Source organism: Coccinella septempunctata, chromosome 3 (genome assembly GCF_907165205.1).
Source record: "Coccinella septempunctata chromosome 3, icCocSept1.1, whole genome shotgun sequence".
Lineage (NCBI taxonomy): Eukaryota > Metazoa > Arthropoda > Insecta > Coleoptera > Coccinellidae > Coccinella > Coccinella septempunctata.
The window spans coordinates 11,565,559-11,709,737 of record NC_058191.1 but is presented as its reverse complement, the minus strand read 5'-3'; the positions used below and the strand labels follow the sequence as shown (position 1 = coordinate 11,709,737).

The following is a 144,179-nucleotide window of genomic DNA, read 5'->3' as shown; positions in this document are numbered from 1 at the left end:
GGGTCATGCATGGTAATTTTAGATAGGAGCCTTTACATCAGTAAGGTGGAAGAATTCTTGAATGAGAAGGGATTTGTGAAATTGGATAGCAACCCCACTTCACGACTTATCAACAAAGTGAAGAACTTCAAAGTTTCAAAAGAGTTTGAAGATGAGTTTGGTAAATATAGGAATCTAATCCTTCCACACCCAAAAATTCCTAAGTTATACGGTCTTCCTAAACTCCATAAAGACAATATACCTATAAGACCCGTCGTGAGCTACATAAACACTCCGGTTTACAAAATAAGTAAGTTCCTAAGTGACAAGTTAAAGGATTTAACAGAGTTCAAACCCACCTATAGTATAAAGAATAGTGTTCAATTAGCAGAATCATTGAAAGACTTACAAATTCCGGAGGGTGCTAAACTAATTTCCCTCGATGCTAAAAACATATATACTTCTATTCCTCCAGATGAATGTATCACAATAATAGACAAAAAGTTAACGGAGAAAAACATAACACCTGAATTGAAAAAGGATATTACAAGCCTTTTCAAAATATCCTTAGAGCAAAACTTTTGCCAATTTAACAATGCTGTTTATAAATTTGATAAGGGTTTACCAATGGGTGCACCTCCATCATCCCTGATGGCAGAAAGCTTTATGGATCACTTGGAGGAAATATTGTTTAATTTGAAGACTCCCATTATACGTCACATTTTCAAATATTACAGATATGTAGACGATATTTTGATCATATTTACAGGTGGCACAGATCTCATTTGGGTGTTGTTGGAATTATTCAACTCATTACATAAAAACATTCACTTTACACTGGAGATTGGTTTCAACCAGATCAACTTTCTAGATTTGACACTAACCTTGGAAGAAGACAGAATACCTGTGGATGTATATAGAAAAGAATCCCAAACAGTAGCAATAATAAATGAAAGCTCGAACCACCCTGCTTACCACAAATTTGCTGCCCTCAACACTTACTTGCACAGACTATTGAGTTTACCATTGAGTAGAAGAAATTTTGATAAAGAGTTGGAAATAATAGAGCATATTGCTTACAAAAATGGTTACAGGTCAAATGTGGTTGACCGGTTGTTGATGAGGAAGTTCATAATATTACACAAAGATGATTCTAGGGATAATAAACAACCAGCGAAGAGATTATCGCTACCATTCTACGGAAAAATGTGTTATCCCATTGCGAAAATATTTAGAAGACACAACATAGACATAGTATTCAAGGCCAACAACTGCCTTTACAACTATCTGCTGAACTGTAAGGATGTGACCCCGACATTTTAAAAGAACGGTGTATACAAACTCAACTGTAAGACATGTGATAAATTCTACATCGGTAAAACGTTTAGGGCCTTAGGTACAAGGATATCTGAACACATAAGGAACTATAACGACAAAAGTTCCTTTGGAAAACATCTCAAAGGTGACAACCATGAATTTGATAAGGATGAAAATGTAGAACTTCTACACAGCTTAGATAGGGGTAATCTGCTAGACTTGATGGAGATATATGAAATTGCAAAAAATTTAAAAATATACCCCGATAAGTGCCTTAATACACAAGTGGAATCCCACCTCAGCTATCACCCCATTTTCGAGAATGTAATATAGTATTGTTTACTTCATATGTTGTCATTCGGAACGTGGCTTTTACATCTGTCAGTTGTCATGTCAACACTCGATATTCCGTAAGTTGTCAATTATATATAGGACGCTGTCGATACGAATATTATAGTGAAGAGAAGAATCTATTGAAATTGAAAATAAAACCGAAAAAAATTTTTATTCAACCCTCTTGATGTTGTAAAGTGGAAGAGACGATGACCATATGTATATAATACTTGAAATCTGTATGTTTGACAAGTAAGTCCCCATTCTATTGTTGTAAGGGGATCACATATCTATTTCCTTTTTCCTTTTGTAGAACTCCTGAAGATGCCCTAATAAGGCGAAACATGTAGAGTAGATATTAAATAAAAAGAATCCATTAAGTACAAGTAGTTTATTATATTATATGTAAAAAAAAGTTGTGTTCGATTTCTGAAAAAATTTTTTCACAGATATCCTTTCAAAATTGTGCTAATTCAGGAAATGAAAATCAATTTGGCAACCGAAAAAAAATCACGAACATTGCAGGTTTTCCGCCATTTTGTAATTTTTTTTTCGGTGCTCTACACCATTTCTGAATGAAGCATCCAAAAATACTACGATATGACAAGAAACCATTACTTCCAGTCTTATATCTTTATACATAACCGACCACACTCAATATAATAACGCTCGAAAATGACATTCAACACCGTGTATCTCCCTTATGCTTCGAAAACGGGAAATATTTCATATGAAAAAAATGATTCTCCCGATGTTCTCTACACGTCATATGAGTTTGTCCAGTTTATGATGAAACACCCTGTATATTATTATATAATATTATATATAATTTATTAGTCAAAATTAAGTAAAAAAAAGTCTTATGTTCTGGAAGGAATACCTGTAATGATAACAAAAATTAGTGGAAATAATGAATAATAGACGGCGAATGTGCTGTAATCAGTACTGATGACGGCAAATACCTTAGCCAGAAAACTCCCTGCTTCTCTTTCGATCGATGACACCACCTTTCCTGCAGTTCACTTCTCAATTCCGCTAGTCCATTATCGTTGTTATATATTTCAGTTTTTTCAATTCTATTATGTTTTTTCATAAAGTATAACGGTCTCAGCATTCAATTTTCTTGAAACAATTCAAAAGAAGTATATCAAGAAAACGCGAATCTTATTCAAAGGTTCGTTATTCCCAAATTATTCGAGATATATATTTCCAAGTCAAAATAGACAAATGAGCAAAACTTACCTTATAAGGCCGATACTCCATCAATTCAAATTCACATAATTCAACAATCAATCTTTCCTGCAGTAAAAAGTGTTCAATTTATTATTGTTTTGTCATTTTTTTATTGGCCTCGACAATTAGGCCGTTGGCACATGGTACAGGGTTCAATCTACTATAGATTACATGTGAAAAATAAGTGTTACATTGATTATACTAGTATTGAATATTTTGAAGCAAATGAACTATCGATGCTGTGACTAGGTATATGAAATTGTATAATTGGCATTTATGTCATTCAAATAAAATACAATTGAATGGTTCAGTTTTTAAATCATTTCAGGATTTATCATAAACAAGAAAAATTCAAAAAACGGCGTCAAACAACCGGCTTACGTTAGTCATCCACTCTGAAATCCTTTGAAATTTAGTTCCTTATCAACCAAGGTGTGTAATAGGATATTCTCTAATCTCTAATAATTTGTGATTTTTTTTGTATGTTTGTTCGCAAGTAGTTGTAAAGTTTTGTATCTACATTTTAGTGTTGCTGTTAATAATGTTAATCTACATTTTGAATAATTGTGTTTGAGAATTCTTGTTTGGTATCTGTTTCAAATGCGTTTGAACTATCGAACAAACTCAATTGAGGTAATTCGAAGGGAGCATATGGTTAACTTTTATCTTCTTCTCAGGTTTGCAATATAATACTTCCAGTTGAGTTCTTCATTGATGTATATCTATTAAGAATATGTAATTTTATTTTTGATTAAGATAGAATCGTGTTATTTTTTGTTGATCATTTTTCTGCATACTATAATATTTTGTTGACAAACTGTTCGAGATCAGACCATATAGACTGCTCTACCAAGAAACCAACAGGTAACTGAAGTTTCATGATGATATTACCTAGTAACAAGCCCAAGGCAATTGTTACTAGGCTACCCTTTTTTTCCGAGAACTTTCATCAACTTACTTTCCGTGAAAATGTATTGACGTATTATGCACTTAGTTTTTTCATTTAGGAAAGTGTGACAATTTGAAAAAAAGGTTTAATTTCTGATCATTAACCACTAATAAGCTGATCAGGCCTTCTCTTCTGAAAATGTTGTTAGCTCTCGTACTATAAGGACAATTTTACCTATTCTGTTTCATTTACCGTTTCCAATCTGCAATTCACCTGATTTGCACAGAACACCATAACAAAATTGATCGGCAATTGCAGCTTTCCCGTTGACTCATGTCATGAAGAACGTTTTCCCACGAGTGCACAAACGCGATCCTTTGTTCCGATCCAACTCGTGGTAACAAAACATCGAGCTAGGTTAGTGTGACAAGCGGGTACAATACAGAGCGAGGCGCTAAATAATCCTCATTTGTACAGGTGTGTGTACGTACAAACATGAATGCATCAATTGGAGAGATTCTCTCTAGTCGAGACCAAGATCTAAGCATTAATTACGTTCTCTCGCACAATGGATGACTACGGGACGTTATTCTGTGATCCTATACAGCTTCATATCGTGGAATGCGAGGGATTCTGTGTTCTTGTCCAAATTACTGAAACTCAATTACCTACTCGGATGTAGGTTAGATCGTCGTTTTATGACGGGGAAGTAGGGTGGGATATTCACGATGGGACATTCTTTATGTGGGAATTATTTGATCAGCAATATGATGATTGTTTGCGCCATTTCTAAGCTAACACAGAAAAAATATATCTCAGTATATCTTCTTATAAACAGGGTATGGCGTAATGAATGGATAATATGGGGCCTGCAGGAAGAGGACGTTCAGGAAAATATGTTTAGTTCCTTGATTTTCGAGATATTGGAGATTCCCGAAAATTCAAGAAAATTAATTACACTCCCTGCCACTTATTTTGGAGGCTAGACTCCGAATGAAGGGATTTTTTTAATGTTCTTTGGATAGTATTCCTGGATAGATACGCTACCGAATGTAATTTTTGATCCCTAAGTTTAACCTAGCGTGATGTAAAAATTAATATGGTTACCTGAGCAAGAAAAAACATTTCTATTTCATTAAGATTCCGAAATGGTATAACTCTCTGTATTTCCAGCATTTAATACAAAATGGATTCCTATTACAATCAGGTGGGCCTAGTTGTGTTTTTAAAATTTTTAGCAACAACTCAAATGAGAAACGCGAGCAGAATAAAGCAATTATTCATCAGAAAGTGTAGAGCAAATGTATTAGATGTCATGGTGGCCATTTACAGCACCTGAGTGAAAATTAATTCAGCAAAACGATACTTATTTTAAAATTGTTGATATGCGAACAGAACGAAGCAATCTATCATAAGAAGGCTTAGAGCTTGTATTAGATCGCATGGTGACTACATTAAACATCATTTGTGAAACTTAATTCAACAAAACGATATTTTAAAATTCTTATTTTGTCTCGTTTTCTTTCATTATTTAACACCCCAGTTGTTCAATAAATGTTTTTGAGTTAATTTCAAGCAATGAAGTAAATTTCAGCCTTTTTTTAACTCAAAGAAAAGGTCTAGACTCGACCTCTGTTGGAACCCTTCCTCGGTTTTCGAGCTCATGGTGGTACTCGGGTCCGGGCTGCTCCTCGGCTTCCTGACGTCGATCAGGTCCTGTCCCCTTCTCGTCTCCTTGGTGTCTTGATCCCTCTGCACTTCCTCTCGAAGTAGATTTTGATTTTTTCTATATTCTTCTGAATTTCCTAGGAACTTGCTTACCGTTCTCGCCGTTCCTATCAGTACCTCTCTCTACATGACTCTAGATATTTTCTAAAAATTTCTGTGAGGGATGTGAAAAATAAAGGTTTTGAAGCTCTGAAAATATTGATATTTCATGAGCCGTTTGAAAGAGCTTTCTGAAGTGAAGAAACCCATAAACTGTTCATGAATCACCTTGTATCTCCGAAACTAATAACTGTAGGATGAGAGTCTAGAAGTCTAGATGACCTGTATTCACCATTAGGTTATGGCCAACGTGAATGAAACACCCTGTATATGGCATATATCTCACGAAATTTCAAAATATTTTCCATAATTAGGTCTCCCGGACAACTCTAATTTTACAGAATCGGAACTTGTTTATTGGATTGCGAAATTGTTATAGTAATGGAAGAAAATTTCTCCTGCTACATTGTTTCATTTTGTGTAATTGAATGTTTAAAACATTATAAACTCTTCTTGAATTTCAAGGAAAAAAAAAGATAATATATGTTTTTAATTTAGAAACAACTTAGTTAGACATATCTGGTTGTCCAATGGAAATATTACCACCAACAATCTAAGAAGAAGGTACTTAATGAGAAAAATTCAATAAAGTTTCAGTAGCAGCAGTTTCAATTATACGGTACACCGGACAATAAAAACGTTATGAACGTTCTTAATAATAAACAACCCTACAAAATAATTTCAAAGCAAAAGGTCTTCAGTCTTAAGACAGGATGTCAACTGTCAACTTGAATTAGGGTGTCAAGCATTAAAATGTTCATATTTCCCAAGTAAAAATTTTATCACATCGTATTTATTGAAGGAACAACAAAAATTTCCTACGGGTAACCACTTCGATTCTCCAAGGGACTGGTTGTCCGAGGGACTTTGTGACGAGGTAGATTTTCGCTCCGCCACAAAAGGAAATTTCTTCACCGATACTTTCATAATAGGATCTGAAATATTTTGGAAGAAAACCGTTATATTATTATAGGGGGATTTACCGATTGATATTATCTCATTGTTTTCCACCGACCAGTCCCATATTTGTAGCGGAAACCGTATATGTCTTTTGATTTCAGAATTCATATATTTTAAAATTCTTTCCGTTCAACCGTACATTTTCTGACTCGAGAGACGTCTTTCAACTTGTTCCGTTTTTCCTTCTCTTCAAATGTTTCAGTCTCTTTCCGAGCCGGCTGATTGACCGAACAATTTGAGTGCATCCAATGGAGAGATGAGTTACCCATAGTGGGGCAAGTTTTCCGAGGAGAGGGGTACTTCTTCGACGTTGAAGGTCAAGAGCGAATTAGTTGAGATCGAGGTGCCGAGGAGGGTGTGTAAGGTGTTTTACCGTGCAGTACAGTTAGAATTACGACAGGTTTGAAAGTTTAGGGCAAGTCACTTCTAGCATTACTATTCCTTACGTAGTGCATACCTGAGGGGATATCTTCGCTATTTTCCGTTCTCTTTAGTCCGTTGGACTGGCTGAAAATACCTACCTATCGTTTAAACTTGATCTAGTTATTGTAGGCTGTGTATTGCTGGCTTCCGCGTCCGTTCGACCGCCGTTGGGCGTTTTATTTTTCTTGCCAACGGAGGAGGGGGATGTGACGAGGCAGATTCTCGCTCCGCCACAAAAGGAAATTTCTTCACCGATACTTTCATAATAGGAACTGACAATCGAAATATTTTGGAAGAAAACCGTTATATTAGCATAGGGGGATTTACTGATTGATATTATGTCATTGTTTTCCACCGTCCAGTCCCATATTTGTAGCGGAAACCGTATATCTGTTTTGTTTTCAGAATTTATATATTTTAGAATTTAGCCGGCTGTTTCACCGTACAGTTAGAATTACGACAGGTTTTAAAGTTTAGGGCAAGTCACTTGTAGCATTATTATTCCTTACTTAGTGCATACCTGAGGGGATTTCTTCGCTGTTTCCGCTTTCTTTAGTCTGTTGGACTGGCTAAGAATACATAGTTTAAACTTGATCTAGTTATTGTAGGCTGTGTAGTGCTGGCTTCCGCGTCCGTTCGACCGCCGTTGGGTTCAGGGAGGACTTGGGGTTCCTTTTGTGTTTTTGGTGCTCGTTTTGTTAATATATTGTCGACTTCCGACTGATCAAGTTACAGGTTGACAGCTCCTTCCGACCAGCTGTCTGACTGGCGGCCATCTTGAGGGTCACAGAGAGAGAGAGAAAGAGAGAGAGACAGGGTGCACTGCAGTTGAACTGAGACCAGCCACCGTACCGATTTCCGCCGACAGAGGGAGTGACTTGCCAGGATTTCGAAAGTTAACCGTAATTACCGTCTATTTCCACACTACTCATCTGGAGTGACCGTACAAAACTTAACCGTATTTACCGTCTATTTCCACCGTACCCCTCTGGAGTGACCGTGCAGAATTTAACCGTATTTACCGTCTATTTCAACCGTATTTTCCTGGAGAGACCGTATTTCATCAGCCGCCCCCCACCGACCACGCCGCCGGTTGACATCAATATTTATTATTACTTGTACATTTCTGTATATAATTTAATCCAGTAGGAATGAAGGACTGAGCGTTTATTTTTTTGCCAATTATTTCGCCAGTGATAGTCAATTTATTAAATCAGTTTCATCTAGGTGTGTAGTTAGAAGAGGTAGGTACTCTTTTTAACACCTAAAGACCGTTAAAAAGCAGACACTTAGAAGACGCTACCACCCTAGTCTTCATCGATACCCTTCTTCATTGATACTCAAGTCTTACTACTCTAATTCTTTGGAGATTCTGTGAGTGTAGTGGGGTTTCACTGATTGCCCCACTGGAGCCCGAGCAAAGGTAAGAGTCGGCCAGGGTGAGAGAAAAAGCCCATCACAACTCATCTAAAACTTTAAGCCGTATAATAAATATGAAAGACTTTTTGGGTTTTATTTAACCCTTATGTTGAAATTTATATGAAATAGTATATGGTACAAAATAATTCATTGTAATATGTAAAGTACTTACGTATTTGTGTCAGTTGTTCGATGGACAGACAATAAAACCACCCAAAATCTCCAACAGTACTCTACCCGTTGACGCCGCGAGTTTTGTATAATCAAAATGGCAACTAGTTCTATCTGATTGTCGAACATTTCAGCTTGTTTTACTATGCTATCGATATTTGGATTTCATGTCTAATTTAGGGTTGCCCGGTGGACCCACACGGCGTAGATAATTGAAAGGATAAAATTAAAACGGAAGAAATTCATAAACTGTTTAATGCAAATATAAAAACCTGGTACATTTCATCGATTACACTTATCCATACAAATTATTCAGGCTATACATATCCATTCCGCACCATTGAACAGGGACAATCTGTCCTACTATTGAAAACCAACTTTTGGTCTTTCGGACAACCATTAAAGAACGGGTAGATAGTAAATTAAATAAAATATTTATTGATGAATTGTAAGATAATATCAATGGGAACATAACGGAATACAAATAAAACTCATTACTTTCATATAAATTCATATTATCGATCAGGTACTCTGAGCGCCTGATGTTGATCACATAAAAGTTGATTCTCACATTTGCACTTTTTTCCCTTGTGCCGAAATGACAGCTTATTTTTGGGAAAGGTTACTGTGTGCACTCATTAGTAAACTTTGGTTTTGAAGATTGTTTCAAAATGATATAACACTACTAATTATCTTGATCGAGCTGTCACCGCCAAGTCGCTGCAATCCGAATTTAAATCCCAACAATCTTCTTGAGTCACATAAATCATGTAAACTAAGCGTATGATTCATTGCCTCCAAACGCTTGCGGTTTTGTGAAGGAAAACGAAAGCGTGAGAACAATCGAGTCTACTCACCCATAAAATCGCTAGAAATTAAGACATTTCCCTGTCGCAAATGCGAGAAACGGAGGTGATGAGCAGAATTAATTTGATTCGCGTCAATGCCAACGTTTTGAATACCTCCTCGTGCCGCCAGCCAGACACACTAAATAATATTGTTTATCGTTTGGTGGCCGATATGGTAATTCTGACGAGACAAAGGGACGCCGTCGTATGTGAATGATGACCACTCCAACGGGTCTTTTATGGCTTCGACCGCGTATTAAGATGCATAATTTCAATCGTATTGAGCTTTCGGATGGAAAAGCAGAACGGCCACCTATCTCTAGTACTCTTGATGAGGATGGAAATCTTCAATGTGAATACATATACTCATTCGGATTTACAAAATGAGTCTTCGTCGTGTTGGCAATACTTTACGTCAATCCGCTGTCTGTTCACTATATTTTGGAGGTGTCTAGGCGAATTGCACAAACTGGGAAATGGAAGGAGATGAATTGAACTGAAATTTACACAAAATTCCGAAATTATGCAACGATATTGCAACAATATTCCAGCAGTTGCAGTTGAACTATTGAAAAATCGTAAATGAGTGCACAAATAGAATGAATCAGAATTTTCGAATGATTGAAACACAGATCAAATTGTATGGTACCACGTTACAATAACCTTTGAATACTTAGCCGGTTCCAAAAATACCCTACATGCCAGGTCTTTAGCCACTCGTTTGGATTGTATAGGGCGATCTCCTGTTTTGGGTAATATTTTGAAAATGCTCTAGTGCACGAACGAATGATCACAAACCCATCAAATTTGATGAATGAGAGGACTACACTAATCCCCATAGAGCAGATGTAACAGTTTATCAGTATCCAAAACGGGACTCTATTTTTTTCATATTATCGGAAATCATTAGAAAATCACCTTATAGATGGAAAAGTTTATAAACCTATTATAGCAATTTGAACTTCACTAAATACATTCTAAATAAGATTCATAAAATCTCGTGGCACATCTACAGATATAGAGAAAAAAAATATTGAAAATACGTAATCGGAGATAAATTTTTTGGATGTCTTGATTTTCATGGAAAAACCATACCGAGATATATCAAAAAAAGGACACAGAAGAATATTAGCAGTTCAAATCCACTCGATGTGCAAGTATTGCAATATTCAGGGACGGACTCCCATTTCAGATTGGATTTTTCAATAGCGGATAGGTCAAAAAATCTCCATGTGTAATGGAACTAAAACAAATTAATACACAATTCTGAAATTCGTTCACATAATTTTCATTCATAGGTGCTCACTTCCATTTATTTGGTTTGTACATGGTTGTGTACATGTTTCGACAGACCACAAGTCTTCCACTTTCACTGCGTGTGTTACCAATAGTGAACTGCACTTTCTTAGCAATCTTCAATTCAAAGTCACTACTATACCCACTCTGATATCTCTTGAACACATTCGATATTAATACTCAATCAAATTTGGATATCTGCGATCGTGCAAACCGCATAATAATAGTTTTGACAACTACCTATTAGAGGCAAAAAAATCAACCTATCGATGAAAATTCTATTGCGAAATCACCATGACGTATGTTAAGGTATAAGTATAACACATACACATAACTACATCTGATGTTGTGTAGTATGAATTGTGGCGAGCTTAACATGAGTTTAGATTCTAAACTCAGTTCGTGTGACACAACGTGTCTTTCGTTGAGCATAAAAAATTGAATGGATATATGTATTTAAATTATTTTCCAGTAATGAAAGAAGTTATAATTTTATTCGATTGAAATAACTTTTCCTCGCAGTTCATCATAACTATAGGTCTATTCCTGCATTTACAACCAATTAAAGATGTTTCACTTCTATCACTAGTAGGTACCGAATTTTTTTTGTCACAAACGTATATTTCACTATACGATTTCGATTTCGACATTCTCTCTATTGAGAATAATTCGACGATACTGAAAAATAAAAAAAAATTCGAAGGGAACGGCTTGATAATTCGCCACGTTTTTCAGAAGAATATGACACCTTGAAAATGCCTTCAATTAATAATGTAAGCACTTTTCTTAGTCGCCTGTCCCTACCTACCGAAACCAAGAAATCATAACAGCAAGATTCCACTACATACCCTCGTACAGTGATACACCTTCCGCCTTTGCCATGCTGTCTATCTTGTTCAAGTACAGACAGCCGCAATATTATTTCGTTTCATTCGGCCGTAACGCCGATTTGAACAAAAAATTTCGATTTACACACAACGCACGAGCGCGCCCAAAGAAGTATTCGCTTAAAATGTGCTAATCAGTGAAAGGAACATCTAAATATAAAGTGATTTTATTTTCGGTCAACCCTCGTAGAGAGGTCCGCAATGTCGCTTTCGCGATCCCTCAGCGCCTGCGACATGTATAATGCAAAAGAACAAAACATTTATTTAAATAATTAAAAAGTACACAGCAGGTAAACGAGCGGGCCTGATTTGCAGATGGTGCCTGCTGCCTGTAAGATAACTCCTAACTTTCCGAGTTTGTATGTAAATGAAATTATCCCTTTCTGGCCCGGTGGCTCTCCATGGCCAACTGCCTGCCTGCCATCCTCCTCGCTACGAAATTTCCCTCAACTCCAAAAACAATCACAACTTCCTTGAAAATTGTTCCTGCTCTAAACTTTTAATTATTTCGTTGCTTCGGATATTTTCAGTTGACTGATTAAGCTGAGCGTCGTAAAACCCGCTACGGACGCAGTTCTAAACGAACGGAAACGCCGACTCAAGAATGCACGATCCTGATTTGCATGGAAAAAGGAAATTAGTATGACAGCGCCGCTATCCAGTCGGGAAATAACGAACTTGTTTCGTTCGCTGACCACTGCAGGCAACGAGAAATTGGGCTTTTATTTCATTTTTCGATGAGCTTTCCGCTTGGTGAAGTTATTGGTGCCAAAACTAGCGAACTTTACTTCGAGTGGGTTCTTTCTTGATAAGTTTGATGCCTATCCTTGATGAAAACCCGTAGCTATAATAAAGGCCCATGAATTAAAAGAGGCTTTAGCGGCTAAACACTTTGTGAATATCGTACCCTAGTTTAACCAGTTTCTATAGTTCTAAAATAGCAATAGCAAACGCCAGCTGTAGGTCGGTGAGCACAATGAGGAGGATTTTTGTTGAATATTCGTTTTTAAGGTGTGGTCAATTAGTTTTTTTCGCCCTTGTTTCAAGAAATCTGTCATAAACCAATAACTGACAATTATTCACGTTTCAGAAATCGAATATTGTGAACGACAACATTCAGTAATTAGAAAGAAGCCGTACAAAGTTCTTCTTCTCCTTCTCCTCAGCCATTCTTCATCCACTCCTGGACGTAGGACTCCTTCAAATGACTCCACTCCGATCTGTCCTGTGCCACCAGATGCCATCCATTTCCCGCCCGTGCCTTAATGTCATCTAACCATCTCCGTTGCGGTCTACCGTCACTGCGTTTTGTCTGTCTTGGTGGCCAGTGTGTTAGCTTATTTGTCCACCTGTTAGAATCTTGATGAGCCACGTGTCCCACCCATTGCCATTTCAGATCTGCCACGCGCTGTATTATATCTACGACTTTTGTTCTTTATCGTATTTCTTCGTTTCTCACCTTATCTCTCAAACTCAACCCGAGCATCGCGCGTTCCATAGCTTTCTGCATTACCCTCAATTTACTCGTAGACTTTTTCGTGATTGCCATTGTTTCAAGGCCATATGTCGACACTGGCAGTATACAGGCATCAAAAACTCTTTTTTTCAGGTTTATTGGAATGTTGTTGTTCTTGAATATATATTTCAGTTTTCCAAAAGCTACCCATGTCAGTCTTATTCCCCTGCTCAGCTCCGCTGTCTTATTCTCTCTACCCAATCTTATTGCATGTCCAAGATAGATATATCCTGTTACATTCCCCAGCTTCGTAGAATGTAAATAGATGTCTTCCTCGATGTTATTCATTATCTTGGTCTTCGAGATGTTCATCTTCAAGCCAACCTTTTCGGCAGCGTCCGCCAATTCTTCTAGCATTTTTACCAGTTCTTGGGCATCACTGCTAATCAGAACAATATCATCCGCAAACCGGAGATGGTTCAGGTATGATCCATCGATGTTAATACCTTTCGTTTCCCAGTGCAACTATTTGAAGATGTTCTCCAGAGCGATGTTGAATAATTTTGGGGATATGGTATCGCCCTGACGCACACCCCTATTCAATCGGATTTCAAGTGTTTTTCATTCTTCATTTACCTTGAGGTGAAAGGCGGCATTTTCATATATATTTCAACAGATTGGTGTATCGAGAATCTATCCTAGCGTCGTCGCGTCGTCCGTTGCCTCCACAAATGTTTCGATAGAGTCGAATGCCTTGTGGAATTCTATGAATGAAGTGTAAGGGTACTTGTACAAAGTTATTTATTTGATAATAAAGTTTGAAGTGGTGATCCAAAAAATTTGCTTCAGGATACCTATTGAATATTTTCAATAGGTTACATTTTGAAATTTCATTCATATCTATTGTTATCTTCTTATATCTTATCTTCTGTCCCCAAATTTGTGAACCATTTCGAATACAAACAGTCCTTATTCCTCTTCTGATTGAGAGAGTTAATTTCAGCTAGGTATAACATTCCCGAGCCACTGGCCTATCAGCTATAATAATAAATACAGGATCCATCAACGCCAATCTAGTTACTTACGCTACAACAAGGAAAGCTACGTGCTTCTTTGATTGATGCAGCCGTGGCGTACACAGCCACATACGAAATGCGAATATTTACCGACTACGCCAGTGGTGTAGTTCCAGAGAGAAGGTTAACTCATCGGCTTATCTCTGAAATTCGTTTTATCCATTCTTGAATAGATCGAAATTTGGAATATTTGATATTACCGAAAAATTTCTGTAATCACGACTGCAAACACTACTGTTGCCTCTGTCCCAGTCGCTCCACTACTATTCTGCAGCGGAGGCTCGTGGTCTTTTAAACCGAGGAGTAGAAGGTTTTTATGAACATTGGATTTAAATGTTCTCAGTCAATGAACTATATTTTTTCAATCATTGAAGTGATTTTTTTGAATTAATTTTTTCTTCTGGAAAAAGCTTTCCAAATGCAATATTTTATCGTCCAGCAAGAACCAGAGTAGAGGTGGGAGTTTTATTTTGCTAGGAAATTCTAACAGACTGAAATTTTTTCTTTCGATTAACTAGGAACTATAATGAAATTCATATCAAGAAAAATTGCAACCAACTCCTTAGCCCTTAATTGTGCTGTACACTCAAGCTGCTCAGCTCCTTGCAGCTCCTTTATGCTCCAGTGTAATCCCTGAGTCGTCAGGCCATAAAAGATGTTCGTAGGCAGCCATGAGAAAAAAAAATCACTCATAAAGATTATGAATGAAGGGGTCCTAATATAGAACCCTGTGGCACCCCAAGACTCGAATGACCCTCTGTGGACCATATATTATTGCAGAAGACCTCTGTGTCCTCTGTGTAAGGGCATAATATTATACTTAAATATTAAAAACACAATTCACAGGTATATCGTTTTGTAGACTTGCAATTAATGGAGGCGCAGTCGATATCCTCATGTTCTGTCTCGCATAATAAATCTTAACCTCCTAAGCTATCATCTATCTGAGGAGTTGTACGCTGCCTCGATGATCTCAATTTCTTATCTGATGATGTAGAGTTTTTGGTAGCAAAAATATTTCTTTCATTATCATCAGAATTTCTTCACTTATAACTTGTGTCTTCAACTGCCTGGATCCTTTGGTCTGTGTTTAGCAATAATTTCTTGCCTGGTTTCGATTTTTTTTTCTTTGGCCTCGAATGAGAACCATTGGATATGTCAGTGATTTTGCTTCGAGGTACCAGGTCTCAGACCGTCATTGTACGCTGCTTTAGCTACCACAACTGCATAAGGCTCCTCTACACTTGTTTCTGAATTAAGGTTCATCACATCATGAAGCACAATTCCAATATCAGCAATGGTGGTGTTTTTCTGATTATCGTCATTTGTTGACGTGTGATGTAAAATAGATGCAACAGAGTAACTAATAGATCTTTTTGGATTGAAGAAGTGTTAAAACATTCCGTTAATGGCAAATGTTAGCTGAAAATAAGTTCAGGTGCACTGTCTGTCATACCCTTCTGATTCAACGGAATATTTGTGGTTTCTGTAGACAGGTTCAAATATGTAGCCTGAAAAAATATCAGGATTGTTGGGCCATATGCATGTCATTGTGGGGCAATTACTTGCATTCTGAACAGTTGTAGCCTTTCCCACGGTTCATAAAACGAACACACAATTTGTAAATGGGTAGCTTTTCTTTCATAGTTTCGCCTCATATCACCAAAACAAAATGATAAATATATAAGTGCTTTCCAATTTATCAAGCACTTTGTGCACGAAACCCATGGCCTCGACGCTCATGAGCTTGGCACACAAGAATCAATTGGAACAAACTTTCGAAGTTTGTTAAAAAATTTTTAAATTTCAAAACACATCTAAATCTACATAACCTCAATTTTATAGTTTGTGTTAAAAGCGCAAACCTTTATCTGGTGTTTGAGGGGCAAGGGGAAAACGCAACCGTGTTTGACACACAGATCTTAAAAACGACAATTTGGAACATGCGTTTGAAGCACTGCGCACGCATGTGCTCGACTGGGTGCTCAAATTGTGCAATTGGAAAGCCACTAATATTAACAGAAACGTTACAGACTAATGACGTGGTATGTCATTTTGTCCATTGTACGAGTATATGTATGTCAATTGTCCAAATGTCAACAAAAAACAATAAAAACCATAACTTCATGAAACAACCAATTATTGCAATGAGGTTAACTGAAATCACTGGATGATTCCATAGTTCATCGATTTTAATATCAATCAGAACAAAATAACAACAAATAACTCACCAGAAAACAACGGTAAAATAAATTTTGCTAGGTACGAATCACGTTCGAACTGATAATTGCAGTGCCACTGGGGAAATGGCGCTCAAAATTTCACAGTTTTGTAGATATGGCTGCCTTCACATATGGTTTTCAAGACAGAATTAATTTTAATTCGGTGATTGCTATGGTAACTGCTATAGAAATCAGAGAAATAATCAAGTATTAACGTCAATCTCGCCTTAAATAAGTCGATGCACACGGCTATTAACCAATTATTTTTAGGCCCAGTACTTTCAACTTCGAATAAATTTTATTCAATGTGAATAAGTATCTGTCAAATAATTTACTATCTGAAGGATATCTTATTTCGGGGCTTTCAGATGAAATCATTTGACGAATAACAATTCTACGAAATCGCGGTATACTACTTTTCACTGATTAATGTAAAATAAGACACGACATTGTAGAAATTGTCATAATTCCAACTAGAAAGCATATATTTTGTGAAAATCACACAAAGAATAACCATACATCCGGAATCTAAAAAATTCTACCAATAATGACGTACCGACATTCGATCTATGACAAATAAAATCTTATTAACGAGTTTCAATGACAGATTTATTCGAAGAAAAACACCATCTAACAGTGAAAAGACTGCATTTTTACTTATCCTAAGAATAAGACTTATCTATCGTATAAATTTAGTTATTCGCACGTGCACGGGCGCACGGGCCTTGGTTTAAGGATTTGTATCACATTGCCATCATTTTCGCAATTTGGGTGACCTGCTCAGAAAATGTACCGAAAAAACTTATTTTTTCATATCTCTCAAACGGTGCCTGGACAAATGAAAAAAAAAAAGGTGGACGAACATGGACCTACGATGGACAAACGATCCTGAAATTTTGGATTAAAAATTTTCATTTAGGGGTGCCAACTTCACACATTTCAAAATTTCCAAAGATTGATTTCTATGGTTGTGTGGGTGGACAAATGAAAAAATTTGGTGGACAAACGTGGACTCACGTTGGACAAACGATCTGTACCATCCAAAATAAGTTTTTGCGATTTTGGGGTGCTGCTCAGAAAATGAACCGAAAATAGTTCTTTTGCGATATCTCTAAAACGGTGCCTGGACAAATGAAAAAAAAAGTGGACAAACATGGACCTTCGATGGATAAACGGCCCTGAAATTTTTGTTTCAAAATTCTCATTTGGGGGTGCCAGCTTCACATAGCTTATCTGAGGATGGCCTCGATAATCTATAAATCACTAGATAGATAATTAGAAGATCAACAATAACCTCAACTGCACTAGTTGGGAACGTTCTCATACGTCCTGTGATGCACACAGAATAGCCCGGTGTGGTTGGATGCTCCCCGAAGCGAAGTTTGTAGTCAATTTCATAAGAACAGACATTTCTCGTGATTTTAGAAAGGAGCACACCAAATATAAATTTAAATACTCATCATTTATTTAGAATGAGAAATTTCCCAGATATGGCCAAACACCAGAAATGTGTATTTGGAATGTGATTAGGCTACAAACTTTGGCACTCTCTTGAAGAACTTGAAGTATTCTTCCCTGTAGAGACGAAGAAGAGTATTATATGTGGCTGTCTGTAAACTACGCCAAATGTTTCTCCGCCACTGTCTTCTGTCGTTGATTGCTGCGACACAAAGCAATCCACAGCCACCCCGACATATTTACACTTCCTTGATAAGGTGGCGAGTCCGAGTTGACTTTTGCGATGGTCCGTGTGCGTGCCACGACAAAAGGCAAGTCCGGGGCACCCTCGGCATGTTTGACGAGTACATCGGTCGGACCGGGGGCGCGGGACCAAATTGGCTGATTGTCGGACGCGTCGTAAACGGAATTTCTGGTTTGGTTGCGTTGTTTCGTACAATAGGAACATTGCTGTCCCCGAAGCAAAATGAAGCGGAAGGAGACGGGGCGAAACTCGCGATGTGTGAATTGGGGGGTCGTAGATTATTATTCTTGTTACATATTTCTGATGGGGACAAGGGGGAAGATGTGGCGCCTAAACGGGGATGTCTGTTCGGTTGTTGAGAATGTTGAGGGGTTGTGTCATGAGCCACTGGAGTGGGCGTTGTTGGAGAAATTAACTTCGTTATCAAACCTGCCTGTTTATCTGGTGGATATACAGGTTGACTGTGTCCAACCTCATTTTACTTCAGGAAGTAATTCCCAAGGACAAAACAAAGAAAAAATTTCATAAGAATCTGTAACGAACAAAATTCACAATTGCATTTATCATTCATGAAAGCATTTTATCCAGTAACTTTGTCGCCTGAAAGTATGGGTGAGTATATGTCAAACAAGTACTTCTGAATTTTTGCAGACTTGTTTCTGATATTGGCCTTATGAATAAGTTTTTGACCTCGAGCGCCGAACGCAACTTTGTCCAAAATTGAAAAAATCCTTATCTTATTTTGAAATTTCAAAATTCACAATTCAATTCGCTGTCTAGTGACAATGACAGGTGACTTAACTTCTATTTTTGCGCCAACAAAATTAATGACGTCACGCTTTAAGACATCGATTGAGACGCTTATGCCCGTTTTCACCAACGATCCCTAAATTTTAAGGAATGCCTAAGCCCATTTAAGTGACTCTTAGCTTCAATTTCGTTTTCACCAACGTTTAGGGAACTCTTAAGTGCTAGGGGATACTCTAAATTATTAAAGCCCGAAAGTCGACCCCGTATCGAATCCCTAATAAAGTGACAGCGGATTTTGACATTTCTACGATACGCAAAAAGAATTTTTTTTGAGAGAGGGATAAATGTTAGTCGTGAATTTGTGGCTCTTCGATATCCCTATCATCAAATTTTGAGGGGTTGGTTTGAGATTTGTGTATTCATTTGGAGACACGGTAATTCAGGCAGTGATTGAACTAAAAACCCCTTCACAGTGATAACGTCTAAACACCAATTTCTAGCAAATGAACAATAATATTTGAGAGCTTTCAAGAGTAGAAATCGCTCGAATACCAATAGAGCAGAGCTTATTCTTAGGAATGAATAGAAGCAGTTGTGTTGAAGTGTGTGAAAAATTTTGAACATATACAATGGAAGTTTATGAGAAAATGCAGTCATGTTGGAATTTGGTGATTCTTCATATCTCGAGGAGGATGTTCGGTGAAACCATATAGAATGATTTGTATGACTATCAACGCAAAGGAAATATTGGATTTATGTTTCTGTCTTCATCAATAAAAAAAACTAGTACGGAACTATTTTATTTATAGTCAAGAATGCTTGACATCTCGGGTGGCTATGTAAAATCGAATTTAAGTTGGTAAAAGCCCATAATTTCAGATTTTGTGTTGCGGAATTCAGGTTGGTATTGTGAATAAACAGCGATCCACAGACCAATTATTGTGAATCTATGCACTGACCCAAGTTAATTTAAGTTCTGTAGAGCTGTTTACATTCTTAATTCAATCCAACAAATTGAAAAGATAATTATATCAATTTTGATTGCTGATTAATATGCTCTGAATTTGAATATTTCTTCTTTTCAAATACCTACTACGAATAGGTTATATTTAAATATTCCACTCTGTGATTGAAAGTACAGAAATTATTGAGGATCTTTTATGACCAGATTTAAGCTGCGTCTGGACTTTCAAGTCCTACTGGGATGTCAATCATTCTTGAATGGACTATAGATGAATATTTCTTCCTATAGAAAGTAAGTTGAGTGAATTATTATCAATAGGAAATTGAATATTTGGAAAAAAAATATTGAGCAATATATAGATATCAAAATGTTTTATTGATATGCTTGACGAGAGTACTGAAAGTTGGGTAATCGACATTAACACTTCACATAAAAACACTTCAACTGTTGTTGAAATATGCTTCAAGAGTGTTTCTCAATATAGCATTCAATCCGAGAAAAAATATACCACTTTGTTCTATTCTCATCTTCCAATCTTCAGATTATTTAAAAACATGAGCACATTCTGGAATACATCATACATCTTTTCTTCTCATGAATCTTTGAATTTGGAATATTTCATATAGGTAACTCCCGAGGTAACTCCTTTTTTGATCTAACTTCTTTGTCAATATTCTGCCAAGAATTTGGTGTGTACTGAACTTTATTATGAAATTTGAAACATTATCGAAGATATCCACTTCCACTTTCTGTTTTTAGATAGATCACATAATCCAGTGTTATATGTAGGAGTGTAGAGCGGAGTACTATGTATTCTATAAAAGCTCGCTTCTATTTTCTCTTTTCATGATTACTAGGATTCAAAAGCCAGATACTTGCGTAGTTTCTCTCAAAAAAATCGAACCACAACGACAGGTCAATGTCACGAGCACAGATCCTTATGTTTTCGAAATACTGTTGAAATCTGATACAAAATACATTTCTTTTTAATTTATTACAAGGAAACAATGAATATAGGGCACAGGACATTGGAATATTTCAGGAGAATATAAACGGATATCTGTTTGCAAGATATAAAAAAAATCGTCCGATTCGGTGAACCAATACGTCTGTACGCTCGTAGCCAAATTTCGTAGCTACTTATCCTAGATAAGTATTCCTTAACAAAGTGTTCCTTTGTACGGTGAAAACGAATTTATATTAAAGGTAGAGTTAGGTACTCCCTAAAGCTAAGGAATACTTAGATAGGGGCTCGTTTAGGGATCGTTGGTGAAAACGGGCATTAATCTCGGAAACTATTGGGTCTCCAGAAACAGTATCGTATTGTAGCAAGTCTAGTCTACTTTAAATACGTCCCGAAAACGTTTTTTCGAAAACTTGTCCTTTAGTCGCCAAAATTTTAAAAAATAACGATTTATTCATGGTTTTTTCCATTCTTGAAACAGTTGCTTTCGGCGCTTTAGGACACAAACTTGTATTATTTATACAGCAACATCAGAAACAAATCTGCAAAAATTAGAACTACCAATCCCAAAATCATCCATTTCTCTCCTTTAACGCATCTCATAATAATATACAAAAACAGCCGTTAGATACAACTGAGCTTCCTGCACCGGCAAGCGACCAGAAATTTCCGCATAGAACACTAAATGTTCCATTTCGCACACCTGTCTACCTACCATCCCTCCAGGAATCACGGGCGAAATCATGACCAATAACGTGATCGAGTTTTATTGTCACTCTGGAAATTTTGTTGCCCTGTATCAGCGCGGAGTGGAGAGATTACGGCGTCATTAAAATTTATAGGGTGTCGGTACACGGGCTCCGACACAGGTTTAATGTCTTGTTCGTAGGGAAAACAATAACATTTGTGAATTGGTAATGCGGATCTGGAGGATGGGGGTGGGAACACCCAAGAAGAGGAGACAGGCGTCGGTCTACACGAAGACTCATTATGGCTTTTGTATTACCATTTCATTATACGAGATGTGTATGTAGATATGCATGCATGAGATCAAAAGGGTGATTATTAGGAATTAGGTGCATATCTTGAAAAATACAGATTTTTACCTTCTTGTTCTATATTCACAGGACGCAGAAGTTTAACTCATAAAGGAAAATTTGGGTGTGTATTTTATTCAAATGTAACATTTTTGATACTACTAGCTCTGGTGTGAAAAAGTGATATTTCAGAAATTGAATTGTGTTAAGGAAAATTGAAAGAAAATGAGCTAATTCTTTCATGCTGCATGTGGATGAGAAAATATTAAGCTGAAAGTGCTCAGATTTATCTAATTCAGAATGAAAATAATTGTTGATTCAATTCATTGAACTCTAACGCAAAATTCTGTAATTTGGTCTTTCCCTTTCTTTGAAGTGTTTCTCAGAAGTTATTTGAGTTCGCATGCATGTAGTTTCCATTTTCATCTTCTGTTCTATACAACGTGTCCCAAAATTCAACGATAAGCCGGCGCCGTAGGGTGTACATGGTCGTGACTACTTCAGAAAAAATAAGAAAAAAAATCCAGCTCACTTTGTTATTTAATTACAAAATAACTTAGAAATTCTTCGAAAATTAACAACCTTCATGACATTTTAAGTTACTACGGCCACAATTTTTCAAAAATTTCTGTAAATTTTTTTGTGTCGGCAACTTGAGTAGTACTGCTGCCCACCACGATTCCTGAGTCTCCTAGAATACTCATAGTTTTCACACAAAAAATAATCAAGATATGTTTTTCCCACAAAATTTTGAAAGATTTTTCCGTTCAGCCACTTTCCCTCATTGTTTTGTTAAAAAAAGTATGGAAACTATGGCGGCAAGTTTTTCTAAAAATTTACACAACTAACCAAGATTCCAAAATAGTATAATAATCCAAGAAAAATAGTCGCAAAAAAAATATGCGTACCATTTCTTAGAAGGACTAAATTACTTAATTGTTCTCGTTCATAGTGACAATTTTTATTATGTGCCGAAATGAGATTGTGTAAAGTCATTTCTTGGAATTTCAATGGGGTACGTGTGTTGTTGATGAAATTTAGAAATTAAAGAGAAAAATATAGCGAGAGATACACCTTAGAGAAGGATAGTAGATGTTCTTTGTTTAATAACAATAGCACTGATAAAGAAGTTCCTATTCTCGGCAAAGTCAGTACCAATCTCAGAACATAGATACATGGAATGGAAAAAAAACATTCCAAAGACTGGAGTGAGATAGTTGCTTAGTGTTGCCAATCAAAATTGAGACAGTTGACTCGGACATCATTTACATCAATTTTCAGTACGAATAGATAGGAAGTATGTAAATTTTTCAATTTAACGCCACTGCCTTAGTGTCGTGCTAGACAGAGGAACATCGAATGTGTGAACTACAAAAAATTCATCCGTAGCATAGAATGTCCATTCCATGTATCTATGTTCTGAGATTGGTACTGACTTTGCCGAGAATAGGAACTTCTTTATCAGTGCTATTGTTATTAAACAAAGAACATCCACTATCCTTCTCTAAGGTGTATCTCTCGCTATATTTTTCTCTTTAATTTCTAAATTTCATCAACAACACACGTACCCCATTGAAAATCCAAGAAATGACTTTACACAATCTCATTTCGGCACATAATAAAAATTGTCACTATGAACGAGAACAATTAAGTAATTTAGTCCTTCTAAGAAATGGTACGCATATTTTTTTTGCGACTATTTTTCTTGGATTATTATACTATTTTGGAATCTTGGTTAGTTGTGTAAATTTTTAGGAAAACTTGCCGCCATAGTTTCCATACTTTTTTTAACAAAACAATGAGGGAAAGTGGGCTGAACGGAAAAATCTTTCGAAATTTTATGGGAAAAACATATCTTGATCATTTTTTGTGTAAAAACTATAAGTATTCTAGGAGATTTAGGAATCGTGGTGGGCAGCAGTACTACTCAAGTTGCCGACACAAAAAAATTTACAAAAATTTTTGAAAAATTGTGGCCGTAGTAACTTAAAATGTCATGAAGGTTGTTAATTTTCGAAGAATTTCTAAGTTATTTTGTAATTAAATAACAAAGTGAGCTGGATTTTTTTTCTTATTTTTTCTGAAGTAGTCACGACCATGTACACCCTACGGCGCCGGCTTATCATTGAATTTTGGGACACGTTGTATACCCAGTCAACCAGTTTCAGTCACAGGGAAGTTGTTAGGAATTACCACTGTGGAAATGCTACTTCACAATGTTGATTTAAAAAAAGGCCACCAGTACTTACTGGAGAGTGCTTAATGTCCGCAACATCGCATATCGCGGGTAATTACCCAGTACATCACATAGTAGGTGTAAAAAAAGCACCATTGACAGCAACATTGCGACTTCTCATTTTCAAGGTTTTTGTAACGATTATTTTGACAGAATAAACTATCAAAGTGTATACTCTATTGTAACGTTTTCTTCGCTGAATTAAAAAGTCCAACTTATTAAAATTATTTATTTACACTTAAAATACTCATAACTCACAAACTAACTATTACACTACTATTTATTTCCACTCTTGTTTATTTCCACTAGTCGCTTGCACTGTAACTGTACTTGTACTTGCCTACTTTTTTTTTTTTTTTGGTGTAGCATCTGCAAACAGACGAACACACCCTCTCCTGAGGGGGAACAGTGTGGGGATTCCCACTCTCCGAGCTCGAGACCCACTAAAAACCCTTAACTGCTTCTTCATAGGTTCCGGGCATTTTGCCTATTAACCAGTTGACTCTTATGGTTTCTGGACTCTCACACGATCATAGTCGTGTTGATATTTGTATGATGCCTATAGCTTTTATAGGTTAAGCTCTTCTTTGGTTACATTTAAATCCTTACCTGATCTCTGGGTCTTCGGTAGTAGGTTCTTGACCTTCTAGCTTCTTCCGTTGGATCGTAGTCGACTAATCTTCGTAGTTCCTCATTTGGATGTTGTTTGGCTTTGTCGAATATCCTTTCCGCCTTTCTCTTCATAAATTCTGTAACTGGTTCCCATTCCAAGTCCTTGTAGATTTGTTTGTTCCTAACAGACCAGGGTACGTCCATCGCCATTCTAAGGAGTTTATTCTCAGTGGCCTGTATTTTCTTGATGTGGGTCTTGGCTGCGAAGCCCCATGCCGCCGATCCATATGTGAGTTGTGGTCGCGCAATTGTTTTAATCATCGTCAACTTGATGTTCTTATTCATATGACTTCTTCTGGCTATGAGTGGATAAAGTTTACTCATTGCGGCTTTTGTTTTATCAACTGCACAATTGATGTGGTTTTTCCATGTAAGTCCTCTGTCAAGCGTCACTCCTAGGTATGTTGCTTCATTTTTCCATTCAACCTCTTCTCCATCAACTTCAAGGTTTTCTTCCATCCTCAATCTTCTCTTTTGCAGTAATATTGCTTGAGTCTTTCTTCCATTGATTTGGATTTTCCATTTGATGCACCATTTGAGTAATTCATCTATGGCTTCCTGCAGTCTCCGGTGTATGATCTCTGGGCGTCGATGTCTGAACGCTATTCCTGTGTCATCTGCGTACAATGTGAGCATATTTCTAGCATTCTTCGGGATATCATAGACGTATATTACATAAAGCAGAGGTCCAAGTACCGATCCTTGAGGAGGCACTCCCGCTTCTAATTGTTTGATTTGAGAGGTTGCTCCATCTATTTTCACATAAAAGTTTCTATTCCTCAGATAGTTCCTTATAATCTTGCATAGCTTGGTCGAATCCTGCTTTTTTCATCTTGTAGATTAGGCCTTCGTGCCATACTCTATCAAAAGCTCTCTCGATATCCATCAGAACTAATCCTGTGGCCTGTTTGGTCTGCATTCCTTCGGTGACGTATTCTATGAGCCGTAGTAATTGGAGTTCAGTCGAGTGTTCTCGTCGAAATCCAAATTGTTCGGGTGGAATTATCTTCAACATTTCTGTTTCCTCATTCAGCCTTTTGGCGATAACCCTCTCGACGACTTTTCCTAGTGCTGATAATAGGCTGATTGGTCTATAATTTTGAGGAAATTTCCGTTCCTTTCCAGGCTTGTTGAAAACTATCATTTCTGCAGTTTTCCATCTCTTTGGGTAGTATTCGGTCCTCATCACTCCGTTTGTTATATTCGTCAAGGCTGCTATTCCTTTTCTAGGCAATTTCTTCAACATATAATTCGTTATCCTATCTTCTCCTGGTGCTTTCCGGTTTTTCAGTTTCATTATTATCTCTTTGATTTCTGTTGGTGAAGCCGGTTTTGGAATGATTTCGGTTTCCGGTGGTTCCATCATCAGTTCTTCGTTTGCCTCCACTTCTTCTTCTAGATCTTCATTGTCATCATCATTTCTGTAATTTATTCTGGCTTCTCTCTCAATTGAGTCGGCAAGTGCTTCGGCTTTTTCAAGTCTCGTATATACCATTCCGTTTGCTCCATGCAGTGGAGGTATAACTGTCTGTTCTCGTCGTAAGCGTTTTTGCATTTTCCAAGCCGAGTGATCTATTGTATTCAGTTCCCTTGCCTACCTGCTCCTCCGCTGGGCTTATATAGGCGCCGGAAACATTCAGGTACCTTCGCGAACCTTTCCAGAACCTACCGACCGCTCTAGTTCTCGAAAGGACCGACCGCAAGGGCCGGACTGGTTACACTATTGAAGTTATATTCATGTTCAATTTGATAACCACCATCGTGGCAATGAATTTGCACTCTATATTCGAGGCGTTCCGAGCAAAAGTGACCAAGCTACAATTTTTCTGAAATTGAATTAACAGTAAGAACTGCCTAAAAATGAATCAAAATTTTATATACTCGTAAACTCAATTTCAGAAAAATTGTAGCTTGGGCCTCTTCAACTCTGAACGCCTCATTTGTACCCTGTGTTTACTCTTACCTACATATATTTCGCATTCTGCTCTCATCCTCAAAAGGGAAATTGAACTATATGAACTACTCATATCTTTTTATTCAAGATTAATATGTTTCATACAAATCCAAATATATAAAATAAAGAATATAGATCTTGTTATAAATCTTCATTCCACTTCAGGATCGGCATGGTCCAGCTGAAGAAGAAAAAATCAGAGCTGTATTGATAGTAATAAATTGAGTGTCATGATAAATCTAACAACAGTAAAAGGGGATTTTTTCCAGCACAGTATCTAAAAAAATAATTTGAAGTTCTCTCGATGATTCAAATCAATTCCAAGTTTGATTATGAAGGTTGTGAATGTTACTTATGACTTAATAATCACCTAAATTCATATAAGGTATGTTGAAAGTTGAACGTTACAAAGGTGCAAAAACGGGGAGGATAAGAGGGCAAAGAAGTGATTTATATATATTTATTATTTTATAGTCATTTTTTCAATAGGTTATATAACCACTCACCTTTTACTGCACGTTAATTAATCAATCAACGTCAAGTTACACTTAACTGAAACAAAATTTAATAATGAAACAGCTCGGTTGAAGAAATTATTCTCAAAATTCATTCATAAAGATTTTGTTTGTTCATTCTCTCAACACAACGCAGTCACAGCACGAAACACGAATAGTCACACCACGTTTTGCATAGCGGGATTTAGGTTTTGAGTTAACCTCGAGACCACGTGTTGATAAATAGAACATTTCAGATAGTTACTGAAATTTTTTCTTCGAGAAATCGCTGGGTAGAGTTCATCGAAATTTATTCACAACACATCATTTCATGTTCTAAAAATATCACAGACTCAATATTTCAAAAATATCAACAGAGAGAAGTCGCATAGTAGTAGCTATGTTCACTTCATCGGAACATCTCGATATGATGTTACATGCAACCACTAGGGATCTAAAGTTGAGGAATTCGCAAACTTAACAATATGCGGACGTTAATGTCCACAATGTGAAATCTTAAATACATCCATGAAAATTCTCAAAGAAGCGCTTCAATACGATATTTTTGGGTACTCCTTGCGACATTCTGTTACATTTCTGGTTGACTGGGAAAGGCATGATATATTTTCGCAGTGAAAATTGTTTAGTTTTCATTTCCTGCATATCTATTTTTTCCCTTACTTGGATGTTGGTAAGGAATGTTCTCAGCTTAAGTATATATAATAATAAGGTTTATCATCTGAGTCAAAATTTTAATGTAAACCAAGTGAACTGGCATAACAAAAGACGTTCAAAATCAAGTGCAGCCTCCTAATTGTAAACACCTAAATGTTGTCTGAGATTTGTATAATTAAGTAAGCTACGGAACTCACTTAGGAAAGAATGTTGTTGAAAACAATCAAGAAAAATAAAATTTTTATAATCATTCATATGAAAAGTTTGTTAAATTGGAATCTGAATGAATCATAATAATTATTTTTGCATTTCTCACGAAAATTGGTTATAAGCCAACTCAGCAGTAAAGCTACGATTATTTTCACAGTCTGGCAACGAAGTTGCACTTCTGACATCTGACGTCATTTTATTCTTGAGATGGAGCAAGCGTAATTTTGAGCAAACCATTTAACTATTCAGGTTCCATGGTGTAATGGTTAGCACTCTGGACTTTGAATCCAGCGATCCGAGTTCAAATCTCGGTGGAACCTTGTATGGAACATTTTTTGGCAATCAATTCGGAAGATTGTAAAGACCGGTGTTCAACTTGATATGTAATTCCAATATTGTTTATTGATTACTTCAAATAATGTTTCGCCATCTTAAGGGAGCATCTAACCGAATCTATTCAGCTCTACTTCTCTCGGAAAAAAGAATTTAACTAGCACGATCGTTTCTTTGTAATGGTTCACTTTGTAGGTATCACTGAGAGGATAGCTGAGTCCAAAGCGCTCTGCTATAATATTTCAATTTGAAATTTCCACGACATAAAAGGTTTAATTCCTTCTATAAGATTCTTGTAAGAATCTAATCTAATCAAAAGAATCATCACTATAAAATTTGTGGTATAAAGTGACCTAATTCAAAAAAACACACATATGAATTATGCAAGTAGGATAATTCGGAATCAGAATATTGTAACAAAAATTGAACCAAGCAAGTCAAAAATAATTGTAGCCCAAGCACTTAGAAGATCGACTCTTCTACGTAAAAGTTTGAATCATTCTCCTAGCCCAAATTCTCTAAAAGCTATTGTCCCATCGAGCTCTGTTCACTCACCCTTCAATTGAAAGAATGATAATTGAATATCAGTGAAAATTTCAATTAACAAATAAACTGCAATCGAAAAAGTAGCATGCAGACATTACCGAAATGTGCGGATCTGATGAAGACTAGAAAGTCGAAAATTTTCACCATTTTTTCATTTATTCTCGATAGGAATTGTTGAAAATTGAGCTGTCGGTGGGGGGGCTTCGCTCAATTTTCAATAATTCCTATCGAGTATAAATGAAAAAATGGTGAAAATCTTGATGGGAAAGTGAACTGCATTAACACGTGTTGTCATCGATTGAAATAAAGGCAGGCATAAATTTGCGACTTTCTAGTCTTCATCAGAGCCGCACACATTTCGGTAATGTCTGCATGCTACTTTTTCGATTGCAGTTTATTTGTTAATTGAAATTTTCACTGATATTCAATTATCATTCTTTCAATCGAAGGGTGAGTGAACAGAGCTCGAATGGACAATAGCTTTTAGAGAATTTGGGCTAGGAGAATGATTCAAACTTTGACGTAGAAGAGTCGATCTTCTAAGTGCTTGGGCTACAATTATTTTTGACTTGCTTGTTTCAATTTTTGTTACAATATTCTGATTCCGAATTATCCTACTTGCATAATTCATATGTGTGTTTTTTTGAATTAGGTCACTTTATACCACAAATTTTATAGTTATGATTCTTTTGATTAGATTAGATTCTTACAAGAATCTTATAGAAGGAATTAAACCTTTTATGTCGTGGAAATTTCAAATTGAAATATTATAGCAGAGCGCTTTGGACTCAGCTATCCTCTCAGTGATACCTACAAAGTGAACCATTACAAAGAAACGATCGAGCTAGTTAAATTCTTTTTTCCGAGAGAAGTAGAGCTGAATAGATTCGGTTAGATGCTCCCTTAAGATGGCGAAACATTATTTGAAGTAATCAATAAACAATATTGGAATTACATATCAAGTTGAACACCGGTCTTTACAATCTTCCGAATTGATTGCCAAAAAATGTTCCATACAAGGTTCCACCGAGATTTGAACTCGGATCGCTGGATTCAAAGTCCAGAGTGCTAACCATTACACCATGGAACCTGAATAGTTAAATGGTTTGCTCAAAACTACGCTTGCTCCATCTCAAGAATAAAATGACGTCAGATGTCAGAAGTGCAACTTCGTTGCCAGACTGTGAAAATAATCGTAGCTTTACTGCTGAGTTGGCTTATAACCAATTTTCGTGAGAAATGCAAAAATAATTATTATGATTCATTCAGATTCCAATTTAACAAACTTTTCATATGAATGATTATAAAAATTTTATTTTTCTTGATTGTTTTCAACAACATTCTTTCCTAAGTGAGTTCCGTAGCTTACTTAATTATACAAATCTTAGACAACATTTAGGTTTTTACAATTAGGAGGCTGCACTTGATTTTGAACGACTTTTGTTATGCCAGTTCACTTGGTTTACATTAAAATTTTGACTCAGATGATAAACCTTATTATTATATATACTTAAGCTGAGAACATTCCTTACCAACATCCAAGTAAGGGAAAGAATAGATATGCAGGAAATGAAAACTAAACAATTTTCACTGCGAAAATATATCATGCCTATCCCAGTCAACCAGAAATGTAACAGAATGTCGCAAGGAGTACCCAAAAATATCGTATTGAAGCGCTTCATTGAGAATTTTCATGGATGTATTTAAGATTTCACATTGTGGACATTAACGTCCGCATATTGTTAAGTTTGCGAATTCCTCAACTTCAGATCCCTAGTGGTTGCATGTAACATCATATCGAGATGTTCCGATGAAGTGAACATAGCTACTACTATGCGACTTCTCTCTGTTGATATTTTTGAAATATTGAATCTGTGATATTTTTAGAACATGAAATAATGTGTTGTGAATAAATTTCGATGAACTCTACCCAGCGACTTCTCTAAGAAAAACTTTCAGTAACTATCTGAAATGTTCTATTTGTCAACACGTGGTCTCAAGGTTAACTCAAAACCTAAATCCCGCTATGCAAAACGTGGTGTGACTATTCGTGTTTCGTGCTGTGAGAAGTCCATTAAGAGGGGTCTTTACCGTTTTAGTGGTCAGTTCAAAAAGAGAAAATAAATATGTTGCGCCAGAAACCACTAATTGCAATGGGGTTATCATTATAATTCAATTCAATCATTCGTCACCTCGGAAAGTCAGAAATTTTTTATTCGTCAAACGAAAAAAAAATTGAAAAATTTTTTCATTGAAGAACAAATATTCATTCATGATATTACCTTTCCGAGGTGCCATTATGTCCTCTATGAATTTTTACACGAAAAAATTGCTCGAAAATTCTCGCCATGGCTACAATGGTGAAATTGAAAAAAGGCGTTCGTTAGGTGCTGTCATCTTTTCGACGAAAGTGGAAACTATTGTAATTTTCGTAACTTCGTAGCATCAATAATAACGGAGTTGGCAATGGTTCTGACTCAATTTGGAATACCCCTGTATACGGTGATTTTAATAATTGGTGAAAAAGCAAAAATTACATTCACCTTACTACTCCAATTGTTTGAAATTTAATAGGAAATGACGGATGAGAATACTGTCCTTTCACAGAGCCTGAGATTCAACAAGAAAATTCCAGCTATTTTCTAGTTCACTCGGATGTAGAAATGCATTCGATCGATTGGATTGGTCAGAAATATAATCATTCCGTGATATAGAACAATCGAACATATTTTATGCGACAGAACAATCAATCATGAGTACGCAACGAGACCAAGCTCGCAACGACTGCCAATCGCATAGTCCAAAAGCCTCGTCGCGCGAAACACAACAATGCTCCCTAATAACGCGAAATAATCGGCCTTTTTGCCGAAATCGCACGTCGGATTAGCGGAAACAAATGGCGAAAAAAAAAATGCGGGCCTCAATCCGACAGCGCAACGTCGTTTTTCCGTCATTGTGACCGATAATCGTACCCTAATTAACATCGCGGCATATCCGTCCGCTTTCAGCTGACGTCGCGCGGCGAGCCCGCTTTTTCGAGCGACCGAAGCGATGTATGCACGGGGCGTCGCGGCCCCCGGGACAAACGACATCGTAATGAATTTTCGGTATCAATATGAGCAGCGAGCACGCGGTCGAGAAGCGCCGGGGTGTGAAATTGGAAAACTGCATCGCGCTGCAGTGGACCATATCTCAATTCCAGTGGCGTGCGCTTGGACGAATCGTTATCAAGTATTAGAGGAAATAACTGCAGCATATTTCGAATAATGAGCTGAATCAAAATGAAAAACCTTAGAAGCCTAGTTTGACATAGGGCGCAGGTAATTTGAAATAAAATATTCCTAATCGAGTTAATCCTTTTTCTATGAAAACAGCAGCTACCGTATCTAGGTACTATTGCAATAACAATAACAATAACAAAAGTTTTATTTCCGGAATCTCGTATAAAATATACACAGAAATGGAACACCGTCAATAATAGAGAAAAAAAAATTATTTGCTAAACAACATCCTAGAGTTTACATTACTATAATTCAAAAATTCAGCAATAGAGTAAGGTTCAATATTGGTAATCAACTCTATGAGAGTTTTCTTGAATTTTTTATGAGAAACTATATCTAGTATACTCTTAGGTAGACTATTATACAATTTTACACACATGTAATTGGTATTTTTTTCAGTCAGTGTCTTCCTATGCATCGGAAAGTGAAACGGAACAGTACGTCTCGTGTTATTGACTTTTCTTAAATTTTCAAAATAATGGTGACTGGTTTTCACAAAAAGGATGCACTCCAAGACAAACAATTCGTAAAAAGTTAGAATTCCATTCTGTCTAAAATGCCCTCTACATGACTCTCCATATTTAAGACCAATCATAGATCGTAATGCTGACTTGTGCAGCACAAACAGCTTACTGCAATCAGAACCTCCACCCCAAATAACGATTCCGTACCGAAGGATAGATTGAAAAATAGATGGTTCTCAAAAGTGCCACATCTACTCGTCGAGATAACACCCTTATCATATAAAGGACACTATTCAGTTTTTTACTTAGGTGATAAATATGTTCTCTTCAATTTAATTGATTATCTACATAAACTCCTAAGAATTTAGTGGTCTGTGATATACGAACTGTGGTGTTGTTGAAATCTATCGTGTCCGGGAAACTTTCTCTGGATCTATTAATCCTGAAAATGACCCACTCGGTTTTATTAACATTCAGATGGAGCCCATTCTGACTACACCAAGCACTTATCAGATCAAATGCTGTTCGTGTCTGCTCAATACAATATTTGAGGTCTTTATTTTTGATGAGTGCATTTGCATCGTCTACAAATAACAGTACATTGACCATCTCCTGCGCCTGTGGCAATATAATAGATGGCGCATGGCGCCCCCCATTTGCGTAGATTTTTTTCATTCATTATGTTTTCTTATAGTATTTTTTTGTTCATAATTTTAGTCATGCATTTTCGTTAATGTTTTAAAATAATACACAATATTATACATTTTTATTGAAACCAGTGAAATACACATTTCATATATATCATAAAAATGAAACAAATTCCAAAAAAACAAAACGAAATATTTATATTCATATATTAATACTTATAAATGTTAAAAAAAATATATATTTTTCAACTTGAAATCTGAAAACATTGCATACGTAAAGAAAATTTTTCTTGATGTTTGTGAACCAATGTTTTTCAAATCGCCTGTTGTTTGTCAACGGATAACGTACATCGTAATAGTTGTATAAAAATATTCAGTGGTCTGATTTCGAACTCAAAAATAAAATGCGAATTTTGAAGGACCACTCGATTGCTCGAGAAGAGTTAGCGGACTGTAATGTTTTTGAATAAATTGTAAAGCAACTGGAAATTGCTTGGGTGGAAAAAATGTAAAACAAAGCGTCAATAAAGATGCGACTTACCTCTATGGAGTGCTGTGAAGGGTTGAGCTGGCCAGCGTTAAGTAGCGAAATCCAATTGATCCACACTTGAATTTGTTTTCATTAGCGAGAAATTTAGATCAGCGTAATTCTTAGAGAACAGAGAAATAAATCGAACACACTTTCTTGGCTAAGTCAGCGGCGATACTGCCACATATGTCCATAATTCCATCTCCAGACACTGTCGCACCTTTATCTCATAAGATGCGCGAAAATAACAATAAAAAAACCCATTTAGTAATTTATAATTTCCAATTACCCTAAGAAAAAATAAACATTGGTAATACTGCCAAAAGAAAAAATGCACATAGATGCACAAACTTAAATATTAATTTTATATTATATTTACAAAAAATTAAAGGAGCATAAAACTTGTCCAATAGTATTATTATTTACTTTCCACGTTGTTGTATTGTTGAAGTCAATTTCAATCTCTATGTTTGGTTGGAGTTCATGATTTGGTTGATGTTTTTCGATTACTTCGTTTTGACCCAAGTCTGATTCAATTTCTATATTTTTTCTTTGTTCACCTTCGCTATCTGTAGAACTTGAATCAGAAATATGAGAATGAATAGGACTGACAGTTGTGGTCATTTTTTTGGTAATAAAAACTTTGATAAATCACATGTATTGGCTTTTAGGGCAGCAATTTTTTGAGCACGCAATGCTTTATTCTATGCCCCTGATAATTTTTCTGGTGGCATGTCTGCAAACTTAGCATACCAAACAAATATCTACTATTTTTTAAGGCTAGAGTTTTTCGATACGTATTTATCTGAGATTAATAACATATAGAAAGTGGAAAAAATAATTTATAGGATCAATGGAATTCTTCTATTATTATCGATTGAAATTCAGTCTGGGAGGACTCTGCACCTTCTGAAATTCTTTAGGATTTTCACTCCTAGTCTCGAAGTTTTACAAAAGAATTCCATTTTTCGTTCATTGTCAGGCAACAATTTTTTCCATTTGATTTGCTCCTGACATATTCAGGATGTCTCGTATTTATGTATTTTTCTCTCTTCTTGGGGTTCAAAATTCTGATTGGTGAATTGAAAATAAAAACGATTTCTGAAATATCAGATACAACGTCTGAAGATCTAAAAAACCCATCGTTATAAAATTGTATCAGAGAAGCCGTACTTCACGCAAAAATAGATGGTACGTTTGTCGAAGAGATACCGACGAACTTTATGAAGCGCAAAAAACTACTGAAAATAGGTGTAAGCACACATGCCTACGCGCGACAATAATATTTATGACTTTATTGCACTTTTGAACAATTTATATGTATTATTTCTTACCCCGGCATTACTCGTTTGGAGAAGTATACATGAAAATGGAGTTGTGATCTTTCGAATTATTTTGTATGGCGCACCTATTTTTTTAACCTTTGATATTTTTGTGGCGCCCCAGCGAACCTTGCGCCCGTGGCAAGTACCACCTTTGCCACGCCCTAGATACGGCCCTGAAAAACAGTTTCGATTATTTTTTTCAATTAATGAATACCTTGCCTCTGAAACAATTTCAAACTTCTAGTTTCGAGGTAATTAATAATTCTCATCGACATAGACTAGTATAATAATTACCGAATAAAGATTTATAATAAACCCAGATTTATTTTCAGTAGCTCGAATTCATTGTTATTGTTTTATCAGGAATATCAATTTATAGAGTAGACATAAAAATTTATTATAGTTACAGTCATTTCACTTTCAACATATTATTATGAAATTCAGGCTATTTGAACAAACAACTGGTCTCTTCTCAAATTTGTTCTATTTTAAAATATGTATTCAAATTGTTTTAATTTCATATACCCAGGGATATTTCACACTCGACAAGTAAATTTGAAGTTCTGCATATGATCCAGCAATTTTTTTAATTTTCTTTTGTGAACGCGTATTGTAACCATCCCGTGAAATATCAGCGAAAAAACCGCGATATTATGGAAGAAATTCATGGGACAAAAACTCGTACGTGGTGTTAAATGCTAAAAATTTTCATAAAGAAAGCTTTTTATTTTCTTCTTGAAGGCATTGTAATGTAGTGACGTCAAGCCATCTGGTAGTTTGTTATAGAGTTTCAAACTATTATACAGTGTGATTCATGAGTCGTTGGCCATAGCCCAATGGTGAATGAAGGTCATCCAGGCCTTTCAGAAAACTTGCTTGTTTTGTATCCTAAGGCTATTAGTTTCGGAGATACGGGGTGATTCATGAATATTGACCTAAATTTGCTCTGGAATGTAAGGTCCGATTTCGATCAAATTTTGTGTGTTTGTTCACTTCAGAAAGCTCTTCCAAACGGCTCTCCTACAGAAATTTCGTTATTGCCATGAAAAACTACATAATTTATTCTAAGGAATTTAATTTTCACTTTGCATGGTTATTTTTTCGAAATGCGGTCCTGTTTTTATTCATTTGGTGATTATTTGTTGTCTTCGGTCGAGATTTTGAATTTTTTTTTAATTCTGTTCAAATCTTTTTGATTTCGAAGCCTCAGGTCCCACTGAGTGTGCGTGAAAAAGTGACAGACACTTCTGATTTCACGAGAGCATTTGCGGCAGAGGATAGAAGAAGCCTGTGCAGAAGTTGAACAAAATCACAAGAAAAAAAGGGCAGTATTTATTGCTCTTAAAATCAGATTATTTAATCTGATTTTAAGCGTTAGCAAATGTGTCGAGAAGGAAGAACTCCATTTCGAACATCTCTTATGATAGTACATATTCATCGTTGAAGAATAAATTTTAATACTTAATGTGTGTTTTGAAGCAAATACACTTACGATTTAAATTTTCCAAGATGGTTTACAATATTGGTATCTAAATTCAATATGTTGGCTATTGAAAAGGGTGAAATTCCTGTAGGGTTGTTTCTTGATTTGTCAAAGGCTTTCGATTGTGTGAATCATGACACATTATTAAAGAAGCTGGAAAAGTATGGTATACGAGACCAACAGCTAAAACTTATTCGTAGTTATTTAAATGGAAGAAAACAAAAGTACGTATTAAAATCAGAGCCGGAGCGAGGGCGTGGCGAGAGAGGCAGTCGCCACGGGCGCTAGCGATCTGGGGGCGCAAAATAAAAATAATAAAAAACAGTATTCTCTCCAATTGAATATTTTTCATTTAATATTTAACACAAAACATAATATTATAAAAATATGCCAAACACATTATGTGTGTGAATTAAATTAATGTGAACGTAAACGAACACTATACAGGTGGGATTGTAAACAACGTCCGTAGTCCACAGAATGGACTGGAGAATAATAATCAAATACTTAATAATAATAAATTATTAAGATATAGTCCACACCATCAGTCTGAAAACAGAATGCGTCGCCACAGCCTTCTAAAGAACTCTATTGACGGCTGTGGCGTCGCATAACAACCAACGCGATAACAAAGGCCATGTCGAGATCTACTTACAAAAAAACTATCGGAGACCGATTGAGGCGCAAAACCTTAGCCGATTGGGGGTATTTCCTTCAGAACATAGACCACAATAGCTCCTGGAGAACTGGAGAGCTGGTAAATTATCACAGATAGAGGTTACAGAAGAGGAAAAGAGAAGAAAAATAAAATAGCCTGGAGGAGGAGCTGATGATGAAACATTTTAATTTTGACTAGAAGAATAAGCTGAAAAAGGACCTCATTCAAGTATTGAACTATATTTAAGTGCAACTCGAATAAGGATTCAGTGTTTTGCCTAATTTCTGAAGACAGCTTTCTCGAGGGAATATGTTTGCACGGCTTTCTACTTGGCGAATTAAACAAGAAACCATTGAAGTATAGTCCCGATTCAGATCCATACAAATTTGTGGCCACTCAAAATATTCTTGACTTTATCAGTAACTACAGCTGCCACAGCTACATATTAACGTTCTTTCAACAAATTGAAATTAGTGAAAACCTATTTAAGGTCTTTAACTGGACAGGAAAAGCTGACTTATTTAGCATAGCTGTCCCATCTATAGAAAAGAAAAAGAGTCACGACATCATTGATATTCTTGCAGAAACCAAAGCAAGAAAAGTCAAATTATAGTTCATTTTGAATGCATGTTATTGTTATTTCGTATCCCTTTTATTTTGATTTTATTTGTATTGATTTCTTTAAAATAGGAAAAATTTTTCCGAGCAAAAAAAGCTAGGTATTCGATTATGAAAGATAAATACAAATCAACATAGGAAAGAGAATTTCTTAGGGGCGCATTATGAGAATTCGCCACAGGCGCCAGAATCCTAGTTCCGGCTCTGATTAAAATAAACACGGAAACTTTCATTTCCGATGATCAAACTGTGAATCGAGGAGTACCACAAGGTAGGTAGTATACTCGGGCCACTTTTGTTTATTGTGTACATAAATGATTTGCCCAATAATATTGATCAAAATTTAGATCTCATAATGTATGTTGACGATACAAACATAATAAAAAGGCTGCAGAATGTATTGAATTTAATACAGCATGTGAATGCAGCTTCCTCAGAAGTGAAATGCTGGTGCTGTACTAATGAATTAAAATTTAATGAAAAAAAAACAGAATGTGTAATTTTTCATACATCTAGGTCAAATATTGAGATACCAGAGATAACAATAATAGATGAGTCTCAAGTTAAGATAGCGGACTCTACTAAGTTTTTAGGTTTGCATGTTGATGCTAATCTGACGTGGAAAAATCATATTGAATACCTAAATAGAAAACTGAACTCCAATTTATATGCAATGAATATTTTAAAAAAATCAGTAGATACATCCACACTGAAAGTGGTTTACTTTGCCAACTTCCAGTCAATATTGTCATACGGAATTGTATGCTGGGGAAATAGTTCCAGTACTGATAGCTTATTTGTGAAACAAAAAATGGCCATAAGATCTTTATTTAAAATGAAATATAGGCAGACTTGTAGAGGTGTTTTTAGAGCAAACAATATTCTGACATTAACTGGCATATATGTATATAATTGCGTTAAGTTTTTGGTAGAACATACGGAATTATTCGAAAAATATAAAAATAAAAATGAAAAAACTAGGCAAATGGATCAATACTAGTATCCAATTCACTCACTTAGCATAACTCACAAAAATTCTAGATATATGTGTATTAAACTGTACAATATTTTGCCAAGGCAATTTCATGTTATGGACGATGTAAAAAAATTTAATAAAAGACTTTTTCTATTCATCATTGATTGTGAACCATATAATGTAGGAGAATATTTAGATTACTGTAGAATACACAGAAATATGTGATTAGGCTAAAATATATTTCGATATATGAAGTATGATAACATACTAGGACATTTTTTCTTGTACTTACAATTAGTATGTACTATGAATTGAATAAAAATTGTTATTGTTATTGTTATTGTAATTTCAAAAGAATACACAGCTCGACTTTGCATACTCTTAAACACTTTTATACGAACACTCAGAATATGCTGAGGGTTTAAAATGAAGAAGAATTGAACAAAATAAAAAAAAATTCAGAATCTCGGCAAAGGACCATAAATATTATCACCGAAGGAATAAAAGCAGGACCGCATTTCGAAAAAATGACATAAAATATGAATTCTTCCGGTTCCTAATCCCTTGTGACAAGTGTGCCATGCAAAGTGAAAATTGAATTCCTTGGGTCAAATTATGTAGTTTTTCGTGGCAATAACGAAATTTCTCTAGAGGATGTAAAAAATTTAGATTTTGGGGCTTGAATGAAAAATCACGATATTCTGAGTACTGCCCTGAAAATATTTATATTTCATAAACCGATTGGAAAAGCTGTCTGATGTGAACAAACCCACAAAATTTGATCGAAATCAGACCTTGCATTACAGAGTTATGGCTTTCGCAAATTTAGGTCAATATTCATTAATCACCCCGTATCTCCGAAACTAATAGCCTTAGGATACAAAACAAGCAAGTTTTCTGAAAGGCCTGGACCGGCATTCAGCATTAGGCTATGGTCAACGACTCATGAAACACCCTGTATATGTGCATGTGTCGCGTTTTGTCCAGTCGATGTAATGGATATTATATTTGTCCTTGAATCGCGTGTTGTGACCGTGAACGTTCAATTGTTTTTGGAACTTGTTTCCCCTCCTATGTACATATAGAAGGCACTCCATGTTGTAACAGCATGGGATGGTAATATTCCTTATTTTTTAAAAAGTGGTCTACACCTTGTCATTCGTCCTTCCTCTGTTACTATTATCATAGCATGTTTCCGGAAAATTCTTACAGCTTCCTAGGACGCCCCCCAAGGATGATGCAATAGGTCATCTGTCCGTGGAATTGAGCATGGTACACAATCAAGGCTTCTTTTTCTGTTAAAAAGGTTTTTATAGTTTTAATTGCGAACAGCGTTGTCGAATGTTTTTAAGACAATTCACATGTTGTTCCCAACCTAAGTTTCCGCTGATCGATAACCAAAGCAGGGATTTACTTTCTTTGTTATATCGTTTGGTGGTGACTACGAGCTACTTCGTTTTATCAACGTTTACACTCATTCTGTTGTTTCCGAACCACTCAGCAGCATCATCTGTGGATTTCTTCGATTTTGTCTGAAGTCAGCTTTCCATTTAATCTCTATTTTTAAAAGAGACACCATCCGCAAAGGGAACTACGTCATCCGCCACAACTTTATACTGAAGTCATCGATTTAGAGAGCAAATAAAATGGCTCCAAGCACCGACTCCTGTGATACTCCTCGGGTAACTCTTCTTTTGGATGATAACTTTCCATCAAGGTCCACTATTTGACAACGATCTTGCAAGTAGGCAAGTTATCGGATGAGAAATACAGACTCTGTGGATCGGAAAAGAAACAGGTGAACACATACGAGTAGCTTGCAGGACCTAATGAGGCAAATTCTAGGTAGACGCCAAGGTTTCTAGGGTTGTCGTTAGATTTGTCGATACCACTGATAGCCATATTAGAACTGAATGAGTGGGGTACAAGAAAAAAAGATCCAAGTGGTCGCAGCTCTGAAAGACTCAGCTAAGTTGTAAGACCTTGATTTAATAACAATAAGAAATAATTTGATAAAAAATTCTTTCCAATTATATCATATTTTTAAGTATAATTATAATAGTCATGATATTTATTGAATTTGTTGAAATGAATTGAGTGTTTTCCGACAAAGATGGCAAATAAAGCACAATGTTACAAATATGTTACTTGGATATGATGGAGCGGGAACATGAAATTCACAAAATGTGGATATAATTTGGATGCAGCACAGGTACATCCCAAATATCGTATCCGACACGTAACGGTTACAGAAAAATAACACATAACAGAGTTCCCCATTCAATCTCCCAAGAAAACATAACAGATATGTTACTGGTCACCTTGGAATTAAGGAAATTTAAGGAAACTATTCAAAGAGGAGACACCTGACATACTACTCCAATGTATAATGGAAAAAAATCTTTTAAAATATCAAAATTACAATTTGGAGATATTCTTGAAATAAGTGCGTGTTTTCACTTCCAAGAACACATCCCAGCTATACAATATAACTTGCGTTGAAAACACGTTTGTTCAAATATAAACTAATTAAGTGTGTTATTCGAATGCATCGTCGGTTGCCTTGCACAGGTCACAAACTCTTCTTTTCTACCTATTCTCAGGACGGATAATAACATTTTTTCAAACCCGCCACTGGCAGTGATCCCCGTGTGACTCGAACCCATAGTTTTCGCTCCAACCTATAAAAATAAATAGCGGCTTAACTGCGATTTAGGGGCGGCGGAACCGAGGCCGATCGAAATACGACATAATAAAAAATAATGAAATCATAGCCGTCACTCGTTGTCCGATCCCCGGACAAGTTAATTTCTCGGTGTCAGTCCGGATTATTCCTTCAGCGGTCTAGACCCACCGGAGACGGCCGATCGATCAGAATGAGGGGGTGCAGATAGCCCGAGGGGACAGGAAAATAAGGAAATCATCATGGAAGATACTTTGATATGGTCGATATTGCCTTCATACGGGAGGAGGCAGATAAATTTGTTCATAAGCGTTTACATCATTTTTTGAATTTAGACGAACAAAACTACCGTATATCATGTCTTCTTAGTCATCTACGACTCCATAGTATTATAGCGAGAGTTAGTAGTGGGATTTAGTACAAATATTTTTGTTTTCATATTGAATTCTTTCAAATTAATTTTGGTTTTCGTTATTCCTTGTTAATTATTCTAGAAAAAAATTAAAACTTCCGGTTCGAAAACATATCCATGATCTACAAAAAAAGTTGAACAAGCAACAGTAGCCAACAGAGAGGAAAATCGAAAAAGGTAAGAGAATAGGAGACTTCTATCGCACAAATCGCCTGGCTGCCGGTCATCGATAAGAAGAATTTAAAACCAATACCGCTTTGTTACCATGCTATTCCAGGGTAGAAATATGAATGAACTTTTAATCGGAAATGTTGCAGTCACAAAAGCGAGATTCCTCTAAAGATACTTGTATTGGGAGCAACACGTCAGACGGGAGACTAAGGCTGAAAAATGCAGAAATTAAAAAATTCATATGTCAAGATGAATTTGGATCTGTCAACGGAATGAATGCAAGCTGAATAGGTTCTTTGCACATACAGTTTAATGAAGCGAGAATAAATTGAAGGAAGGAGATCTTCAAACTCTAGTTAAAAAGAAAGAGAGTTTGTTAACTTTCAGTCCATGAGCTACTGCTACAAGCTTTGCAGTCGACGTCTTGACCACCCCTGTTCTATACAGGCCGAATCTCTGACTCGTAGATATATTTTAACACTACATTTCTGAGGTCAAAAGGAACACTTTTTTCCTTCACTGTTTTTTCCGACTCGGCCCTGATTAAAAGGTCTAGCCATTTTTAGTTTCTATTATTAACAGTGCTACCCCTAGAAAATCGAAGTTACCTTCAGAATAACTAGCTAAATCTGTGACACTACACATCTGTGGATCTTTTAAACGAAGTTGTATTCAGCCAAAGTACCCAATTTTTCATATTTCACAGATACTTTTCAATTTTTGAAAATCAAATTACTCGAAAACGGAGCATTACACGAGAAAATATGAAGAATACTTTTACTTCACAAAACGTTCATACATATATTCATTAGAGAGCGTCCAACTTAGTTTAAAGAGTTAGGTTCTTCGAATTTTTGGTATTTTTATGGTACGTTATGGTCATTATGAGAAAACTGGAAGACGTGAGTGATATCTTTAGTGCGGAAAAGATTCGACAAATAAATGAAAAACTATATTCCGAAATTCATTTCATTCGATAAAACCCTTTGAATTCGGCTAGGATGCCGGAGGTAGCGGGTTCGAATCCCGCCGACGTCATGTTTGTGGGTGTCTTGTACCTAGGATTTAAATATTGTTGGCTGATGTGCACGAACACAAAGCCACGGGGAGATAGGAAGAGAAAAAAATATAACAATCAATGTTGCTTCACATTATGTTTTTTTTTGTTTCATTTCTATCTATGAAATAATTCTAAAATTTTCAGAAAAATACTATTATCCTCAGTACGTAAGAAAGACGTACGCAAGACGTAAAAAGTACTGAATAATCGTTTTCCGAGTTCTTCTTCAAGACGTCAGCGTAAGACGTCTTCAGGCTGTGACGTCACCATAAGGTCTCACAGACGTCACCAAGTTGGTCATCATACGTCCGAACATGACCAACCAAAGACGTCCTGAAGATCAAAATTTCTACCTGGGAGAAATGAATATAAATGAAATCCAAATAATACTGAAATAGTAGTAATTTTTGTTGCAGTTCTAGCAGATACTCACCATTTGACCCAGTTCTTTGTGCAAATTAATGAAATACCAAAAAAAAACTACATTAGCAGACTCTTTAATACCCTATTGAACAACTTCGGACCGAATTGTACAAATGATTTAAAGAGGAGTAAATAAAACATCTAAATAAAAATAAATTCAAGAAAAATACTAAGAAATGATAAAAATATTTCAAAGAACCAAATAAAAAAAAACAATTGCCACTTTTGAGCTGAAATTTCGAACAAACATATATACAGGATGTCTTTATATGTGAGGTTTTTTTGTCAGAAGGTAGAACTCATCAAAATAAGTCGGTCAACCAAAATTTGTCTATACAAAATATCCAAGATGGCTGAGATACAACCCATAGAAGTTCGACAAAATTTACTTGAATGTCAAGTACAGGACTTTGGAAGGTGACTCCGGCATCGTAAAAACGAAACAAAACATAAACATATGGCTGGACCATATGGTTCAGTACCAAGTTCATCGGATTAGATGTATCAGGTCACTTTCGAGGGAATCATAATTGTTGCATCGTGCAACTTAAGGTGAAAAAGAAATTTTGAAAATCGAGGCATTTTCCTGAAAGTGCTTATGTTAGTTATATTGAAAAAGTGTTGTGATGTTTCCCCATTTCATCACATTTACGACAATTGTTGGAATGTTCGAACAAGAAGATTATGATGTCCATCGTGAAAAAATTCGTGAATAATTTAGACGAACTTTATGGATGACATTTTGAAGTATTATTCTATTTATTACACTTGTGTCCTAAGTCTCTTTTGTCAGTTGGTATCGAAACGAGCCATTTCATGAAATCGTGTAAGTTACTTAAAAAAATGAGAAAAATTCAGCAATCCTAAGTTTCCATTTTTATGACCACGCAATCCGAGCCAATATCTTACACGAAACTACTAAGCTGAATCAGGTGATAAGCTTTTTCCAGCTGCTTTGCGGTCTAGGGTCGTATTAGTATCTATTTATGTAATCATTCTCAATTTTTTTCAACTTTGTCATCAAAAGTTTTGTATAGGTGATTTATAGTGAAACTCTTCATTTTGACCAGTTCTACTTTCTGTTGAAAAAAAGCCTCACCTTCAAATAGACCCTGTATACTAAAATCGATAAAGAACACGTCCATCAAAGAAAAAGGGGAAAAACGGACTCACTCATCCACTCTCTTTTATTTTGCCTTCCTGTGAGCCTTTTCGAAACTCCACGTCCCGGATGCGAAAGTGCTATCTTCTCGAACAAACATCATCATCCATAATTATTCTTTTTCTCCGATTCTAGGGGGTATAACACCTGCTCCGACAAATCCCCAGGTCATTAGCCTTCACGAGATTACAGTAAATATTGCTGGAATTATTACTGCTACCCCCCATTCCCTTTCCCCACGTCGCTGCTGATTGAATTAACGTGTTTGCAGAAACCCCGTTTCAGGATAAAAAGTTTATCTTCCGAATTAAAATAAAAAAGCGATGGCGAAGGGTTAAATACGCATAAAAACGATAAAGAGGATACCATCTCCCTTCGGCCGTAGTTTTATGAAAGTTTATTGTAGCAAGAAGGCCGGTTTTCGGATGGTGGAAAGGGATTTTTTCGCAGTTAGGTAAATATGGGGTGAGGTGCATTATCGTTTGTGAGTTGGATTAGGGATGTACATTTTTTGTCTAGAATTAATACTGAACAAATAGATCGGTAGTTAGCAAATTTTATTGCAAGTGAAAATTTATCGTGATCTTGATAAATGAATACACATGTTTCCCCCATTCATTCTTTATGAATATATTATAGGGAGTGTTCATTTCATTTCAAAAGAAACTGAATAAAAAGATATTCGCTAAAATACGTTTCTCCATTTGAATAAAATAAATAAATAAGGCCTTTATTTCTTTAACAGAAATCTCAAGGGGAAGTTCACCCAAGGGTGTTCTGCCACTTAACCCTTGTTCTTACATGAAAAAAAATATTCAGTGTCCAATCCATCTCAGATAATAATGAACATAAGAACAACAATAGAGCGAAAAATAAAACAGAAAAAAAAACATTATTCTTTTTCTTGCCTTCACGGAGACTGAATAGAGTTATATCGAATCACTGAGCAAGTATTCTCTGATTTTATTTTTGAATTTACTATGTTTAAATTGTTTAAACTCAAAAGGAATCCCGTTGTACAATTTATAGATGTTGTATCCAAAACTTCTCTGAAAGGTAGAGGTTCGATGGTGAGGACAAGTAAGCAAACCTCTATGTCTAATGTTAACATTGTGAACATCAGTTCTGTATTGCAACCTATTGAAGAGATAAGATGGTTTTCTATTCACAATTATTTTATGGAATGTACAAAGAGTATGAAAGTTAAAGCAAAGTCTCATAGGAAGCCAACTCAACTCAACTAACTCATGGTATACATGATCAAATTTTCTAATCCTGAAAATAAACCTTATACAGTTCTTCTGGACATGTTGAATTCGACCGAGAGAGTCTGATCCAAACAGAAACTGTACACAGGAGAGAAGTGATTGAAATTAGACCAGACTCTCACACAGAAGTTTTTTGGTATAGATAGGTAAATAAGATCTGTGCGGATATAACGCTCTTAAAGCTCCATAAGCTCTCCGCACAGTACCCTCCACATGCTCGCGAAATCTCAGCGAATCATCCAGAATCAACCCTAAATTTCGTGCACTATCAACAAACCCGATAGCACTGTTCGCTACAGTTGGTCTGAGGTTTTCCTTAACGAGCTGTTTCAGTATGGTGATGAGTCCAATACGATACCAAAAACAGTGCTGTAATAATCTCGTTACAGCACTGTTTTTAGTTTAGTTTAATTTTGAATCATCCATATTAGGAAACTGTTTTAGATCTGATCTATAATTTAGCTGGTTAAATTTATATATACACAACATGTTTTCAGGACTAAAGGGAATTTTCCTAATCCCAAGATGAATACACATAGTACCAATGTATCTACAGAAAAGCTATTGAGCAGCAATTTATATCCTGAATCAAGTATCATTGGTATTACAAGAAAATTATGATTATGTATATAGTGTAGGAGAGAGTTCCTTTGAATTGGACAGCCCATGAACCGGACGCTACAGTTTTCTACTACACTCGATACTAATTTAGCATCCTCTTCTTAAATCCCATATTCGCAACAAGGCGCGAGCCACAGGGTCAGCCATTTTCCAAGAGATTTCGATCGATGTTGCGAAAATGGGATTTACGTAAAGGATGCTAAATTACTATCGAGTGTAGTAGAAAACTGTAGCGTACGGTTCATGGACTGTCCAATTCAAAGGAACTCTCCCCTACATTTCTCCGATTAAAGCCTTTATTACTTAATGAATGATGCAAAATCAAAAGAATTTTTAATTACATAACAAGTATCCTTAGATCATTCAATTTTTGAAATTGTGCAGTTGTTGAATATTTTAACTGTTATATTGCAGTTCGAGCCAGTATTTAAAGTTGATATTCCTGGTATGTTGTGATGTGTTTCATTTATGGATAGCACTTGATTGAAACATGCTGAAGAAGTGGAAGGCTGGTTATCATGCATTGGGAAGTTATATTGATTTCCTGTATAATTTTAAATTATTATAATAATTTAGAATTCACAATTGGAAGACAGGAAATCAATATAACTCCCCAATGCATGATAACCAGCATTCCACTTCTTCAGCATGTTTCAATCAAGTGCTATCCATAAATGATTATTTATTGCCGAAGTAGAAGGCATATTGAGGTCGTGGGCATTCTGGTTGAGTTGGGTTGAAAGAGTTATAGAAATATCAAGTTTTTTTGAAAGAGACGCATCAACATATCATTCAGCAACTGCTGAACTCTTCCATCCTCCATGCCTCTTCAATGCTATCAAATCTTCTCCGCTGTTGGCTAGATTGGAAGCTGAGCTTCTACGGAAGCAATGGCCTGAATATAGTTCTGGATCAGACAAGTTTAAGAAATTGTCAATTTTTTTGGCATTCCACCTATCTCATTTATGCCAATAGGTTGCACTGTGCATTTTCCAGCCTTAAAATTAATAAGAAACGATTCTGATCTGTATGTGATGGTCTCAGTTTATAGTATTCTCTAAGAAGACTCAACCAGAATGTGTCCGAAATGATAAATTGCCTGGGACTATAAGTTTTTGTATTTGGTATTGTGACTAAAATACAATCGTCCTTGAATTCTATGTCTTGAACCTGCATTTTGCAGAGCTCTACCCTTCTGCATGCCCCAGCATATCCCATGATTTTTACTACCTGAAAGTGGTTTTGTGATATTAAGTGTACATAGAACAAGATTATATATTATTGTTACTTGTTACCTTCATATCCAAATAAATATTATTTGACGCATTCCTCAAAATTTGTCGATTTGTTCGAAATCAAGAACTTTTGATTTTTTCGGTTTATATTCTTTAGAAAAACTTTTTAATAAGCATTGAGCATACTGCGTAGCATTGAATAAGTTCTCCATAGTGTAGAACTTTCATATGTTCTACTCAAATGTTCAAAATATGCTAATAAAATATTTTCTGAAAATCTGAGGACTGAATTCTCTTCAGACCACTTCATGAGTTTTTTATATTCTTTTTCATACAGGGCTTTGGATATTTGTGGTATTTATTTATTTGAGACATTATTCGCAATTTCTCTCAATTTTGGTGGTGTTTAATCAATTTTTTCACACATTTTTCACGAATTTAATAGGTAATTATAAATTTTTTTAAAATTCTAATTCCGTAATCTTTCAATTTTCGTAAAAGACACACCAACTGCCAAGATCCAATACAAAAGTCACTAGGAAGTATAATCTGAATTTTTTTATTGAATTTCGACAGAGAAAATATCGTCTAATATTCGTAGCAGAAGGCAATTCCAACACTCATGCGTTCGAATTTCGCATTCGTGTTGGAATAGAAGCCCATTCTGCAAATTGTTTCAGAATATACTATTATATTTTACCATTAAGTGTATAAATGTTTCAGCTGAACGAAGGTAATATCCGAAAATGCTTAGCTCCTGTGATGATTTAACTTCAATTCAGTAAAACATATCCTAGTGAAAAAAAATATAATTCATTCTTCACTTTGATTACGGATTTTCGTGAAGTATCAGCCACATAAATTCAATATTCAAACATTATTTTTGAGAATTGTTTATTTATTGAATTTCAACTTGATCTGATCTGTTTATCGAAGTATTGGATTTTTTTTGTATCTGAGCAGCTTCCCGGTAGTTCAGTGCCTGGATCAGTGACCACCTTTGTGAAGATTTGAACAACTCCTGACTCCACGTCCGTGCTTTCAGTATTATTATTATTATTATCTGATCTTGAAAGTGTTTTCTGTCCAAAACACATGAAGGCAAGCGATTCCACACACCAAAGACGCGATTCGTCAGGAAGTTCTTTCTCTGCGTTGTTTTAATTCTCCTTTGCCAGCTTGAAAGCATCGGAAGTCGACTGTCGGAATTCAGCCGGAAAAGATCTGAGATCAACCACAAACAGATTGTGGAAAGCAGGATAGGTGATTATGAGATTGTCACAAAACCGCCGGTCAGTAAATGGACGAATAATGCCATATGGTAGTCGTGTTGCCCGACGTTGAACACCCTCTAGCATTGCAAAATTTCTGTTCAGTACGGGACAGCATACAGGACCAGCAAATTCCAAGATGGGCCGGATATAGAGCTTATAAAAGGCTGCGCATGTAGATGGATAGCATCTTGCGAAAGATTTTCGAATTAGAAAAAGAAAACGCTTGGCTTTGTTCACTGTAGTGAGAATATAGTCGGACCAGCTCAAATTCTTAGTAACAACCACATCGAGCAGGTCACAAAGGCTACTGCAGGTAGCGATGGGAATGTTGTTCAAAGTGTACTGACGACGGGGATTGTTGGTACCCAAGTGCAGCACAACATACTCCTTCTGATTCAGTGGCAACTGCCAATCTCGACACCAAAGACTCAATATTTCCAGGTCGAATTTTGTGAGTATACTATTTGAATATGGGTCCAAATGTTAATTGGAGTGCTATCATATATAAAGTAAATCGTCGCTAAGTGTTTGCGACCAATTTCAGATGAATGGTTCGATGTGTGCGGCTATATTACAGAGGATTACTTTAGTTTTTCGAAACCTTTTGGAACTCACTGCTACAATACTATCATTGTTGTTGTGATGATTGACAGACAACAGTTTGTTTTCTGCTCGCGAGACGTCACCACTAACTGGGACATAATCCGCCTGACACAACCGAGTCAGGCAACCTTTAATGTTCACGATGTAACAAATAGGGTAACCCTAATATATATATACAGCAATCTAAATTAAACAGTAATACCTTCGAACTATTATTGTGAAAAAGTTTAAAGGCTCCTAATGTAACACAGTTTAAAAAATAAGGAATCATCAACCACACTCCCATCACTTCCATAAACATCAAAAAAAATTGAAAGAGGAAATCCCATTTAGTCTGAATTCCACCGATATTATTCTTCCCAACTGTGTCCACTTCTAAGGTGACGGGATAAATTTACTAATTTACTGTCAACGAAGAAAATAAAATTCATGTCAGCAGCATTGCATGTTTTTCTAATGTATATAGTACAATTGTTTCTTGTTGGATAACCATGCACTTCCTATCCGTAGGTAATGAATTTTCTCAGGTGAGGTGATGAAGTGCTATGCAAAATCTTAAAAACAAACAACTTTGTCATGTAATATAATCTATGTTCGACATTTATCCATTGCAACGACTTCAAAATGCATGTGACGTGACAGGTCAGCCTGCCACATTTTAGTATGATTCGTTTTTCCCCGTTCTGCAAGTTCATTCTTCTGGGTTTTATTAAATAGGAACAACACTGATGGACAATATTCAAAATAGGGCTGAGTTATACACGGTAACTTTCGATTTTATTGACAAGCACTCACTGATCCTTGCGAAAAAGTATAGTATTTCAGATAATTTTTTCTTAGTGTCGATTGGTTGTCCAATTGAAAGCCCAGATAGATCACTGAAGATACAAACTGTATCTTCTGTATGGTTAATGAAGTCACTCACTACATACAGTCCAATATCGTTCAAACATAACAATAACAAAACTGGGCCCAGTACGCTACCCTGTGGTATACCAAACCCATTATAAAATTCCACTGACACTCCATGTTAACATCTAACTTTTTGCTTTCTATTTGTGAGGTAATCCACTATCCAGTCCAACACCAAACCATCAAACCCATATACTCGCAGTTTAGAAATCAAAATAATTTTATCAACTGTTTCGAATGCTCTTTAGAGGTCCAGGAAAACCGCAACAACATAATTACCTTTATCAATTTCTTGCTTGAAATTGCTCAACGCAAATTGAAGAGCCTCCTTACAGGAATAGCCCTTTCTGAATCCTGCTCCATGATCTGGTTATAGACAGCAATCTCAAGTATTTTTTCTAATAAAGAAAGTGTATTAACAGGACATAGAGGATATGTGTTGCTAACATTTCAGAAGTGATTCGCCTCAAAAAAATACTGTGGATCTTTCAGAGCAGCCCTCTTCATCTAGATATACAGTTCGTACCTATGAATGATTTTATTGATTGAAACAAATATCATATTATCATCATAAATTTATATGAAGTCCGTACGTTTTCAAGTGCCAGTTTGAAATTGATGTTGCCAATTTGATTTTGGCTAATATCATTGGGTGCTTTCGTTTGCATTAAAAGTGTAGCACTTTTCCATACTCGATTTTAGTATTCGTTTGCTGATTGAATTTACACCAGTGTACAGGAGGTGTTGTAACGCGGTCACCTCGGAGAAACTTATCTCGAGCAACGGCTATTCTTTTCACCAGGAAGAATAGCAAACCCTCCAGAGCAGCTGCCAGTCGGAGACAGAGTTCGCTGTTATCTAGGGTGGTAGCGATAACGAAGTAGCCAAAATCAAATTATGTAAAAGTTTATTCACACCTTCGGAAACTGATCACACATACAACGGAAATATGTGTAGGTATGAAATATGAGCGAATCGATCAGCAAACATACATTCGGGAAACTTGCAACGACTTGCACGCCCATGCTTGACACCTTATTGTTGCAACGCCGCTGATTTTCGCGAACTACATCTTTACGTTGACACACATTAGCTCTGTGTCTCGCGCCTCGGTAATCTTTCATTTGTCTGCGCATTGAAAATTTCTCGAAGGTTCTTCCTTTTCCGCTTTTTCCCTCAAGGAAGAAGGTTATCTGTCGAAATATCGTATCGGAATTCATCGATTGATTATTCTGAAATTAATGAATTTTAAGTTGGCGAGGTTAACAATATTGTCTCGGTAAGTTCATAATTCCTTTAATTTAAACAGGGATCTCACTAGGAATGTTTGATTGGGTAAATTTGCTGGTTCTAGATTTATTGCTTGCCTTCATTTTGTTTTACAGCACATGTTCTTGTACTGCTTTTCATTTCCCCAGAGCAGGATTCCTTCTCAGGTTTATTTAATAATTATGTTATTTTGTTCATGAAAATCTTGTTTTCTCATGAAGAGTTGGGAAGGAGTTCTGTTAAATTTTTCTGCACATTTTCATTCTTGTTTATTTCGCATAGCTTTTTGGTCCGGAGCTCAAATTTTTGGTACGGAGCTCAAATTTTTGGACTGGAACTCCAATTTCTGTACCGGAGCTGGCTGCTTATGTGTTTGACAAGAATTTGGAATGCAACTTTGGCTTGAGGCACAGCATTTGAACGGAGCTTGAGGCTTAATAGAATTTGGACAGAAATGCAGGTGTCTGACTCTGAAAGTACGATTTTGGTTTAAAGCAGAATCATCAACCTTGGGCTGAAATTCAACTCTACGCTGCACATTATCGAATACTACAGGAAACCCACGTCCAAAGGGACAGATCTGTTGCTTGAACTCACTTAAGCTAAGTAGATCTAAGTTGTGAAATTTTGAGAGACTGTAAACTTTAAATTTCTGTCATTACGAGTGATTTTCAGATTGTACATTGTAATTATTTTAAATAATATATTGTGAAAGACCTGACTGGGAATTTTGTTGCTGGGGTAATCAAGCCCCCCTTGAGAAATTAGAAGTAGAGTTTCATGCTCGAACGCCCTTCAGGGCAATTGTCACGTTACACATTTGGCGCACACAACGTGGGGCCCGAGAAACCCAGCGACATTTTTCATCAGTTTAAAGAAACCTATCAGTCTCTCAAGCTTGCACACCTCACATTGCTTTCACTTTTTCTTTTTGCTTTGAATAATTCTGGAACCTTTGCTATTGTTGTATTTTTTTTTATATCTTGCATTTGAATTCTTGGAATTATGAACCCCGACTCTTTGAAAGCTCATGAACTCGCATATGAGGTTGCTATACGTTTAGGAAGGGATGACAAAAATACTGTTGAGCGAAATCGCAAAATTTTGAAAGGTCTCTTGGCGCAGGAAAGAGGAGATCGAAGTTTTTCTGAAATTCAGGACATTTTTACGATAAAGGAAAACTTTGAGGAACTTTCACAATCAATTTCAGACTTGTCCTTAAAAATATCTAAATTAACCTCTAAGTCTAATGTTTCTGAATTTAAAAGACTTGAAGATAGATTGTGTCATTGTTCTGGGAGATTAAAGCGGATTTCTGTTGAAGAGATTACTGAGGAAGATCAGAAACGTGATATGATGTTTCAGATCATTGAATTAGAAGCAGAACTTGATGAGCGCAAGTCGTCAGTTAAACCTATTGCCTCCTCCTCATTCTCTACCGGTATTGTCTCAACACAGCCTCACTGTAGTAAAGTGCCTGTCTATAAATGGAACTTAAAGAAATTCTCTGGAAGAGAGCCTTTAATGCCTTTTCTTGAAATGTTAGATACGTTGAAAGTTTCTCGTGGCTGCTCTGATGCAGATTTATTTGATTCCGCCGCTGACTTATTTGAGTCAGATGCTTGGACTTGGTGGCATAACCACTTCGTCAGAAAATCTTTTAGTAAATGGTCAGAATTGGTGGATGCGCTTAAGGAATCTTTTTTGCATTCGAATCATGATCAGGTTATGCTTGACGAAATAAAATCGAGGAAACAACGTCCAGGAGAAAGCGCTAGCATTTTCATATCTTCACTAGAGGCACAATTCCATCGCTTGAATACAAAACCCCAAGACAAGGAAATAGTTAACATTATTCGGTCAAATTTGCAACCAGATTATCTGAAGGCTTTAGTTTTGAGAGACATTGACACAATATCTGATTTAATTTCCTTGTGTAAGAGAATAGAGGATACTTTGGGCTTAAACAAAATAAAGTCGCAAGCCGTTTCTGAACTCAATTTGATTTCCTGTTGGAATTGTAAAAAATCTGGTCACAAGTATTCCGCCTGTAGGCAAGCCAGGAGGAATAGATTTTGTTTCGGTTGTGGAGCAAGCGGAATTGTAAAATCGAAGTGCTCCAAATGTTCAAAAAACGTAGCTGCTGGTCACGTTATGGCAGACAGCGTGAATCGGCGTTCAAGTACTGCCACATCGACTCGAAACACCGAACAGTAAATAGATTTGATCGCGAGGTCTTTAACAACTGGTTAGAGACGATAAAAATCTCCTTTTCTGATAAAAGGCCTCATCATTCAGATAACGATCTCAAAGATCCTCCTCATTCTGTATGCCACTTACTGGAAAGACTTAACGATGACAATAGACCTTATCTTAGAGTCAAGATATCTACGGAAAGCGTTTTGGCATTGCTAGACAGCGGCAGTAATGTGTCAATTCTTGGTTCTCCTTCCTTGTTTATGTTGAAGAAACTCAATATCCCTTTAAATTATGATGTTTCCTTGCATCTTACCACGGCTGACGGAACATTACAGAGCACTCTGGGTTACGTGACTCTGAATATCGAATTAAATGGTCTCTCGAAAGCTCTCAGGTTTTTGGTAGTTCCTTCTATCTCGCAAGAAATGATTCTCGGAATGGATTTCGTTGAAGCTTTTAATATCAAGTTGGATTTCACTAACTCTTCCTATAATTCATCAGTTCTCAACACTGCTGCAGTTCATGCAATCAAGCCTGCTGATGATTTGTCACCCATGCAGAAGGATATTTTGGACGAAGTAATCAAATTATATGGGACCATAGGACCCAAAGATAGAATTGGTAGAACCCACCTTCTCACATATTCTATCAAGACTGAAGGCTCTCCAATACGTCAACGGCAGTATCCCCTTTCACCGGCTATGCAATCTGTTCTCAATGAACAGATAGATGAAATGTTGGAACTTGGTATCATTGAACCTGTGACAACAGTTTCACCTTGGCTATCTCCTCTTTGGCTGGTTGCCAAGAAAGATGGTTCATATAGGGTTTGCTTTGATGGTAGGAGGTTAAACTCGGTTACTGTTCCTGATTCATATCCTATGCCTTTAATCGATTCAATAATTGGTAAGGTTCGCAATGCCTCATTTTTGTCGTCCATAGATTTGAAGTCTGCATTTTTTCAAATTCCGCTTGATGAGGAATCCAAGTTGAAAACGACATTCGCCGTTGAGGGTCGTGGGTTATTTTGCTTCAATGTCCTTCCCTTTGGCTTAAATAACGCGTCTCAAGCCATGTGCCGTCTTATGGATATTGTAATAGGGTCATCTCTTGAGCCATATGTCTTTTATTATTTAGATGACGTCATTATAGCAACTCCCGATTTTGAGACTCATATTTGGGTTCTGAGAGAACTTTTTAAGCGCCTTCAAGAGGCAAACTTGACGGTTAACTTCGAAAAGTGTCATTTCTGTCGTCCCTCACTTAAATTTCTAGGATTTTTGGTGGATGAACAAGGTCTCAGAACAGATCCCGATAAAATTAAGTCAATCGTGGAGTATCCAATTCCTACCAATGCTACACAAATTAGAAGATTGATTGGTCTTGTTGGATATTATCGACGTTTCTTGAAAAACTTCTCGACAGTGTGTGCTCCTATTTCAGATTTGTTAAAAGGTCGCAAAAAGGGACAACCAGTACAGTGGACGGACGAGGCTGATGCTGCATTCAGAACGGTCAAGCAGATGCTGACCTCAACTCCAATTCTAGCTAGCCCAGATTTTACAAAGCCTTTCTTTTTAGCCTGTGATGCCTCTGATGTGGGTGTGGGCAGTGTTCTATTTCAGGAAAACGACGGTGTTGAACATCCCATAGCATATTTCAGCAGGACTTTAACCAAGTGTCAGCGAAATTACACAACGACTGAGAAGGAGCTTCTTTCTATTCTTCTCTCTATCGATCGATTTCGTCCCTACATTGAAGGAACTGAATTCACTGTAATAACGGATCATTCATCACTACAGTGGCTGCACTCTATGAAGAACCCTTCTCCTAGGATTGCAAGATGGATTGTTCGTTTGTCCTGTCACCGTTTCAAAATAGTTCATCGCAGTGGCTCCCTCAATACCGTGGCTGATTCCTTGTCTAGAATTCCTGAAACAGCTGTTCTGGATCTGAATAGGTTGAAACCGGATCTTTGGTACCGAACTATGTGTGATAGGGTTTCTAGGAATCCTGAGTCCTTCCCTGATTTCAAGGTTTCAGGAAATGTCTTATATAAACACATCATGAGTAGATCTAGGCTCTCGGATGCGTCTGCAGATTGGAAAATTGTGGTTCCGACAGAAAATAGGCTGGAACTTCTGAATAAGTATCATGACGACCCTTTAGCTGGACACTTTGGTGTATTTAAAACCCTCTCTAGACTCTCCCAATTATACTACTGGCCGAAAATGAGGAATTCTGTAAAATTATATATTCGTAAATGTAAGGTATGTGCTTCGTGCAAGTCGGACAATTTGCCACAAGCTGGTTTAACTGGTAATTATCGCAATATAAATTTTCCCTTCCAGTTAATATCTGCCGACTTGTTGGGTCCATATCCCAGATCGAAGAATGGTAATCAGTACGTCCTTGTAGTTACAGATTGGTTCACCAAGTTTGTCTTAGTGCATCCTATGGCTAGGGCCACCTCAAAGGGTGTTGTCAAGTTCATTGAGAATCAGGTTTTCCTTATGTTTGGTGTTCCGCAGGTCATAGTTGTAGATAATGGAGTTCAATTCACTTCCAATGAATTTAAGAATTTGGCTAAGAAATATAATGTACAAAAAATCTGGTACAATGCAAGGTATTTTCCACAAATTAATCCCACTGAACGAGTCAATAAAACGATAACAACCGCAATTAGATCTTTCATCGATGAAAAGCATAATACTTGGGATCAGAATCTCTATCAAATTGCACAAGCTATCAGATTGGCAAGGCATGAAGTCACGGGTTATTCTCCATCTTATTTGTGTTTTGGCAGAAACGTTCCCACTGACGGTGCTTTCTTTGGTTTGATTTCAGATAACGCTAGTAATTTGATTGAAGTGGAAAATAAGTTTTTGGACCCATCTCTACAACTCAAAAACCTTCCGGACCTTTATAAGACTGTTCAGCGTAGACTCTTTGATGCATATAAGAAGAATGCAAATCGCTATAATCTGAGGAAGCGTGACGTTCGTTATGGTGTAGGTGATAGGGTTTGGAGGAAGAATTTTGTCCTCTCGGATGCATCGAATAAGTTTTCTGCTAAGTTCGCTCCAAAGTATATTCCTTGTATTGTCGATGAAGTTATCTCCCCATTGGTCTATGCCTTGAAAGATCTAGACGGACACAAACTGGGTAACTTCCATGTTAAACATCTTAAACCTGATCTAACTCATGATGTACCTACCGACTCTGACGAACACGAACATGACCATTAAATTCACTCTTTCCGGTGCACAGGATTATTTACTTGATTGGCAATTTCTTTATCGTACCTATTTTCGACCTTCCTCGTAGCTTTGCATGAAATTGCCGTTAATTTGTCTGGAATATATTGCGGATATGCACTTAAAAAAATCTTGTTGTATCCAACTGTATATTTTGGAGTTTGATTTTAAATTTTGCGTCACTGATGCAGATACATTTTCTGAGCACCGGATTGAAATGTTTTCCCCTATTTTTGACTTTGCAGGTTTTACACCTGCTGGCGCCCAACAAACTTTTGCCGCGAGCTTTTCGTTCACTTCAATGGAGAGGATGGGTTGGGAAGTGATTTCGAAATATTTTGTTAGATCACCTTCACATTTCACGTTTAACATCTTAAGTGAGACAGACTGCAAACTTGCTGTCTTCATTTACACCGGATTTGACTGTTCATCGTTGAGGATGACTCTTTACCGAATTTGTGTAACAATTACATACCAATTATGTCTTTTCTTTAAAATCTTACCGACTATGTCTCTTCTTTAAAATCTTACCGACTATGTCTCTTCTAAAATCTTACCGACTATGTCTCTTCTTTAAAATCTTACCGATTATGTCTTCTCTTTGAAATCTTACCGACTATGTCTTTTCTTTGAAATCTTCTTACCGACTCTGACATCTTTATCGGGCTAGTGTGCGAGGGCACGCTGAGCTACCTTTTCTTCTTTTTCTTACGGATTTTGACTCTTTCTTCCTTGTAAAACTCCCGACGAGTTATCAGTTGGTCGTGCACTAAGCCGTAGCTTTTTGCCCACGCGGACCACTGAATGTTCCGATTATGATTTGTGACCATACCGACCTTTGACACGAAAAATTTTCTATTATACCGATTGTGACTCTCGATGCGGACATCACCACTCTAAGATGTGATGGGGGTCGCAGGGGAAGCGACCTTAGTTAAAAAATATCCCCCTTGTCCAGCGCCTTCATCGAAATCTTCGATTCGGATTTCGATGAAGTTTCTCTTTTTAGTTTGCAAAAAAAATTATTAAAAAAATTTCGGCCCATTATTTAATATCTTTAGTTGAATCGGTTTGTATTTTCATCTCATATCTAGCTGGACATGCCGGTATCTAGCCACCTTCAGTGACTAGATATCTTTCACCTTTTCCTAGTTTGTAAGTTTTAGCTTTAAGTCGCCTTCAGCGTTTTCATTGTCCTCGAAATTTCAAATAGCCTTCAGCATTTTACCTCTCGAATCGCCTTCAGCCTTCTTCATTTTCACATTATTTTCAAGTAGCCTTCACTGTGTTCAGCCTTCAGCATGTTTTATAAAAAAAAAATTTTGCAAATTTTTTTTCTTTCCTGGTGAGAGGTGTGTGCAACGACTTGCACGCCCATGCTTGACACCTTATTGTTGCAACGCCGCTGATTTTCGCGAACTACATCTTTACGTTGACACACATTAGCTCTGTGTCTCGCGCCTCGGTAATCTTTCATTTGTCTGCGCATTGAAAATTTCTCGAAGGTTCTTCCTTTTCCGCTTTTTCCCTCAAGGAAGAAGGTTATCTGTCGAAATATCGTATCGGAATTCATCGATTGATTATTCTGAAATTAATGAATTTTAAGTTGGCGAGGTTAACAATATTGTCTCGGTAAGTTCATAATTCCTTTAATTTAAACAGGGATCTCACTAGGAATGTTTGATTGGGTAAATTTGCTGGTTCTAGATTTATTGCTTGCCTTCATTTTGTTTTACAGCACATGTTCTTGTACTGCTTTTCATTTCCCCAGAGCAGGATTCCTTCTCAGGTTTATTTAATAATTATGTTATTTTGTTCATGAAAATCTTGTTTTCTCATGAAGAGTTGGGAAGGAGTTCTGTTAAATTTTTCTGCACATTTTCATTCTTGTTTATTTCGCATAGCTTTTTGGTCCGGAGCTCAAATTTTTGGTACGGAGCTCAAATTTTTGGACTGGAACTCCAATTTCTGTACCGGAGCTGGCTGCTTATGTGTTTGACAAGAATTTGGAATGCAACTTTGGCTTGAGGCACAGCATTTGAACGGAGCTTGAGGCTTAATAGAATTTGGACAGAAATGCAGGTGTCTGACTCTGAAAGTACGATTTTGGTTTAAAGCAGAATCATCAACCTTGGGCTGAAATTCAACTCTACGCTGCACATTATCGAATACTACAGGAAACCCACGTCCAAAGGGACAGATCTGTTGCTTGAACTCACTTAAGCTAAGTAGATCTAAGTTGTGAAATTTTGAGAGACTGTAAACTTTAAATTTCTGTCATTACGAGTGATTTTCAGATTGTACATTGTAATTATTTTAAATAATATATTGTGAAAGACCTGACTGGGAATTTTGTTGCTGGGGTAATCAAGCCCCCCTTGAGAAATTAGAAGTAGAGTTTCATGCTCGAACGCCCTTCAGGGCAATTGTCACGTTACAAACTCAATCCGATCACGAGCACTTTACAAAGCTTACACCGGGTATAGTGAAAAATCAAAGGTTGCTCAATAAAATGCGCCAACCAGAACTGACGAAATGGACACTAAGGATGACCTCGTGGAGTGAAATGACTTGCTATACGGTATCGGGATGTAATTAATTGTATTTCTCCAATGAAAAGAAACACAACCAGGGCGGATCTATTCGAGACTCTTATTCGCTACCCCAAGGGCTAACGCTCCATGACTGATAGCGAAGAAAAGGTCTATTTTGAGCGCAACTACGGGATTTCACTGACGACGAGCGGGTATCTCTGATTCTCTACCCCAAAAGCTTACGCACCATGACTGATAGAAAAGAAGAGATTTCGATTTCAACACTAATGACACGGAACGCGAACATGGGGTTGACAGGACTTTCTCTTCACTACCCCAAGGGCTTACGCACCATGACTGATAGCGAAGGGAAAGTCAGACTCGCGAAACAGGGTGAAGTACGGCAAAAGATACCAGAAAGCGATACGGTACAGCAGTGTCAAAGAAGTAACCGGTGTAGGTCTAATGAAGAAACTGAACGGTAAAGACGGGGACCTACCTCCTTTATTTCAAGCACTCGCGGAAAACAAACGAAAACTAAAAATTAATTCCTAAGAGCACTAACTTCGTAATACAAAATTTGTTCTAAATTCGCTGAACGGCTTGTCGTGCACACAATTAAAATCGAATCGCAGATAAAAGAGAGTACAGAGCGTTAAAGAGACTAAAAAGTATAAGAGTCAAAGTGTTAAAGTGACCATCGCGGGGGAAAAATCTGCTTTTATAGGCAAATCCCCCCACACGTTGAAAATCTGAAAATTTCAGAATGCGACAAGAATGAAAAACGTCGTCATCACCTTTTATCGCATATTAACATCAGAAAAACGTCAAAATCTTCAACGGCATGCAAGAAGAACAACGTTGAACACAGATAAACGGTTTTTCACATTTAATCTGCCTATCGGATTGAATGTACTGAATATTTGAGAATTAAATATTTTCAAAGGCGGAAATGTGAAATGAAAGGAATGCACTAAAATGAACTCCAATTTTTCTCAGAAAACTGAAGATCCTTACATTGCAGTTTATCTATATCTCCTTTTGACTATGTGTAGATAAACTACACTTCCTCTACACTGGTGTAAATCAAATCGAGTGTAGAAACACTTTTTATGAAAACGAAAAGACCTATTTTGATTCTGATTAGCGTCAATTTGAACTTGAAAAGGTATAGTTCATCAAAATGCGATAATTTCTGTTATTGCAGCTGATAATTCTTAAATCGGTGAAGAGCTATGCCATCTTAATGCCCCTGTTCTAACACCTCTTTCCCATTGTCCTCCAACAAGCACACGAATGTCATTCCACAGGACCCTCTTCGATCGACTGCATATCTCGAATAAATAAACACGAACCGAACATGATTCGAGTACGGCAATTCAACATCCTGATTTATGTTTGCAGCAGTGTATGTTGTTAGATTTATCACCGACAGTCCAGGAACCTCGAGTAAGTTCGACTGGCCCGCTAATCCTAATCAATTCGATTTGGCCCCCAGTCAGAAAGGCAAATATGTTGCTGGCTCTATGCCTGCCCACTGACTGTCCGATGCAGTCGATCGAGTCCCCGGTATCGATACGAGGGTTCTCAGAGACGGTGAAAAGAAGTCTTATCTGTGCTGGACGAAGCGAGGGAGAAAATGGGGAGGATGCGGAGGAATATAAACGTCGGATTATGGAATATGGTATATGTGTAAGTCCATCTATAAATAAAACACTTAGTAGACCGTGATGTCCCTCTGGGGTTTCTTTATCCTAAACATAGGACGTTATATATTTTTCGAGAGATAGATGTACTCACAGCAAAGGGACCCATTGTAATTGTTTCTTTCTAACATTCAACCGCTTCTCTGTATTTCAGTGATCGAAATAAAAAAATTTGAAAATAACTTCTTCACGAGATCGAGGTGACGAAAGAAAACCTGGAAAGTCATAGGAGGAATCCAGCTGTATGTGTACGAAATGTGGATGTCCAGATTCTGGTCAAAACCGTTTTGGGTGAAGTTCAACTAATCGAACATAAGTTTTTTGAATCTACATTGTACGCCCAAGATGTTTCCATTCCTACAGGACCTACCATAATGAAAGCTTGGTGCAGTTCTCCAGCTGAGTCATTCTTCATGAAGATTAAGATCGAATGGCTGATTTTAAAATTATCAATTTCAATAACAGAAGTGATCCAAATAGTCTTCTACATTTTGGTTCACTAGACTTCATAAAAATATAAGAGCATAATTTGAAAATTGGTTCAATCAATAAAACCATTCAAATAGTTGGGAGCCCAAGAGGGAAAACAACCTTGGACGGCTGTAGATTACCTCAACCAAAAATTACATCTGTATATAGAGGGAATTGTCAAGGACAGCCTGTCAGAATAGTAGAAAAAAGGAACATCGCACACACTCGAGCGTGTCAGATTTAGATGACTAAAATATGTGGGGGAGCGCCAAACTTGCAAAAGAAGTCACGTTTACATTCGCAAGCGCGGTGGATTTTTTTTATTTGGAAGCTAATGATTCGAAAAGATCGGAAAAAATATAATCTGTTAGTTTCAGCAAACTAAAAAAATAAAACTTGACCGTTAGGTCACAAAAATCGTTTTTTTTTTAATTATACATATATAATATATAATATAAAATTTTCTACAAATTTCGTCCACAGCAAGTTTTTCTACTTCCGAAGGTTTTTCAGATATATGGTGAAGAATGTACATAAGACTGGGATTCTAACTTTGACCTTGCCCTTTCGCATGTGTGGCTAAGCTCCTCTCCCTCATCACCCCCTTGCTTGAAAATGGTTAAGAGTACGTAAAATTGCTTCAGATAAAAGTTGCAGAGAATTTTATTATCTACAACATTCGTAATGAATACAGAAAAAATTGAAAGTACAGAAATGGAGATATTTAAAAAAAAATGCCTTATTATCATCTTCAAACTGTCAGATTAAGAAACCCCCCCTTATTAGTGTCAGATTAGTGGGTCAACACCGAGATCAACAATCTGTATGAAAATCTGACACCCTCGAGTATGTGCAAGTAACGATTTTTGTTTGCATTTTCAAAGGAACGCTGTGACATTGTGTCCGGTCCGAATTGTCAGTGTCTTGAAGAGTAGCTTCCTTTAGGTTCAATTAAAATATCCTCTGAAAATCACAATCTCGAAATTTTTTTTTTATTTTCAACTCTTCCGTACGGTCAGCCCCACCACGCAATCTGTCAGATTATTATGAATTTATTATCAGAGATATATAAGGCATAACAGAATTTCTTAATCTGACACGCTCGAGTATGTAAACCTGACGATTTTTTTTACATATTCGAAAAGCTACAGGCGCTTTCCTCACCGCTGAAAGTGCATACATCATAGAACCTTTTTTCTTTCTGCCATCTAATCTCAAGTAAATCCCGATTTAGCATCGTAGGCTCCCCAACTGAAATGAATAAGCTCTGCTCATAAAATGAGGAGGAAATAGGAATGGAATTGATAGTTTATAATAATAATAATAATAATAATAATAATACTTTATTAATCCTGTCAGACAAATACATGTATAGGACAAGTCAGAGAAAAAAACAAAATCAAAATAGAAAACTACTCACAAGAATCAGAAAAATATTCAGCAACAGAATAATAACATCTACTAACTAAAATAACTTTAACTGCTTTTTTGAATTCATTCAACTTAAGACTTCGCAATGATCTAGGTAAGTGCTTAAAAAGTTTGATACAGTGATACATTGGTGAACATTCGAATCTAGAGGAATTATGTTTTGGTACACATAACAATCCTTCGTTTCTTGTACTGTAGCTATGAAAGCTAGAAAGTTTGGTGAACTTATTTTCGTTTTCTTTGGTATAGATCAAACATTTGAGAATGAAAATCGAGGCCAAGGTGAGGAGGCCATTTTCAATGAAAACCGGTCTACAGGAGGACCTAGGCTCAACATTAAATATCATACGCAAGATCCTCTTCTGTATAACAAAGACTCTGTCAACGTCCGATGAATTACCCCACAGTAGGATGTTGTATGATAGGTGACTGTACACCAAACTGTAGTATATGTTGAGAACGGACCGCAAAGGAAGTGAATTCCGTACTCTACTTAAAGCAAAGTAAGAGCCATTGAGTTTTCTACAGACAGAATCGATATGAGTGCTCCACTTCGAGTTGGAATCGATGTGGACACCCAGGAACTTGGTATGGTCCGCAGATGAAATAACCTCGTCCAAATAGCGTACAACCAATCTGCGTTCGCTGGATCTTAGAGCAAAATGAACGCATTCAGTTTTAGCAACATTAATCATTATTGAATTAGAGCGACACCAATCAACAAAGCACTGGACTAAAAGGTGACATAACCTCTGTAGCTCGTCAAAGCTTCGCGCAGTAACCAATGCTGAGGTGTCATCGGCGAACAGTAGTATTCTGATCATGTTCAATAGACGAAGAAGATCGTGGCGGGATGTTGCAGCGATCATCATCTTTTTTAAGTTGCATGGTAGATCGTTTATGAAAAGTAAGAATAGGAGCGGCCCCAGGACTGAACCCTGAGGGACACCCAAATTCACTTCATGTTCATCCGAAAATGCGTTGTCAACTCTGACGATCATAGTTCTGCCCTCAAGATAGCTGGAAATCCATCTCAAAAACACTCCTCTAAAACCCATACTGTAGCATTTTTCGATTATAAATTGGAAGGAGAGACTGTCGAATGCCCGTGACAGGTCAAAAAACAATCCCGCGACAAACAATCCACTATCAAGGCATTCATAAACGCACTCAACAAAGCAGAGAGCTGCGGATTCAGTTGAGCGGCCCTTCCGGAAACCATGTTGTGCGGTGTCAAGTACATGATGCTTATCGAGGAAATTCATCATCCTGTCCAGCAAAATATAATCATAACTAAAAGAAATAAACCAGAATGAATAATCAAACACACCCATCTGACAATGATATTCAAATGAGGAGGATGGAATTTTTGTAAAATTTTGTGTTCTGTTCACAGCAACAACTCTAAAACTAGATCTTTGTTTTAACGAAATGGTCAAGACAACTGTCAGATGTTCACATGACATACAAATATATTATAGTCCATTCAAGAATTATTAACATCACAGTAGTCCTCGAAAGATCAGGCACAGCTTAAAAGCTGGCCATAAGAGAACCAAATAATTACTGTACTTTCAATCATAAACCAAAAATATATAAACAAAACCAAGAAAATCATTTCAGCTGAGAAAATACTCGACTTCAAAGCAACTAATCAGCATTCAAAATTGAAACAATTATTCATCCAATTTTATTGATTGAATTAATAACATCAACAACTATCAGTAGAAATATGAAGAGTAGAGAGAAGGAGAACGATCGCTGCTTTTAGACCATAGATTTTTTGTCCCCTAAAATATGTACCAATAGAATAGTTCATGCTTTTGCGAATAGGCGCGCTGGCCATCACGGGATGGCGAAATTTTGATTTAAACTAATTGTAGTTGGCTGAGTGAATTGTCTTCCTGGTGACATATGACTAGAATATTATTGTTTTCAATTTTTGATAAGAGAACAACCATGGTGAAATATTGAAGAGTGCGCTAGTGTAAGAGTGTTTTGGCATCGAAAAGAAAAGGAGAATAAAATTTCCGAGTGCATTTTTGAGAGAAAATTGGAAAAAGCCTTACCTCGAGAATCGACTCGGAATCAATTTGTGTGTCAAGAGCACTTTTGCGATGAAGATATCAAAAAAATGATGGATTCATTATAAAAGAAATCGAAATTGTCATCCCTCGTGAGGAATGGACTCTTCTGAATAAGAATTTCTAACCAATAAAACTACATGGTTCAGAAGTAGATATTCTTGAAGAATTTTGTTGGCATAACATAATATATCGTTTATAACGGTTCTCAGCTGAGTATTGAAAACAGAATACACAATAATAAGTGATAAATCTGAGATTGCTACTGCGATACTTCGAATGTATATAATTTTGAAGATTACAGTAAACCAACTATTATAACATACCTGTTTTCAATAAACAATGATAAACAAACGTAGGTTCAATTTCTTTGATCAGTGATTTCTTTTAAATTTCATTGATTTCGTCATTTAATATGAGTTAATAAAGCTAGTCCTCTTTATAATAGAACTGGTATTTGATAGCATATAATTCGGAAAACTCATATCAGATTTGAAGAAACGTATTTGAGAAATCATCAGAAAAACTACAATGACACTTAACCTAAAATAAAATGAAGGCTGTTCATTTTGAACTGACGCTTAAATCCCCACCCCTTATCGATCAACCATGCGATCGCAGCGACTCCTATTTTTTCCGTTTTTGTGTAGACACATTTTTATCTGGCTAATACCGTCAAGCTTTCGTGTGACTATCTATAATAGTTGTGATCTTTGCCCGAAATCAGAAGATCCCTAGACCTCTCTCATTCAGAGAAATATCTTTCTCTTTTTTATACGTGATCTCAGTTTTTTCTTGACACTAGGTATGTTTGAGACAGCAAAACATAAGGCATTATTTCGGATGAAGTAACAATTTTTCTTCATAGAAATCTCTACCTTTTCTTCGAAAAAATATATCAGTGTAATGAACGTCCTGTCGCTCAGTAATCAAGTAACCCTCCATCTCCTTCAACCCCCTCGAGTCTGTCCCCCTGTCGAAAGATGCGAAACCGGCCATTCTTCTTCGCCGTGGGCCATCAAAGTTTCCAAACTCAGATTGGGAAAGATTGTTCTCCTAGTTTCGAACAAGGCCCACCCCGATACGCCGCCGTCGACAACCGACTTTTATTTTAGTTTTATCAGTTTCTTTTATCGTCCGCTCCCTTCTTCCCTGTGTCTTTCGAGCCTTTGCTCACGTCCTAAACGCAGTTCCGGGCATAATCTATATTTCCCAACGTGAATTATTGCCCTAATATCGCCGCGTCCGCGAGTGTATTTGGAAAGTTTCGGAACAAACATATTCATGGAAATTTCAAAGAAAAGCAAACGAATGCGATTTGCATATTGTGGTCTCAGACGGAATGTTTTGAGGGTGGAGGGAAAGTTATTGGAGAATGCAGAAGTCGCATTAGAGAATTAAAAGTTTCCGTTAAGACTGGAGGATCAGTTATGCTAACGATTATTTTCGAAAAATATCTGAAGTAAAGTCTGCCCTTGCTTTCGAAAAAAGTTGTATATTTAGGAAAGTCTTCACTGAATTTTTGGATTTGATAGGGGCCTTTGATAATGTGGAACTGTCACTTTCTTGACAGATTACAAAATGCTGGTGTCAGGGGTGTTGCATTGGGGTTGATAAGGAGTTATTTGGACGATCGGTTTGCTACCCTCAAGCCTTGACAATACTGTTTTTTTTCTATCAGTTTCTACATTTTTAGCCGATGTGCTAAAGATAAAAGAAACTAACATTAGCAAATACCCGAAGCTAAATCTAAGTTTAGACGGCTAATCTTAAGTTTATGTTCACACCTATCTATCTTCGGATTTTCTGATATCGTTCAGAATTTCAACATTCCTGATAACCATATAATGGTCAGTTTGGATGTTGAGTCTCTTTTTTTCTAATATCACCATTGATGCCACATTGGAGAGTATAGGTTCACACTGTATTCACATTGTATCATGAATAAAGAAGAATTTTTGGAGTGTGTCAGACTTATTTTCGGGACTACTTACTGCCAGTTCCAAGGACGCTTTTTTCTACAGATTAAAGGAGCTCCCATGGAAGGAGAAGCTTCTCCCATCATTGCAGAAATGGTTGTTGATGATCTGCTTGTTAGAGCCTTCAACACTTTAAATTACACTCCCATTCTTGTTAAGAAATTTGTGGATGATTTGTTTTGCATCTTACACACTGATATGCTCCTTAGTATTTTTGATACCCTTAGTGTTCAAGACCCGAACATAAATTTCACCTATGAAAGAGAGGTTAATTCTACCATTAGTTACCTGGACATACAGTTGACACGTGGTGACGACAATAAGGTGGTTATTGATTGGTATCAGAAACCAATGTCTTCTGGTCGTTACCTCAACTTTAAGTCATCATATGTTTTCAAACATAAAATAAACCTCATAATTGGTTAGAAAAATAGAATTGAAAAGTTGGTGAGCCCTCATCTCTTGCAATCTGGCCTCCTTAGATTACGTCAACTCCTCATTAAAAAGTCTTATCTCAGAAGACTCCTTAACAAATGCTTGTTCAACACCCCCGGTCGGATTACAGTATCAGACTCAAATGTGGGACACAATATCCTTCCAACCATTGATGGAGAGAGCCCAGTAAATCAGAGGAAATTTTTCTCCATGCCTTACCATCCTGCCATTACACCCTCTATCACAAGAAGTCTCAGAAGACATGTACCTAATAATAAAGATCTAATAATTGCGGCTCGCATGCCATGCACTTTGGGGAAATATGTATTCTCTAAAATGAAGGATAAAACACCAACAGCCAACAAATCTGGAATAATTTACTCTATAGAGTGCAATGAATGTAATAAGCCATACATAGGCCAAACTGGCAGAAATTTGAAAACGAGAATAAGAGAACATGTTAGAGATTGTACAATGGCAAAGCAAAACACATAAATGAAACGGGACATACTATGAAATTCTCAGATGCTAGGTGTTTACGATCTGAAAGAAAATAAACACAAAAGGGAGTCTTTGGAGGCTGGATATCATGAGTCATAAGAATAACCTAAATATAAACTCAGATTTCAATGGTATCAACTCCATCTACTGTAATATCGTCGAACTGATCAATGTGAGTGAGAGTGGATGATTCTGTCATGATAAAACGCCTTTGTACTTCCTTAGTTTATGACGTTACTTGGCCTCAATTGTCATTCCTGTCTGTGTCTTTTGTTCTTCTGTGTTTTTTAACCTTTGACATTATTTCATGTGTTTCTTTTAAAATTGGAATGTTGGCTTAAGATTCATCTGAGATTTCAACTGATGAGTTATGTGGATATTGTAATTTTATCGTTAATAATAGTTAGGTCTCACATTGTTGTAAGTTATTTTAATCTTACCTTTTTTGTATTTTTTACAACATCATTGCAATTTTTCTAGTAGCCCCGAAGAAGAACAAGACATTGTCCGAAAGCTTGGTTAATACAATAAAGAGCTAAAAACTATAGAGTTGACTACATACCCGATCAACCTTTAGATTAGTAAGAAATGGATCACGCCTTCACAGTAAGGCAGGTAAATAATAAACGAATTAATTCAGATGCATAACATCCGCAGATAATTAAATCAACGAATGTTACGATCTAAATCGAACTAACAAACTACCATCGCTAGAAGCATCACCAGAATTTTCATTTCGTCGACAAAGAGTAGATGCTGACCATGGTTTCGGTCTTATTTGACCTCGTCAGAGCAACAAAACTCAATTGTCAACGAAATGCTATGAATTGCCGGCTCCTTTTATTCCATATCAGTAGCGGGTATGATGTATAAATACATCGTACCGGCATCTGACAGAGAAACGGGAACCAACCCAATTCAATTTCCTAACTCTCAGAGCGAAGATAGCAGTATGCATCCATATGCTTTAATCCCAAATCAACGAATCTTACGATTTAGATCGTAACATTCGTTGATTTAATTATCTGCGGATGTTATGCATCTGAATTAATTCGATTATTATTTACCTGCCTTACTGTGAAGGCGTGATCCATTTCTTATTTTACATGTCCGCGGCAGATCGGTTACTGCCATGATCCGAACCTTTCCGCGCTTTTTCCCTTGCTTAATTATCGTAATATACGATATCTGCAATATGGGATTAAAGCATATGGATGCATACTGCTATCTTCGCTCTGAGAGTTAGGAAATTGAATTGGGTTGGTTCCCGTTTCTCTGTCAGATGCCGGTACGATGTATTTATACATCATACCCGCTACTGATATGGAATAAAAGGAGCCGGCAATTCATAGCATTTCGTTGACAATTGAGTTTTGTTGCTCTGACGAGGTCAAATAAGACCGAAACCATGGTCAGCATCTACTCTTTGTCGACGAAATGAAAATTCTGGTGATGCTTCGAGCGATGGTAGTTTGTTAGTTCGATTTAGATCGTAACATTCGTTGATTTAATTATCTGCGGATGTTATGCATCTGAATTAATTCGATTATTCTTTAGATTAGTATTTGTATAGTCGAGATAACCAACCATTCACAAAAAAATTCACCAAATTTCATTCATTAAATATAATGACACTCTGTATATTTCTTGCACATTAAAGTGTACCCAGAGTTCATCTTGCTCCTCCGTTCAATATTGAAATTCCCCAACTTCGAAACAAAATAACACCGCCGATGTTCGACATATTGAGCCGTGAAAATTGTTTTTCGGATTGCATTTATAATGAACTAAAAGAGTCTATCTCCGTCCCTGGAGGGGGTCGGCGAGCGCCTGGCTCTCCGATCTCCCCGAGGGTGAAGTAGGCTCTTGGGTGCCGTCGACCTGGACCAGATACCCCCTTAACCCCTTGACGATGCCGATTTTCCGTCTTGTGAATATTCATTGGTTCTTATTCAGAACGTTTGACTTTGGATTTATTTGAGGCGAGGAAGCTCATTTCGGTGCCGGTGCCACCTATTCATTATCTTTTATCCTGAGTGACGGGAGGAAGAGGCAGCCTTGAATTTTAACCGGGAAATCGGTCCCCGGATTGATTTATGTGGACGAATTTCGCGGGAGACTTATCGCCCCTTTATTCGTTTCCTTCCGAAGAAATTACGTTCAAGATAATGAAGTCAACAGAAAGAATATCAACCTAAATTATAGAAACTTGATTTGGAGAGAAATTAATTTGTTAGTTTGAAAAATTCTAGAAATCCTGGCTAAGTGAAATGGGTAAATTCACGCGGAAGAGGAACCTTCCAGCCATGAAGACGTTAACATTAAACGGTAATATCTTAGAGTGGGAGTCTGAAGTCAAATACCTAGGAATAACCCTGAATAGCAAACTTCTGTGGAATAAGCATGTTGATAATGCTACTGGCAGAGCTACAAGGTCTCTGATGGCGTACAGACGTCTATGCGGTAGGAGTTGGGGATGTAACCAAAAATACCGCGGATGTATGTCATGATTGTAAGACCTATAATCACATATGGGGCAGAACCCTGGTTTGTTTAGGCAGGTCAGGTAAGTACGAGGAGAATGCTCGACAGAGTACAAAGGCTTGCCTGTGTGTGCATCACGGGAGCTATGAGGACGTGCCCAATCAGGGCGCTTGAGATCATCACAGACCTCACACCTCTACATCTAGTGATTGATAGGGTAGCCCATGAGGCCATCTTCAGATTATCTAAGGAAGGAACAGGTAACGAGAGAATCAAGAGTCAGAGAGTTTGGTCCTCTCTGAACAACTACATCTTATCTGCAAACCTTTCCAGTGACTTAATGATCAAGAAAGTAAGCATTGAGAAAAATTTCAGTACAATGCTAAGTAAAAGAAAAGATTGGGAACGGGAGTACACCGACTACAATATTAAAGAAAATACATTAAAATGGTATACAGATGGCTCTAAAACCGCTACAGGAACTGGCTCTGGGATTTACGAGCAAGTACCAAGTGTGCACTATCTAGGCGTCCTTCAAACATAAATACTAGCAATCGGGATATGTCTAGACGTAAATCGAGAAAGAAACTATCAGAAGTGGGACATAGCTATTCATACAGATAGTCAAGCTGCCGTTAAAGCAGTGAGCTCCTATGTCATTGATTCAAAACTGATTTGGGAGTGCCGGAACAAACTCAATGAGGTAGGCAAGAAAAATAAGGTCTCTTTAATCTGCGTTCCCGGTCATTCGGGAATATCAGGAAACGAGAAGGCCAATACACTGCTAGAAAGAGCGCACAAACTCCACTCACTGGCCCAGAACCCTTCTGTGGTATAGGAAAATGCACCTACAAGAAGGAGTTTATGGAGAAGGATAAAAACCGAAAGGGAAAAACTCTGCCGGAATCTCCCAGCAATGGATCACTCCAAAAAGTTCCTTCGGAACTTTGAAACTGCTAGATCCAAAAAATAGCTGGCTCTAAGTAAGAACCAACAAACCTTCTCACTGGCTTTCTCACAGGACTAAAGAAGCCTAAAGAAGCATCTGTTGAGAATGGGTTTGTCGAACACTGACGAGTGTAGATTCTGTGGGGAGGAGGAAGAAACTCCTATTCACCTGGTTACGGAATGCTATGCCATTGCAAGCCAAAGAAAAAAGTGCTTCGGACAAGAAACTTGTAGGAGTGTGGAATTATCCTCGTTGAAGCCGTCCCAGATATTGGATTTCATCTGATCTCTGGAACTGGAAGGCGAGCTGTAAAGGGCGCGATGAAAACAGCTCTGTTAGAGAGAACACTAGACCACTAGACTAAGGTCGCAGTGAACTGTAACCCTTCTCACTATAACTATAACTACTCGAACGTGTCAGATACTGTATATCCCATACGTGTATTTGGTAATTAATTCATGCTTATCTGACAATTTGAGCGGTGGGACTGGCCGCACGGAAGAATTGAAAATGGCTAAAAAAAAATTACACCGTGTCAGATTTTTGGAGGATATGTTAATTGGACCCAAAGGAAGCTACTTTTCAAGGGACTGAAAATTTGGACGTGACGCAAGGTCACAGCGGCCCTTTGAAAACGTAAAAACGCATCGTTACTTGTACATGCTCGAGAGTGTCAGATTTTCATACAGATGGTTAATCTCGGTGTTGTAGACGTGTAGACTCATTATTCTGACACTAATCAGGGGGGGTTTTTTCAATTTGACACTTTGAAGATAATAAAAATGCTTTTTTTTCGAATATTCTCCTGCCTGTACCGCTAAGCGTATTAGTATTCGTTATGAAAATTGTAGATAATGAAATTCTACACAACTTTTGTCTGAAGCAATTTTACATACTCTTAACCGTTCTCGAGTTAGAGGGCGATAAGGGCGAGGAGCTTAGCCACACATGCGAAAGGGCAAGGTCAATGTAGAATCCCAGTCTAAACTACATTTATCCAATTGTCAAAATGACAAGGTAGGTATCTAAATGATGACAATTCCGAAATTAGTCACGAAAATTTTAGTGTTGTCTCTGACTGCACCTTAGAAAGTACTTTTTCTCAACGAGTGAATTTTCGCTTCAGCATGTATCGCTAAACACCTCACATTAATCGCCATATATCTCAAAACGTTTGAACGTAGAAAAAATTGCTTAGAACAAAATTTGTAGAAAATGCTATGCTCTACAACTTTTATTATTAATGCGAAAATAATTTGAAGGCCAGGAAAGGAGATAATTCAAAAAAACTAATTTTTGTGACCATCATGGCCAATTTTTATTGTTTCGGCTTGATAAAACTGTCAGATTATATTTCTCAAGAATGTACACGTGACTTTTTTTTTTGCAACTTTATCATGTACGGTTACTCTGAGTAACCTAGCAACATAGCTATTCAATGTCGCCAACTTATGCTGAATAGGGTGGTTAGAAGAGTTAACAATGATCAAACCTTTATGGGTGGGTTTCCTGTAAGTATCAAACAAATTCTCATTGTCAACTTTCTATGTAAGGTAGTGAGAGACTTATCGGGTTTGTTGGCCAATGTATAAGAATGATCTTAAAAACCTCTTTATTGCCTATAAACCTAGCTTTCGGCTGATAATTCTGCCTTCTTCAGGGTCTAAAAAGTTCATCAGTTTTTGTCTTGAACCTCAAATGTGAATTCATAGAGTTCATGTCGACAAAGCTATAAGTTTGTCAGATCACTCCATAATGTAAAAGTATCATCCACGTATCTGGCATAGAATGTATTCATTGAGAAATATACAGGGTGTTTTAAAAATTAGGCTATTTTTCGACAGAAGGTAAAACTCATCAAAATAAGCCGTTTAAACAAAAATTGTCTATATAAAATATCAAAGATGGCTGAGTACAACCTCTAGAGTTCGACAAAATTCAATTGAATTTCGAGTACGGGACTGTGGAAGGTGACTCCGGCACGACGAAACAAAACATGAACATATGGCTGGACAATGAATGATTCAGTACCAAGTTCATCGGATTAGATGCATCAGGTCATTTTTGAGAGAGTCATAATTGTTGTATCGTGTAATTAAGGGTGAAAAAAGAATGTAGAAAATCGAAGCAGTTTCTTGAAGGTTCATATGTTAGTTGAAAAAGTGCTATGATGTTTCCCCATTTAATTCCATTTTTACAGCGATTGTTGAAATGTTCGAACAAAAAGGTTGTGATGCCCATTCTGAAAAAATTCGGGAATAATTCAGACGAATTTTGTTGGTGACATTTCGAAGTATTATTCCATTTTTTACACTTATAATCCAAGTCTCTTCTGTGATTTGGTATTGAAATGAGCCATTTCATAAAATTGTGTAAGGTACTAAATAGTAATGAGAACAATTCGGCAATCCTAAGTTTTCATTTTCATTACCACGTAAATATCGTACGAGCTAATAACCTACACGAAAACACATGGTCGAATCAGGAGTTGAGTTTTTTCCACTGCTTTGCGAAAATTCAGCTAAGAAACGGTCTAGGGTCTTATTAGGATCTATTTCAGTAATAATTTTCATGTTTTTTTCAACTTTGTCTTCTTGAAAATTTTGAAAATAGGTGATTTTTGGTGAAACGCTCCATTTTGACAGTTCTACCTTCTTTTGAAAAAAAAGCGTCACCTTCAATTACACCCTGTATATTAATTACTTTGATAATATGATCCGACTCCAAATGAGACATATAAGGAGTCAAAGGACACCCCATCGAAAGTCCAAAAGGAGATCTTAAAATCCTTTTAAAATGGCGAAAGTATAATATTTTAAATAAACAGATAGTATACAATTTTACGCCGATTTATTTCTCATTTTTCTGATGGATACCTTTATTATCTTGGTGTTTCACGATGACATCTTGACATGGTTTCTTCTTGTTTGTTTGTTGGTCTGATGTCGGGAGTTTTATAATATCTATGTAATGTTTTTGTACTCGTCATTTTCAGGTCCATTCATGGAGAATTGAATGACCAGAACGACGGATGAATCGCGATACAAAATTCCCGCCCAACTTCACCAATATCGTCTACCTTCATTAATATCACAATCTGGGTTTCCGCGGAAATTTATATTTATAATAGCCTTTACGTGATTTCATCCGCAGTGTTTTATTGCGCTCACGTATACAATTACACATATTTACATATATGAAATTGTAGAAAAATATTGGATTGATGTAGTCGATACTTGATGAAAATCCATAACTGAACTCAAAACAGATTATACGATTTTCACACAAATGATATTTTAAACCATGACACGTGTTTCGTTATCATAGTAGTAGCATTTTGAGTTTATATTCACCAACCTGAAGATGCTATTGTATTTTTGTGCAAATTTGTTTTGAGTTAAGTTGAAAGAAAACTGTAATTGTTTCCGCATTTCCTCTATCTATATCCATACAAGGTGTGAAAGTTACCTCTGGCAAATTTCACAATTTGATTCTACAGTCAAATTACAACAAAAAAGTATGGCCCAATTATATTCCGTTGTAAAGTTGATATTTTTTAATAACATTTCAGAATTTTTTGACTAACAACAAAGATTTTTTAATGAACTTTTTAGGGTTTTCATTCCCAATCTCTGAAACAAAATCAATTAAAAATGAAATCGACGATTTGCTCCTGCGTAAATTGTTGCACTAATTTGTCAGGAGCAAATTAACTAGAAAAAATTGTTCTTACAATGAACTGAAAATAAATAACGTTGTAATTATAAATTTAAGTGGTTTATATCAGACTCCTTCATCAGACGAAAAATCTATTTTCGAAAATCTTCTGAATTGTGGCTTTTGTTTGACATTAATTGTCAATACATAGAAACAGCGACTGTAATACGTGTCAAAATTTCTTCTATGGTATACAATAAATTTTGATTGAGATGAGTTATCAAGTAATGCTATGTTTTGTGACGAGGCAGATTTTTGCTCCGCCACAAAAGGAACTTTCTTCACCGATACTGGCCTAACCACCGAAATATTTTTGAAGAAAACCGTTATATCATCGTAGGGGGTCTTTACCGATTGATATTATGTCATTGTTTTCCACCCACCTGTCCCATATTTGTAGCGGAAACCGTATATGTCTTTTGTTTTCAGAATTCATATATTTTACAATTCTTTCCGTTCCATCGTACGTTTTCTGATTCGAAAAAGGTCATTCAACTTGTTACGTTCTTCCTTCTCTTCAGTTGTTTCCGTCTCTTTCCGAGCCGGCTAATTGACCGAACAATTTGAGTGCATCCAATGGAGAGATGAGTTACCCATAGTGGGACAAATTTTCCGAGGCGAGGGGTACTTCTTCGACGCCCCGCGCTGAAGGTCAAGAGCGAGTGAGTTGAGATCTAGGTGGCAAGAAAAATGTGTAAGGTGTTTCACCGTGCAGTACAGTTTGAAAGTTTAAGGGAAGTCACTTGTAGCATTATTATTCCTTACGTAGTGCATACCTGAGGGGATATCTTCGCTATTTTCCACGTTCTTTAGTCCATTGGACTGGCTGAAAATACCTACCTACCGATTAAACTTGATCTAGTTATTGTAGGCTGTGTAGAGTGCCAGCTTCCGCGTCTGTTCGACCGCCGTTGGGTCCCAGGAGGACTTGGGGTTCCTACCGCATTTTTGGTGCTTATTTTGTCAATATATTGCCGACTTCCGACCGATCAAGTTACAGGTTGACCGACCTGCTGAGAAAGAGAGAGAGAGAGGGTGCACTGCAGTTGAACCGGTACCAGGCCAGCCACCGTACCGGTGAATTTCACCAGACCAGCCACCGACTGTATTTCATCAGCTGCCCCACACCGACCAGGCCAGCAGTTGACATCAACATTACTACTTGTACATTTCTGTATATAATTTAACCCAGTAGGAATCAAGAACTGAACGTTTATTTTGTTGCCAATTATTTTGCCAGTGATAGTCAATTTATTAAATCAGTTTCATCTAGGTGTGTAGTAAAGGTAAGTACCCTTTTTGACGCCTAAAGACAGTTGGATACTTAGAAGACGCTAACACCCTAGTCTTCATCGATACCCTTCTCGACTGATACTCAAGTCTACCCGGGCTCTCTAATTCTTTGGAGATTCTGTGAGGTGGGGTTTCACTGATTGCCCCACTGGCACCCGAGCAAAGGTAAGGGGCGTCCAGGGTGAGAGAAAAAGCCCATCACAGTTTTCGATAGAAAAACTGTGAAACGTTACAAAATAAAGCTTTGCATACAACGGAAGATAATTGGACCAGACTCTATAAAAGCTCTCTCTTTGAAAATTCCCAAAGAATAAATCTTGTGAAATTTGTGCATAAATAGCTAGCGCAGCCTTCATACCTACGCTGATATATAAAATTGAGTGTCGGTATGTTATTTTTTAATACTTGACTTTTTGGTTTTTTTATTAGTTGGAGGTTATCAAAACCTAATACACTGTTTTAAAATTTTTTGACGGTCTGTTGACCCAAGGTAACTTCCGGCTATTGCACCAACCGATTTTCACAAGACTTCAGCTGTTCGACTAAAAAAAGTACCTACTCACACTAGAGTAGAGTAGATTCTAGTGGCGCAGAGAATGATAGATTGGGATGAGGTAAAGTAGAAAGCAGTCAAGCAGACTAATAGAGAAGCGAATTGAAATAAATGGAAGTTTAGTAAAGAAACTCTCCAAGGACGGCTTCAGATTACATAAAGTATAGTACAGTACAACAGTTGAGTAGACTAAAGTATACTTGAGTGCACTAGGTATGGTAGAGTGGAATGGAGTGCAGTAGATAAGAGAAGATTCGAGTTACACAATAAGTGATGAAATGATTGTTTTTTTATGAGAAGAAAGCTTCACCCACGAGTCCGAAGTGCGAGTAGGTTTATTTCTTCGCTGAATAAACATCTATAACTCACGTAATGCACACAATAATAATTTACAAGTCCGAAAAATACAGTTTTTTTTTTTGGACGAATAGACAAAATTCTAGTCTGTGGGTCAAAAAAAACTAGTTTTGGGAGTAAGTAAGAAGTTCCCCGACTAGGCCGGAAAATTCTACTTTCTCAAAAAATTGCGTCCGGAAAGGATACATCCCGGACGGTTGCCGAAAAAAGTTTATCCAATTTTGATTGGGATTCAAGTGATAACACTTTCCAGGGAATTACCGATTTCATTTATGAAATGAATGAAAGGTATCGTTTCGATTGATTGTTGCCTGGGCATTTTCCAATCCATATCAACATGAGCAAGATGGCGTTATCCACTCATTAAAAACTTCAGTACAATGCTAAGTAAAAGAAAAGATTGAGAATGGAAATAGACCAACTACAGTCTTAAAGAAAATACAATAAAATGGTATACAGATGGTTCTAAAACCGCTACAGGATCTGGCGCTGGGATTTACGGAGCTAGTACCAAGTGTGCACTATCTTTAGGCTTCTGTACAAGCGTCTTTCAATCGAAAGATGTCTAGACGTATATCTAGAAAGAAACAGAATTGTGATATAGCTATTCATACAGATAGTCGAGCAGCCGTAAAAGTACTGAGCTTCTATGTCATTGATTCAAAGCTGATTTGGGAGTGCAGGAATAAACTTAATGAGGTAGACAAGAAAAATAGGGTCTCTTTAATCTGGGTTCCCGGTTATTCGGGAATCGCAAGAAACGAGAAGGCCAATACACTTACACATTTCAATTGATTATTGCCTGGGCATTTTTCAATCCATATCTCCATGAGCAAGATGGCGTTATCAACTCATGTTAAAGATGATGAACATGGTTTATGCAGTGATCAGATTTTCTTTTCAATTTTGAGAATATTGGAGGAGTTTCGTTTTTCCTACTGTAGGTAGCGCTGTTTCGAAATTGACAGCTTATTGCTAATTAATATTTGAAATTAATTTGAATATATTCCTACGACTTACGAATGTGCTATATTTATAAGTGGTAATTGGTGTCTGAAAATTTATTAGCTTCGAGAGAGAGGAACTTTCTTTCCTTCAACATGTTGAAGAATGTCGTTTAGTTTTCTGCATGGACGATCAAGAATTACAGCACAGAATTCGGCGTTCTTGAACTGTCACATTTTTTTGTTAGAATTTGAGGTAAAAGCAGATCTCCAATGAACAGTCGGAACAGATACAGTGTTATGGCAACTTCAGCAATATTTAATTTGAAGACTGTCTTGGAAATACGTAATGTGAATTGTGACCATATTTTAAGAAATAGAAATACATATATTCGAGTCTGTCCAAATATTTTTCACGAATATAGTGAAATTTCCGTTTTAGTCAACTAAATATATTGGATATTTCGCCAATCAACTGTGTTTTATTAAAATCATATTGAATTTTCCTCCACGTGAAAACAACTTGTCAACAGAAATTATCTTGCAGATTTACTTTTTGAGCGACAATTTGAGTGTACCTATATCACAAATATTCATCTGAGAAAAACTTTTTAATCTATATACAGGATGATTCATAACTATTGGGGCATAGGCTAAGGACGATTGTTTGGATCAAAATACCTCAATAAAATATTGCTGTGGAAAAAGATAGAGGGCGTTAAAGTTGAATTTTTCATAAGGGGACAGAATAATATTTTCTTCGAAGTTCGAAAGTCCTTTATTAAAAGAATTAGAAAAGGCATAGAAGTCGGAGGAGGCCACGAAGACCATTTAATTTAAGTTTATTCTTTTTATGTTACATTGTTTTCAATTATGCTTTATCGTCGAAATAAGTAAATAAAATAAATGAATCGTTACTCCATATCCGCTTCCGATGCTCTGAACTGTTCAATTGTGTTTTTCTTAAAAGCGGATGAAAAAATATACAGTAAAATCATTAACAAAAACGAAAAGAAAAATTCAACTTTAACGTCCTGCATCTTTTTCCACAGCAATATTTTATTGAGGTATATTTGGTCCTATCGCCATATTTTGGTCCAAACAATCTGCCCTTAGCCTATGACCCATTAGTTATTAATCACTCTGTAGTTGATTGTGATCACAGAATACTGTAAAATGTGATGGATATCAAAGTAGAACTCGACTTGGAACAAAATAAACGAGCGAGTATCATTGGACATCCTTTGATAGAACGAAGCAAATGGCTTGGTGGCACGAAAGAAATCTCTTATACTCAATATGATCGAAAGTCATTGCATTCAAAAATTGCAAGTGCTGTTACCATATTTCCAGACATCTTACTCTTATTATTTTATTTCACTTGTGAATTAAGAACTTCACTGAATGGCTAAACGTCAACTTAACCTTGTTGCTATGAGTTGAATAATGTCGTCTGTAAACGTCAAAATGGATTAAAATTAATTTTTTCCATTATAAATAATCAATGAAATTTCTACCCAATCTCAACCAGACAGTTCCAATCATTCGCGCAGATTATAATAGGTGTGATTTCTGATGGTGATATAGTTTAATGAATTTCGTTACAACTAGAATAACTCTGCCATATCCATATTGCGGTGAATAATTCTGATCGCCTTGATTAAAATACAGGATTTTACTATATGATAGGGATTTCATTGCTTTATCGAATACTGTAATGTAGTCAATTACTGTTTAATTGAATTAATTTACAGCGGCATGGTTTCATCTAGAGTCGATTTTTCATCTTCGCAATCCGAACTATTGATGGATAGATTAAAGTGGAACGAACTGATGGTAATGTTATTATATCATATAAGCCTGAACCTCATAAACCTGCAACGATAAATCCTTATGAAAGATTAACTATGAAGTGCTGTTTGAATTCCTGTTTTGTTCTCCAAAAAAAAAATCAGCTGATAAATAAAAGTCAGCTAATCATATGAGCCTGAACCTCATAAACCTGCAACGATAAATCCTTATAAAAGATTAACTATGCGGGGTGCTGTATGAATTCGTGGTTTGTTCTCCAAAAATCAGCTGATGAATAAAAGTCAGCTTATCAGGTCTGGCATATCAATAGGAAAAGAAAAACTCTTTTTGAGTTTGGGTTGAGTTAGTCGTAATTAGAACGGTTATAATCGCCTGGTTATGAAGATGACTCTGCTCCTGACCACACATTAGTGCTTTTCTCATTTTTTTTATAGCTCTCAATATGAGTTATGTATGTTCCGATTCAGACACAATGTCAATTCTCCAGTCCGTTAAATCTTTGAAACTTATAGTACGAGAGCTAGCAACTTCGAAAGAAGAAGAATTTTAGGAAGGCCAATTCTTCAATTTATGATTCCTAAAGCTGCATTCACAATTCACTTCGCGGGCCGAAGTGCACTTCGGCACAGAAGTTAAGCAGATGGCTTTTTCTGTCACCATTCGTAACTGGACTGGACGCCATCTGCTTAAATTCCGTGCCGAAGTGCACTTCGGCCCGCGAAGTGAATGCAGCTTTATGGCTCCTCTACACTACTCGCGAAGTTGAACGAATACGATAGTGTATAGAGGCACTTCGGTTTACGTCATCAAACTTTATTTCTACTTAGTCCCGGACTTCGCCAAACTTTCCGAAGTACTTCGCCGAGGAACTTCGCGAGTAGTGTAGAGGAGGCGTTAGACTCGAACACCAAACGACACCTGTGCCAGCTGAGAGACGTTGCGCTCTCTAGTGCGCAGCGCTCTTTTATAGGAAGATTTCTTTCGGAAGATTTATTGCTGTTGCATTTACTTCAACACAATTGAGAATATGAATTTGGCCGACGTTTTGTTCGTTTGTTTGTTAAATGCCTGGCAGACGCCTATTTGATGAAGAAAATAGTGAAATTTCAAGCTATCTCAGGAAGGCTTGAATTTTTCATATGATATCATTCAGATATTCAGCATGAAACTGGCAGAAATTAATTCGATGGATAAAAGAAGGCAGACACCTTCAAAATACTACTTTATTGGCCAGGGACACCTGTGAAGAGAATAATTGCAAAAGAAGGAACCATTTCAGGAAAGCTGAAATAATGAAATTATACTATTCAGATATTCAAGAGTGGAGCAGGAAATTGGCAGACTTTATTTCGGTTGCTAGAAGAAGGCAGACGACCTCAAACTTTAAAAATAGTAGGTACGTTATTGGACAGGGTACTTGTAGAGTGAATGATCGCGAAGGAGCCAAGAGTGGAACATGAAATCGACTTCAATTCGGTAGCTAAAGGAAGGCAGACGACCTCAAACTATCAAAATACTATAGGATATGGGCTAGGATCACTTGTGAAGTGGATGATCTCAAAAGAGTCAAGAAACCATTTCAGGAAGATTTACCGGCTTGAATATTGCAATTTCATTTCAGCATTCCTGAAATAGTTTCTCGACTCTTTTGTTATCATTCACTTCGCGAGTGCCCTGTCTGATAACGTAAGCCATATTTTCGCGATTAAGACGGGTGAAACGTCTTTAAGCGGTGCTATTCGAGCGAATAAGTCATGACGTCAGTCTTTAAGACGCATTAAGCGGAACCTGGCGGTCTCTGGAGAGCGCCTGTGTCGTCTTAAGCGGAAAGAGGTAAAGAAGAAGGGAGAATATGTTGTTTATATCGAATTTGATTTGAATTCCTACTAGGGAAGAGTGCTTTTACTGCCAATAATGCAGTTTCTGCATTATCATTTAGAATCAATAAATATTTTTTGAATAATAACCAAAGAATAGAAATTAAAAATTTCACAATTCGATTCGCTGTCTAATGACAATGACAGATGACTCAACCATCAGCGATATTCTATTTTTGCGACAACAAAATTAATGACGCCACGCTTAAAGACGCTTTAAGACATCGATTAAGACGCTTAATCACCAAAATATGGCTCTTGTTTTTTGAATCTTTGAGGGCGTCTGCCTTCTTTAAACAACCGAATGGATGTCTGCCAATTTGTTCCACTCTTGAATATCTGAATATTATAATATCAAGATTTCAGTCTTCCTGAAATGATTTCTTGACTCTTTTGCAGTCATTCACTTCGCATATGCCCTGATCCATAAAATAGTAGGTCTGAAACTTTGAAGGCTTCGCCTACTTTTAGCAACCGAATGAATGTCCGCCAATTTCATGTTTCACTCTTGAATATATGAATGAAATAATATACAAATTTCAGCTTTCCTGAAATGGTTTGAAATTTCACTATTTTCTTCATCAAAATAGACGTCTGCCAGTCATTTGGCAACGGCCAATACGTCTGCCAAAAAAAAATTATATTCTCAAATGTGTTTCGAAGTGAATAAGAGAAGAATAAATCTAAAATGAGTACAATTTCATCTTTTTCACCTATAACGTCTCCCAGATGGCAGCGGTGTCGTTTTCTGTTCAAGTGCGTCTAAGGAATCATATATTAAAAAATTAGCCTTCCTAAAATTTTTGCACGCAAATGTTGCTAGCTCTTGGACTTTAGACTATTAGGTATACGATGATTTCCTGAGTTAAATCGCAATCCACGCGATTCGGAAGAATATCCTCCCCTAATCCGTGACGAATTTTCGACCCTTTTCCAAACAGTTTTCATTAACGTCGCAACTGGAAAATCCATCTCTTCCTTTACCAACCCTCGCGAAATGAGCGACAGATCTTCATCGGGACAAATCTCTAGGCAAAAGCCTTTATCGACGGCAAGACGTGCCTGTCAGAGGCAGATGATGAAGACATAATAATCCTTCGTGCCTCATCTGGGGTTCCAATCAGTTTTCCGCTAAACAAAATCCTTCAAAATTCGACGACGACGTCGAATCGTCGAGGCGGCTATGGCCGCAAGGCACATGTGCCACGTCGGCACCTATTTACTGATACGCTTTGTTCCTTTCGTTTCCGTAGACGAGATTTGTGTCGCGAACATGACGAATGGTAATCTGTTGTCGCGTCGGATCTTCTTGACTGCAGTCCAACCCTGGAATGCGGATTTATTTCTTGGAGTGTTGGCTAGGGATGATATTGAGAAAAATTTTGTTTGCAGTGAAAACATGTAAAGGGTGTTTTACTAAAAACTGGAAAAACAAATTTAATTTGTTTTCTATCAATTTTGATTGCTAAGAGGAGGGAAGGAATAGAAATAGTTATTTTCCTATCAAGTGCGGAAAGTGATACTTGCCCGCACGAAACTGCCGTTGCCCGAACGATGCGAAGCAGAGTTCGGGTAAGCAGTTGAGTGCGGGCAAGACACTTTACGCAAGAGTTAGGAACAATATTTTTTCTACAAGCGCTCGAAATATATAAATGTATCCATTTTACGAAACAGATCATATCTCATTTGATTAATTCATATTTAATGACAGACGTTATTCGGCATGTCGTTACTAAGGGTTTCTCATCGTTGACGTTCTGTCCATAGAAAGATGATAGAATTTAATTTACTCTATAATATTTGCGTGCGGGAAAAACCCCTGCTAATCCATTCCCGCACGCATTTGCGTGCGGGAAAGAAATAGCAGGCGTTTTTCCCGCACTCCTTGGGAAAGTGACTCTTTGCAACTTGGAATGCGTGCGGGAAAAAGATTGAACACGCACGCTTGTAGAAAAATTAATTTATCTAAATTTCAATATACGATGATATATTGAAAAATACTTAGTCTACTATAGGACCAAACAAAAGTTCAATGTCAAAATATTTTATAACTCAACATATTCTCCTCTTAATTGGATACATTTATTACAGCGAACCTGCAACGTCTTTAGACCTTTAAAAAAATGTTTCTTCTTGCTTTGCAAATCAGACCTCCACAGCTTTTATAATCTCCTCGTTGGAAGAAAATTTACTACATTTTAAACTTTTTTTCATTTGAGAAAAGATATGATAGTCGGATGGAACCAAATCTGGTAAATAAGGGGGGTGTTCTAGTCATTCAAACCCTAAATCACGAATTTTTTACACGGCAACATGAGATTTGTATGCAGGAACGTTGTCCTGCAGAAAAAGCACCTTTGGATAGCTTTCCGCATCTTTTCTCTCTCCCGTAGAGTGGTCAGTATTGTCGAATAGTAATCTCCGGTTATTGTTCTACACTTATCCTAAAAATCAATAATGATTACTTCATGGCAATCCTAAAAAACTGAAGCAAGAACTTTTTCAGCAGATTTTTGGACACGAAACTTCTTAGGTCTTGGAGAACCAGAGTGTCGCCATTACATCAATTGTTGCTTTATTTCTGGATTGTAGAAATGTACCCAAGTCTCATCCATAGTAATAATTCGGTTTAAGAAGTCTACATCGTTTTCATATCGAGCACAGATCGAACGCGATGCTTCTACCCTTGCACGCTTTTGGTCAACATTCAAACATTTGGGGATCCATTTTGCAGCAATTTTTCTCAGGTGCAAATTGACGTGAGCTATATATGATGAACGCGTTCGTATGAAATATTCAGTGCTTCAGATATCCGTTTCAGCCCAATTCGACGGTCTGATAAAATCATATCATAAACTGCATCGATATTTTCGAGGACTGACACAGAAACTGGCCTTTTCTTCAATGGAAAATTTATCTCTTTTGAAGCTTGAAGTCGAATTTTTCATGGTCGCATACGAAGGACGTTGGTCACCAAGGCTATTAACCATATCTTCGTAAATCTGCTTACCTCTAAACCCTTTTAAATACAGGAACTTGATGATGGCACGATACTGCAGTTTTTTAATTTTCACAATTCCGGTGAACATCTTCTTTCTTTTAATTCATTACGTAACCCTGGTTTACTTTTTTTAACTCAGACTCCATAGTAACACTTCTAATGAGTTATTGTTCGTTGCTATGGTAACATAATATTTTTTTATTTATTGAACTGGTCTAGGCTAACTAGATATCGATACATCCTCGTATCAATGTTTAATTCGCTCTAAAATATCATCCAGATGAAATACCCCATACTTATACACTGTGGTCCAACGAAAACTCTCAACACCTCGATTTTCCTATTCAAAATGAAATTGCACCTCCCGCTTTGACCCTCCTACGGGGGGAAAACAACCTCTTGAATAGCGGTAAAATAAATATTTTACCGCTAGTTATTTTACCGCTGGCATCATTACTGCCGTGAACTGAACGGGTTCCCAACTTCTCGAGTCGTACACGCCAGCGTACCGGATCAAACTGAATACAGAACGGGAAGTTAGGTGGACGCCCATTCGAGCAATTTCTGAACTTAATGTTATTCTATTATATTTTTTATATCTCCTAGTTCAACTATTCATTTCTTCTTCAATTCTTCTATTCATTCTATAATTTATATTGGTGAAATTGGATTTTTGCCAAATGAATTATTCTCATCAAATTTCAACTCATTCTAAATTCTCAACTCAAATGTACTCCAATATTGAGGTGAATATTTGAGAAAACTCACTCAACACAAATAATTCAAAATCAAAGTGATATTATGGTTTTTTGCTTCTCTTGAAAACTGGAATGTTCTAATCAATGGATTCGATAATTCTCATTCTCTTCGTCTTCATACGTGTCAGGTATGTAATGAAGTTTTTCGTTGTGTAATATTTCAACTGAATAATTGAAGAATATAGTATTAAAATATATTTGAGGGGTTTAGAGCTGAAGTGAACCAAGTTACTTTTTAATTAATTGGTGATAATCAACTTCTAAGCCATTCATCTCAAAACTAGGCTGCATGGACTTGGTTCATTTCAACTCTGAACCCCTCATTTTACACCATATATAGTGAAATATGGATCAAGCCAATCAAAATATATATTAAAAGTATTTTTATTCAAAAGAATAGGTATTCATTACTCACATGTATACCTAATTGTGGCAAGACTGCCAAGCCAAGTTTTAAGGTTTCATAGTTGAGTTAGTTTTCTATGGTAATAAAAATTAAAACAAATTATAGTGGTAATGTACAAATTGATCTGATTTTAACATATATAGATAAAGTTTCCTACTTTCGTACTGATTTTTTCGATTTCGAAAATTCCAATCGAAGGTGATTGGAAAGGGTGACTCCAATGGTAGATTTGTAAGCACCATGTTGATTATTTGAAGATGTATTGAACATTGAAATTTCACTCAATATCTGATTTTCACACTGTTTTTACTAAACGGAGGTTTTCATGCAATTGAAACCTCTTAGTTCACCTCGATGATTTCCGTTTATCGCATTCTTATTGAAATACTCTGTAGATTTAGCAACAGTCAACATAAAAAATATGTATTTCGATTTCTAAGGTGCTTTGTGCTAAGTACGAAAAAACTTCAATCTGCAGGTCAACTGATAATATAATGACCTATATCCACAATAATTTGCACTTTTGGAATATTCACAATTGATTCCGACTTCTGAACTTTTGGTAGATACAGTTGGTATACTTCAGTAATCATATTCGACTGAAAAATTCAATTCAATCCATTACTCTCTTCGTTTATCAGACCCTTTATAATAAACCTATTTGATTATTAGCAAAAAATTTCATCTTTAATACTCTAAGTAGGTTGATACGTATATGATATTAATTTCAATATGATGAAACCATTCCCCATACAAGCTAGCTTCTATCCTTTAATCACACTAATGCGAAACTCAGCACTGCAAGAACCCGGCCACACACGATCCAGTCGGTTTTTTCTTCCTCGCAACCCCTATACGCCTTCCCCATCATAATTCTGATCCAGTTTGCTCGTTTCGAATCAGTTGCCGCCGTCCCCAAGGTCGGATTAGATGAAATAGTAATAAAAATCCGTAAAAAGATCATTGATCAAGCGGGCTTAGGAAGCAAAAAGATGGACGGTTCAGCAGTCAAAGGGCTGACCGGAAGTGAGTCTAGTAAAGGTAATTGGAGATAGAGACCTTACGTCCCTATGATGCCAGGGACGTACTGACTGAGGATAATTCTGAAATTGTATATGCTGCTTCTCAACTCATACCTCAGCTACTCCGACCATACTTTGGGTTCACATAGGTAAATAATAAAGATACAGAGATGATCATTTCAACCTTCAACATCCCTATCACTAACGGAAAAAGGCCTAATTGATTAATGATTACAATGTATGAAATTTGGGTGTCTTCTCAATGCTACTATAGTTTACTTCTTTGACGATGAAAGGCAAGTTGAATATTTTGCCTGAAAATTTTCCATTCATTTTGGATACTCAGCTTCAATTGATTAGATAAACTGTAGTTTGTCATAGTTTCAATTTCCTAGCCATTACGGATTGCTTCTTTGGCGGACATGGACAAGTCATTGATCTCGCCACTTCAATGCACAGTGTGATTGTGTATTGTGTAGTCCCGTAGGTATATGAAGTTACGCAAGCAGGGCACCTCGAATGATTTCTAAGATTTTTTGCCCTCGTTTTGCTCACCACTTAGTTTTTTTCCCCACCTATGTAGATTGGGCTATAGAACCTGCCCGTGTAATATTACCGCAACGAATCTTTCCAATATTGGTGTCATTCTACAGCTCTCATTCTGCTCAACAGTACGTTATCTGCTCACTTATAAGTATTTAACAAGTTCTCTAAAAACATTTTTTTTCTCACCCCAGTGTGATCTAGCTCTTGTTGCGTTCTTTTCGAATCTGCAATTAGTTCGTTTCTACGGATACCGTACCGTTACCGATTTATATAAAATTAAAATAAAACTGATTTTATCGATATTATTGTCACCTCAAAACTGTCGTTTTTCTCAAAAGTCTTAACCAGAGACAACCAGACAACCGAGACGGTCAACTATTTCATCTCTTTCTAACATTGGCTTTGGCAATTTATAGGTGGCACTGGAATAGGCGGCGGAGGAAATGGCGGGAAATTTGAATCTGCATTAGTCTATATCGCAGTTAAATATTTCGACTTTTGCGAACATGATGAAAAAACTTTCATTTCTGACATTCCAGACAGATATTATGGACTCATTCGAAAGATATCTTGAATATCAAAAATGAAAGTTTTTCTTCATGTGCAAAGTCAATCATTTTTCAAATTTTAGGAATAATAGTATCTGTATCCACAAGAATATGTTTATTGATATTCATACATATTATATACAATGATAAATCAAATAATTTATTACAATTGGTGCATAGAAATTAAACATTAGAACATGTACCATGTATACTTCATTCAAATTTATTTTAGCAGTCGGTTGGCCATGAAATAATTTTCTCAAGTTTTTGTAACTAGAACGAAGATAGGTTGGCACTCATGAAATGTCGTTAATGTCATAACGCCGTTGCCACAACTAATATCAATTTTTATTACGAAAATGCCGAAAGTGATTGAAAAAAGAGACAGTGTTACAGGAAGTGCTATTTAGAATTCAGGTCCGCTAATTCAAATAGTTATACCCTGATATTCTTAAATCCACAATACGTCAGACGGTAGCGAACATATTCAATGTAAGAGAATTTATATAATGTTTCATCTGAATCTAAACGACTTATATTTCAGCTGGATATTTCCACAATCAGAAAGATTGTGAATGAAGAGGATGACAGAGAATTTCCTTCTATTGGGAGACCTAAAAAAGTGGTGGCATTTCAGAATTTTATGTATTTTCGATAAATGTCATCGGAGAATAAGTTCCCTAAAATGGATTTTTCTATTTTTCATTTGACTTGTCCTATACAATGTAAATGTCTTAAGGTACTAATAAATACCTTATTATTATTATTACATCAATGTATTAAGATGAATAGCCACAAATACGAGCAAGTTGCCCTGTTACTTGTTTATTCATGTGAAATTTTTGTTCAAAGGTGAAGTTCATCTTAACTTGAAACTTCCTTCAATTCGTTTTACTTATATTGAGGCAAGATGATTTTTGTTGAAGAATTTAACATTCTTGTAATTATCTGTTTATTCCTTCGGGAGATAACCATTCCCAACCACTCCATCATATGCATTTCATCTTCGGGTTAATATTTTTGAAATCTACAAATGTTGTAAGCCAAAGAAGATAACGAACATTAACTCTCCTCAAGCTAGTGCATATTGTGATATTATACTGATCTCTTGTATTTTCCATGCAAATAACTGGATTTGATATGCCTTCAATCAGTTTGTATAAACTTCAATTATGTTCGTCACATATTTTCCGAAGAGATTCGACATTGTGATAAAATACGTAATAACAGAAACTTTTACGTAGAACGGGCAACATAGCGTTGATTTAAAATCCAAAAATGTTTTGACAAGCTTCATAACCCCACATTTTCGTACCATACAGAGTGAAATGTGTCAAATTTCCATGGCCGACCGACTGCTGAAATAAAAGTGAATGAAGTATAGTAACTTTTTCTTTTGGGAATGAAAATAAACATTGATTGATGGATTAATTGATATAAAATTGATACATCATGGAGAGTTTTGGAAACCATAGAAAAATAGATCGATCAAGGTCATAAAGATATAAAAGAATGGCGATCGAAATGCGAGATGATGTAAAAGCTGTATCAAAGTGAAGCAAAAAAAAATTCATTTCATTAAGAATGAAGGAATTTTTAATTTTTTTCTTCAACGGCCATATTTTTGGCATCTGACTTGACTTCTTTGCACTTCCTTTTGCACCACCAAGGAATGCCAATCCTACGTATAGCACAAATCGTAATGTCCCTTATGCGATCTTCATGATAACGACATCCTAGATCCTCAAAATTTATGTCAGAACTAAGTATCCTAAGTGCAGTAACTGTTACTTTAGGATGGGATGGGGAGTCATTTAAAAATTCCTCCAACCTTATATTCCACCTCCTACAGCAACAGTGTACCTGTCACTTAGGAACATCAGAACAGATCTTTCATCTGATCATGAATAAATTTTGAGGTTCTGAACTCAATGAAATTATCATATTATCGCATAAGGCACAGCAAATATATTTTTTTTTCGAAGAACTTCAGAATAGGTGCTGCCACATATGCTAGAGAAAATAGAACAGAAGAAACTTCTCTTGAAATATCAACCGATAGTTCCTCAGGTGACGTCTGGAACTAAGGTATACTTGATCGGTCAAAGAAGCATCTTCTAGAACTTCCCTCTCCTCGCTCTCAAGGGAAATATTGAGGAATAATTTTAATTTGCAAAGAAGTGGATTTTTATTATCGTCACAATTTCTCCCCTGAAAGCTTCGATTAACCAATCATTGAGAAGTTGTGTTTTCGGGGTTCCAATGAATTGCTGCACTATAGGATTGTCATTGGATCCGCAACCATACCTTATTTGCCCAAACAGGTTCTCCACTGGATCTTGATTCAAAGATCTGGTTTTAAGGGAAATGTAACTATAATGCCTCGAGTATTTCCAGATATTTTGAATTGTATTGATTAATTGGAGCCAACCTTTTTGAGAAGGTGGCATAGATTTTCGGATGCTGCCATTTTTGTTATGCCTCATGAACTGCCAATTTTTTACCTTCTCATGTTCCTCCTTGCTTGCCATTGAAGCTGTCGAATAGCATATCCACTTCTGAAATGAAAGTTGTAGTTATAAAGGAATTATACATTTGATTGAATTGAAGAAAACATGGAACCATATGAACTTAATTGATATTATAGAATAGAATAGAAATGAATATAATACCCGATGATGGGAATGTAGAAATTCCTGATGTACCAGCAGGTTCCTCATCAATTAGGGAAGACATGCTTCCCAATGTATTTGTTGAAACATCGAAACAAGAGTTAGCATTGTAATATCTGAATATGACAATATGCAACGTTGGACGCAAATAGTAATTATTGAAATAAGATTAATAATTCTGTGATGCCTTCTAACCACAAATTCTTTCAAACCCAGAGTTTGCATCCACAACTGATTCCTGCGAAAGAAAATATACATTTTCTCAAATGATCTTGGGTTTGAATAAACAATTTTTCTTACCTTTCAGGGTTGTATTTGTTTGTAAAAACAAAATAATTTCTTCTAACTCAGATGTCCCACATAAACATTCCATCAGCCATAAGAAAAATTCAAATCTACATTAAATAACTCACTCTCTGCACGAGGCGTTTTCTAAGGAAATTCAAAAATAATTCTTGAAGATCAGATGACAGAGTAATGCGCCATTACTCTCATTTCAGCAATTTTTCTTCTTCTTAATCATTCTGCAGATAGACATTTCAAATTATCCAGAAAGCGTAGGTTGCGCCCTCTGACAATTGGTGAAGGACATTTTTAAAAAGGATAGACTCATACAAGTCACACAGAACAGACAGAGATGCAACATCAAAATTTGGCCTGGAGTTGGCCGTCTCGGTTGTCTCTGGTCTTAACACTTTACACATCACGTGTTTCAGACTGTGATTTCTTTCCTTATTCCTGATGCAATCAAAATCCAATGGCCACGAAAAAAAACATTCCCAAAACAAATGTTTTTTCAATTACCCCTAGTAATTTTGTTTATTTACTACCTACTTCTTGTTCTACTCATAAACTGAAGCCCCTGATTTACGTATATGATATCCACTAGGCCTATATCCTCGATAGATTAATCTTTTCTGCAGAAGAGGAGGCTATACACAAAACCATCATTATACATAATGATGTACAAGGGGAACAAAGGAGTACTTATACTGTATGTAAAAGTAGTTGGAATCTCACTACTTTGACACTCCCAACTAGAGACCCACTAAAAACCCTTAACTGCTTCTTCATAGGTTCCGGGCATTTTGCTTATCAACCAGTTGACTATTATGGTTTCTGGACTTTCACACGATCATAGTCGTGTTGATAGTTGTATGCTGCCTATAGCTTTTATAGGTTAGGCTCTTCTTTGGTTACTTAAAATCCTCAACTGATCTCTCGGTCTTCGGTGGTAGGTTCTTGACCTTCTAGCTTTTTCCGTTGGATTGTAGTCGACTAATCTTCGTAGTTCCTCATTTGGATGTTGTTTGGCTTTGTCGAATATCCTCTCCGCCTTTCTCTTCACAAATTCTGTAACTGGTTCCCATTCCAAGTCCTTGTAGATTTGTTTATTCCTAACAAACCAGGGTACATCCATCGCCATTCTAAGGAGTTTATTTTCAGTGGTCTGTATTCTCTTGATGTGGGTCTTGGCTGCGAAGTCCCATGCCGCCGATCTATAAGTGAGTTGTGGTCGCGCGATAGTTTTAATCATCGTCAACTTGATGTTCTTATTCATATGACTTCTTCTGCCTATGAGTGGATAAAGTCTACTCATTACGGCTTTTGTTTTATCATCTGCACATTTGATGTGGTTTTTCCATGTAAGTCCTCTGTCAAGCTTCACTCCTAGGTATGTTGCTTCATTTTTCCATTCAACCTCTTCACCATGAACTTCAAGGTTTTCTTCCATCCTCAATCTTCTCTTTTGCAGTAATATTGCTTGTGTCTTTCTTCCATTGATTTGGATTTTCAATTTGATGCACCATTTGAGTAATTCATCTATGGCTTCCTGCAGTCTCTGGTGTATGATCTCTGGGCGTCGATGTCTGAATGCTATTCCTGTGTCATCTGAGTACAAGGTGAGCATATTTCTAGCATTCTTCGGGATATCATAGACGTATATTACGTAAAGCAGAGGTCCAAGTACCGATCCTTGAGGCACTCCCGCTTCCAATTGTCTGGTTTGAGAGGTTGCTCCATCTATCTTCACATAAAAGTTTCTAGTCCTCAGATAGTTCCTTATAATCTTGCACTGAGATTAGACAAAAGCTGCAATGTTTATACTAGGAAAATCTTGTATTGTTGATATCTTTGCGGGGACGGGGCTGCAGGTTTAAAGCCGCCCTCCCCCTGAGCTGCGCCAGTGGGCGGTATAAACCCAAGCGGTCGTTCTGTAATTAATTTGAAATTATAAAACAATCGATCATACACAATAGTTGAAAATTGATCACATCATCACAAATTAGAATAGTTATATTGTAAGAAATTGAAAATGAATAATTAAATAATCACAAAAATTTTAGACTAACCGACAAGAATCTTCTTACCAAAAATTAGACCAAAGCAGCCGCAAACGAAGAAAGGCACTTCACAGTCGTATGACACGTGTTTCGCTATATCAGGGGCATCTTCAGGTTATTTTTTCATGTAGAATCATCCCTTAAGCTTTGTCGTATTTATTCAGTAACAACCTGTATCATATTTATATTAGTTTGTTTCTGTCTGGACATATGTTCACTTTAAGGCATTAATACGAATAAACTATCTGTCTTAGTTTTTCAAACAAAATTTCACATGAAAATCTGAAATATCAGAATCAGTATTCGCCACGTAATTTTCAATCTATTCAATTTGGTAAATTATTTCGAATTTTTCAGTTCAATGAAGGCGTTAAGCGCAATCCTTGAGTTTTTCACTTTGTCCTGTGAACATTTCCATAAATTTTTTAGGATAACCACTATCAAAATTCTGATAGAAAATCGAACTGGTTAAAGAGATGTTTCGGATGGACGAGATGAAAAAAATGCTTAAGAGCATGAAAAATGCATAAAAAAGCATAATAAATGCAAAAATTACCCAAATTCGGATTTCCTATTGTAGGACAGCTACTGTGAAAATAAAATGAAAGCGTGAGCTTGTTTGAAATGTAAAATTTGCAATTTCTCTCTGTATATCAAAGATCACATTTCACGATTCTTCATAAACATACTTTTTGAAAGGTGTAAACTTCGGATTTAACAGGGCCATACAAAAAGTATCCTACTTGCATACAGAGGCTAATAATCACTGAAATGGCTTGCAGAACAGGAATTTTGAATAGTAATAATCATAAGACATCAGTCAGCCTGAGTAATTTCTGATTAAAGTTGTTTTCGAATCCTGTCATGAGAAATTCAAGATTTATTCCTTCACCCATTAGCTCTTTCCCACCTTTAGTCTGACCCTGCATGTTTTTTGCAGGGAATTGAGCTTAATCCCGCAACTTCCACTTGTAGTTTCCCTCACGTAAGTGCTGTGATGAAAGGCATTATGGTCCTGGACATTTCCGATAATGTCTTATCTTCTCGACCTCATCCAGGTCTAAACTCCTTGTTTTCCCGCCTCGAACCGTCCCAGAAAAATCAGTAATTGCTGGAAGATGGGATTTCGGTAGCTGCCCGTAATTGATGAGAAAAAATTTAAACTTTTCGATTTCCGAATTGAAGATGATCAGTTTCGTGGAATGAAAGTGAAAAAATAACTGGATATTATAACTTCTCAGTTTCTCCACCAACAGGAACAGGGCATCCGGGTATTCCTCTTTCAAGTCTTCTAGTTCAATTCTGGTGGTTAATAGATCAACACAAAAGGTAATGTAGTCTCAATATTATCAAAATTACTAATTCACTCATTTCCAGTCCTTTTCATGATTTAATTATTAATTAAATGTGTCCGCGTGTGAGATTATAAAAATGTTCAATAGACGTATGCTCATATTCATTCATCTTGCTCGACATACAGATTAGTTCTCAAGCTCTTCTCGAAACCAAAGATTGGTGGTTTCCCTCGTTAGTACTCTCATTTTGTACCTCTCATAATTTATCTATTGTATCTCCTATTTTTCTGATGGACGTTCTAATCGTGCGTGCTTGTGAACACTCCGTCTACGTAAATGTTGTATTCACTGATGACTGTTGCTCTTTTCAAAACTAACGTTATGTATATTAATTTTAATATTCTTGCGTTTCTATTATTTAAATTTTATTATTCTTGTCCTGCTCATATTTGAATTAAGATATTGTTGCTCGACTCACATTTGATGTATTGATCTCAGTGATGACCAGACTTAAAAAATTTAGTTTTCTCCTCTCAACCAGCATCAGTATCACAATTTATTATTCTAAACTTCTGTTTTTCCGATGAAGAGACTCTCGCAATCAATTATCATTGATTGCTCTGTCACTGTAAACGTTGTGTTGATTTTGAATTTATTGAACTTTTTCAAAGTCTGACTTTGACCTCAAGCCACTTTCCATTTGAACTACTCTCAATTATCTCTATTTTTATTTCAATCATGTCTCTCTGAGTCTATAAATGTTGTTATTATTTGTATTCATTACTGTATAAGCTTCATGCAGGTGACTTATTCATTTCATGATGTTGAACGATATACAATAAATATTTTTACACTACCATCTCCAACACAATTATCTGGCAACAGTCCACTACCTCGAATTTTACAAAATCTGAACTCCACCTTTTGTGAACACTTCAATAATATTGAAGAATCGCGAATGAACGTAACGTATGGAAATTTCCAAGTTCTATCTTCTTTGTAATAAATCCAGCCAAATATTGTTAATCTGGAAGAAAAGTTTGGCCAATTGTTTCTTAAGTGTTATGTTTTCTCAGATGAATTGAATACAATAACGATGGGCCCTTATCTCGAACACTTTCACCCATCTTGTATTTGATAAAGTTATTTCATTAAACGTATTTTGTATGAAAGCTTACTTTTCGTTTTTTTGTTCAACCCGGTATGTAACAAGTAACAAGAAACGAAGACGGCATCTGATGAGTTATCTTTCCAGAGAATCAAGCTACAATTTCAAAAAATTGCTGAAATAGGACAAAGGCCAAAAAAAAAGTACCCACTTTTTTGAGATTTTGTCCGTTTCGCTAATTTTGCCGAAGTGTATATAAAAATGGCGTTTTAGGAAAGCCGAGGTGGACTGCATGTTGTTCAGATGTGCTAGTAGAAAGGGGTAAGAAATTAGAAAAGACTGTGAAAATAAATTATAAATTGAAACATTCAAGCCCTCCTCGGCCTTCAAAGATTGAGGCTTAGTTCACCCAGTATATAATCCCGGATTTTCAACGGTAGAATTTCCACTTTTCGCATAATTGGAGGGATGCAGGTGAAATCTCAAGTCGGCATTTAAATTCCATCGCCGCCCGAGAATATTTCACTTGGTTGATTTCGCAAAGCAGGCTGGGAGAGATGGCCTTAATGAATGTAGGAAAATCTATAAACGCCTTCAAAGCCGCCCGTTAGAGATGACGCCATCCGGAAAAAAGGAGGAACCCTGCTGCGAGGGAGGGGTAGAGGAACGCGGTAATCGAGACGAATACCAATTTTTTTTCGGGTGAATTGGAGTGTGGAGGATTAAGGACGAAGCAGATAGAAGTCTGTATGTTACAGAGATCTGAGGTCTGTGATTTGGGATGATTTCATTTTGCCTGACCAAAATGGAAATAATTGTTACGGAGGTTAGTCTTTTTTTGGACGGAAGCTACAACTCGACGAAAACTTGAGTGTCGAAATCTTCATCCCTTGAAATTGATGTCATGCAAAACCACCCGAAAATAAAATAATGAAATTGACTTCATTAAAAAAGTTCTTAGGGATAATCAATACCCGGCAGATTTTATAGAGAAAACAATATTGAATTAAAAAATAAGAATGTCTAACCAAAATTATAATAATGATCAGGAACAACCAACAAACCGTCAAGAACAACCAAATTTATTGATTCCTTATGTTAATGGCCCTTCAGAAAAAAATGAGAAGAATCGGTTCCGAATTCAAAATGAGAACTGTTTTCAAAACACAAAATGTTTTAAGATCTGTACTATAATTGCATCACTGAATTAAAAACAAAAAATTGTATTTACAACATTCTCTGTATTTGTGGTGAAACTTATACAGGTGAAACGTCTAGACCTCTAGAAATAAGAAAACGCGAACATAAATAACATAAAAAAATAACAAAAATTAAATAAAAAATAAAAAAATAGAGAAATAAATAGATCACAAATTTCAGATCATGTATATTCCAATATAGGAGACCACATGATGGATTGGAATAAAATTTCAATGACAGAATCGAATCATTATAAACGAAATATTGAAGTGTCCACTTGTATTTTGTTGGATCAAAATGATAATTCAGCCAATGAGGGCTACCGCGTGTAAATTCGCCGCTAGATGGTCTAGTGCAGCGTGAGGTCCACATCCTAGACTCAACTATATGATTAATCAAAAGTTTATGGTCTCCATACATGTATAATACTTTTATTGATATTAATGTTGAGGAGAATTCGTCATGATTCCGATAGAAATATAAATCTAGCCCTGGATGACAGCGACAGTAGTTGAAAATAATAATTGTTTCCGTTAATGTCATTTTTCTCTCTTAAAAAGTAAATATATATTCTGACGACCAGAGGACCTCATTTTTATTTGACCGGTTCTGACGACGAACATTGAAGCACTTGCAGAGTAAAAAAGCCTTGAAAAAATCAAGCAAACTGTTTCCATTGTCACCTTTCCTTGATGAAGATGGAATAATTAAGATGAGGAGTCGTTTGGAAGCATCTTCTGAAATTGACCGAATGACGAAATTTCCTGTAATCCTAGATGATTGTAAAGCAGTAACATTGTTGGTACAACATGTGCATAAACGATTTTTACATCAAGGAACAGAATCTGTTATAATGGAACTAAGAAAAAAATTTTGGATTTTTAAGATTAAAAAAATTGTCAAGAAAGTAAAAAATACTTGTCTTCGGTGTAAGAGACGAGATTCCAAACCTGAAGTACCAGAAATGGGACCATTACCCCAGTGTAGAGTGACGAAACCTCCACATCCTTTCTTTTACACAGGAATGGATTTCTTCGGACCCATCGAAGTTGCTGTAGGACGAAGACATGAAAAACGTTGGTGTTTATTATTCACTTGCATGTCTGTCAGAGCTATTCACATTGAAGTCGCTCATTCGCTAACAACAGACAGTTGTATAATGGCCATACAAAGATTCACCAGCCGCAGACCTTGTCCACGAGAAATCTTCTCTGATTGTGGTACAAACTTTATAGGTACTAATAGAGAGTTACAGCAACAAGTGAAACATTTGGATCATCAAAAAATTCAGAAGACCCTTATTCATATGGAAGAAGGTATCAAGTGGAATTTCAATCCAGCACGAACACCACACATGGGAGGTTGCTGGGAGAGGTTGATTAGATCTGTCAAGAAAGGCTTGAGCGCAGTACTTACTTCACAATATCCTAAAGATGAAACACTACAGACACTCCTTTCTTATGTAAAAAATATCGTCAATTCTAGACCGCTTACTCCCATTTCTTTGGACGCAACTGATGGAGCACCATTAACTCCCAACCATTTTTTATTTGGAGGCAATTTTTATTTGTTCCTATCTACAAATTTTCAGGAAGACGATATATTTTCCAGAAAACAATGGAGAAAAATTGGACTCATGGCAGATCACTTTTGGCGACGTTGGTTGAAAGAATATTTACCTACCTTGACTAAGCGCTCAAAATGGTTCTTGAAAGCGAGACCTCTCAAAATCGACGACCTCGTTATAATATGTGACGATGATTTACCTAGAAATTCTTGGCCAATGGGTAGAATCATTCAGGTATTTCCGGGAAAAGATGGGCAAATCCGATCAGCGGAAATCAAGACCAATCGAGGAGTTTTAAGAAGACCAGCAGTTAAAATTGCTGTCATCGGGGTGGAGAATGTTGAGGAAAAAATATAAATTTAGCCCTGGATGACAGCGACAGTTCGAAAAATAATAATTGTTTTCTGTTAATGTCATTTTCTCTCTTAAAAAGTTAATTATATATATTCTGACGACCAGAGGACCTCATTTTTATTTGACCGGTTCTGACGACGAACATTTGGTGCCGAAACTCGTGTATGAATAATCTGAGGAGGAGCGAACGAAATAATAAAGGTCAACCTCCGATACGATTTCCAAGTCAGAGTAAAAAGGTAACCCGCATTTCTACTGAGGAGATAACGTATAGAGAAGACGACGATAAAGCTTCAAGTAGAATGCAGTCCGACAGACATTACCCCCGACACTCTGAAACTCAGGAAGAAAATTGTGACACTAAAGACAAATCCTATGACAAATCACACAATACCAAGACAAGTAATTCTTCCAAATCAAGAATACGGATTTTAGAAGTTGAGCTACAGACCCAGAAGGATTCAATGGTTTTAGAAAAACAAAAGGCAGAATTACTTCTACAAATGAAAGAGAAAGAAATACATTCAATGAGAGAAATAGTCAGAAAAACCATTGAATTGGAAAAAGCTAAATTATCAGAAGCATCAGACACATCATGTTCAAGTAAAAAATCTGTTGTAACATCAGAAAAAATATGTCCAGTACAAAAAGCAAAGGAATGGTTGTATGAAGAAAATCCTGTTCATCAAACTAATAACTCTAGCGAAAACATAGCACTACTAACGCAGACCATAGCAGACGGAGTTAATGTACTATCTGGTGTACTGGAAAATTCCAGACGTAATAACTCTTCCCAAGATTTACCATATTTCAATGGGAAATCTGAAGAATGGCCTATTTTCAAAACCGTATTCGAGAGAACAAAGAATAATTACAGTGAGGAAGAAAATCTATCCAGACTTCAAAAATGTCTCAAAGGGGAAGCTCTCGAGGCTGTTCGACCGCTGTTGATATCGTTCGAAAATACACATTCTATTATGGAAACCTTAGCGATGAGATTTGGGCGACCAGAATTCATAATAGAGACAATTCTCAGAAAAATTCGTTTCCTGCCAAATCTGAAAGAAGATGACCAAGCCAGTTCCATCAAATTCGCCACTGAAATTCAAAATTTCAGCGCTACAGCAAAAAATCTCAACATGGAGATCTATCTGAGTAATCCACATGTATTGAGGGAGCTTCTCAATAAATTACCCACTCATTTGAAGTACAATTGGGCAGTCCATCTGTCTGGAATGAATAATATTGGAATGCCTACTTTGGATATATTTTCTTCGTGGATCCAACATCAAGCTAAAATTCTGAGTATATTTTTACAACCCAAAGCAGATGACAGGAGACGACAAGAAAACTTTAGCCCCAAAGAACTAAGAAACTCCAACAATACACATGTTCTAACGCAAGTAACACCAAAATGCCAAATTTGTAGTCAAAATCATCAAACTTCAAAATGTAGAGAGATTTTAGAAAGAAGTATCGACAGTCGATGGGAATTGATTACAAAGAAGAAGTTGTGTTTCTCTTGTTTTGGACGACACCAAATTAAATCTTGTAAGAGGAGGACAAAATGTGGAATTAACAATTGCACAAAATTCCATCATCATGTCCTACATAAACAAGATTCAGAAGCACAAATCGAGGGTCCGAATAGCCAACCATCATTTTGTTCAACGACTCCTAGTTATAATGAGAAAGTTTTGCTTCGGATTTGTCCAGTTGTTTTTTTCGGAGAGAAAAATTCAATCGAAACATATGCCTTGCTTGACGACGGATCTACTGTTTCTCTAATCGAAGACAACCTTGCAGAATATCTGGGATTAAATGGAAAGGAAGATCCATTGAACATCTGCTGGACAAATTCAACAAGTCACAAAGATCAAAATTCTCGTCGAGTGAAACTGAAAATAAGGGGGCTTTACGAAAACGAAGAATATGAAATCGATGACGTTCGAACTATGACTGGTTTCAGTCTGCCAAGCCAGAATTTCGATTTCTTGAAGATGAAAAATGAATGGTCTCATCTGTCTATTTATCCGCAAAACTTATTTTTCAAGAACGACGTTAGGCCAACTATTTTATTGGGACAAGATAACTACCATCTCATAATGCCTAGAAAGATTTATGAAGGTCCACCAAATTCACCAATTTTAAGCTGGACTAAACTTGGATGGATTGTTCACGGAAAATTTAGATGCAAAAAGGATATTCTCGACAATTCAAATCTCAATTTCTTTTGTTATCAAGAACCTGAAGATGATTTACATCGGTTGGTCAATGTTCATTTGAGCTTGATAACTATGGAATTACAAAGCCGAATTACGAAACTCCATTATCACCGAAGGAGGAAAAGGCACTAAAAATTTAAGAAGAAACAACTGCCCATACAGGAGAACGTTATGAATCTGGACTGTTATGGGCCACAGAAAACTTCAGATTTCCTCCCAGTTATAACAACGCTCTAAGTCGACTGGAATAGAACGTAAATTAGATCGAGACCCAATATTAGCGGAAGAATACTGTCGAAAAATAGATGAATATTTAAACAAAAATTACGTCAAGAAATTAAGTGTAGAAGAGGCAGCCCAAACACACAATAGAACTTATTATTTGCCACACTTTGGAGTGCGCAATCCAAATAAACCTGGAAAATTGCGTTTAGTGTTCGATGCTGCAGCAAAAAGTCATGGAGTATCCTTGAACGATGCTTTACTAACTGGACCCGATCTCTTGAATTCACTACCAGCGGTCCTCATGAAATTTAGACAGCATGCCATCGCCTTTGTTGGAGACATAAAAGAAATGTTTCATCAAATTAACATAAAAACAGAAGATGTCGATTCCCAAAGATTTCTTTGGCTTGGAATGGAGAGGCATAGAAAACCAGACACCTACATCATGAAAGCAATGACTTTTGGAGCAACTTGTTCACCATCGACTGCCCTTTATGTGGTGAAATTGAATTCCAGAAGATTTGAAGATCCATATCTTGAAGTTAGTAAAGCAATTTGTACCAAGGAATACATGGACGACCATTTAGACTGCTGTGAAACAATTGATTGTGCTATTAACAGAATTCAGCAAGTAATTGAAATTCATAAAGCAGGTGGATTTGTTATATGTAATTGGATCAGTAATTCGAAAGAAGTTTTAGACAATATCCCTGAAGATCTCAAAGCCCACAGTGACAAACAGTTGAATTCAGATGATGGCCTCGCTACAGAGAGGATTTTAGGAATGTGGTTGACGCGAAAGCAGATACGTTTATTTTTCGAGTTAATGAATGAAAATTTGAAAATATTCATTTAAAAAGTCCAACAAAGAGAGAGATATTGAGAGTTGTGATGAGTATCTTCGACCCACTAGGACTTGTATCACCAATATTAGTGGCTGGCAGAATTTTATTACAAAATATTTGGCGTTCAAATATTACCTGGGATGAACGTCTACCAAGAGATCTTCAAGCAAAATGGGAAATCTGGCGCAATTAACTAAATAATGTGAAGACGTTCAAAATTTCAAGGTGTTATTTACCACTCTCAAGCAGTTATGGATCTACGGAACTCCACATATTCGTTGATGCCAGTGAAGAAGCCTATTCAGCAGCAGTTCATTTGAGAAACGAAAGTGGTCCAATAATCTCAGTTTCCCTAATTATATCGAAAAATCGCGTTGCCTCCCTGAAAGGAATTTCAATACCACGTCTGGAACTTCAGGCAGCTGTGCTTGGATCTCGGCTTGCTGAAGCAGTTCAAAATTCCTTGGAAGTAGAAATAAAAGGAAGAATGTTTTGGTCTGATTCCCAGTCTGTTCTTCATTGGATAAAATCCGACTCCAAAAAATATAAACAATTTGTAGCGAACAGAATCACAGAAATCCATGATCTCACAAGACCCGATGAGTGGAAATGGATATCGACTGACTTGAATCCTGCCGACCCAGCGACTCGTTTCTGCAAGAAAAAATTTCTAACATTGAATTCATTATGGTTAGAAGGTCCACCATTCTTGAAAAACTGTAAATCCGAATGGCCAGACCAACCTCCTATATTTTTAAATCATAAGTCTGATTTAGAACTGAAGAAGGAGTATGTGACTGTTCATATGGAGAATTGCATCTGGATTATTCCGAATTCATATATTAACAGATTCTCATCCTGATTGAAATATCTTAGATGCACTGCTTGGATTATTCGTTTCACAAGGAACTTGAAAAGTCATAAAAAAATTCGAAATACACTGAATAGATCATTGGATGTGCCTGAACTGTTCAATGGAGAAAAGTTGGACTCATGGCAGATCACTTTTGGCGACGTTGGTTGAAAGAATATTTACCTACCTTGACTAAGCGCTCAAAATGGTTCCTGAAAGCGAGACCTCTCAAAATCGACGACCTCGTTATAATATGTGACGATGACTTACCTAGAAATTCTTGGCCAATGGGTAGAAGCATTCAGGTATTTCCGGGAAAAGATGGGCAAATCCGATCAGCGGAAATCAAGACCAATCGAGGAGTTTTAAGAAGACCAGCAGTTAAAATTGCTGTCATCGGGGTGGAGAATGTTGAGGAGAATTCGTCATGATTCCGATAGAAATATAAATCTAGCCCTGGATGACAGCGACAGTAGTTGAAAATAATAATTGTTTCCGTTAATCTCATTTTTCTCTCTTAAAAAGTAAATATATATTCTGACGACCAGAGGACCTCATTTTTATTTGACCGGTTCTGACGACGAACAATTACGTTTTGTTTTTTTCATATTGAATACGTAATTTCAATTCTCCAGCATTTTTTGTTGGAGGTACTTCTATTGTATTTTCTTATCTAAATTGTGACCATTTTTTCGGTGTTTAATTACCTGTAAGTGTCCTGATTAACAACAATAAACAATAAACAATAAACAAAACAATAAACAAAAATAAACGTGTTTTATGCTATAAAAGAAGTGAAGCCAAATTATTGTCAGAAAAGGACTTACACACTTGCGCTAATTGAAAATACAAAAATAACGCACAAGACATTCTCCTATATTATGATCTGTGAAATGACAAGTCCCCGTCATCGTAGACAAGCAAATCTTGCATTAGTTTGTCTATGTTCAGGACCTCATTCTATAAAGGCGCCAACTGGTGAGCAAAAATACGGTAGCCGTCATTGTTCAGTAGGAATAGATCGTATTTGGATTAATTCACTGACGAAAGAACTGACATCCGGTGATTTCAAAATCAAACTTAAACTCTTAAAGGTTTCAGTGATTTCGTTTTTGATATCGATTATCTGTTGATAGGACAATGAAAGTTTTGTGAAAACTTTTGTATTCCAACGCCCGCAAAGGCAATGCGCGGAATCACATTTGCGTCATAGACAATACGTCCTTTCGTTTGCATGAAAAGTGTAGCACTTTTCTACACTCGATTTTAGTATTCGTTTGCTGATTTAATTCACACCAGTGTAGAGGAGGTGTAGTTTATCTACATTTCCTTTTGACTATGTGTAGATAAACTACACTTCCTCTACACTGGTGTAAATCAATTCGAGTGTAGAAAAGTGCTACACTTTTTATGCAAACGAAAGGACCTAATGGTCTGATAGATCATTTCCTTGTAGAGACATGTTAAATTGATTTTCACGGAACTTTGAGGAAAGCAGTTGGTCAAAAAACTACATTCAACTAGTTGAATGTAGCTTTCCTCAAAGTTCCGTGAAAATCAATCTAAGAAAGGACCTAATCTATGCGTAGGTTCTTCTCTCACACTTTTCAGGAGCACCTACATAAATCTGGAACACAATTTTCGAAAAATAATAGGTACAATCGGCATCAATTAATGTGTTTCAGCGTCTTAATTTCATGTTACAGATTGAGAAACTATTAAATTATATTTTCAAGAGCCGTTTTCGTTCGTCTTGATAAATACAAAATTTAAAAAATAAAGATCATTTTTTGATCGCAGAATAATCAATACAGAAACTGTGCAGTAATTTCATATCGAATACTGCATTTCAAAATGCAGTATTATCAATACAGAAAGTGTGCAGTTTCAGTATGACAATTGTGCTGCATTCGGGTGGTATTTGTAATAGAAAATCTGTACAGTCGTTGTATGTTGTGTTTGTTGGGAAAACATTAAGATTTGACTCAAGTTGAAGGGTGAAGAATTTGTTTGCGAAAAAACAAAATATTTTGGGATCTAATTAATTTTCTATTGGTCTTCACAAATTTGTGAATAAAAATTTTAAATATTTATATACTAGCCTCGAAACCTATTCATTTTTTGAGGCCGAACCTGATATAAACTTCCTTTCTCATTTCTGTAGACACCTCTGTTGACAATAAATAAGGACCAAATATTGGAAAAATGTGTAAGGTGGTTGATAATTTTTATTTATTTATAAATTTGCCGCTTCGACATCAAGGTCATTAGCGGTAATGGTACAGTTTAGTAAGATTCACTGTATTTAGATATAATTCTCAGAAGTACTGTTCAATTACATAGTGTCGTTATTAATCAAATTTTGACATTGATGTTCTTTATGAAATCCAAGGTGTTTAGGGATAATGGAGAATTTATTCTCAGGGCCTCCTTCATTGATTCGCTGACATTGAAATGGTTCCTTTGGGGTAGGTATAATTGGCAATCGATTAGGATATGTTGTACAGTGATATCAGCATCACATGTAGCACATCTTGGGACATCTTCCTTCACAAGGAGGTGGTTGTGTGTAACCCTAGTGTGGCCTATTCGAAGACGCCTAAATATCACAAGATCTCTCCTTTTTGTGATTGTGACTGAGGGTGATACGTAAGTTGTTGAGGGGTCGATGAGCGCTAACTTTGATCTTTGATTTTGCCAAATATTTTCCCATTTGTTTCTTATGTAAGTTTTATATTTATTGCTGAGGTCATAGGTGGTCATGATCGCTATTTCCTGCCCGTCAAAACTTGCTTCTTTTGCTGCTCTGTCTGCTTCCTCATTTCCAGCAATACCACAATGAGATGGAACCCAAATTAGACGACAAATATTGTGATCCTGGTCAATGGAAGTGAAAAGATCTTTTATGTTGTTGACGATAGGGTTTTTGCTGTAAATTTCTAGAATTGCTTGGATGGTTGATAAGTTATGATGAATTGACTAAATGAGGAAAATCAATGAATCCTGTAGCTACAGGACGATTCAACTAGCTGGTTGGAAAAGGCCGATAGATCTATAAAATATGGACTATTCAGAAGCACCTCGCTGTCTTCTATCTACCCTGACCTTATGCACATTTCCCAATGAATCACCCTCCATAAGTATGTACTGGAAATGCATGTTTCGCTTAATACGTTCAAGAAAACTTTATTGACTGCTGCTCTGTACATCCTATCTGAACGTTTAAAATCCCTGTACTCATCAACCGACGGCAAAATTTGTCAATAGGCTCAAAAAGAACATTTTTGTTGATGGAACGTGGGTATTTGGCGCAGTTCTAAATGACAGGGCGCTGTAATTCGGTCCCCCTGCCGTTGGAGCTATTTAAAATTAGAACGGACGGTTGACCCGTCGTTTGATGTCCGGTCGCCAGGGGACGATGTTGAATCCATGAAAATTACATCGCAAATCGAATTATTATTTATACGACCCGCCTGATTGTTACCGTCCTGTTCAAACATTATTGTGTCGGGCATTGATGCGAAAGAATTTTGGCACATGATGTCAATATCGAGAACTGCATGAAGGAGTTGCATTTCCTCTCTATCGAGTCGATCAAACATGGAAAACATCAGTTTAAAAAGAAAAAGATGCAGGTTGACATGATTCGCGAATCCAATTACCGTTGAGGGCGCTGCGAAATGTAAATAAACTTTGACGTTTGTCAGTACTCTTTTCGAGATTTGTACGGCCTTACAAAGTTTTTCTAGTAAATCAAGATATTTATCGGAATTATCGGAAGTGAATTGATTGATTTAGTTTCGTAAAGAAAGATCAACATTCTTTGGAAATACTTCATTTGAAGGGGATGAATTGTGGAATAAAATCGTGCGATTATATTGGTGATCCACTGCACCTAGACACAATTTCCTGTTATTTCTCAGATAAACGTAAAGCCAAAGACTATATAGTAGAAAGATAGGAAACGCCCTCATATCACTAGTTCTAAAAACCGACTACATTTTGGCCAGTGAAAACACGCGTGACAATGAGATGGCACTAAAAACACACTGTCAATACAGGAAAATTTTTTGATAACAGTTTTCTGTTTTTTAATTAAGGGGCGCGAAATTCGAATTCTATTTCTCGTATTGCATTCCAATATTGAATTTGTTTCTATCAGAAAACAAACATCCTGAGCGACAAAACAAAAGTATGGTTTTGCTTTGTGATCAGGATGTTAGTTTTCATCTAAACATTGTTTGGAATCAATTGATATCAACGAAAAACGCTGTTGGATGTGCTATATTTTTATTTGCAATTCATAAAAAATTTACAAAAATTGAAATAGTGGGTAATAAATGAAGCTTTAACTAGGACACTAAAGTATATGGTGATCTGCTATACGTCGAAGGTGTTGTTTCTGTACAATAGGTTGTTCTGAATTAATGAACTTAGTTTAATTTGTAAAATATACATATATCAGAAATAAATATGAACCAATATTCAATATACCATCATAGCATACATACTCCAGTTACTTACATATGTAGGTATTATTTAAAGAATTTTCAGAACCACACTTAAAAAAAACCTTACAGACATATGCAAGACCTGTATGTCAGTATAGTTTCTTTGTGCTTTTTTTATGATTTCCTTATGATATGGTCTCTTCATGTCACAATATACAAATTGATTAATGAATGAAGAAAACACTCACAGCACGTTTCATAAAATTTTGACTTTCCAAACAACAATTTGACACTCACTCGGTTCCCAAATGGAAATCAATAAAACCTCTACATTTCTGAATATATTGAAAGAGTAGCAATTGAGAATCATTGAAAGGACCTATAAAGATCATATTTTCCCCTTAATAGGCCGTTCATGCAAGGGATGCTTTCTGCATACAACAATTTACGTCGATGAACAGTTCCAAATTGACCTGCAGTAAAATGTTCATTGCACATGGTGTAGTTATTAGTAGTGTTTGCTGAAGTAATTGTCTTCAAGCCCTGAGAATTTTATCCACTTCGGAGCACTGAAAATTAGAATCAATGAATGACCGATTCACATGTTACGAATTTTAATACTTACGCTTCCAATTTCCCTAGTTGAGTGAAAAACTTAATCACGTGAAATACATTTTATTATTTGATCCACCGTTCTTCACCATTCAATAATTTTCGAACAATATTTTGATGTTTTCACCAAGAAATAAGACAAAAAGCTCCAAAAATCAGCAACTAGAACGAGCCAGATAAACAAAAAAGCGGAATGAGAATCGAAACATTCAAAACCTCTTTGATCAAAATTGACGTCTGAAATCTTAAAAAATGTCATATATTTCTGCAAATGGCCCTCAAATTAATATTTTAACCAGTCCTAGCGTTTTAAAAACACTCGTGACACACAGATGTCGCTCAAACCGCTTTAGTCGCCTCGTTTCCCATCTTTCTACTCTATAATCTTTGCGTAAAGCGTTTATGTGAAAGTTTTTAAGTTTCTATGGAAAATATTTCGATTCCATGTAATGATATAAGTATTCTTCATACTGAAATCTCAAGAGACATAAATACATCAGCTCATCAGTTCTACAGATGAGAAAATGTATTCATTTGGAAGTATGAAAATTATGAAATTGTATTTCTAAATCGTCAATTTAGCAGAAAACTATCGCAAAGAAAAATCGTTTAAACTAACTCCTGCCAGTTGAAAGCACTGGTATAAATACTGTTTATAATATTTTTTCGGAATCAATATTTCTATTCAGAAACCTAGACAATAATCCCAATATAACTTCTCCAAATAATAATTATAATACTTTGTTGGACAACGTCAGATGAGGGAAAACATGAGAAATAAAACTTGTTTTGACTTTGCATTACTGACAAAGTAGTTTCGTAATTGAGTCGGCAGAGGGCGTCTAGATTTTTGGATTCGCCAATAGCTTCCACCTGTCTTCAATGCCAATAGTTCTTGAGCCCTGCACAGGGGGGGCAAAATTGGTGATACCTGAACTACAACTTTTTTACGCAAAGAGATAGAGGAAAATGATTGTGCCTTTTTCGAGAAACTAATAATGCCATCAACTGCATTCCTCTTTCTTCTTTTGTTTTCGAGGTATAAGCCAAAATTTAAATTTGAGCGATTTCAACTTTGGTCATTATCTCCGTTTCTGTTTGTTCTAGGATGTTGAAATAAAGACACAATACAGACACTGTTTTGATAGCAATGCAGTGGCGTACTATTATTACTTCCAACAGGTATATTTGCTGAGCTATCACATAAAGTTATGTTCGTTCAAAATGACGTAGAAAGAATCGCCATTTTTTTCCCGTTTCAGAAATATACAGGGTGGGCCATCCATAACTTTCCACCCCGAATTTGAGCTTTGGGGTGAAAAAGCCACCCAGATAATGACCAAAGTTGAAATCGCCCAAATTTCAATTTTGGCCTATAACTCGAAAACAGAAGAGTATAGAGGAATGTAGTTGATGGCATTATTAGTTTTTTTTTAAAAGACGATATGAATGGCACATTCATTTTGCTCTATCTCGTTGGGTAAAAAAGTTGTAGTTCAGGTATCACCCATTTTGCCCACCCTGTACATTGAGGTAGAGTATCAGTAATATTAGGTAGAATAAAGCAATTAGTGCTTGTATTGAAACTGTTATGAAGCGACTGTATATTAATATTACAATTTTCATTTACATTAAATTTAGTATCAAATTTTCCAACCCGGAAACATATTGATGAAAGAATGCAGTGAAAAACGCAAACTGAAGCTGAACTGATGGCTTTTCGAATATTCATTTATGAATTACAATTATCGACCTTCTCGGATTACTTTAGGCATGTTTTCAATTAGCCCAAACTAAAGAAATGAAAAACACGTATCTTGAGAGTAAACCCCTACCAGACACTAAATTTTTTCTATTTCAGCCCTGTCAATTAGAGCCTCCGGAGGGAATCCCTGAACCTCCTAATCCACGATCCCGCTCCTCGTCCTCGTAAGGACTAGCGAAAGCCGATTTTCACGCATTAGGAGAAAAAACGGTAACCTCAAAAAGAGCATAAAGGATTCGACCCTTACCTTCTCGGAAAAATAATTATTAGCGAAATGAAACGGAATGAGAGGTGGAGGAGAACGTCGAGCTGGGGTCTCAATAGTTGCGCAACCATTTCCTCTGGGACTGGAAGATCCCGGGACCCGCTAGCAGGAAAATTGAACGAAATAAGAAGAGGAAGTCTTAATAGGGCGCAAGTAGATTGTTCGTACCTGCATGGGAACGGAAGAGGGTTTAGATGTAGAAGCTTTGGAAGAATTTACTGATCATTTGCTGTTTTTTTTCTTTCGTATTTTATCAATGTCCAATATTACACTTGTAGAACTAGTTTCACAAAACTTTAATTGATTTATAACAGTTGTTCAGGTACCTTCTCCAAATATTTCGCTCAATTTGTTTCGCTCAGAACTTGTGATACATAGAACTGGGTGCAGCTGAAATTCGATTGATGAAAATCTAGTACACAATACTCCTTCAAATGCCAAATTCGGAAATTTCAAAAATGGAAACGGCAATTCAAATAATAACTGTAATTCCAATAACTCATTCATTCATTCATTGCTGTATCCCGTTACCGGGAATAAATCTACAAAAAGACATAAAAAAAGAACAGACTAATAATTTCTTAGGGCTAATTGCAATTGTGTGCCCCCCTGTGACTGAAGAGAACCAACCGTGATCTACAGATCCTTCCATACTCCAGGCATGAATAGTCACCAACCAGATTTGGCCGCCGCTGTATTCTTCTCGTGTCCCCATTATAATTGTGCACCATAGACCTCCATTGCCTAACGCTAGTTGTTCCCAGTTATGATCGGCATTAACTGATTTTGGGGATTGATGTTGTGTATCCTTAAACCTCTTATACTGGTGTCCGGGCTTCCTCTGTGAATTCGCCATACAGAGCAATTTTGGGGAGACTTGTGTCTTGCATCCTCAGAATGTGGCCGCTGCATCTGAGTCGGGCCCTCGTAACTTGAGTCTCCATTGTTGTACAATTCGCGTACAAAACTTCTACATTTGAGACTTTGTGGAACCATCTGATGTGCATTATCTGTCTTAGACGACGTTGTTGCGTTTGTTCAAGCTGTTTAATATGTCGCCTGTAGGGCGTCCAGCTTTCGCTTCCGTAAAGTAGCGTTGGGAGGACGACTGCTTTGTAAACAGCTGTCTTGGTCTTGAGATTGAGGTCGTTATTTTGAAATACTCTGACCTTTAGCTTCCAGAATGCCCGTGATGCCGAATTGATACGGTTGTGTATTTCCGTGTCTAGGTTAGCCCAAGTATTTATGAAGCTTCCCAAGTATTTGAACTGCTCGACCTCTTCTAGGGTTTCATTCTCCAGGCTGATATGTGTTTGAATGCTTTCTGGCGGACTTACCAAGATTTTAGTTTTGTGGATGTTGAGAGTCTAAGGCCTAAAGCTTCGTATATATGTTTATAGGTGCCCAGCATTATCTGTGGATCCTCTGGGCTGCTAGCGATAAGTGCGCAGTCGTCTGCATATTGAAGTTCCGTGATAAACTTTGAACGGCTTTTCCTCTGAGGCGCTTCAGGTTAAATAGGCCTCCATCAAATCTGAATCTTATTCCACCACCTCTTACAGGCATACTCATGTCAGCAATTATCGAGACAGCTATGGCGAAAATATGGAACAGTAAAGGCGCTAACGCAACCCTGTTTTATTCCAGAGTTGGTTAAGAAATGGTCGGTTGTAGAGCCATTATGCTATATTCCAGCGGCGTTGTTGGTATGAAGGCTTTCACACACTGCTAAGAATTCTTCGGGTACTCCAAGGCGTCCCATGATTTTCCATAGCGCTCTCCTATTCACCGAGTCGAAGGCCTTACTTAAATCGATGTAGGCTGTATAGATCCTTGATTGTTGTTCACGGGCCTTCTCTTGCATCTGTCGCAGTGTGAATATTAAGTACACCGTACCTCGATTTGGTCGAAAGCCGTACTGGGATTCAGGTAAAAGCTTTCCTAAGAGTGGAGTCAGACGATTAGCCATAATCTTCGAGAGAACTTCGCCAGCCACGCTAAGCAACGATATGCCCCTGTAATTGTTGCAATTTGACGTATCGCCTTTGTTCTTATAGAGGTTGATAACTAAAGCGTCTCTGAAGTCTTGTGGCACATCTTCTTGTTCCTAGATCTTGCGGAATAGTGCTAGGAGACTATTTACAATAATGCGAGCTAGTCATCAACGAGCGTAGGAAATCCTAGAGAAGTTTAAAAAACGTAACTGTACACCGGTATGGCGATCATTGTCCACTCATTTTTTAAGAGCCCATCCTCCCGTTGGAATATATAAAGGCTACACTATACTGATGAGTTGGTACTGATACCGAAACCCGTCTAGAGTGGGGAGTTTTTCCCATTGCTTTCAGTCTGGAAGCCGACGATGCTAAATCGGTATATACTCGAGCGTCATGGAGACCTAGTGTATTTTGAAGATTAGATGGTAGAAAGAAAGAAAGGTTCCATAATTTATGTACTTTCTATTTTAACCAGTCCTACCTTTCGTTAAAAAAAGCCTCACTTTTAAATACAGTATAAATCCTTTATGTACATCGATGTAAACTCTGTACCCCTCTACCCAAAATAGGCTACCAACCTTAAGGCCTCCATCTACAAACCGAAAATTCTATCCCTGAATTAATCTCCCCTCCCCTTTCTTGACAATATCTTAAAGTACCATATGTGTTACTCCCACGACTGCAAGCAGTTTTGACCACAGACAAATGCAATATTATAATAATATGAATACTATGAGGTGAAATAGCAACTTCTGGTTACTTTTTTGTTTTTGACTTTTAGTGAAAGAATGGAAGGTTGCGTAGAAATTAAACATTCCTACTTTTGTAATTGTTACATATATAGTATTGAAAAGTAAAATAAAAAAAAAATTGAAAAAAAGACGGTTACAGCAGCGTTTTATGTTAACAAATTGAGAACTCCTACTAAAGAATTAAGCAGACAAGAACTCAGAAATAGTCATATTCAGAAATTGGCTTCCATGCGTTTATTTCTAGTCACCCGTGGTTAATCATTGAGAAACGCCATTCTGTAATTGGACAATCGGTCCAAAGCGTATTTCTGACCCATTTCTGAATTAATGAACCTCCGAGATATCCCATATTCTCTTCTCCGTTCGCACAAATAGACCGTCTTCCGGACCGACATATGAAGGCTGCGCCATCGCGCCAAATGAAGAATAAACAAGCTCCAACTCCATCAAAGACAGGTTACGTCGTGTAATCCACGTTCATGTCCTTGCGTCGCAGTCTTCGTCTCGTTCCACTTCAATTTCGTCCAATTCTGCCGTCGAACAAGTTTGCAAAATGAAATTTTCCCGGTAGGTTGACGAGTCCGATCACAGGATGGAACGGGAAAAGCGCTGCCGGTCCGTCTGGGAGAGGAAATAAGCGATGCACGTCGGAAAATTGCGTTGTTGGCAATTTTCGTATACAAAGGACGTCAAATTCGGTCAAAATGAGGAAGATTCGTAAAGATGAGGACGTTTCACGTTGAAGATTCTCTCCTATGAACTATTTCTGGTCGATGAACATGTTGTATTTAGGAAAGGGCACCATGTCGATATGTGTTCACAATTTTTATCACAAAGCTGCAAAAAAAATACCTACTCAGAATGAAGAATCTGTTTCGAAAACCATTGGAGATGTCTTCGTTTTAATATTTGTATGATCACTCTACCGGAACTTTTGCTGCTTATTCAAACAAACTACGAAGCCTTGAGCTCCTAACCATCCGAACTATTTATTCCAGAATGAGGTTATGGAAAGCTATTTTTAAAACCCTGGATCTGCACACTTGGGTCTCAGAGACCCAGAGCGTTCTTATTCACGTTGCCGCATGCGCATTGAAGGTTTGTTGGTCACACTACCTGACCAAAGATTATAGAGTTAGGAAGATAGAAAACGGCCTCATATCGCTAGTACTAAAAACCGACTACGTTTTGACTTGTGTTGCACACAATTGACAATCAGATGGCGCTGAAATCGTAATATCAAACTGTTAAATAACAGTTTTCTATTTCATAATTCATAATCTATTCCTCAATAAAAGGGCGCGAAATTCGAATTCTATTCCTTTTATTGAATTCGAGTATAGACTTGGTCGAAACCAGAAAAAACATCCTGAGCGACAAAACTAAAATAGGGCTTTGTTTTGTGATCAAGATGTTTTTTTCTTCTAAACATTGTTGTGAATCAACTGATATTAATGAAATACTGTGTTAGATTTGCTTTACTTTTTATTTGAAATAAATAGAAAATTGGTGAAAATAATTCACCTTTGAAAACACCCTGTTCACAAATAATTATTGAGCTCTGAATATAGGACACAACAGAACATGGTGAAATGTTATATATCAAAGGTGTTATTTCTACACAATACATTTTTTTCCAATTAATAAAATCAGTTGGATTTGTACAATTTTTATCAGAAATTAATATGAACAAATATTCGATACAACATATTTCAAGAATTCTTTTACATATTAGTTACAGAATTTTCAGAACCACAATTAAGAACAAATTTACATATAGGTGTAACCTGTATGTCGGTAAAGATATGTAAGAATAACAAGTCAACTCCGAAATGCGAATAACTTCATTAATAAAATAAATTGCATATTAACATAATAATACATATATCCAGCTATAAATGATGAAATTCAGTGATAAATTGAAATACGTGTATCTATTATAATGGATAAAATTGTAGTGTCTGAATTGTTGAATGTCTGATTGTCCGAAGCGTGAAGTTATTCAATTAATGAATCAAAAAGTTTGCGAGACATTTGCCCCAACTTCAGCAGTCCGAATTAAAAATATAGAAGAGGTTTCATTTTTCATAAAAAGGTGTAAAAGAGCCTAGGCTAGGAATACGAGTGCATTTTATTTGGTTTTGAGAAAATCAGATTTAAAGTTAAAAATTATTCCAAAATTCGACCTGTTGGTTTCGCAAGTACTTTGCTCTGTCTTTTTCACTTGAAGTTTTCGACCTCCTCTTTCATACCATCCTCAGCTTGTCCCACCACTCACTCATAGACAACGTGATGATCGTCAAAGTGCAACTCTTCACATTTTTACTGCAGTTCACCAAGTCAATGTGTTGACATACTGAAAATCCTATTCACTTCAGAGTACTGAAAATAAAAATCAATCAATATCAGAGTCACATTGTACCAGTTTCAATACTTACGTTCCCATTTTCATGGCAAATTCAAAAAACATATATTCGGAGAATCTTTTGTACTACAGTTTCCAAAGTTCCTCACCATACAATAGTTTCCATACGACATTTGGAGCAAAGATATTTTTCTTTCATTTTGAAGTTTTCACTAAGAAAATACACAAAAAACCTTTAATAATAAACGACCAGAATGAGCTGAATAAACGACGAGCGGAAAGCGAATCGAAACAAAACGGCCATGTTTCTTCAAATCTCACAAAAGTCAAATTATGTTTCTCCAAATGGCCGTCGAATAAATATTTTTACCATTCTTAGCATCTTAGTAACACAATTGAACCACCAGGTGGCGCTACCGCAAGTGTAGTCGCTTGGTTTCCTATCTTCCTTACTCTATAATCTTTGCATTTGACGTAAATTAACTGTTCAGTAAGACGAGTTGGAGCGTGTATTTTCGCAGCATTCGGATAGATAAACCTTGGAAAATAGATACAAGGATTGTCCAAAGACTGGAGTGAGATAGTTGCTTAGTGTCGCCAATCACAATTGAGATAGTTGAAGCTGACATCATTCTCACGGGAATTTTCCGTACAAAACGGTAGGAGTTATATAAATTTATTTATTTTACGCCACTGCTTTAGGGCGTTGTCCCATCAAAGCTACGCCACAGCGACACGATTTAAACGCGTTGAAATTGTGTAGCTGTTGCGTAGCTTTGGAGGGAAAACATGGGATGAACACGAAAGACACACGCTGGGTATATCGGATCGTTGTCGCGTCGCTGTTGCGTTGCTTCGGTGGGACAAGGCCCTTAGAGTCGCGCTAGACAGAGAAGCATCGAATGTTTGTACCACAACAAATACATTCTTAGTACGTCAATGTCCATTCCATGTATTTATGTTCTAAGAGATATGTATATTCTTCTTCATTGTCATAGCAGATTATATCTTCTTTCCACTTGAAATGTGGTTCTGATACAGCAAAAAAATTTTAATTTGATGAATAATTCCGCACACGAAGCATAACCTTCTTTCGTCATCTGCTGGGAAACAGAAGTAGGTAGCTATTCAAGTTCCCTTCTATTACCGCCCCTATTTCTAGGCATCGTCAGGTTTAACTAGGTAAGTTAAATTAAATTTCGATTTTTTTATGTGTTTCAAACAATTGCTGCTGCGTGGTTCACACCTCAGTGAAATTTGGTTTCACGCGCCGCTATACAGGGTGTGAATAATACCGAAAAAAGAAGTTGGTCTTTGAGAAAAATTAAAGTGGGTATTTAGTGTGAGAGTTACTACCATCCGACAATGAAATTATAAAATTTTTTCTTTATTATTCTCCCAGTAGCTTAAGACAGGAAAATTGATTAATATCATTTGTCTCATGTTAGAATTTTTTCAATACTGTATGCTCAGAAAGAGTTGAAATAGTAAACATCTAAGATATTTTTGTCACAAATTTTTTTGAATGAAAATTTTCCTTTTGAAAAAACATGAAAAGCCCAATTCGTATACTAACTTTCTTGTTCATACAAGTTTTTTTGATAACTTATGCATTTACGAAAATAACATAAATGTATTGCAAGCTCATGTTAGATAGCATTTTATTGAACAACAGTCAACCAAATTGTAAATCTACTTGGCTAAAACTTTTACAACTAGAACAATATTAACCCGAGTCTTTAGCTCAATATACAAGTGAAATAAAGAAGACAATTAATTTTTGTTGTTAATCTCCAGAAAGGTTTAATTTTTCCGAGGGGACGTTTTTCAAAAAATTTCATATCAAATTTTCATCACAGAATCTCTCCTTTCATTTTTCAGTGTTATTCATATACACCCTGTATAAGTTTTCAGTTTCATATCAAGTAATCTGAACGGAAATTTCGCAAATCAATATTCTGCCAAGAGAGAAGCAGGTAGGTATGACCTGCATGATATATGGAATCTTATGCAGCGTCGATTTTCTCAGCTTCCACTGCGTCGTGAAAAACTAATGAAAAATTAAATTTCCGAACACTCCTTTGAGTGCCAGTTTCATTATTGAGTTAGCATTCACACGAACTCCGAGTACACGCTCAGGCGAATCCGAATATTCACTCGGTGCTTTTTCCTCATTTTCAATTTCCAGCTGTAACTTTCCCGTCGTGTATCCAATTTATCATTCCAGTTTCCAGCAGGAAAAGCGGGCACCTATTTCGGATGGAAAAATCGCCGTTTAAATTGCTGCGCTGTTTAGGGATTAGCAGATGTGTGTCAGAGCCCGGGAGAGCGAGTGAACGCCGAGGAAAACTCCTTGGCTGCTGAAATCTCCGGTAATATTGAAATCATTCGATAATAGAGCAGGATCGGTATGGCGTGTGGAAAACTAGTTGGAAGGGAAACGTGTGATCAGTGAATACGTGTAATCAGTGAATTTAATGGGAGAATTTTGTATATTAATAAATAATATAATATTAAAAATTCAGCCTTACTGAAATGGTTTCAATTTTCAATTGTGTTCCAAAGTAAATTGAGGGGTTCAGAGCTGAAGTGAACCAAATTCATGCAGTCTAGTTTTGAGATGAATGGCTTAGAAGTTGTTCATAACCAATTCATTCAAAAGTGACTCCTTTATTTATTATTATTCTAATGTAAGCATATGCTTACATTCTAACCTTCGAAAATCTAAAGAAGTCACTTTTGAATTAATTGGTGATAAACAACTTCTCAGCCATTCATCATTCATCTCAAAACTAGGGTGCATGGACTTGGTTCACTTCAGCTCTGAACCCCTCAATTCATGTTATAAACCTTTCATTGATTGTGGAGCTTTGTTAATTGTTACTTCATCACCAAAAATATATTTCAGCTACTGTTTTCTTCATTCAAAAAGTCGAGGATAGGGAATACTCCTTCTGACGAAAATGATGTATTTTGTGTGAAATATCTTTGAAACGTCACATTTTGAAATAATCGTTTCAACCGTTTCCCAAAAAAAATTATTTTAAGCACTTAAAAATGAAAAATAAAGATAGGTATTTAAAGTTTAAAGCGTTTTGTGAGAATTGCACAAGCTGGCAACATCGACAGAAATATGCCTTGATAATAAAGGACAACAAATGCATTATCTTGATGAGATAGAAAAAGATGGCTGTCTATGAAGTCTACGACGAACGAGGAAGGTCGTAAAATTTTATGGGATTTTTATGGCCGGTTGCAGTTGAAGCTCGCCAGTAAGTACGCGCCTGTAGATCAACAGCTGTTATTTTATAAGCAAGCTGATCAGACAATGTCTTGTATGCGCTGTTGCCAAATCGTAAACTCCGCACAACGCGATTTAAATCTTAAAACTCCATATTTGAAGGATGATTTTGAATAGTTTCCGTGGTGAATTTAAAAAAATCATGAATGAAACTCAACATGATTCAGTTTAAACTTGCATATGCAGTGATAACCCAAATTGAGGAGAATTCCCCATTCTGAGCATGCCTTCGTTCTGAGGAAAGGCAGAACATTAGAAATGCCACAGATCTTAATTGTCAAATTTCGAATTCGACCATTGAAATCATAATAGGTGTTGGATGAGTAAAATGTAACGGAAAAAATGCACAGCTTCGGTATTCACAGAACTATAGAAAAATATTGGATGCGAACAGTTCGAATTTATTTTTGAATAATACAACTTTTCATGTGGAAATGACATAGTGATTACTGATGAAGCGATATCAAAAACATGTATTCATTTATAATATAATAAATATTTCGGCAGTTTCAACAGTCATTCAAAAAACATTAAAAACCAGAGTACTAGTGGGCAAAATTCTATGGGATTGAATGGCAGCTCTCGTGACAGTGCGGCTAGATTTTCAAAAGATGTATGATGGCCAAAACCACATCCCTCTTTCTTCTTTTGTTTTCAAGTTACAAGTGAAAACTAAATTTTCGGCTCTTTGAATTTTGGTTCCCCAATTCCGTAAAGATTCAGTGATATCGAAAAACAAATCTTACATTCTGCAGACACTTTTTTATGTGAAATGCAGTGGCGTAGTCAAAGATTTTTTTTCAGTCCGCCACTTAAGTGATATAGTGGTAGTTTTCATTTTTCAAATATAAATATTTTTACATATTCCAGTTCCATACTTTTTTCTGATTTAGAATATATAATATAATCATGAAATCTCCGGTAATATTGAAATCATTCGATAATAGAGCAGGATCGGTATGGCGTGTGGAAAATGTAGTTGGAAGGGAAACGTGTGATCAGTGAATACGTTTAATCAGTGAATCTAATAGGAAAAAAGTGGAATTTTGTATATTAATAAATAATATAATATTAAAAATTCAGCCTTACTGAAATGGTTTCAATTTTCAATTGTGTTCCAAAGGAAATTGAGGGGTTCAGAGCTGAAGTGAACCAAATTCATGCAGTCTAGTTTTGAGATGAATGGCTTAGAAGTTGTTCATAACCAATTCATTCAAAAGTGACTCCTTTATATATTATTATTCTAATGTAATCATATGCTTACATTCTAACCTTTGAAAATCTAAAGAAGTCACTTTGGAATTAATTGGTGATAAACAACTTCTCAGCCATTCATCATTCATCTCAAAACTAGGCTGCATGGACTTGGTTCACTTCAGCTCTGGACCCCTCAATTCATGTTATAAACCTTTCATTGATTGTGGAGCTTTGTTAATTGTAACTTCATCACCAAAAATATATTCCAGCTTCTGTTTTCTTTATTCAAAAATAAGAGGATTCTGAGCATGCCTTCGTTCTGAGGAAAGGCAGAACATTGGAAATGCCACAAATCTTAATTGTCAAATTTTGAATTCGACCATGGAAATCATAATAGGTGTTGGATGAGTAAAATGTAACGGAAAAAATGCACAGCTTCGGTATTCAAAGAACTATAGAAAAATATTCGAACAGTTCGAATTTCATTTCGAATAATACAACTTTTCATATAGAATTGACATAGTGATCAATGATGAAGCGCTATCAAAAACATGCCTTCAGAAGTGTATTCATTTATTTATAATAAATTTTTTGGCAGTTTCGACAGCCATTCAAAAAACATTTAATACCAGGGTATTGGTGGGCAAAATTCTATGAGATCGAATGGCTGCTTGTAACAGTGAGAGCTAGATTTTCAAAAGATGTATGATGGCCAAAACCACATCCCTCTTTCTTCTTTTGTTTTCAAGTTACAAGTGAAATCGAAAAAGAAATCTTCATTCAGCAGACACTTTTCTATGTAAAATGCAGTGGCGTAGTCAAAGATTTTTTTCAGTCTGCCACTTCAGTGTTATAGTAGTAATTTTCATTTTTCATTTTAATTTAATATAAATATTTTTACATATTGCAGTTTCATATTTTTTTCTGATTCAGAATATGTAATAGCATGTATCTAATTGTTCTTCCAATGAAAAAAAACCCAGAAACTAGTTCGGTTAAGTTGGCAGGTCATTTTATATGCATATCTCGACCGGTTTCAGAGCCATAACCTCGTATCTCGGAAAACGAAGCATTCGCAAACGAAAGTACAGCATAATATCTTTATTTTTTCATGCAGAATCACCTTCTGTAGTTTGTCGCACTTATTCACTAAACCCCTGTATAAATCTTCTCAAGTCTCCTATTCAACACAGTTCTGTGAGATACTTAAATTTGCCAAGTAGCATTCTCAGTTTACTTGTAACAATGACGAATGGGGAATTTATATCAAATGATATTCAATCAATATTTAATTGATTCAGTAGCTTCGATAGTGAATGAAGTTGTATTTAATTTCACTAAAAGTGTATCAAATCGAGGCTAGTTGAATTTGAGACCTGTGAAAGAAATGAAGATTTTTTTAATGTTAAATTTTAAGAATTGGAGTAAAACCAATCTCAGCTTTCTTTTCCATTAATTCCTACGTCGGAAATCCATAAACGTGTCATCCTATTGTCAGGGAGTAGATGGAATATATCTTCGAAGTTCAGTAAGAACGAAATAGGGCCCGAAATTTTTCCCTTTGGAACTCCTTAAGTTATTGTAATTCATTTCAACCCTGTTTTCGACTCTTTGGATTCTGTCTCGCAAATGGCTTTCCATCCAGTATCGAAAGCCTTAGCGATATCAATGAATATTCGTAAGGTTGGAATATTCCTATTTAATGCACCAGTTATCAGTTGTAGTTTCAATAGTTGTACAACTCGCGCGCTGCAAGACTTCTGCATTTGCATTTGTGGAACCATCTGATGTGCATTATTTGAGTTAGATGACGTTGCTGCGTTTGTTTAAGCTGTTTAATGTTTCGCCTGTAGGGAATCCAGCTTTCGTTTCCCTAAAAAAGGGTTGGAAGGACCACTGCTTTGTAAACAGCTGTCTTGGTCTTCAGATTGAGGTCGTGATTTTGAAACACTCTTTCGTTTAGCTTCAAGAACGCCCGTGATGTTGCATCGGTACGGTTGTGTATTTCCGAGTCCAGGTTAGCCCTAGTATTTATGAAGCTTCCCAAGTATTTGAACGGCTCGACCTGTTCTAGAGTTTCATTCTCCAGGCTGATATCTGTTTGAAGGCTTTCTGGCGGACTTACCAGGATTTTGGTTTTGTCAATATTGAGTCTAAGACATTAAGCTCCGTATATATGTTTATAGTCACATTTGACGTGAAGGACACTGGTCAATAGTTTTTCTGCTCTAGTCTAGTTTTTGAAAATTGGTATATATGACAGTCGTCCCCTTGAATATATATTTGGAAATGTGCTTTTCTTCATACTCCCGTTTATTAGATAGTTAAATGGCTTTTTGATGTAAGTAGAAGGGTCAGCTGTTATTTTATCATTTTTATTTATTAATATTTTCATAACAGTTATTGATTTTTTCCTCATTCATGCGAAAATATACATTTAATTAATATATTATATACATAAGGTATGGATAAATATTAAAGTTGGTCAGCTACAAAATGCAATTCTCTAGTAAGAATAGAAGTAAATTCACGTCTTCGGAAAGAAGCGAAAATTTTTATATCACATTATGTGAGGGGTAAGTCAGAACAATTCGAATAGATGGTAATTTCCGATCAGTCCGATTTAGCTAAGGGACTTCCGCACTCAAGAAACAACAATGGTCACTCGATTTCCTGTCCAGCCACCTTTGCATTCGAATGCTTTCTTTATTGGCTATTCAAATGAGGGTTGGGATGATTGCGTTCCTCTATTGTGGCCAGAACAAGTTGAAGGGACGATTTCCCTAAATTGATTTGAGAATGTGAGTCTTTGAATTGCTAACAATGGAACATGAATGCAAAAGGCTGTAGTTCATAGAGCATTTTCATATAGAGGAGAAGGGATCGGAAAAAGATGTTTCCCATTTGTAGCATTCTGCCTTATAGTGTGATTAATATATATCATATAATGAAATGGGTGAATGAGATCACCTCAAGGCTCATCTTTAGTATGTGCATACTTAAGTGAATGAAATAAGCTTTTTGAAATCACTTAAGTGTTTTTTTTTTTCAATTGTTAACATCCCGAACCTCATTCATGAAAATGTATCTCCCAGAAAAGATACACAATTGGCTGTTTTTCTAAACTTCGAAATATATGTCATTTAACTCCTAATAGCTGAAGTATATTGAAATAAAATTCATTTTCATGAAGTGCTTTTTTCCTTAGGGGCGTCTGACCACAAAACAATAATTTATTAAACATGATCTACAGGTGAGGCAACCCAATGATTCATTAAGTCCGAAGCAATCGTTCATGCAGATAACTAAAATATTGAAATTATGATGAAAAACTATATACAGGAGTTTGAAGTTGAATAAAGCCTCACTGAGTCCGGTCCTGACTTTTGTCGAATTTTAATGTTTTGTTTTATTGAAACTAACAATTTTAACCTAAATATAAATTTTCAGTCGAATTGACAAAGAATTTCGAGAGTTATAGCTAAGAGAAAATTTGAGAAATTTCAGAAAAACCACTGTTGGTCAGAAACGGGGTATCCAAGACACACATATGAGATGAATCAAATCTTATTGGACTAACCGGAAATAATGGAATCTAGATTAATATTACATGGGAAGATGATAAACTTTAGTATCGTTCCCAGAGATTTATGAAACAACACAATTCTGTATCCCCTTTAGGAGTGTATTTTCACTTTTTTTTATAGCAGGGGGAATCTGCGACCGTTAAAAATACGGGGCTCCATCTCTCGCCCAGAGGAACCCATTTCTAGGGAACACTGTGGGGTTACTCACTCTTCCGAATTTGCGACTCACTAAACCTAACCTGCTTTTTTGGTTCCGGGCATTTGCCTATAAACCATTTATCCCTTGATCGGTTAATTTCTTCTTGCACATTGTCGTGCTAGGGTTTTCATGTTCGTCTATTTCGGATATCTCTCTTAGTATAGTTTTAATAAGTTTCCGTACTCATTTTAAACTCTCCTCAATTGATCTCGCGGTCTCCTTTTGTAAATTCTCATTCTTCCTCTGTCTTCCTCCGGATCGTAGTCAACTAGTCTCCTGAGTTCTTCATTTGGATGTTCCTTCGCTGTTTCGAATAGCTTTTCTGCTTTCCTCTTCATAAATTCGGTGATGGTTTCCCACTTCAAATCTCGATATATCTGTTTATTCCTGACAAACTAAGGCGCATCCATGGCACATCGTAGTAGCTTGTTTTCCGTTGCCTGAATTCTTTGTATATGGCTCTTTGCCGCGAATCCCCAAGCACCTGATCCATAAGTCAGTTGCGGTCTAGCAACGGCTTTGATTATTTTCAATTTTGTCTCATTTGACATGTGGCTCTTTCTAGGGTGATACCTAAATATTTCGCTTCGTTTTTCCATTCGATTTCTTCTCCATCTACCTCTAGATTTGTTGTAGTTCTCAGTGTCCTCTTTTGCAGTAATATCGCTTGGCTCTTTTGTCCGTTGAGCTTTATTTCCCATTTAATACACCAGTCATTTATTTCATCTATAGCTTCTTGTAATATTCCTTCTATGATTTCTGGCTTGCTTCCATATATCTAGTTGTGGAGTTTTCTCCTTCCACTTTCACGTAGAATCTTCTGTTCCTCAAATAATTCCTAATCAACTTGCACAGTTTGATTGATTATCTAGCATATCTCATTTTGTAAATCAATCCTTCATGCCATACTCTGTCGAATGCTCTGGCGACATCAAGTAGTACAAGACCAGTTGCTTGTTTATTTTGGAATCCTTCTATTATGTATTCTGTGAGTCTCAGTAATTACTGTTCTGTTGAGTGATCTCTTCTGAATCCGAATTGCTCTGCTGGATCAGATTCGGATTTTCAGTTTCTTCTGTAAGCCTCCTAGCGATTACTCTTTCTACTACTTTTCCTAGGGCGGACAATAAACTTATCGGCCTGTAGTTTTGGGGTAATTTTTTATCTTTGCCTGGTTTGTTGAACACTATGATTTCTGCAGTTTTCCACTTTTTCGGATAGTGTTCAGTCCTCATTATACCGTTTGAGATATTTGTGAGAGCAGCTTTATCTTTTCTAGGCTTTTCTAGCTCCTTCCAGGAGCTTTTCAATTTTTCAAGCTTCTGATTATCTCCTTTATTTCGAATGGAGATGTTGGTTTTTCTATTTTGTCGTCTACTGGTGGTTCGTTCATTTCTTCTTCGTTGTTCTCAACTAGTTCTTCCAGATCATCATTATCGTCATCAGGTCTGTAATTTATTCTCGATTCTCTTTCGATCGAGTCCGCCAGTGCTTCTGCTTTATCGATATTCGTATATGCCATTCCTCTTTCTCCGTGGAGAGGTGGTATTTTAGTATTTTCTCTTCTCAGACATTTTTGCATTTTCCATGCAGAATGATCGATAGTATTTAGTTCTTGAACTCTTTTGTTCCATCTATTTGTTCTCATGTCCTTCAGGGCATTTTTTAGAACTTGGCTGTGTCGGTTTAGATTTCTCTTATTTATATCTGTTTTGTTGAGCCTGTATGTTCTTCTTAGTCTCCGATTTTCCCTGATGAGATCTTTGATTTCTCTGGGTGTATCACCGTGTGGATGTATCGGTGCTGGTCTCGTTATTTTCTTTGTGCTCTTTTTGTAGGCATCTAGTATATTCTTTTCTAGTTTATCAACTGCTCTTTCTAGGCCTTCCGGTTTGTTGATTGTTGGTATTTCTGTTACCTCCGATTGTATCAGATGGCTATATTTAGTCCAATCGGTGTATTCTCTTGTTTGCATTAGTTCTCTACTTGGCCCTTCTCCTATTGTTAATTCGATGGGGTTGTGGTTAGAGGTTCCGTCCCACAAGGTCTCTATCGAGAATTTTCTAGTGATATTTTTCATAATTGCGATATAAATTATATCTGGTAATCCATTTCCGAATGCTAAGTACGTTGGTTCTTCAGGTCCAATAACGATAGCTTCATGTTTGTCAGCGAGATCTTTCAGTATTCTGCCATTTCTGTTTTCCATTCTGCTGTTTCATTCTGGAGATTTGCAATTAAAATCTCCGATGCAGATTTTCGGGTTTGTTCCATCTAGTGAGTTGTTGATTTCTTCTTCCAATAAGTTATTTGGAGATCTTTTATATGCCGATTTGACTTCGACTCTTTGTCGTTTTATTTCAGCAACAATCGTTTCTATTTGTGACTCGTCAGATCTTCCTTTAAAATAGTGTTTCAGATCTCGTCTAACCAGTAAGGCAACACCTCCTCCAGTGTTTGTGATTCTGTCACATCTATATATCTCATAATTCATGATGTTCAATCGCGTACTTGGTTTTATTCTTGTTTCCTGTAAGGCCATAATATCAGGTTCTCTCTCTGATATTATTTCTTCTATCTCGAATTTTCGAGTTCTGACCCCGTTTATGTTCCAGGAGACTATTTTAAGGGATTTTTTCCTAGTTGTATGTTCCATTATTTCAGTTTACTGAACATTCCTTGGAGGTTTTTCTCCATCTCTCTTTCAATTTTCAACATGATTTTGTTGAAAATTTTTTCAGTAAAAGTGTCTAAATCGTTGGCAGATTCAGAGACTTTTCTGTTTTCTTTTGTTTTGTTGATCGTAGGTTTAGTTTGGGGCATTTTCTGTTGCTCCTTCTTCTGTACTGGTTTAGGTACTTCTTTTTTCTTGTCGTCTATTTTGGAGAGGGTGGGCTTCTTTTTCTCCTGGACTTTTCGAGGAATCGTGCTCTGCTGAGCCGATTTGTATGCATTGTATGGAAAAGAGCACTTGTTTTGGGCATGTCCATACCTCTGGCATCTGAAGCATTGACTTGGATTTTCTGCCCTTCTTTTTCATTCCACTACAATGCAGAGATTGTAGAGGCGTCTTATTTCGAAAATCTCCTTTCTCTGAGTTTCGACCAGGTATAAGGGTATAAACTTTTTGGTTTTATTGGATGTCATTCTGGACACCTCGGCGTGATGAATTCCTTGGACTTTTAGATCATTTTTGATTTTATCTAGGTCAGCATCTATTGGGAGATGCCTTATGACTGCGTAGATCTTTTTCTCTTCCCCCATCTGGTAGGTAAAGTACTTCTTACCAATCTGGTCAAAATAATTCGTATTGTTCCTGTAGTCGTCCACAGTCGAGGCTACGATCCTAATTCCGTCTTTTACTACGGTTGCTCTGTTGTAGCTGAATTTCTTCATGTGGAGAGCTTTTGAGATCTCTACCCAATCGGCTGTACCCATCGTCGTGATGGGTGGAATTTTATCTTTTTTAGGTACCTCCGTTGCTTTTTTTGCGGTCTCTTCGTCTGAAGATGAACTTTCTTTACGCGCGCGTTTTGTGGGCGGCGCGTTCTGGGTTTTTGCAAAGTTGCAAAATTTTTCTTCTTTTCCGGTTCTGGAGCTACTTCCTGTTTGGAGGAATTTTTGGGGACCGCTACCGGCTTTGCAATTTCTGCAAATGTGGGGGATTTCTGTGCCGTATTCTGTTTTGCAATTTCAGCAAAACTAGGGGATTGAGGCGCTTTATTCTTATCAACTTCCTCTCTCAAGAGGCGTATCTCCCCGACCAACTGAGCCACGGTTTCAGTCAGTTTGTTTATTTGAGCCTTCAACTGCCCATTCTCTTCTTTGAGCCTTACAAGCTCCTCGTGTTCGCCGTCGATGAATTCTTCTGCATCTCTCGCTTCCATATAGGAACCCTCATTATCTGAGGTTTTCGATATGGTTTTATACTCAGATTTCTCAATTTGAAAATAATAAAATATTCAGGAATCTTCCCTGAAATAGTCTAATATAAAGCCGAAAGTTTTCTACGCTATGAGAAAATCAGAAAAAAGATACGAAAAATAATCTCACCTGATGTTTTCTGCAGTACCAACGATAAAATATCTGGACACTGGGGATGAACACCAACTTTGAAAATTTTAACGAATTAAAATTCCGATAACAAATATAGAACCTACACAGACGGAATCTAATATTCCGTAGCTTTGTTAGTGGTCATTTTCACTTCGACTTTCTCTTCCGCTTTCTCTTTTATAGCATTAGGAGCACTATAGCACGTCTTCTTTTGTCAAGATTTCACTCGAGACTGTGTCGAGTTATTCAATACTGGCAAGCGCTACTGAGTAATATCCAGTAACACAGTGACTACTGAGTACTATACAGTTACCAGAGCGCCACCCAGTATGAAACGGTATCCGATTCAATCCCCTCCAATTAGAGACTAATAGTGAAAATACACAAAATTGATAGACCATTAAGACCTGTAACCTCTTGCTGTAGTTCGCGCACATATAATATCTCGAAATTTGTTGTTAACACTTTGGATAAGATTAGATTTAAGTTCACACATTCAATTAAGAATTCTTATACATTGGTGTCTGCCTTACGTGATGTTACTATACCGGATGGGTTTGTGCTTGTCAGTTTTGATGTGGTATCGTTGTTCACAAATATTTCACAGAGATTAGTTTTTGATCTCATTGATGAACACTGGGATGATTTGAAGACACATATTCAGTTTTCTATTGATACTGTGAAACAAATAATTAAATATTTATTGGAAAACAGCTACTGTGCATATAATGGTAGATTTTTTTCCCAGATTAGAGGTTCAGCAATGGGAAATCCAGCTTCCCCCATCCTTGCAGAAATGATTATGGATAATATTATTAGGTTTGTTCTATCCAAGGTTGTTTTTCATCTCTTTTTTGTGTATGTGTATGTCGACGATGTTATTATGTCTATCCCTGAGGCATCTGTGCAATGTGTTCTGGACATTTTTAATTCCTTTGATGATGATATTAAGTTTACTCATGAGTTGGAGTCTGATCCCTTTTCTGGATGTTCTTTTGGTTAAGAAAGACAATAAGATCAAAACGGATCTTAATCGTAAATTTTAACTCATCTAGTTGTGCTGAACCACACGATTCTGCTGTAATTAGCCAAGGTGAGGGTGATATTGGTTTTTGTAGGTTGCTTTATGTTCGAGGGTTGTCGGAGAGAATGAAGGGCATCATGAGGGGGCACAAATCAGGTGGTATATTATTACAAAAAAACGGCACGTTCTATGTTTTCCAGAGTTAAAGTCAGGGATTCCAGACAGAAGTGTTCGGGGGTAGTGTACAGGATGAATTGTAAGGATTGTGATGCGTGTTATGTGGGTCAGACGGGACAATATTTGGGTAATAGAGTGGCACAGCATAGACGAGATTGTGAAAATAAAAAAGAATCAACTGCCCTGGCTTGTCATGCCCTATCATCGGGACATAGTTTTGATTTTGAGAATGTCCACGTTTTAAATCGTGAGTCTAGTTGGTTCAGACGAGTGTTCAATGAGTTGATCTTAATTAATAGACATCCTAATGCTGTTAATTTCCGTTCTGATGTTGGCACCTTGAGTGTTGTGTATTCCAACTTAATCCAAAAAATTCAGTTGAAACGTAATCGTTAATGCTCGTCGGATCCGCCACTGTACATTCGAACGTTGATTTCGTGTTTCGTTTGTCATGTGTGAGTGTTGTTTTTGTGGTTTCTGTGTTCAGTTGTTACTCTTGGATGTCTTCATTTTTGTGTTGACCGCGTTGATTCCATGTACATCGATGTACTCCTTGTTATGTACACCTATTTTTACGTTAACGACGATTTTCTGTAACGGAATGATTCAATTTTTAATTTTTTAATTTCTTATTTTTTTGTATTCCGATGGTAAGTTTGTAATTGCCATTTTTAGTATTTTTCATGATTATATTTGTCTGTTCACATTCTGACAATTATTTGTTTATTCTAATATTTCCCTGTTTCCTGTTCATATATTATCGATGTAATTTTTTTTATATTGTATTGTTGACAGATGGTGCGATAATTTCGGCGATTTATAAGAAGATTATTTAGGTTTTCGAAAGAAGGATTTTGGCGCGTCCGGCGATGATACGAATTGTCGTGATTGACAGACCACAAAGTTCTTCTTTCTACCGCACTACGTCGACGCCTGACAAACCGGAGTCAGGCAACCCAACTCACGATCGAACATGAAGCATGTCAGACCATTTCCTTTTTAGTGTACGATCCATCACGTGATGTATTCTTTTCTTGCGTAGATTTTAATGTATGTTTTGTTTTGTTGTCGAATGTTCTACTTCACTGCTGATTTAAAGGAAACCAATCCAAATTGTAAGTGTTGTTTATTTTATCATATTATAACGATCAATATGATCTGTATTCTTGTTCATTACAGGGCCCTGATGAAGATGTCGAAACTTCGGTCGAATTAAAAGTATTTCTTTGCATTTCTAACCTCTCCAGTCATCCTTTGTCACGTTTGAAGTAAAAAGGTCATCCACCAGGTTACTGTCTGAATAATAACGTCCTTCAATATTCAGTACGACTTTCCCTATAATCCTGTATATCTTTTATACTGAGAACTAGATAAAATAGTGGGAGGTGTTGGAAAATACTGAGGACATGTTTCTGAAATCGAATTAGTAGCGAAAATCTGCATAAAAAGATAGATCCGGGCCTTTGTACTTTGGAGTAGTTGAGAACAAACCATCTCGCTCAAATCGATTTTTCTTCATTTTCATTTGTGATGTTGAAGTTCGAATATCTCGATGATTTTGGGAATAATGAACCGTTGTGAGAAATTTGCAGCGTTGTTCTGTCCGATGTCAATCAGAATTAGATCGTCAGTCGAGCAAATTTCCATCCGAAATCATTCATCGTCCTGTCAAATACGCGCTCACGGTCCAGGTGACGGCCGCTGTTGATTTAATGAGAGGCGGCGTACATGAAAGTGGCTCAAGTAATTAGTTGATGGACGAAACGCGCCAGCGGCAGCTCGGACGCGAACTGCCGATTCGAAATTTTGACGAACGGCCGGAAAGTAATCACTCTTTCGGAATTTATCGAAAAAACAGAAGCGACCGCAGCGGGGGCGGTCCATTGAAGGGTTCGATCCGTTGTGCGTCGAGCGTAAAAAAGATACGTTATCCGGACGTTATAGATAGGCGATCTTTCGATCTGGTTAATCACTCAACTCGACTTTTTCAAGCTTTTGCACTAATTAATCGGTTGGAGCACAAAAGGAGAGCTCGCCAATTTGATTACCATTGTACTGTTCGTAGGTGGTGGTTGTAGGTACACTATGTTGAGTGGTATTAGCAACTGGGTTTCCAACTGCAAGAGCAAACGGAACGGATAAACTATATAGATAAAACTTTTTACAAAGATATAGAGTTAATGTGGGATTGCAAAAAACTCTTTGGAAAGACTGAGCTCTGAAGCCGAAAACGGAACTGTTGCTCTACGAGGATATATTGAAAAATTCTTAGCCTACTATAAAACCGACAATATCAAAATTTCAATGTCAAAATATTTTATTACTAAACATATATCTTCCTTTTAATTGGATACATTTATTACAGCGAACCTGAAACGTCTCTAGACTTAAAAAAAAAAATGTTTCTTCTTGCTCTGCAAACCAGACCTGCACAGCTTTTATTACCTCCTCGTTGAAAGAAAATTTACGACCTTTTCAACTTTTTTTCAGTTGAGGAAAGAGATGATAGTCGGATGGATCTGGTGAATAAGGGAGGTGTTCAAGTAATTCAAACCCTAAATCATGAATTTTTTGCATGTCAACATGAGATTTGTATGCAGGGGAGTTGTCCTGCAGAAATAAAACACCTTTGGATAGCTTTCCGCGTCTTTTCTCTTCATTTTTCCCGTAGAGTGGTCAGTAATGTCGAATAGTAGTTTTCGGTTATTGTTCTACCCTTATCCAAAAAATGAATCATGATTACTTCATGACAATCCCAAAACACTGAAGCAAGAACTTTTTCAGCAGATTTTTGGACACGAAACTTCTTAGGTCTTGGAGAACCAGAGTGTCGCCATTCCATCGATTGTTGCTTTGTTTCTGGATCGTAGAAATGTACGCAACTATATATGATGAACGCATTTGTATGAAATATTTAGCCGAATTCAGCCAATTCGACGGTCTGATAAAATCATGTCATAAACTGCATCGATATTTTCGGAGACCGACACAGAAACTGGCCTTCCCGATCGGTCATCATCTTCAATGGAAAATTTACCTCTTTTGGAGCTTGCAGTCCAATTTTTCACGATTGTATACGAAGAACATTGATCACCAAGGGTATTAAGCATATATTCGTAAATCTGCTTACCTCCCTTAACCCTTTTAAACACAGGTTCTTGATGATGGATCGATAGACCAATTTTTCGATTTTCACAATTTCGGTGGATATTTTTTTTAAATTCATTGCGTAACTCAGGTTTACTTTTTCGACCTCAAACTTCACACTGACATTTCTAATGAGTTATTGTTCGTTGCTATGGTAACGCATTTTTTTTATGCCTGGAACTGGTCTAGGCTGACCAGATATCAATACATCCACGTATATTGTCGGAGGGCCAATATGGATTCCGAGAGAGAAAGTCAACAGAGGATGGGATAAGGGTACTATCTGAAGTGTGGGAATATGGTTCGCTTACTAGAAAACATGCTGTCAGATAGAAGGTTTCTTGTTTTGTTTATGATAACAGTAAAAATTTCAAAACTTTCAATAACGGTCTTTCACAAGGTTCAGTTAAAGCACCTCTTCTTTTCAATTTATATCTGTGTGATATCCCCTACGACTTCTTCTGAGAAATTCATTTACGCTGATGATATTGCCCTCGCATTCCGTCATTTTGATGCACAGAGAAAAGTGTATCTACAGATTTAGAAATTTTGAGGAATTACTTTTTGGAGTGGCGTTTGCGTCCTAACCCAAATAAAACCGAGGTTTAGTGTTTCCATTTGAATAATCATCAAAAATATAGAAAATTGAGTGAAGTTTTCGGTAATTCTTTTTTGGATCATAACTTCAATCCGAAATATCTAGGAGTTAAGCTAGATTCCTCGCTAACTTTCAATGCCCATTTGGAAAATTTGCGTCTGAAGTTAAAAACTAGAAATAATATTCTTCATAAACTAGCTGGTACTTCATGGGGTGATGATGCAGCTACTGTTCGAACAGCAATCCTAGCTTTGGGTTTTTCGACTGCTGAATATTGTTGTCCCGTTTGGGTAAATAGTGCTCATGTGCAAAAAATTGATGCACAGCTGAATTTTTCCTTGAGAACTATAACTGGAACTATAAGATCTTTACCTATTCAAAGGCTTCATATTCGTAGACAGACTGCGGTCATGAATTCCTGGAATAAATTCCAATCCTATCACGACTCATTGCCAATTATATCCTACATTCCAGAATATACGATTCCAAGACTGAAGTCGCGTAAACCTTTATGGTCTAACTCTTTTCTTGATTCGAATTAAGTCCTCTGGCAGTCTGAATGGAATACGTGCACTATTTTCAACAAAGGATTAGTTACTGATCCCTCGAATAGAGTTACTGGTTTTGATCTTCCCATGATAATATGATATATTCTGAATCGTATAAGAACAGGCCACGGACCTTGCAATAGTATGCTTTTCAGGTGGAATTCAGTTGACAGCCCTAGTTGTGAATGCGGTGAACCAGGAGAAACCATAAAGCATCTGGTTAGTCATTAATGATTTTTTCCTACAGGTTTATTTGCTGACCTATAACATAAAGTTGTGTTTTTTTGAAAACCTTAAATTAAAATGACTTATATCTGTCGAAGAAGCTTTATAATAAACTTCCATCGACTGTGAAGTCCTTTCATCCGGGGCTTTTCGAAAAAAACGTAAAGTCGATGTTAATGGAGTGTACCTTTTATTGTTTGGATGAGTATTTTGATTTCGATTTCTCGGGAGTTTTGGACCTCTTGTTGGTTTGGTAGGTTATATTTATACATTGTGATAATGTTTTTTTCCTCATTGTTGATAATTTTGTGCAAACATTTGTGAAAAGTAGTTGACACAATGAAGTATCTAACTATCTATCTATCTACCTAAGTTATATGGAATACTCCCAAATGAATTAAATACAATAATAAATTATAAAACCTTCAAGAGAAAAAAGACCCTTTGGCTCCTCAAAACAGGTCGCAAAAATATGCATGATATTATAGATATTACTGCTTCCAGCGGTTGAAGATTTGGTTTTCGTGCTTGTGGTGACGTTCACTGAAGTTCCTCAACTTCTGGAGGACGTTCGCTTTCTATTCTGCAAATGCTGAGTAGCTTTCTTCCTACAAAAAGAGTCTTCTACTAGTTTGTAGCAAGTGGTTTGAAAATTTTTGGTGTTTTACAGACAGTCTCAAGCATCCCAAGGGCTCTTTTGGCATCGTCATCCGATAAGATAATAATAAAAATGCGATTTTTAATTGCAGATAACACTCTGGACTCTGAAAACTAAATAAAGACAGAGTAGAAAACAAAAGGGAATGAAATATGATTAAATTTGATAGATAAGAACTTTCTTTATGATGGAAAATATATGTGTTCAGAATACTCGTTGTAAGTTTATATAGTGAAAAAAATATTAAGATACGGAAAATATGCATCAATACACTTTCGAAGTGCATTTATTTCAAAAATATACGTTAAATATTCCTACTAAAACTCTGTGTTGCATTGTGAAACAAATTTTTAAGCTTGAAAATATAAATTCAATTATTTTAATCATTAATACTCCGACTGAAGACCGACCATTTCGATATCCTTCAGAAAGGTGTATGATCTATCTAGTCTATTCCGGTCCTGTACCTATCGCGGAAAAAAAGGAACACGAGGAGAATCGGGAGAGCATCCAGGAACAATCGTTCCAGCTCAGTTTTTACGGCGGACAGATCCAGGAGCTCCGAATCATTACATTAATTTAGTTCTTGATAAAGTCGTTACTGTTCCCGCCAGCAACTTGTATAGTAATTGACGTCATTATCCGATTGTCAGAGTTCGAAAAGTAAAAGTTGGGACTTGAGTCGACGGGAAATCGGCTTCGGAGACAAAGGGGGGCGGAAAATATTTTACGCACGAGTTTACCCAAATGAGACACTGGTTCGTTATCCCTGGCCCGGAAATTTCCGGAAAGAGTTCACATCAAAGAATCGGAAATTTCGAGGGAATATACAGGGGACGCGCGATTCAAGATCGAATTCAAGTTCAGGAATTCCAGATACGAAAAGATACATCAGGGAACGATTGTACTATTACGATCCATTGTATCCAATTTTCATTTATATATTATCTTTTCATTTCCATCAACAGTATCGTAACTTATCGAAAATAATTTAATTCCTTCAATTAAAGAAGTGACTTTTCATATTCTATCTATCCATTTTTTCTGTAAGCATAACATCATGAATTTTAAAAACCAAGCATCTATGATACTAACAACACAAAAATATCTTCTAATTTCTCCTACTGATTAATCAAACTAACTAAATTATATTAAAACTCCAACCACAACAATGCATTCTGTTTATCAGAAACAAACAAGGGCATATGACAACTTGAAAGAATAATAATAAATAAGTTTGGATAATGCATGAAAACTTAACCGTTGCAATAAACGATGTCAATAATAATCTTGAAAAAATGCCAATATTTCTTGAACATATATACACACCTGTTTCCCGAAGACCAAAGGAATGCAGAAGACAGGGGCGTAGCTACCGCGGTATCAGCGGTATCAGTGATACGGGGCCCCCAGACTTAAGGGCCCCCGAATGTCTGTAAGCAAAAAATTCCTAAAAATGTTATCCAAAACCTCTTACAGGTTATACAATAGCATTTTTGAGAATAACTGCTAAGACAACCATTCATTTCAAAATCCTGTTCATTACACCGAATCCATCATTCAGATAGATACGAATACTTAAAATCTGAAATTCAGAAAATTCGTGCCATCAAAGAACTTTTAGAACTAGTCCCGATAAAATTCAATAGCCTTGCATCCAGTTTTCCGGACGATATTACTGCATGCCTTTTATTTTAGACCCTTCCGGTTACAACTGCAATCGCTGAAAGGAGTTTTTCAAAATTAAAACTCATAAAAAATTATCTGAGGACTTCTCAGATAATTCTCTAGATTTGCGAAATAAATGCTAGAAAAGCGTATCTTTTATTTTTGGTATTTTTTGTTTATTATTTGTTTGTTTATCATTTTATGTTGTTTGTATATTGTTTTATATTGTTTGTATGTTATTTGTTTGTGTATTATTTCGCTCCCAGCACCAAGTATGAGTTAGAACTTTTAATTATAAGTACATATAATCATTTCGATACTAATCGAACATTTTTTGCTACTTTTATTTTTACTTCACCCTTCCTTAGGGCCCCTCAACACATATTGATACAGGGCCCCTCTAAGGCAAGCTACGCCACTGGCAGAAGATCCAACCAAATATGCAACGATCATGCCTTCCAACGCTGTATAAATTAATCACACCGCATTTATAACCATCGTGAAAAAAATAACAAAATTGCCTGTAACTAATAATAGGTTCAGTTATCTACAATCAAGCATTCTCTAAACATACGCTGCGCGTATGTAGACTACAAAAAATCATTCGATACCATACCCCACGAATGGCGCTTGAGCATTTACAAGGTGGACCCTGGAAAAGGAAAACGCCATGTCAAACTGACGCACCAATCTACAACTGAAAGCAGCAGATGAATCCATCACAACCTATACCAATAAAACGCGGAATTTTTCAAGGTGGCTCGCTCAGACCACTATGGTTCTCCGTGGCACTAAATTATTTGTCTCATAGAATGAATTTTACTGAGAACGGATTTACCATCAGGAGTGGCGGTAGAACTGTGGTGAAGCTGAATCATCTCCTTTGGAATCGAAGCTTGGAAGGAGAGAGATACGTACAAGTATCTAGGGATCAAACAAGCTAGAAAGATCAATCAGAGCCAGATGAATAAAGAATTATAGGATGAGTTTACTCGAAGATTGAGAAGGATCATGAAAACTGGCCTTAACAGCAAGAATCTGATCAAAGCGATTAATACCTACGCTTTCTCATCACTGAGGTACTCCTTCGGTATCATCTCTTGGACCACCACCGATTTAGCAGCCCCACAGAGCAAAATTCGAACAATGCTGATAAAACATTACGCTAAATCTCAATAGAACGAACACATTTCGGGGTAGAGGAATTATTATATTATATCACCTCCCTTACCTCTCATTGATTATTTATTCTAAATTAATTTGCTAATTCTTAAATTTCAGGTCCTCAGAGCTACTCCGCATAAAATAGAAGCTTCAATTTTAGAACCATGAACATTAGATAATATTAGTAGACGAAACAAACGTTCTAGAACTTCTAGACAATACCCCACCGAAATATAAATCACTAATTCATACACAACATCCTGTATTCCGCGGATTGTTGGTCATCAAAATATTGTATTTGTTGTAAATAAATTGTACATTAATTGTGAATTAATTCTTGTACAGATCTTGTATAATTAAAATAAATATCAATAATTTTGTTTTCTGTGTTCTCATTGTATAATTATGATATTTTCATGCTCATGGAATTCGAAAAATTTGTTTAGGTAACTCTTAGAGAAAATAACTTTTCATTCCATTTTGAGATTGTGAATCAATCTCGTAAATTTATAAAAACAAGATGTCTGATCATGATGGATTGTCTTAATTTATTTTTTTTTCTAATCTTCACGATACGCTTCCTTCGGTAAACAAGAAATAGAAAGTTGGTAAAAAGATTCAAAATCTCCTGACAATTCATTGACAAATAAATAACGTGGGTTCAAAAGAATTCGTCGTCCAGTAGGCTATGGAATTTTAAACATTGATAATCTGTGTCTGAACGTAGGTCGTTTCTTGAACTATTCCATCTACCCAAAATGTAAGCAATGATGACATAAACCTATACATCGTAATTTTGTATGGAAAGTGGAGAGGCACTTTTAAGGAAAAGTTAATTTCGCCCAAAGTGTGAAAAGCATTTCATCCATTGCGTCAGATGACAAGAATCCAAACAACCTGGAGCGGTTAGAAAAATTCTTGGTAAAAATTTTAATCGATGTCCACTATTGTCATACGTATAAGACATGAATCTTGAACGGATCGTGGTATTGTTTTTTGTTTTCTTTTTGTAAAAAGGATGCTGCAAGGATAGCTAATCAATCTTTTCAATTTTTTGCTAACATGTCAATCTTTATGAGAACAATCTGATGCCTTTCATTCAAACTCGTGTGGCATAAAATTTGCCAATAGATTCTCCAGCCACTTGAGATAAAACCTGAACAGAGGTTCGTGGAGCTTCTGTCTTCTGTCATCATAGTTTCATTATTGCTGAATAACTCTGAGGTTTTCTTCTTTGGTCGATCACTACTTTTTTTTTTGCTTGAACATACCTGTTCCGTCAAAGCATCGCAAAACAGTACTTTCTAAAGATCGTTTCTTTCAGCAACATTGTAATAGATAATATATAATAGATAATAGGTAGGTAATAGATTGAACCTTAATATATCTAAATGTAATGTTATGACATACACCAGGAAGAATAAAGTTGTAAATTTCAATTATAATATCCGTGGCACAATACTGTCTCGGGTGACTGAAATAAGGGATCTGGGAATTTTGTGTGATAGTGGTTGCTCTTTTGTACCGCATATTAATCAATTGTTACTTGCCTCCAATAGAACTTATGGATTCATAGTCCGGAATACTAAATGCTTTCACAATTCGAGCACATTGATAGCCCTTTTCAATAGTTTAATACGTAGTAGATTGGAATACTGTAACATAGTTTGGAGACCTATATATGACTGTCATAGGAAGAGCGTTGAGTCGGTGCAGAGAAGGTTCTATAAGTTTCTGATGTGGAGGCAGGAAGGTGTGTATCCTCCCATAGGTTGTGATCATGGTGTTTTACTTTCAAAATACTGTGCTGATTCTACTGTGGATAGGGTGAACATATGTGCATTATTGTTCATTTACAAAATTGTCAATCATAAGATCGATTGTTCCGGGCTATTGTCTTGTTTGCCGTTTCTGGTTCCCCGTTTGGGTTCTAGGAATGAAATGGTTTTTTACTGTGAAGCGGGGAGAACAAATGCGAGCTTGAGATCACCTATTAAATATGCATGTGGACTTGTCAATTTGTTCGCCAGTGTACTTGACATTTTCCACGATTCTCCTCGGTCCATAGTGAGGGCCTATAATTCGCACCGCTATTTGCTTTCTTTGTAGGGATTTGTTTTGGATATTTTATTTTTGTTTTACTTTTCATGTCTAAACATTGTACACCATACCAGTGTATCATAATTGTATCAAAGTTTTTTTCTCATTGTGATTTCCTGTAATTGGGGGTTTTAACCTGTAGGAAATAAAGTACTTATAACATTGGGATATACTTTGAGAATGTCGGTGGAACATTAAAGAATATTTCCACTCTCCTTGTAATTTCTTCCCAATTATGGAGTAGGATTCAATAATAAAGGCTTGTTCCACATCCAAAAAAACCATTTTTATAATTTAAAATTAATTCAGCAACAATCCAAAATGCTAACTTCTAACTTGACAGTTCACTTGGAAAATAGTAGAGCAAAAGCTAAGAATTACGTTTAGGGACGAAATATCGACCTTCAAAATTCCATAGCCTACTTGACGACGAATTTTTTTTTAACGCGCGTTATTTGAAATCTACGCACAGACACCAATTTAAAATGTATTAGCTGGGGGTAACAGATGTGCTGTAAGTTTGCGCTTAGCCTCTGAAGATTTCAATCAACACTCATACTTCTTTATGTCCTTCTAAGGATAGATCCGAAACATTCCATTATCTCATCCAATAGCTCTGCAAATTTCCAGCACTCCATGAGGGCTCTCCCAGTTTTTTTACAGATTCAATTCCCCCTATCTCTCCCGGCACTCGTCGCTGATACTCTGGATATATTCTTTCTCATACATCTCCAGTGTATAGGCGCGTCGACTAAAACCATATCACGGGCAGAAGGCCCCGGTCTGTCCCTCGGGAACATTCTCCGATATTAACTCGTTTCACATAGGAAGTTATTGAATGAAAGACACGCTTATCCTGATGAGAAAGTCACATATTCTCCTCGTGTCTCTGTTGAAAGGAGGAAAAGAGGGAGAGAGAGGGAGGAGAATCCCTACGACCAATCTCGGAGATGTTTCCTTTGAATATCTCATTTCCCGTTTTTTTTTTGACAAGCTGGATGGAACATTCCAAGGGAAAAATGTCTTAAGAACTATCATCAATGAAAAGTGGCATCATCTTCAGATGATGAAATAGAAAAAATAAAATTCAAAGTGTCTTTCTCGAAGGACTGCAATAAAAACTGCAAGTTATTTTTCAGAATAGGGTGAAATAATTTGTGATGGCGAAATGCTATCTGATTTATAGACGGAGAGCCAGAGCCAAAAAAAGTCTCTGAATTTCTTAAGCCTGGTTTTTTCTCAGGTGATTACAATCATAATATACAATAAAATGCTGCGGTCAGTCAAGTGGATGTTAGAACATGTGCCTCTGGTGCACGGTCAAACATGTCGTGATTACCGACATAATAAAATCAATTTCTGAAGGCTGAAACTTTATAAACTTTTGTATTTTGGTATCCAAATCAAAATTTTGATAGTCAGTCAACGTCCGATCGGGACACAGCTGGTCAGTCAGATTCAATGTGCGTAGCGTCGTTTATAAGGATGCAATTCGTTTATTGAGCGTGAAATTTTTTTTGTAACTACTACTGACTATATTATTGATAAATAAAATGGTCAGTCAGCCATTCCGTAGACCAACGCCCGTCAGTCAGTGGATAAGAAATTACATTTTTTCGCTCCCTATAGATATTACATCATAATCATTCAATAACACATTTATTTTAATGAGCAACTGTTCTTTATAATCTCAGAAATAAAATTCGTTCAAACTCAACAAGATACTTAACGAACATGGGTATACGCACAAGTAAGAACTCATTGATTTTCAAACATTTCTAATTTATTAATCTTATTTATTTAATTCATTAACGATAACAAGCTATAAAGAATCATCACATGATTCATAATCTGAATCTTCATCTGTATCCATATCATCATTTTCACTATCTTGATCTGACAAGTCGAGCTCGGGTGTTGCAGAATCTGAAAAATAAATAAAATTCAGTAAAAAAAGTATTTTTGTGATTGTTTAATCCAGATAAAGATATTTCTATACCTGTATTTTCTTGTAGAGGTGGAATAATGACATCTTGTACAAGTTCTGGTTATTGGTCGCCTTTGAACCAATCAAAGTCATATTTCTCATCCACCAATTTCCACCCGTAGTCTGTAGGAGATAGTTCCGTTGGAATTTGACGGTGAGCATTACGCCAAATATTTGAAATGAAGCTCACTCTTAAGAACTGCTGCATCAATTCCGATTGGCATGGTGGCATACTCGACCCATCTACATTCTTTATTTTAATTTCAAAAGGATCATTTGTAGTGCTTAAACATTTATACGTCTGCGAAAATAAAATGAATCTTGCCTCGTCAATTGATTTAATTTTTTTCAAGCCGTATAAATGGCAAATTCTTGAACCTTATTGAACGTGTTATTCTGGTTGCTTGCATCTACAAGTCCAAGGTCAGCGAATGTTTTTTGAAAATCTTCGCTTTGCTTCATTATCTGCAGAGGTTTTTTTTACTTTCTTGTGAAAAGCTGGGTTAAAATCACATCCAGTCAAAGCATGCAGTCCAGGAAGAGCATTGCAAACTGAATTTCCCAATTCTTGATGCATTCTACTGACATTAATCATCCTTTGATGCTTTCCAGTCACACGTCCAGTCCAGTCTACGCACATTAAAGCTGACTGACCAGATGTGTCCCGATCGGACGCTGACTGACTATCATAATTTTGATTTAAATACCAAAATACAAAAGTTTATAAAGTTTCAGCCTTAAGAAATTCATTTTGTTATGTCGGTAATCACGACATGTTTGAATACGCACCAGAGGCACATGTTCTAACATCCACTTGACTGACCGCAGCATTTTATTGTATATTATGATTGTAATCACCTGAGAAAAAAACAGGCTTAAGAAATTCAGAGACTTTTTTTGGCTCTGGCTCTTGGACTATTAGTGGACGTACCCAGTTTATGGTGTCGTAATCCTTGAGAGCGCACAAATCACCAAAGCCGTTGATAGCTGTATGTATAGCATTTGATCTCGACTACACAGTGACTGTGTGTGACACATATACAGGGTGGGCAAAATTGGTAATAGCTGAAGTACAACTTTTTCAACCCAACGAGATAGAGGAAAATGCATAGCACATTACGGTCGTCATTTTATGAGAAACTAATAATGCAATCAATTGCATTCCCCATTCCCCATTGTTTTCGAGTTATAGGTCAAAATTAAAATTTCCACTTTGGTCATTATCTCCGTTTCTGTTTAAGCTAAGATGTTGAAATGAAAACATTATACAGATACTTTTTTTATAGCAATCCAGTGGCATATTTTTCCAACGGGTATATTTGCTGAGCTATAACATAAAAATGTGTTTTTTCTTATGAAAACAGTAGGTTAAATTGACTTAAAAAAACTGAGGGCGATGTATGATGTACTACTCTGACAAAAGAGCATCCAGAAATTTGAAATAAAACGCACATATATTAAACTCCTTCAATATTCGTTGAATCTCCTTCAAAATATGCTCCATTTGAGGCTATACACATGTGCCAACGTTTTTTCCAATCATAGAAACATTATAAGCGCTTTCAGGGCTGGCCTTCAGCTCCCTCTGCGAATTTTCTCTTATGGCGTCTGTGGAGTCAAATCTGGTTCCCCGGAGCGGTAATTTCAGTCTGAAGAATAGAGAAAAGTCACACGGAGCTAGATCAGGCGAATAAGGTGGCTGGTCGATGGTATTTATCGAGTGTTTGGTCTTGAAATCGTTAATAATCGTGGCTCGATGAGATGGTGCGTTATCGTCATGCAGAATTCACGAATTGTTTTGCCACACATCCGGCCGTTTACGGCGAATATTTTCACGCAAACGTCTCACAACAGTTAAATAGAAGTTCTTATTAACCGTTTGGACACAATTTCCTTGATTTTTTCGACGTTATCGTTGGTTGAAGAGGTCAACGGTCGTCCTGAACGAAGCAAACCTTCTACGATCTCCCGACCGTTTTTACAGACTTTGTACCATTCGTATACTTGGGTGTTCGATAAAACAGAATCTCCATAAGCCTTTTCTAGCATTCGCCAACAAGTCAGCACACGAAATTTCGTTCAACACACAAAATTTGAGACAAATTCTTTGTTCAATAATTTTTCCATTGTAAAATTCGCAGACTACTACTGAGGTCGACTGGTTTCAACAGCTGTCGTAAACAAACTAGTCAACAGACTGCGCTCATGTTTGACATAGTAATTACGGACAGTCCTATCAAAATACAGAAGCTTCAAATACTTAAAAATATTCACCGCAGGCAATTTCAATTAGAATTTCCGGATACTTTTTTGTCAGAGTGTATTTCTGAAACGGTAAAGAAATGGCGATTCTTTCATTTCAAACTATAAAAAAAAAAACATTATGTTATAGCTCAGCAAAAAGACCTGTTTAAAAAATCATAGTACGCCACTGGATTGCTATCAAAAAAAGTGTGTGTATAATGATTTCATTTCAACATCCTAGCACAAACGGAAACGGAGATAAGACCAATCGGATATTCAAAAAATAATAAATTAAAATTAAATATAATGACTTATCTTTTGTGGAGAAAAATGATGTTATTTTAGACTGAGTCTTCTTCGCGAAAAATTTCGATAAAACCGCTTTTTCATGTATGTTTTTCAGGGTAAGTATCTAAATCAAAGTAACGATAAATCGTGAAAACAAATTCATTCCTTGCAATAAAATAGACAAGTTACAACAAGTTCATACTAGTGAGATTCTACTTTGTTCATATTACAGAGTAGTCCATACAAAAAATTTTGTGTTCATATTACGGAGTGGTTCATATGATCGCGTGTTCATATTAACGCG

At 36.6% G+C, this 144,179-nt stretch overlaps 2 protein-coding genes, 1 long non-coding RNA gene and 2 other non-coding genes across 6 annotated transcripts in view; 4 read left to right on the top strand and 1 right to left on the bottom strand.

Moving 5' to 3' along the window:
- LOC123309597 overlaps window positions 1-1,302 on the top strand; it is a 1,466-nt gene extending 164 nt beyond the window's left edge. Inside the window, exon 2 of the mRNA XM_044892785.1 lies at window positions 1-1,302. This exon is cut by the window's left edge and continues 15 nt beyond it. Coding sequence (XP_044748720.1) covers window positions 10-1,302 — 1,293 coding nt within the window. The 5' untranslated portion in view covers window positions 1-9.
- Window positions 1,303-28,242: 26,940 nt separating this feature from the next.
- Trnaq-uug lies at window positions 28,243-28,314 on the top strand. The gene has a single exon. It is a non-coding gene; the product is annotated as a tRNA-Gln (tRNA).
- A 1,577-nt stretch (window positions 28,315-29,891) lies between these two features.
- Trnaq-uug lies at window positions 29,892-29,963 on the bottom strand. The gene has a single exon. It is a non-coding gene; the product is annotated as a tRNA-Gln (tRNA).
- A 21,727-nt stretch (window positions 29,964-51,690) lies between these two features.
- Window positions 51,691-52,668, top strand: LOC123309729. Its single transcript, XR_006537280.1, has 2 exons — window positions 51,691-51,957; window positions 52,230-52,668. It is a non-coding gene; the product is annotated as an uncharacterized LOC123309729 (long non-coding RNA).
- Window positions 52,669-61,247: 8,579 nt separating this feature from the next.
- LOC123309665 lies at window positions 61,248-137,436 on the top strand. 2 transcript variants are annotated; one of them, XM_044892876.1, is made up of 2 exons: window positions 61,248-61,629; window positions 137,374-137,436. In XM_044892876.1, the coding sequence occupies exons 1-2, from the start codon at window positions 61,348-61,350 to the stop codon at window positions 137,422-137,424; spliced, it is 333 nt and encodes a 110-aa protein (XP_044748811.1). In that variant the 5' UTR covers window positions 61,248-61,347; the 3' UTR covers window positions 137,425-137,436. The 2 variants fall into 2 exon arrangements, with proteins under 2 accessions (XP_044748811.1, XP_044748812.1); XM_044892877.1 differs by lacking the exon at window positions 137,374-137,436 and adding an exon at window positions 61,798-61,911.
- Window positions 137,437-144,179: the final 6,743 nt, after the last annotated feature.

What these genes read in the sequence shown, in the direction of transcription:
- LOC123309665 (XM_044892876.1), top strand. Translation starts at nt 61,348, where the DNA reads ATGTTGTTAGATTTATCACCGACAGTCCAGGAACCTCGAGTAAGTTCG. An exon ending in TTATGGAATATGGTATATGT is followed by an intron (nt 61,630 to 137,373) that starts GTAAGTCCATCT and finishes CTTAAATTTCAG; the next exon opens with GTCCTCAGAGCTACTCCGCA.